Source organism: Microcebus murinus, chromosome 1, assembly GCF_040939455.1.
Source record: "Microcebus murinus isolate Inina chromosome 1, M.murinus_Inina_mat1.0, whole genome shotgun sequence".
NCBI classification, from domain to species: domain Eukaryota; kingdom Metazoa; phylum Chordata; class Mammalia; order Primates; family Cheirogaleidae; genus Microcebus; species Microcebus murinus.
Window position 1 is genome coordinate 10,081,745 of NC_134104.1, and position 143,002 is coordinate 10,224,746.

At 47.0% G+C, this 143,002-nt stretch overlaps 5 protein-coding genes and 1 long non-coding RNA gene across 10 annotated transcripts; 3 read left to right on the forward strand and 3 right to left on the reverse strand.

The window, feature by feature from the left end:
* Window positions 1–17,042: 17,042 nt before the first annotated feature.
* Window positions 17,043–19,964, forward strand: KCNE1 (potassium voltage-gated channel subfamily E regulatory subunit 1). The gene has a single exon (XM_012747060.3). It carries the CDS (start codon window positions 17,101–17,103, stop codon window positions 17,488–17,490), a length of 390 nt encoding a protein of 129 aa, XP_012602514.2. The 5' UTR covers window positions 17,043–17,100; the 3' UTR covers window positions 17,491–19,964.
* A 6,675-nt stretch (window positions 19,965–26,639) lies between these two features.
* On the forward strand, window positions 26,640–37,822 carry SMIM34 (small integral membrane protein 34). Its single transcript, XM_076000875.1, has 3 exons — window positions 26,640–26,710; window positions 34,913–35,074; window positions 37,312–37,822. The coding sequence occupies exons 1-3, from the start codon at window positions 26,640–26,642 to the stop codon at window positions 37,820–37,822; spliced, it is 744 nt and encodes a 247-aa protein (XP_075856990.1).
* Window positions 37,823–50,158: 12,336 nt separating this feature from the next.
* On the reverse strand, window positions 50,159–59,469 carry LOC105861522 (uncharacterized). 3 transcript variants are annotated; one of them, XR_012919702.1, is made up of 4 exons: window positions 57,463–57,627; window positions 51,694–51,807; window positions 51,103–51,181; window positions 50,159–50,588 (listed from the first exon to the last, which is right to left on the reverse strand). It is a non-coding gene; the product is annotated as an uncharacterized LOC105861522 (long non-coding RNA). The 3 variants fall into 3 exon arrangements; XR_012919708.1 differs by lacking the exon at window positions 57,463–57,627 and adding an exon at window positions 52,259–52,365; XR_001149579.2 differs by lacking the exons at window positions 51,103–51,181; window positions 51,694–51,807; window positions 57,463–57,627 and adding exons at window positions 58,931–59,160; window positions 59,377–59,469.
* On the forward strand, window positions 52,446–53,458 carry C1H21orf140 (chromosome 1 C21orf140 homolog). Its single transcript, XM_012747056.2, has one exon. The coding sequence runs from the start codon at window positions 52,508–52,510 to the stop codon at window positions 53,261–53,263; it is 756 nt and encodes a 251-aa protein (XP_012602510.1). The 5' UTR covers window positions 52,446–52,507; the 3' UTR covers window positions 53,264–53,458.
* A 1,300-nt stretch (window positions 59,470–60,769) lies between the features above and the next one.
* Window positions 60,770–73,136, reverse strand: SMIM11 (small integral membrane protein 11). Of its 3 annotated transcripts, none has more exons than XM_012747057.2 (5): window positions 73,032–73,136; window positions 68,850–68,932; window positions 68,136–68,253; window positions 62,890–63,067; window positions 60,770–60,948 (listed from the first exon to the last, which is right to left on the reverse strand). In XM_012747057.2, exons 3-4 carry the CDS (start codon window positions 68,145–68,147, stop codon window positions 62,903–62,905), a joined length of 177 nt encoding a protein of 58 aa, XP_012602511.2. In that variant the 5' UTR covers window positions 68,148–68,253; window positions 68,850–68,932; window positions 73,032–73,136; the 3' UTR covers window positions 60,770–60,948; window positions 62,890–62,902. The 3 variants fall into 3 exon arrangements, with proteins under 3 accessions (XP_012602511.2, XP_012602512.2, XP_012602513.2); XM_012747058.3 differs by having other exon boundaries at window positions 73,028–73,112; XM_012747059.3 differs by lacking the exon at window positions 68,850–68,932 and having other exon boundaries at window positions 73,032–73,118.
* A 3,474-nt stretch (window positions 73,137–76,610) lies between these two features.
* Window positions 76,611–77,696, reverse strand: KCNE2 (potassium voltage-gated channel subfamily E regulatory subunit 2). The gene has a single exon (XM_012747001.2). It carries the CDS (start codon window positions 77,682–77,684, stop codon window positions 77,313–77,315), a length of 372 nt encoding a protein of 123 aa, XP_012602455.1. The 5' UTR covers window positions 77,685–77,696; the 3' UTR covers window positions 76,611–77,312.
* Between the last annotated feature and the right edge of the window lie 65,306 nt (window positions 77,697–143,002).

Here is a 143,002-nt window from a genome sequence, read left to right on the forward strand (position 1 = left end):
TGATGGAGGCTGATGATTTCAAAGCCTCCAGAGCCAATGTTCTGGTTCTAGTCTAGACTGTTCTAGAACCCGGAAGAGCCAGTATGTCAGTTCAGAGTGTCAGGAGAATTCTCTCATGCTTGGGGAAGGATCAGCCTTTTATTCTACTTAAGGCTTTAACTTATTGAATGAGTCCCACCCACATTAGAGAGGGCAATCTGCATTACTCAGTCTATGGATTTAAATGTTCATCTCATCCAACAACACCCTCACAGTAACATCCAGAATAATGCTTCACCAAATATCTGGGCACCCCTTGGCTTAGTCAAGTTGACAAATAAAATTAATCACCACACCATAGTATTAATATTAATACTACTAATATAGTATTATGTCTACCATTTTTCTTATGCTATACCATGTTAAACCAGCCTGGCATTCCTGGAATAAACCTACCTTGGTTATGATATAGTATTGATTTTAGAATTATTGTATTCAGTGTGCTAATATTTTATCTAGCATTTTCGCATCTATTTTCAGGTGTGACATTGGCTTATAATTTTCCTTTTTGGTCCTGTCCTTATGTGGTTAGGTATTAGGGTGTGCTAACTTTGTAAAATGAAATGAGGATTATTGGCTGTCCTTAATAGATTTCTTCATGTGTTTTAAAATATTGATTTTTAGACACATTTCGAGTGAGTTTTTATTTTTTGTTTCTGTTCGTTTTTCTGCCCACCTGCCTCTCCTCATCCAGCCAGCCTTTTCTTGGCCAGCATTTTGTGACAGCTTTGTGATCCCACCTGGACTCTGGGATCCCATCCTGTACCAGATTTTATAATGGCAGTTTGAGGTTTCCACTCCATAGTGATCTTGGAGACATTTGTCCCATCAGGGGGCCAGTATGTGACTAAGCTCAGGTTCTGGCTGGAGGTTGGGTCTCCAACCCCACCTGCCTAGACCATTATTCTTCTAAAATCTTGATCTCCAGGCAGTGGTGGGGCACTATTTCCTTCTTTCCAGGCCCCACCTCATTCCTGACTTAAAGCAAGTCCTTGGTTCCTGTCTGCCATCTTGGGTCGGCCATCTTGGGTTTGCCCAGCATGGGCCAAACTCCCTGCTGAGCTTAGACAAAGATCCCAGTGGGTCAGAGCCTTCTGGAAGTTTCTCTTCTGCTGTCTGTTGAGCCAGACATCTCCTTTTAGCTTTCTATTTTTATACCTCTCCATCATGGCTTTGGGTTCAAAGCTAAGAGATGGATCAAAGCATGAAGTCCTTGAGCTGTCTTGTCCAGAAGACTCTTCCCTATCTTTCTTATTTTCGTTTCACTGTTTTGTTGCTCAAGGATTGAAATAAGCTGTTTGACTTCATCACACAGATACTGTGAGTCAAATAGAGCAGGTATTCTTATCATCCTGAGTGACAAATGAGCAAAACGAGAAATAAAGAGCTCACATGCCTCTGCTCAGGGTTAGTGAATGAGTGGCCCCATTGCAGGGCTCCAGACTCCATTGCATTTTAGTCTTTCGGTCACTGTCCCTTCTAAGAGAAATAGAACACTGAGCAATCATGGCATTTGTTAAACATAATTCCCTTACCTGATGGGATTAAGACCACTGGGATGTAGGGATGCTAAGCCTAAAGGCTGTGAGGGGATAGGAGGTGAAGGAATTGCCTGAGCAGGAGCCTGAAATAAGGGCAGATGTTAACTGCCTAGTTGGGGGATGTATATCAGTGATCTGGGAGTACAGCGAAGCATGATCCAACCTCAGAGCCTAAGCCATCTCATGCATGAAAAGCCACGGGCGGCCTGACATGAAAACTTCTCATGGCTGTAGAGGTAGATTGCAATATGTGAGCCTGGGAGAAGGGTCTTAAGGCTTCCATTGTTAGAACACTGGGCCAAGTTCCTTCTCTCCCTTTCTCTCAACAATGCCTCAGTTAATGTAAAACCAGTCTCCCAGTGGGAAGCATGTAGTTTCTTTGTTCCTTGATCAAATGGGTCACAGCTACTGAAGTTCAAGATTGATATGCATGTACATAGCTTGAGCTTGGGATAAAATTAGTTAGTTTACCTTGATCAAAAGGGTTGTACCTACTGAAGAATTAGGTGTCTTTCACTTCTAGAAAGGAGAAGGAAATTAGCTAGGACACCTTGTGATTTTGGGGGGAGCTCTGAGACCTTTGAAAATTGTATCCTGTGATTTTTTCACATGAGATCATTGTGTTTTGCAGTATGGAAAGAGAATAAAAAGCAAGTGCTGGGTTTCAGTCACCGCCACCTTGGCACCAGAGTGCTGGTGGTCCCCTGATTTTCCCGCTTTCTTAAATATTATTTCTGTGCCTGTGTCTTTGTTTCTTTCATGTCTTGCAACACGTTCTGCCAGGGGACCCCCTATCTTTATCAGGGACATCGTGAATCCTCGATACTTTCCCAGTTATGCATCGCTTATGATTCCTTGGGCATTTTGTGATTTCAAGAAGAACAATATCAGAGGAGAAAGGACTGATCTTCTGTCATGGCAACAGATTGTAATTTAGATGGCGTCATTCACGCTTATTCCTCCTACTTGCTTCTCTGGTCCAAATGCCCATGCTCCAACAGTCCACTGAATTCAAACTTGACTCAACAAATGGTCAATGAGGCTTTGTTGTACTCAGACACCTCCACCTGGTACAGTCTAGTCCATGGTTGGTCCAGCCAGGGGTATCCCCCAAATCATGGATAGATGAGTGAATAGTCATCCACCTGACAAATATCTGAGAAGCCCTTTCTACGTGTCAGGCTCCTTGCTGGTCACCATAGAGAACTGAAAGGCAAGCCTGTTGGGACAATTGTCTTTTGGGAGCTTACAACATGGGAGGAGAGCCATATGGGCATCAATGACTGACGTGTAAGGTGGAAAATGAAGTGTGGTGCGATGGGCCACCCCAGGACACACGAGCCAGTAGATCAGCCTGGAAACTCATGTCAGATTCCTGGCAGAGCTGATCCAGGCCAGCCTTTGGCAAGGGCTTCAGAAATGAAAGAGAATAATTCTAAGAGCAATGGGGGCCTGAGGACAGTGCTGTTGGAATCTGTATAGTTGTCCCAGCAGGGAGAGAGCACTTCAGCCAGAAAGTCTTTGGGGTGTTGTAAGGCAGGGTACGTTGGTGAGAGTAAGAGCTGGCATTTCAGCTCTGCCCTGCAAGGTGGGCAAATCCAGACTTTTGATTCAGTGCCCTACACTATGTAGGAACTCAGTAAATACTGAATTGAGCTGACTTGAAGGTCAAGGTTGTCATTGAAATCTTTTCATTGTACAAGTTTTACACTTGAGTCTTTTTTGAAATTTGCTTTTCTAAAGATTTCATTGGAATGTTTCTTCTTGTCCTCCTTTGGGTCATGCCAGACACCACCTCTGTTTCATTCATGTATTCATTCAGCGCCTGTGGGGGGCCCACACCAACCCCCAAAAATCCAGATTTCCAGGCCTAAGGCCCTGGTTGAAATAATACAGAAACCATGGCAATGGCTGTCACAGTCCCACTTCTAAAATGTAACCTTCACACATATTCCCAGAAAGGCCACCTGCACTGGTTTTAATGCAGGGTTGCCAATGTCCTTCCATTTCAGGGACATTAGCCACAACAGTGCTTCTATGTTATCAGGAATTGGAGTTTCACCAAAATAATATAAAACATGCAAAGGACTGAAGAGATGCTAATCTCATTCCTACATCTCCTTGTCCCTCGGGTAAAACACCCAGCTTATTGTTACTTTTGTGATTCTCAAATCCACAGCATTAAAAAGGATTATATCTATGTCTGCATAAACCAGACTGATTGGGTTTAAAAAAAAAAAAAAACACAAACATAAAGGCAATATTTATATTCAAATGTCAGACATTGTGTGAGTAGATTTAGTGTTCTTTCCTACCCACAAATAACATTCCAGACTGTAATTAATTTATCCATGTTCCTATCAGCACAGCATTATGCTGGGACAAAAAGGAGGTGGGGAGAGACAGAGGGGGTGGGAACACTGTTACTTCTTTTGGAAAAGCGTTCTCAATTGGATTTGTGTTCTTTTCCTAACAATGTGAAGGTCGTGGTTATTTGTCTAAAGCGAAGGCAACCGTGATGCCTGAATCGGTGAGTCTACAGCCAGTTGCATCTTGTCCTCCTTGGGTGACTTGAGGGTGCTGTGAATTAGTGCAGCTGCCCCTGAGACCTGGACAGAGGCAGCTTAAATGACTATATGGATGGACAGTCTTGCTATCCACCAATCAGGCAACATTCAATGGCATTTACTCAGCACAGTCCACAGTAGAGACCCATGGAATTGAAAAGATAGTCCTAAATCAGTGGTTCCTAACGTGGCAGCCACGAATCATCTAGCATAGCAGGGGGTCTATAAATCTCTTGAATTGGAGGTGAAATGTTCCATGTGTGTAGGTTTTTGGGGTGTGTGTAGAGGAGCCATCGTTTTTTTTCAGATTCCCAAGAAGAATCAGAAAAAATTAATAACCATTGCTCTAAAATGACAAACAGAATGTGCACACCTGACACAGCCCAAAAGTACTTGCAACCCTACAAATTAGCAAGGTCAAAGCAATTCAATGAGGAAGTGAGTTCTCAGGTATGCAAAGTGAAGGAACAGCCAGGTAAGGGGCTTTGCAGTAAGTGGGTCCTAGAACGGAGTGACAAAGCCAGTACCTAATGAAGCAGGCAGGACGCTTAGCAGGGAAGCCAGCTCAGTGCCCCTGGGGAGGAGAATGTGGGGGTGGGGAGGCCCCATGGTGAACGCTCCAGTTGGCATATTTGTATAAGAACCTGACAGCATCAGCTCCTGAGTTTGTACTCTGCCAAAGGTGGGCATGACATTTTCAGATCCCTTGACTTTTGAATAGAAACCAGAAATGTAGATGCTTAATATGAGAGCTCCCAAGTTTTTAAAAATGAACTCAAAATTAAAGTAAACAAACAAACCCATGCCTAGAGGCTCGGAGCTGGCCAGCACTGCCCCCCTTCCCCCACCCCTTAGACCTTTGCTGCAGAGTTGAGGCTTGAAAAGTACTGGGCCCATTTGGAGGAGGGTCATCAGCTGGAAGGATGTGAAGCTGGACATGGAGGGTAGAGGGAGAAGGGGCCGGAGGAGAAAGGTCGGTCCTGCAGAGATGGGTGGCACTTCTCCTGCTGGTCTAGAAGCTTTGCTGGAGGTGCAGAGCCATGGGGAATGAGCTGGAACAGCCTCCAGGGCCCAGAGCAGGTTGAGGGTGGTTTCATCTTGGAACCAGAGCAATCTTCCAGGAGGTCTTTGGACAATGCCAGGAAACCGCAGTGGGTGGGGAGGACGCCTCTCATGTGTAGCACTCCCAGGCAAAGAGGAGTCCCAGGAGGAAACTGAGGCAGACCTCCTGTGACCAAGCAAATCAGACAGGGAGATGTTGGTCAAAGAATGGGGACAAGAGAGGCTCAAGAGCACCAAATGGCCATCAGAGAAGACATAGATGTGTTAAGCCATCTGTGTGGGAAGGTGACAGAGCTGTGGACAGCCCTCGGGTATGGTGGCCCAGCTGGCCAGGCAAGATTCTCTTCTGTCATTCTGCACCCCATCACCTGTCACCATGGGAACAGGATGGGGACTTCAGTGCCCTGCTCCCCTTTGTCTTTCAAGTGGGAAGGAAGTATGATTTTAGCACAGTGCTGCACACAGTTTATGCTCTGCTGCTGCTAAAGAAAGGCTGTGAGCCTTAGGGGTGTTTGTCACTAAAGATCCAGAAGCCCCGGGGCAATCAATGAGAATCGTCCTTGAGGACAGTAGGAGCCATGGGATAAAGGGGTCAAAAACAACAAAGGAGGGACCAAAGGGCAGGGAATGTCCCCAAACCAACTCAGGGGCAACTGGACACCAAGTGAACAGTAGCCAGAGGGGACAGTAAAGCATAGTCCACATAATCCTGCATTCTAGGTGGGTGACACTGCATATCCGTCCTTCCTGGTGACAGCTGAGCCTCTCTTCCTCCAGTAACCTGTGAGCAACCTTAGGAGCACCACAGGACATCTGAGTTGTGAGTTAACATTTGAGATGTTCCTAAGAAAAGATGAGAAGTGGCTGGAGCTCTGGCTTTGGACGTCACATTGCACTGAGGGGGACTTCATGGAAGATGAAGATAAACCACCAAGAGCAGCAGGGGGCCACCACTCTAGTAAAGAGACCAAGAAGAGAGGAGGAGGAGGAAGAGAAGGAGAGAGAGAGAGAGACAGGGAGAGTGACCCAGGGACTTTGTAGGCTGTGGTTCTATTATTATGATTATTTTATAGTCAACCATACCTGTAAGATGAGAAGAGATAAGAATGAAAGAGTGAGGAGAGAAGAAGGAGGGAGAGAAGCGGGAAAGGGGAAATCACTTCAAGTTCACTGAGGGTAGCAAGACATGCTCTTTCTCATCAGCAATTGTGTCTTATCATTGCAAGCAGGAAATGACAACCATGGCATCGTAATGATGGAATAAGTCATCCTGTGTGGAACCATGGAGAGAACCAGGAGAAATAAGAACCCCAACACTTACACAAGGCTCTGCCCTTTTGACGGCGCTTGCATTCACACTGTCCTCACAATAACCAGGTGACAGGTGGGCAGGCATTGTTCCACTGTGTGACAGACGATAGCACTCTGCACAGCTGATCTGGGTGCTCCACACGTGTTTACCTGGTCTAGGAAGTTTACTAAAAGGGTCACCCATACATGTGTGGAGGGGCAAACATCTCATTTAGACCCACTGCCCATTTTCTCTCCTGGTGGAGTCCTTTATAAACAGGTGACGGGAGGGTACCGTATACATATGGCATGAACTGGAGAGAGAATTGAGGCAATTTCCATATAAAGTTTATGTATTTTTTACTAAATGTAGAGTTTTTATATAAAAAAAAAGGAAAGAAGGAAGGAAGGAGGGAAGGGAGGGAGGAAGAAAAGTAAAGAAAACACACAATAGCATAAATAAAAGAAATCCCAGGGAAGCCCACCACTAACAGACAATGTTAACATGGTGGTGTGTTCCCCTACAGACTTTTGAAATAATACCTATAATACCCTCCTGTATGTACAATTTAGGACCTTGTTTTGTGTTTGTCTGGTTGGTATGTTTCATTTTACATTGTAATATAAACATCTCCTACATTATTACACATTATTTGTAAACATTATCTTAAGGACTGCATATACTGTCCTGCCATGTAGAATAACATTTAATTAACCATTTTTCTGGTTTTAGACATTTAGATTCTAGTTATTGTAAGTAAAATTACAAAGAACTTTGGTATGCATATGGCTTTTCTACAGTTCTGATCTTTTCCACAGAATAGACTTCACAGGGCACGTCAAAGGCTGTGGGCGTTTCAGGACTCCAAAGCGGCCGTGTGGGTTTACGGTCACACCGCAGTGCAGAGCAATGCCAGTTCCGCTTCGGTCCTTAGAGTCCTGCACTGCCACACCTGGTGGACCCTCAGAGAGCCTCCAAGCGCCCTTGTCCCCAGGAGAACAGCGAGCCTGGACGTCACTCCCCAGCACTTTCAGGGGACTATCTTATGGGGACAGCCCCTTCTCATTCCTGCCTGCTAAGCTGGTGGGCGGCTGCTGTGGGACTTGCCAGGAAGTCACCGGGGCCATCGCAGGGTTTGCCCCTTTGGGAAGGACAGAAAGGCCCCAAGGACTCTGGGGTGTGCGCGCCAAGGCTTGGGTGCCTCCAGCGGCTGGCTGCCATGCGCTGGGCCCCTGCCTGAGTGGCTCGAGATGCACTCTCAGCTCAGGGCCGGTCACCCAATAAGCAGGTGCTCAATCAATGCTTGCTGACTAGGTCCTGGCCACAACTGGGCTGTGGGATAAAGCCAAAAAAAGTCTAGTGAGGTTTTGAGCCATCTTTGAAGTGACTCTGTTTGGGGATGTTTGAAAGGGTGTTAGTCGGGGCGCACGATCAAGGGTTGGGGGGTCTCCCAGATGTCCTTCCTCTTGGCAGGGGCTTCTACCCTGCCAACCTCAGACTCCCACAGGAGGGTAGTCTGTCAGTCTGTCGGTGGCCTCTCCGTTCTAACGCAGACTTTCTGTGGGCCCAGAGCCCCCGGCGGGATCCAAGCGCTGCCCAGCGCGCCGCGGCGCTGGCCTGGGACGCAGGGTGCGGGGGACCAGTGTGGGCCGGGGCTGGGATAGGGTCTTTCCTTGGGGTCCCCGGGCCGGGCCGGACCGGGAGCACTAGCGGAGCAGGGCGTGACGCCCTCCGGCTCCAGGAGGCCCCGCCCGCCCCCGCGCGCACCCCGCGGAGGTGCCGCCCCCAGCTCGGCTGTTGGTGGCCCCAGAGCTCGGCAGGCGCGGACGCCGCTCCACACCCGCTCTCTCGGCGCCCCAGATCCGGGTAAGTCAGGGGTCCCTCGCCCAGCGACCCTAGGCTGCCCTGGGACCCGCGTCTCCCGACGCGCGCAGCGCGCGCGCTCCCGGTGGAAGCGCAGCGACCCTTGCAGTGTGAGACGCTGCGGGATGGTTCAGGCTCTCCCCTTCTCCCTCTGCCCGTCCTCACTTACTTACACAACAAACGCATAGGAAAACATCTCACCACCGCAGAACAACGAAAACATTTTCCTATTGTTATTAAGTAATAGCCAATCTTGTAGAAAATTTGGAAAATACCTAAAAGCAATTTTCAAAAGAAAATTAAAAGCACCCAAGACCTCAGTGCCCACTTTGTTTTAAAGACTTTCAGCTAGGCAATCCTGGAGTACACATCCAGCCTCCAAGGAACCCCCTTTTTGACTCGTTCTTGGGCCTTGGCATCTCCCCACGGGAAGGGCATGGGGCCTGGAGAACTTGTTGATGTCTGATCTCGTTTGCGGTAATGGGCAAAGGTCAGGAAAGTTGACCAAGTAACAAGCCATGTGCATATGCCCGATCTATTGCATAATATTAATACATTGCCTCCTGGAGTTTTCGGGTTGCTCTGTGTGAATTGACAGTTCATTGGAGTCCACGTTTAGATTAAGAAAGACACTTCTAGCCCCACTAAGGAAGAACCTTCTCAGTAACCGTAGCTGTCATTTACGGTTCAGCTGGTGGGGACTGTGCTGAGTTCACAGGTTGCTTGAATTCAGGGTGATGAGTGAGTTGGAAGGCAGTCACTCGCTCTATGAATTTCTGATGACCAGGCGAAAACCTTCTGCTTTCTCTGGCCTGTTTCAAACTACTCAGCAGGTGAGCTGGGGATCCGTCTGAGGACGTGGTCTCAAGAACATACAGGTGAGTCTTGCATTTGACAGGTTAGTGGAAAGTGAATAGTTTTGAAAATAAAGTACCCTTTGAAGATATCAGGGGGGCTCACTGCTATGATGTTAAATCTCTGAGGGTGAGACAGGCTCCCCGCTCCCCTGGTTTGGGGCTTTCTGGCGGGTGAAGGGCACTTATTTATTCATGTGTTCATGCATGCCTACGATCACTGAAGGTTTCTTGCGGTCCTACTATGCACCACACGCTGTTCTAGCTGCTCCAGATACAATGAGAAACAACACACGCCTTCAAGATCCCTGCTCGAAAAAGCTCACATTTTGGTGGGAAAAACAAACATTAAGCAGTGAAGATAATAATTAAGATAACTCTATTATATGAGAAGGTGATAAGGACTATGGAAAAAGAAAAGGAAAACAGAGTAAGATTACCAGGAGTGGGTTAGAAGGGAGGAAAATTATGCTCTGCTATTAGCAATCACTGACTGCCTGAAGGCTTTTTCAGGAATGAGGAGGGTTGCAGATACAAAACATATATAATTATAAGACTAATATAAATCTTACTGTTCAAAATGAGTAATAATAAAAATGTATAAATAATATAAAATTTAATATAGAAAAACATAACCACATTGCAAGAGGTTTTCCTTTGATTATCCATCAACCTATTTCCAGAGTGTCGTATGCTTTATCAGTCATTCACTCTCACATTCCCACCGTGGTGGTATTGAATCTAATCCTTCGCATACCCATTTCATTCAGCAAGCCCTCATTGGAATATTCTGGGTGCTGGAGCAGAGATCAAGGCTGGCAAGATAGCTCTACCCTTCAGGAGTTCCCGGGAGGAAATGCCCAGACAAATCCATAAATTATTACAAGTGTATGTACAAGAATATGATCTTCTTGTATATTACAAGAATATGATCGGCGTTGTGGGAGAGATATGGAGGAGGCGCTATGAGATACAGACAAGGTCGAAGGAGGGGAGGGGACTCGGGATGGGGGTTCACACATAGTGTGGCACATGAATGAGCTGGCCTTTGAAGGACCAGTGGAATCGTGACAAGCAGCTAGGGTGGGCATGCTTCTTACAGAGAGAAGAGCGAGTGCACAGCAAGAGCTAGGCAGGTGGAGGGCTCATTCCATGCTGCACAGAACCCTGCGGCTTTTGGGTAGACTCAGGGTAGATTCCATTATTCCCAGTGTTCAGAGGAGGAAACTGAGGCTCCTTGGATTTATTCCATTTGCCGAAGCTAAGATTCCTTCCTGCCCTCCTTATGTGTGTGATTCCAGCTGTCCTCCGTTCTCCTTCCTTGGATGCTCAACCTTTTCCCACATTGACTTTGACTGGGTCCCCTTACCAGCTCACCGGCTTGACTCCCCAGGAACCCAGTGTGTATATTCCCACTCTCTGTCACCCATGGAGAGGTCTGGGAAGCTCCTGGTAAAAGGGCCAGACACTAGAGCCACACTCAGTGCCAGCTGGGAGGTGGCAGGTGTCCTTTCCTGATTGGAGAGGACAGTTGGATTCTTTGCCTCCGAATAGTTTCATCCTGATTCCTTGAGAGACCCTGGACACCAAGTGACCCACTGGGGCAGAGGGTCACTGCAGGGTGGGGGAAGGATGGAAGATACAAAGTGGCTAACTGCCTGGAAGGGTCTGGTGGCCCTGGGTGGCTTCTCTTCTGCTAGGAGGTAAATATATTTCCAGAATCTGGACATAGTGTTATGATGAAGATGAAAACAATAGACAGTCGCCTCCAAGGAAAATTGACTTAGAATTCTTGACTCCATAATATCATATTCACCAAAATTAGGCTTATACATAATTGCTTTTAAGAACCCTGTGTTTCTTAAAACAAACAAGGCCAAATGTTGATTTTAAGACTGGATGTTCTTTCGAGGAAATGCTTAAGGAGTGATGTTAATACTGATAAAAATGCTACTCCCGGTGTACCTAGATACGTAAGATAAGAGCCTGGGAAGTGTGTGGTTTATCCGAGACCGAGCTGGGGCTGGAACTCGGATTCCTGAGCTCTGACCTCCCTGTCCTCCCTCCCCACCCCCAGCGTCTGTCCCTCTTAGAAGAAAGCCTGGAGTCTGCCACAGGGGCCTCACCCAGTTAGTGCTTCAGAAAGAAAGAGAGTCGCCCATGCTGAGAAAGCTTCTGTTCTGAAAGCTCCCAGGCCGTTATCAGCGCTGATAGGCGACACAGCCAGAGCACGTGGGAGCAGTCAGAAGGGGTAGTGTGTGTCGGGCGCCATCCACCACCCCCCGTCTCCCCCCGCTGCAGCGGGGGGCCTTGCAGAGCCCCAAGGTGCTGGAGGCCCAGCTGGTCTCTACTTGCAGTGGTTAGCTCAGCTCAGCTGCCCAGAGTCCTGTGACTCAGTGATTTCTAGCAGACCGGCAGCTCTGAGTCTAAGCTTTGAAGGAAAAACAACAACAACAACAAAAAACCATACTAACCTTGACTGGGGCCAGCGTCCATGTCTCAAGCCCAGGCAGAAGCAGAAATCTAGAAATCTCCTCTCTTCCTGGGTCCAATAAGCCCAGAGCTGAGATTGTTTAGCACACGCTGAGCATCAGATTGGTTTTGTTTGGAGCTGAACATCCTTGGTTCCTACTGCTCTGTCTCCCCCAGCCCCTCACCCACCGTGGAAGCCACAAAAAACTGTGGGCATGGGGACAGGGATGATGTCTGATGGCATAGTTAGCCAATACCCATCTGCATAGATCCAATTTTATCTGATAAAAGTGGCCATTCCTTGGTTCCTTTGACCCTAAAGAGTCCATTTCCTTTCAACAAGGTCCTATTTTCCTATACTTTTTTATCCTAATACATTCTATGTATTAGTATAATATACTTTTCTATACTAATACAATGTGAGCCAATAACTGAAAGGTTAAATTTTAGATGTATTTTTGGTGGGAGAGAGATGACCTTTGGCAAGTCATCTCACCTCTATGGAGCCCAGTTTTCTGTAAATTAAGATTGTTGAAGCCAGGCACAGTGACTCATGCCTGAAATCCCAGTACTCTGGGAGACTGAGGCAGGAGGATCGCTTGAGGCCGGGAGTTTGAGACCACCCTGGGCAACACAGCAAGAGCCAGTCTCTACAAAAAAATGAAAAAAAAAAAAATTATCCAGACATGGTGGTCTGCACCTATAGTCCCAGCTACTCAGGAAGCTGAGGTGGGAGGGTAACTTGAGCCCAGGAGTTTGAGGCTGCTGTGAGCTATAATGACACCACTGTACTCTAGCCTGGGTGACAGAGTGAGACTCCATCTCTAAAAATTCATTCATTCATTCATTCATTTTGAAAAAGAAAGGAAAAAAATTGTTGGATCAGTTGCTTTCCAAATCCATATGAATCCAACAGTGTAAAACTGTGGCTGTTAGCCATGTGGGTACTTTGGAAGTGAACTTAGGGAATCTGACATAAACCCCAAAATGACGCCATGTCATTTGTGCCATGCTATTAAGAGGACATTGTCATTTTGAGACTCATTACACAAAAATATCATGGTGACCCAGCCTGCAGGCTTTGGAGGTACTAAAGGCGTTTACCAAAAGCAATACAATAAATAACATTTAAAGTAAGAAAAAAAAATTTTTTAATGCAGTTTTGTTATTCAAAAGGCAGCTAATTAACTTGACTTTTCTGGTCCACATAAAGCTCTGACAGGTTAATCATAATTAAGGTGTCAGCATGAGTTAGGACAAGGGCAGCCAAGGTGACAGCAAAGACTTGGGACTTTCTCTCTGCAGCTTCTCTTCAGACTACATCAGAGACAAGCTGGACCGAAAAAAGAGAATCTGAAAAACAAACGAGATTTGAAAATGAGGCTATGCAATCAAGTTTTCTATTTATACAAAATTCTTCCAGGTACCTTGCAGGACCAGAGTCCCACACTAATGTCCCACACCACTGCCCAGGGGCTCTCAATCTTGGCTACAGATTAGGATCACTTGAGAGGCTTCTAAAATGTCCCACAGCCAGGCAGGAACCCAGACCAGAGACATCAAAGTCTCTGGAGGTGGGATCCAGGCAGCACTATCTTGTAAAAGCTCCACAGGTGGTTCCAGTGGACTACCAACCACGGTCTCCAGCCCGGCAGCCCAGCATGTGGGATGCGTGTTAGACATGCAGATTCTAAGGTCCACCCCAGACCTGCTGGATCAGAAACTCTGGAGGCAGAGCCCAGCAATCTGCGTTTTAACAAAGCGAGGCTATACAGCACCGCTGCCTTAGAACAAGGCTGAGAATGGTTTGGGCCTGGGAGGTTTTCAAAGCAGATGTTTCTGGTTGCTTCCTCCGGCCATAGAAAAGTCCATCTGGTTTTAAGCAACAGGTCTTCTCCTCGGTAAACCCAACAGTATGAAATTGAATCTCCAAATGTTGCCTGCCGTAATGCTTGTCTCGCGTGGCCATTAAGCTGTCGGAACTCTCTGACACTAATTGGTGGCAGAATTATTTGCCAACTGTGGTCACTCTGGGTCTTTGGAAACAACAAGTCATCGGGTCAAGGCCTGCTTGTTTTCTGGGGCAGGGTTCTATGCACTGGTAAGTGGTTTCAGGTCATTTACAAAGAAATTGTTGAGCATTGAGTTTGTATCTGTCACCAACAATTCTTGTCTGCCCTCATGGTTAGAATGGGGCTAACTGCTGGTTTTGCATAATAATCAGTACCTGTATAAGAGTCAGTCTCTTGAGCCCATGCAGTTTAGCACCTAACAGATCTCTGAGCATAGACTCAAATGCCTAGAAGTCAGGAAAGGCCACAAACAATCTTTGTTTCTCGTGCCTGGCTGATTTCCCCACAAGGTGAAGAACACAGACCCAGGGGATCAGCTGTGGGAAAGCCCAAGGTAAAACTTCAAAGCCCAGATCCGTGGGCTGTGATTTCATAACGAGGTGGAAAACCCAATACACTCAAACCCAGGACCACTGAGTGAGCACCCACCACGTGCCCTGTGCTGCATCAGCCACTCTGTGTGCCTGGTCAGTGATCCAACAGCCCACAAACATCTCCCTGCTTTGGAAAGAGAAAGAGAAAAAGACTGGGCCGAGTGGGCCTAAGAAACCTGAACAGGATCATGTAGCCAGGAAGTAGCAGGGCCAGAATCCAAGCCTGGATTGGGACAGAGATGGGATTCCAAAGTCAAGAGCTCTTTCTGCTCCTCACTCATGTTCTCTGAGGCTGTGGTCAGGGTGGAGACACCACCCTTCTAGAAAAGGGAGTTGGCCAAAGCTCTGAAACTAGCTCATTGGCACCTGTTCATTGCAGTGAGTGGGTTATGAAGATTCAGGCCCCATCCGTTGAAAGGTGTTAAGTTCTAGAGGCATCTATTCAATAAACATGTACAGGCAGCTCCTGTGTGGCTGCGTACCAGGCACCGGGCTAGGTAGGCTGGGGGCAGGGAGATGGGAAGATGGTGCCATGATGAGGCTGGCAGGGGGCATGGTGTGCGTGGTCACCCAGCCCCATACCTCAGGGAAGGCGTCAGGAGGGGTGAGAGCTGGGCTGAATTTTAAAGCATGAGTGGGCACCATTTAGGAGTTTCATGGGCCAAGAAGGAGGGCCCCTTGTATTTAGAGCCCATATCCATACAGAAGCCTGGAAGTTTCACCTTGAAGGTGGGAAGGAGACAGGGAAGGCCTTAGAGATGGGGAATGACCTGATGAGATTGCAGTGAGGGTGACTCGGATCTCAGAGTGGGTGATATCACCACTCAGCTCACTGAGGCATGAGGCAGGCTCCAACCGGACAGGGTGCACTGTTGAGTTTGAGGAGCCTGGAGATGGCCAAAGGGAAATGTCTCCTTGGCAGGCAATTGGAGACATGGCTCTGGCGCCTAGAAGGGAGGCCTGGGTCATGGCCATGTGGGTGAACCTGAAGGAGCAGGTGGATCACCCAGGCGGAGGGTAGATGAGAAGAGGAGAGGATAGTGATAGGGTTCCCAGGTGCCATCATCGTTTCAGGGATGGGCGGAGGAAGAGAGGTCTCGGAAAGCCATCACTTGTCCTAGCCTGGTGCTGGGTTACAGCGAAGCCAATTCAATGAAGAAGTAGCGCTAGGTCTAATCTGCGTCTGAGGTTGACATTTGTCCTATGCACAATGATGTGGGACGTCACAGTCGCCCATCCTGGCTGGGAAGGACTGAGCCACCGTGGCACACGTTGGAATTTCTACTTCCATAGCGATTCCGGAAGGAAACTGCATTCCCGAACATACCCTTCACCTCTGCTTACTGCAGTCACCCTGCGGATACCTCAGTGGTGTGTTCTACTCAACCACTTTGAAGCTCCTAAGAAATGAGTTGGACTTTACAGCTCCCAGCGCCCCTTCTGGGTTGAGTTTGGAGTGTGACCTTAAGTCCTTGGCCTTGAGCTTTTGTTTTCCTGCAGGAACTGGGGGTAGACACTGGCATTTGCAAAAAAATAATAATTAAAAGGAAACAAACTTGTTTTAGCTTACCAGCGATCTCACCTAGATGGGGGTTTCAGAGCAAACAAAACCCCTGACAATTCCACAGCTACTTGCAGACAACTTTTCCAACTCCCAGACCCATTATGGGTGTCAGGGACAGTGACATGAAGATGAAATGACGGGGAAAATGTCACTTTCTGCCTGGCCAGGCTAGCCCTTGGGGGGAGGGCAGGGGGCAGGGAGGAGGCACACACAGCCTCAGCTGGAATGCCGGCCCGTCGAGGGGAGCCCGACGTGAAATCTCCCCAGAGTCATTCCAAAGTCTGCCGTGGGATGGGGTGGGTTTTCCATTCACACGAACACAGCTGCTCCTAGACACGTGCTCCGTGCTGAAATAGACCCGAGAGCACCTCAGCTGACTGGTCATGTGAGCACCAGGAACGAGTTGTGTGAAACGTGGGATTCTTTCGGGTCCACAGCGGGCCGAGAATGAGGATGTTTGTGTCTCCTTTGTTTATGGAGTTAGTGGCCAGAGCAGTGTCCATCTGTTAGGCAGTGGACAGAAAAAAAGAAGTGGATACCTAGCATTCTGGGAGGCCAAGGCAGGCAGATCGCTCAAGGTCAAGAGTTCAAGACCAGCCTGAGCAAGAGTGAGACCCTGTCTCTACTAACAATAGAAAGAAACTAATTGGCCAACTAAAAATATATAGAAAAAATTAGCCAGGCATGGTGGCGCATGCCTGTAGTCCCAGCTACTTGGGAGGCTGAGGCAGGAGGATTGCTTGAGCCCAGGAGTTTGAGGTTGCTGTGAGCTAGGCTGATGCCACGACACTCTAGCCCGGGCAAGAGAGTGAGACTCTGTCTCAAAAAAAAAAAAAAAAAAAAGTGGGAGTTGGCTATGGGTTCCCCACAGTGCTGGAAGGAAGGGAGTGCTCACACGGAGCAGCCCGAGAGAGCCAGGAAAACGTGTGGTGAGGAATGAAGGAAACAGGACCAATGAGAACTGTGACCTGATACCATTTACACAAACTGAAAACACAGGGGAGACACAATATGACAACAATATGCAATGACATGTTTCCCTGCTGGGAAACAAAAGCCCATGGCCAAGTTGCTACCGTCTCACTCCAGGTATTAAAGGAACCCATTCTGATGGCCCCCTGGGGAGGTGGGGAGTGGGAGTGGTGAATGGAAATGAGAATCGATTAATCAATTGATCACATCAAGAGAGGGCATTGCAGTCCCAAGGTGGCACATGCCATGGACTGAGGAGTGTGTCAGCTCACCTCTGTCACCTGAGATTTTTTTAAAGCTGTGTATATTTGTGTGCGCATGGGTGTGGGTTTTGACCAAGTTGTACTTTTTGATTTTTTTGGTTGCATTTTTCTTTTAAGAAGTTTGCCTGGAAGTGCGCTGTCCAGCAGGGGAACCCTGAAGCCCAGGATGATCTTGTCCAATGCCACAGCCGTGACGCCCTTCCTGACCAAGCTGTGGCGGGAGATGGTTCATCAGGGCAGGAACACGTCTGGCCTGGTCCGCAGCTTTTCCCACGGCAATGACAGCGAGCTGGCCGCACTCTACATCCTCATGGTGCTTGGCTTCTTCGGCTTCTTCACCCTGGGCATCATGCTCAGTTACATCCGCTCGAAGAAGCTGGAGCACTCGCACGACCCATTCAACGTGTACATCGAGTCGGACGCCTGGCAGGAGAAGGACAAGGCGTACGTCCAGGCCCGGGTGCTGGAGAGCTACAGAGCTTGTTACGTCTTTGAAAACCAGCTGGCTGTAGAGCAACCCAGCACACACCTTCCCGAGGTGAAGCCTTCGCCATGAACCCCACACCTGGCTAAAACTGGACAAATCCCCCCTGACGATCTGATTTGTCTAATCACATGCCTCTCCTGTGCTTTATTGTATGGTTACCATTGGCTTGCTTTTGCCTTTGTAAGGGGAGAGAGGTGGATTCATGACTCTCTTTTTCTAAAAATCACATTCCTTCTGTAATAGACTGTCAGTTGTTCCCCACCGTCTGTCCCTGCCTTGCTAAATTTAGCAGAATCCCTGAGCATGTGGCCTCTGATAAATAGAGCTGCTTTTGCCAGACTCCCTTGCAGCTAGCAAGATCCTGTGACTGAGTCCTGGCCAGTGAGTGTAGAAGTGATGACTGCAATTTCTAAATAATCCTTAAAAAGGAAAAGATGCTGGGCTGTCCACTTCCCTTGTCCTCTTTCCCAGTGCTGGGACGTGGATGAGGTAGAGAGCAGCTTTGACCCTGGGGAAGAACGGCATACTCACAGATAGATGGCAGAACAGTAGGAGTCTGGGCTGGGGCAACATTGTGGAGCAGGGTCTCCCTACTTTCCTGGACTACCCACTAGGTCAGACTTACAGGAAAGAGGAACTTCCTCCTTCTCTTCCTTAAGCCACTGTTATTTTGATTGCTTTTAAAGTAGAATCAATATCTGTACTAATATGCCTGCCTTAGAGGACTGAACCCAAAGGTGTGACATGCCCATATTTGTCACAAGCCCACAACACTCCCCTTGTCATTTGTGTGCTCACTGCTGTGGCTCTATTCTCCTCCTGCCCTCCTGCCTCCCCCTCCTCTCTTACACTCACCCTTCAGCCCTTTCCTCCCAAACACACACACACACACACACACACACACACACACTGCCCACCCACACCTCCCAGTCTAGAAGAAACTTGCTTCCTACAGAGCTGAGATGGAGGAGAAAAGAGGCCTCATTCAGCAGGTGTACCAAGGGGAAGGTGCTCAGTTACCACAGGAGGAGGGACAGGTGCCCCTACCCCCAAGAGCCCAGGAGAAAAGTGGGTGTGGCAGTGGGCACGCCTGGCACTGTGTGGTCGGGCCTGTGAGGCAATGGGCCTGTTTAGGGGTGGAATTATGCTCCCCCCACCAAGAAAAAGATACACTGAAGTCCTAACCACCACCCCCAGCACCTGTGAAGGTGGCTAATTTGGAATTGGGTTTTTGCAGACATTCAAGTTTACATGAGGTCATTGTAGTGGCGCTGAATCCAATGTCACTCGGGTCCTTGTTAGAAGAGGGAAGTCTGGACACAGACTCACAGGGAGCTTGCAACGTGGGGACAGAGGCAGAGACAGGAGCGATGCAGCCACAAACTGACGCACGCCAAGGACCAGTGGCCTCCAGAGCTGGGAACAGGCCAAGGGCTCCTCTCCTGGTGGCTGCAGAGGAAACATGGTTCCTTGTGATTTAAGCCCTTCAGCTTCCAGAACTGTGAGATGATGAGCGTCTGTGTTTCGAGCCACTCGGCCTGGCGTGCTTTGTTAAGGCGGCCCTAGCCAACTCACACAGCGCCTCTCGCTCACCCAGAGGGAGAGTGGCTCTGCCTCCCAGAGTGGCACCTGAGAAGGCCTGGCCCCCGTTCGTGTGGCCTGCCCAGGGAGGGTCACAGAGAACCAGCCTCCTGGGTGTCAGCTTTCTTCTCCGCCATGGTCTGCAGTGTCAGGGCCCTCTACAGGGTGACATCCCAAGAGCTCCACCACCCAGGCTTTCCTGAAGACTGTGGAATATTGAAATTAAATACAATTGGCTCAAACCTACATGTAATATAAATTAAAAGCAGCCCACAAGCAGCCTTGGCCATCCTCAAATGGACAAATGTGGCCCAGCCTGGCTCCAGCCCTTGTTTCATGCAGGGAAGAGGGATTCCTCTGTGCACGCTCGGAGGCATCTCTGGGGCAGACCCTGGCAGGGCTCAGCCTCTGAATGACTGTGGTCATCGAGGTGGGTGGTTCTTTGGGCCACAGAGTCCTTTGAAAATCCAATGAAAGCTATGATCCTCCCCATGCCCGAATAATGCGCAGAAATGCAACATTTCCCCTACCGTCTTGGGGGTTCCTGGGCCACTGGAAGCCAGTGTGGCTGCTGGCATCTCACCGCCCCTGTGTGAGACATACCTGCTTCAGACAGATGCACACTCCGCAGACTGAAGGGAAAGGTGGTTTGGAGAGGGACCGGGAGCACACGTGACCCGCAGTGTGATTTCTGAGGCAGCACGCTGACTTTGATATTCCAGGCACACAGACCGGCTTTTTATCACCACTTCACTTTCCCCCACTGAGATTCCTGTGCCTTTTAAGGCAGAGGGAGGTCCCAGGGGCTCTAATCCTCTCTGTCCTTGAAGGGCCCTTCTCCACCCTGCAGCCCTCTAATCTCCTCCTCCCACCCGTTCCCCTTGGTTTTACTGAACTGTAAATTTTCAGATGCATGTGATCATATTTCAAAATTTGCTTTCACATACGTAGAGTGCTTGCAATGTGCCATAAATTGTTCTAAGCTCTTTAAAAATAGAATCTCAATGATTACTTTGCATGCAACATTTTAGGCATTCCTGAGCTAGGACAGCTATGCTTTTTGTGATACTAATAAGATTTTTTTTTAAATTAAAGGTGTTTATCATGATCTGCGGTGTGTGTTCTCTTGATATCATTATGATACATCTAGAAGATGGATATCAGTTCCTAGGGGGGCTCTGATGAGGCAGCCCCAGGGGGTTGGGAATGAGGAGAATAAGATTGCGTGTGGATAATTAAACTCTGCCGTCAACGCAGCGTGTCAGCAGGAAGACACGAGGGCCCTCCAATGCCTGCAGATAGAAGGCGAGTGGACGAAGCCCCGGATGGAGATGGGCAAACTGCAGGGCCCTCGCCACCCCTTGTAAAGGGGATACTGCTACCAACTCCTGGCATTTGCAGCCGGCAGGAATGTGGGCCGCCGTGATGGACTTCATAAGTGAAGCTGTGCAAGTGCCTCATGTTTACGTGTTGGCAGCTAATTTAATCTTTAAAAATTGTATGAGCCAAACAGAATGTGGCCTTGAGCTGGGTCTTGCCCAAAGACCTCTGATGAACAGTCTCTGCTTTAAGGAGAAAGAATAGCTCCCGACAGCTCCAGGCCACATCTGAGAGGGGACCCTGCCCCGCCAAGGCGACAGAAACAGGCATTTCCCCAAGTGAGGTCCTGGGGCAGGGGATGCTGAGGTCCCAGCTCCGTGTTGGAAGCTGCATCAGGCTTTGCTCACCTGCTGCGTGGGACCGTCCCACTCACCTGACTCTCCCGTGCAGGCCCAGCCCCCCACCCCCCACCCCCCACCGCCGTAGGACAGGACGTTACAGCTCTGCTCTCACTCTGCATCTCTGGAGACCAGTTATTGCAAGTCTGCCCTAGAAAGGGGGATCTACCCTATGAGCAGATGAATCAGGCCTCCAACCCCCCCCCCCACACACACACACAGGGCCGAGAGCTAATGTGAACTGGAATAAAATAGCCAAAACACGGGCCGGGTGCAGTGGCTCATGCCTGTAATCCTAGCCCTCTGGGAGGCTGAGGTAGGCAGATTGTTCGATGTCAGGAGTTCAAAACCAGCCTGAGCAAGAGCGAGACCCTGTCTCTACTATAAATAGAAATAAATTAATTGGCCAACTAAGATATATATATATATATATATATATATATATATATATATATATATATATATATATATAATTAGCCAGGCATTGTGGCATGTGCCTGTAGTCCCAGCTACCTGGGAGGCTGAAGCAGAAGGATCCCTTGAGCCCAGGAGTTGGAGGTTGCTGTGCACTAGGCTGATGCTACAGCACTCTAGCCCGGGCAAGAGAGTGAGACTCTGTCTCAAAATAAATAAATAAATAGCCAACGCGAAGGGTGTCATTCCCATCTCTCCTCTCCCAGAGCCCCTGGCCTGGCTGAGCGAATGGCTTTCAACTTCTCCAGCGTAGACATGCCACACACAGTTCCCTGGACGGTGGCATTGAAGAGTTCCATGGAGGTTAACTAGACACCAGTAGGGAAAACTGAGGCTCAGGGAGGGTCAGGGACACACCCAAGGTCATTGGCTGCTTGAAGGAGGAAGCCAGCAGGCACTCTGCTTCCCAAATCCCAGCCCTCACCCTCCTCCGGCTGTCCCTTCACATCAAGGGCTGGGCAGGGGGCAGGATGGGGTAGAGAAGGAACCTTGGAAAGGTCATTGCCATTAGCCCCAAGTGCAAACTCTGAGTGAGCACTGTAGGGGTGGGTGGTGACTCTGATTTTGCTGATTTAATTTTTTCATAAACACTGACTCAAGCCGATACTATTTTTTATTACATCATTTAATAATAGCAGACAATTTAGTCTCAAAAAATGACCCGAAAATCACCCACACTGTATGCCCAGATGTCTATCTAGAGAGACATAAAATAGCCCAGCCTATGAACTAGGCCATTAAAAAATAAATTAAAAAGCACAGTGAACCAAAAAGAAGCCAAGTTGCAAATGATGGGACCATAATTCAAAATATTGCCTTTGCACTGACTTCTGACCTTTGGCTCCCCTCCGGACACTATCGGAATCCAGTAGCAAGTGCTAGAAATCAGCTGGCAGCCAAGAAAACTGTTACAGATTCCATGAGCTCCAGGCCAGGCTGCGTGAGTGCAGGGTACCGCACACAGCTCTCTCGGGAATGCGCCCTGTCTTAAATCCACATCAGTAAGGGACTTCTCCGCAGGCTCCAGGGAGACACAAATACTAACTAAGGCAGGGGAGATAAGTCTGCCAGGGCTTGAAGACCGAAGAAATGTACACAAAGCTAGGAATGGATTGATAAGGATTGGTAAAGTCCTTAAGTAAGCAGAGTCATTGGATACATAAAACAAATTTAAATACAAAAAAAAAAAAGAGCCAGGCGATTTAGAGCCCCTCGAGTGCAGTGGTCTGTCTGATTACCTGAGGTCAGTAAAGCAGTAGACAAGTATCACAGACATTTCTAACAATACTGGCAATTTGTCCGTCTGCAGGTGCAGGGGAAGGAACTCTGAGTGCGGCTGCCCCCTGGTGGTGGTTTTGAGGATGTGTCTCAATGCACGGGGAACCCTGGGGGGCCGGCAGCCAGGTGGGTGCTTGCCGGCCTGGGGGAGGCGCTCTGAGTGTCTGTAGACATCCCTGGCAGGCTAGACTTCTGTTCAGCGGTTAAGTTCATGGAGACAGGACCCGCCACAGGCACCACTATGAAGTGGGGGGAAGGAGTGCTGAGAAGGAGAGAATTATTCTTCTAGAAGTACGTGGTGAGGCCCCTCCTCTGAGCAGGGCCCTGGAGTCACAGCTCAGCATTCTTGGGAAGTTGCTGGAACCCCTCCTCCCTCCCTATGTGCTGGAATCTGCTCGTCCCCCGTCCCTGGCCCAGGAATAACCCTTTATCATCCTTTCCCGCCCTTGGAAAACCATCTCCCACCCAGACCTGAGTCCCCTTTGGTTTCATGCCTGTGACCAAATGCTCATGCTATGCGTGAGAAAGGAGTCCACGCCTGGATAACCTTGTGGGCCTCCGAGGCTTTCCTATCGCCTTCTGTTTGCCCAGTTGGTGAGGGAGGGATTCCCACCCTGTGGTCTTGGGGGTGGTTGGTCACATGGCATGTGATCCTGGGCATGTGAGACCACAGCAGCTTATTAGTCACATGTAGGCACAGCCCAGGGCTGGGGTCGCACCCAGGGGCAGAGTGAACAGCAGGGGCAGGGGCAGCTGGCTTTGTAGTAACAAGAGGGCAGGGTGGCTCCTGGTTTCCGTGGGAGGATGTTTGAATAATTCCACAGACTGGCAGGGACCTGGAGCCCACTACTCAGGAATGAGCAGGGGCCGCACCAAGATGCAAAGGGTTGCTTGGCTGTGGAAGGGGAGCTGGCAGTTTGGCCACTGGAGACTCTCCCAGTTTCACCAGATGTCAGGGCAGCACATGGTACTGGGCCTTAACGTTAGGCTTTGCACCCCTGCTGGGGACAGCTACGCAGGGTGTGTGCTGAGTCTGGCCCTGGGCCTTGGGGTGATCAGGGCATGAAATCCAGCCCCCTCCTGTAGCTGAGCCCTGGGCCCTGCAGTGAGGCTGTGGCTGCCCGGTGGAAGGAGTGCCCTTCTGCAAGTTGCTCAAAGGACATTGGCTGTATTGCTCTGCAGGCAGCCCTGACCCTCATTTCCCTTGCTCCTTCCACACCTGCCTCTGAGTATAGATGGTGCCTTGCACCCCAGCCACTCAACAGGACTGCCTCCCACTGGGGCCTCCCCAAGCATGGGGTAGAAGGAGCACCATGGTGGCCCCATGGCGCAGTCCCATGCCTCTGACAGTCTCGCACGTCCTGGAGGGAGAGAGCGAGGCAGCAATGGAAGCTCTTTCCTGAGTGAGATTAAACATCCCAGCTGCTTTTCTTAGGGGCTCAGCAAGTTTGGGTAATGGTAAGTTTTCGAGGGTGCCAGTTCAGATATTGTCACCGAAAGGAGGAATGAGAGAAGTTACTACTGCTTGCCTCGGGCTCCCACAGAGTGGAGAGGCGGGTCCCTGTCATCGCCCCTCAGCCCCGGCCTGCCCACCCACTCCTCTCCCCCCACGACGCTTCTCCCCTCTCACACCAGACAATGCCCGGAAATGGCTCCTCTTGTGCAGTTTCTAAGGGAGGAGGTGAGCGGGAGGCCAGGTCCACCTCCTGGGGGTCGAGAGGCTGCCCCAGTGCCAAGGAAGGGGGCTCACAGTGAGGAGAGGAGAATGCACACGCCTTGGGGAAACCTGGGAGACCCATAGAAAGCACCCCCGCTTGCAGATTGCTTTTTAAGCACAGCTTTTCTGGGAGAATTAAGTGAGTGATTGCATTTGTTTCCTAGGGCTGCCATAACAAACTACCACAAAATCGATGTCTTGAAACGGAATAAAATTATCCTCTCGCAGTCTAGAGGACAGAATTCCAAAACCACGGTGCTGGCAGGGCCGTGCTCAAGCAGAGAAGCCTTCCTTGCCTCTTGCAGCCTCAGGGCCCCTGGCGTTTCCTGGCTGCGGCCACGTCACTCATGTCTGCCTCTACCTTCACGTGACCTTTGCCCTGGTATGTCTGGGGGTCTTTTTGTGTCTGAGACACTTATCATTGGAGTAAGGGCCAGCTCTGATCCAGGACCATCTCATCCAAATCCCTACCTTAATTATATCCACAATGCCCTATTTCCATATAATAGACCACATTCTAAGGTTCTGGGTGACATAAATTTGGAGGGAGGGTGACACTATATCCCTCCTATAATTACAATGATTCTAGGCCCGTGGTTTAGAACAGTGCCCGGCACATAAGAAACACTTAACACATGGCCACGATCACCTGTTCTTACCAAATGAAAGTTGCTCCTAGAAACCCACTTGACTTCTCTCCAGTGAGCTTTTCATCACATATTCCCCTCCCTGACACAAATGTACCTTGTCACTTATTTTGTAGTTGATCAGTCAGTGTCAAATCAGGGAAATAGAAACGCCAATCTTTATTTTAACAGAGAAATTAACATGAAGAATTGGTTAAACAGATGTTAAAGAACTGAAGAATCCAAAAAGGGAACATGGAGAAAACACAGAACTGCCAGCCGAGGGGAGCAGCCCGCCATGGAACGAAAGGAAAAGGTCGGGTCTTGTCACCAGGTCACTCCTTTGTAGCCCATTGGCCTCTAAATCTGCACACAGGCTGCCTGAAACAGGGAGCAGGAGGCGGATTTGTGTACTTAGGGCTGAGCATAAACAAGCCACGTGCACTACTCATTCGGGGTTGGAACTGCCTTCTAAGGCTGCCCGCTGCACACACACTAGAGTAAAGCTTTCTACCTGTTTTTGCCTTAAAGGATGATGTTTCTGACACTTTTGGAAAAAAGAAAAGGAAAGGGAAGGAAAGGGTAGGGAAGGAAAACTTTAAAGTTTTAGCCATTAAACCAGGGGTCCTCAAACTACGGCCCACAGGCTACATGCAGCCCAAGGACATTTATCTGGCTTGCCGGGTGTTTTTGCCGCCGCTGCCTGTCCTGCTTAGCAGCCAACTCGTCCCGGGCCCACAGTGTGCATGTGTGGAATGTGCACCGCACTCTCCAACGGCCCTCCAACGGTCTGAGGGACAGTGAACTGGCCCCCTGTTTAAAAAGTTTGAGGACCCCTGCATTAAATGATCCCTAAGAACTAGCAGGACTGAACCCCTCCCAGTCAGGAATTTATGAACTGATGGAGAAGCCTAGGTCCTGCACTCAAGGGCTGAGCCTGCGTTAAAAGAGAAACAGGAAAGGAGGGAAAGAAAGAAATGTCTTAGTTCCAGCTGCTATAACAAACGTCCATAGACCAGGCAGATGTTTATAAAACAGCAGACGTTTATTTCTGACAGTTCTGGAGGCTGGGAAGTCCAAGATCAAGGTGCCAGCAGATTTGGGGGCTGGCAAGGGCCTTCTTCCCGGTTTATAGTTGGCCATCTTCCCTCTGTGACCTCACATGGCAGAAGGGGGTGAGCTGGCTCTCTGGGGTCCCTTTGTCAGGGCACTAATCCCATTAGTGAGGACCCTACCCTCGTGACCTGATCACCTCCCAAATGCCCCACCTCCTAATACCATCACCTTGGAGGTTAGGATTTCAGCATTTGAATCTTGGGGGACACAGACATTTAGTGTATAGCAGAAGCCATCACCGAATGGTCAGGGCAAAGGGAAGGAGGGGGCCCACATGGAGTCGTTGAGGAAATGAGGCAGGAGATGCATTTTCTCTGTGCTCATGTTCATGGGATCTCTGGGAGAAATTGAAGCAGGTGTGGCAATCTTGTGTGTTTTGATTCAGCCAGATGAGGGAGGGTAGGAACATTTAATGACTGCATTATTTGAGCAGATCTCTTGACTCAAACACTTTGGGACCTTCTACATACAGTACAGCACAGAGGCATTCAGCGTGTCACCCCCAGCACACCCCCACTCCTCGCCCCACAGCTCATACAGGTTGCACATGTGCTCACGTCCACCTCCACTCCTCGCCCCACAGCTCATACAGGTTGCACATGTGCTCACGTCCACCTCCACTCCTCGCCCCACAGCTCATACAGGTTGCACATGTGTTCACGTCGCAAGAGGTCTGGACACTAACCGAGCAACCGATAGCCACCGACTATGCCGGTCCCACTGCTGAGCTGTCCTCAACTCTCTGGGGCAGAGACTGGAAACGTCACACTGCCAACAAGGTACAGTATCACTGGATTTCCGAGACAAGAATGAACATTCCAGACCAAACTCTGGCCTGTAGGCCACATTCAGCCTGCCACCTGGTTTTTCGTTTGTTTGGTTTTGTATTATTGGGACCGCATAGTCACCCTGATTCACCTGACATGTACATACTTGGGATGTGGGAGGAAACCGGAGTACCAGAAGAGAATCCACACAGGCATGGGGAGAACATGGGAAGTCCACACAGATAGCAGCCCTGGCTGAGAATCAATTTTTTTTCTCATCAATGTTACAACAAACTGATGTTATCTGAGGACCTGCTGCTATACAGTGATAGGTGTCCATCATTATAGTATCATACAGAGTATTTCCCTGCTCTAAAAATCCTCTATGCTTGGCTTATTCATCCTGCCCAAAATCCCTGGCAACCACTGATCGTTTTACTGTTTCCATAGTTTTGCCTTTTCCAGAATGTCATAGAATGTTACAGTCATACAGTAGGTAGCCTTTTCAGATGGGCCTCCTAAACCTATCAATATGCATTTAAGTTTCCCCCATGTTGTTTCATGGCTTGATAGCTCATTTCTTCTCAGCACTGAATGCTATTCCATTGTCTGAATGTACCACAGTTTATCTACTCACCCATGGAAGGACATCTTGGTTACTTGCAAGTTTTGCAATTATGAATAAAACTGCTATAAACATCCATGTGCAAGTTTTTGTGTGGGCACAGGTTTTCAACTCCTTTGGATAAATACCTAGAAGGGAGACTGCTGGATTGTATGGTAAGAGTATGTCTAGTTTTGTAAGAAACTGCCAGATTGCTCTGGTTTTGTAAGAGCAAAGAGTATTGTAAGAAACTACCAAACTGTCTTCCAAAGTGGCTGCGTCACTTTGCATTCCCACCAGCGATGAATGAGAGTTCCTGGTGCTCCACATCCTCGCCAGCATTGGGTGTTGTCAGTGTTCTGGATTTGGGAAATCATAATAAGTGCGTAGTCTACCACCTGCTTTGTAAAAAAACACTTTTATTGGAATGCAGACACACCCATCATTTATTTATATACCATTTAAGTCTGCTACAAAGGCAGAGTTGAGTCCTGTGCTAGAGAATATATGGAACACAAACCAAAAATATTTATTATCTGTCCCTTTACAGAAAAAAATGATGCTGAGCTCCATTCTAGAGTCATCCTGAATTTTTTGACTATGTAGCCAAACTTGGCCACGTTGGCCCCATAGGGCCTTGTGGATGCAGGTTCTGGGGCATGCAAACACAGGGGCCGCCAGCAAGATGCACCTCAGGAACTGGCTCAGTCAGACTGAACATACCCCACAGTTCTTTGCAGGAATTTTGTCAAGTATAAAATACCAAAATTTAGACTTTATTTTAAAAAAATAAATAAATAAAGCTAATTAATAACTATCAGTAGGCCCAGAATTATGCACTTAATTTTTTGTGTGTTGCTTTTGTATGTGATTGCTTTCTTATGTGCATAGGTAAAATCCACACGTCTAATCATTGTTAGGCTAGAAAACACACCATCAGCAAGGCTGTCTCTTCGTGCCCTCTAGGGAATCTGTGGGAGGCAGCTCCGCAGCGGTGGCCTGGTTGTCATAGCAGCGTCTCGCCACAGGGAGGCAGAGCATCCATGAAGCCCCGAGGTGCAAGAATCCCGCCGGTCCCGAATCTGAATTGGGGGTGTTCTGAGCGCGCTCCCAGAGTGGTCTAGCGGTGTTAGCCTCAGGGCAGCCTGCTCCAGCAGAGCCAGTGACTCTGAATCAGAGAGAGACAGAATTACTGACTTGCAAAGGGGTTTTTTTGGTTAAAACCAGAGCAATCTGCACTTGCAGTTCACTTTGCTGTCTCCTGAGTCTCTTGTACATTTCTCTTATGCATGGAAACGTTGCTATAAGAAGACACAAATCAGACGTATAGATGGAAGGCTAGGGGATCAGATTTTAAATGTTTGAAAGCAAGAATATCAAAATACTTGCATAGAAACAGCTGATTCCCTGCAAGAGTTAATATGTCCATTGCTAACTCTTTTGGGGGAGGAGGGGTGGCAGACAGAGTCTCCCTCTGTTTCCCAAGCTGGAGTGCAGCGATGTGATAATAGCTCACTGCAACCTCCAACTTCTGGGCTCAAGAGAGCCTCCTGCCTCAGCCTCCAGAGTAGCTGGGACTACACAGGCCTGCACCACCACTCCTGCTATTTTTTTTTTTTAATGTTTTGTAGTGAGGGGGGTCTAGCTATATTGCCCAGGCTGGTCTCAAACTCCCGGCCTCAAACAATCTCCCGGTTTTATTTCCCAGGCTTGGGCCATTGTAACTGGCCCCATTGCAAACTCTTGACTCTTTAAAAAAAAAATTGATTACATTTTTAGTAGTTAATAAGCACATGGAAAAAATAAATAAACCATTCAAAAGATACCACTCAGGGGCGATACAAGGATTCTTATGTCTTCTTTCAGGAATATTTTATCCATAGACAAGAATATCCAGCTTTTATATACAAATAGTAGTATTCATCACACATGAATCTGCATCATGCTTATTTTTTCCCCTACTTGGCAATACATTAAAGATTATTCTTCACCGATACATAGACATCTGCCTCATTCTTCTAATGCCCACATAGAATCCCTTTGCATGATTTCCATACTATCTTTAATCAATCCTCTCTTGATGGACATTTAGGTGGCTTCCAATCTTTCTCTGTTACAAATAATGGGGCAGTAACTTAATAGATCTGTGCACATGTCCTGTCAATACACCCACACCTAGGTCCCCAAAATTCCTAGAAGATGAATGACCGGTCAGAAAGTATATAAACATTATAAATTGTAATAATGCCAATTATCCTTAACAACGATAGCAATAACAAAAGTAGTTGACTTCTATGAGCTGTCGCTGTGTAAGACACTGGTCTGACTGCTTTGGATGTTTAAACTGTGGAGAAGACTGTGAATAGACCCATTTTACAGATGATCTTTACTTGTCTACTAGCAGTAAAACAAAATCTTTTTATTATTTTAATGTGCATTTATATTATTATAAGTGGAGATGAATACATTTTTATCTGTTTAAAAGATATGTGTACTTGTTTTTGGCAACTAGTTGTTAATCGTCTTTTGAGCATCTTTCTGTTGAGTTGCCGGTCCATTTCTTCATGTTAAAGCCTTTGGAATATTAAAAAATTTGATAGTTTATCATATGTGTTGAAAACTGTTTCCCCAGTTTATCATTTATCTATTGACTTTTTTTTTGATAGTATTATTTTTTGCCATGAGGAAATTTTAAATTCATACATAGTTGGATTTATCAGTCTTTCTTTTCATGATTTCTGACTTTTGCGTCTCACTCAGAAAGATTGCCACAATCTGGGATTATAAAAATAAATCTCCTATGTTCTAGTTCTTTTATGGCTTTATTTAAGTATATATACACATGTATAATACATATTATAGTATATGGTATATATTATATATACATATATGTGTATATACGTATGCTATATATAAATGTAACTGAGCTCCATCTGGAATTTATTTTGGTGTATTAAAAATCCCATTTTACTCTTTCTTAGGTATCTATCCAATTGTCTCATTCATTTCTGAGATAACTCATCTTTTATTCCACTGATTTGAAATGTCCCCTTTCTTTTATACTGTTTTCCTGAACATTTCGAGTCTATTCCTTGACTTTATTCTATTCTATTGACATGTCTGCCTGTTTCAATGCCAGGATTAATTACTTTTAATTTCTGTGGTTTTACAATATCTTTTAGCATCTTGTAGTGATATCTTCTTTCATTACTTTTGCCTGGTTGTATGCTGAGCTTCCAGGAGGTTGCATCTTTTGCGGTGACACCATTCAACCCACTGCACCAACTAGTTGTGTTCTGCACATTCTACTTTCTAAAAACCTCTTGGATCCATCGACTGCTCTCCAGACTTGCTCCCACCACTGTCATCTCCTGCCTGGGTTAATGCCCACAGCTGCCTCACTGGTTTCTCTGCCTCCAGTTGCATCTCTCTTCAATCCATGCTCTGTGATGCAGCCTGAGTGATGGAGCCCAGGTAGCTTTTGTCTCTTTCTGAGCATGTGCCACAGACTGGCTCGATCCCTGGCCCACATCCCAGTGCTACAGGGATTGCCCACAGTCTGTCCTTGGCAGAGCCAAACCAGTCAGAGCCACGCCCTGGGATTGTCCTGGCTGAGCAGGCAGGAAGGTATACCACTGCCCTCTAGTGGTGGAGCCACTGGGGTGTGAGTCTGAGCACCATGTGCCACACCTGGTGTGCTTCCCTGCAGCAGGATGAAATTAAGCCAACCTGCAAAGGGGGGCAGAGATGGAAGACAGAAATGGAGATGGAGAGCCCTGGAGGTCCTTCCTCCCTGCATCTAGCTCCTTAGGCCAGCCCCACCCTTCCTTTCTCTCGCTTACTTGAACCAGCAAACTCCCTTTTTACTAACTCTTGTTTGAATGTGCCTGTGCATACCAGAGCATCTTCATTGTAACCAACCATCAAGCGTATGACAAGACTCATGGGATGTAACATAATTTTATTCCTGTTCCCACCATTTCTTTAAATCTGTGGGCCCTGGACACAGTGGGGTTTGCTCTTTCCCTGCCCTTATAGACATGTTATGTAGGAAAACATAATTCTTAATTCAGTAATTAAGGTGTGAAGTCTCATGTCACAACTGAAATTCTGAATTCTATCTAAGGTTGAGGCTCTACCTGCTCCCAGCTCAGGTTTGCAGTTAGGCAGGTGGGAAAGTGGGAATACCTCCCCAGGGCTGAAGCCAGGGGAAAGGAAAGAGCTAAGGAGTGAACAGTCTTGTTTGTCTGTTCTGTGGTGTGAACTGGCAGCAGGCAAGTGTTCACAGCTAGTGCCTTCTCTCGTGGGCACATTCTTGAAGTCTTTGAAGACCCTCCAAAGCATCACCTGGCTGACTGCACCAGGTCTGTGTTCAACAGTGGCCCCATGTGGCAGGTGGAAGCAACAGCAGCAGAGGTTCGCTTAAGAGGCCAGTCCTCAGCCTGGCTGAGGACGCCAGTCTACCCACTCAACACACTCTGGACAAAACCCCTGGGCGTCCTGGCCAACTGGGAACCTTTAAGAGGGAGGTAAATATAGGATGTCCTGACATCCAGGCAGCTGAGGACACAGTGATTAAGTGAGAGAAATGAGCTGTGACCTTATTTTCCCCTTTAGGTTTATGGAGTCATTTTCCACGAATGCCGTCACAATTTGTTACTCTTTTTTTTACAGCTGAGGGCTGAAGGGACTTGGCCACAGTCCCACAATTAGTAAATGATAAAGTCCCGACTGGTGCATGGGTCTTCCAGTTCTAAAGGCCGTGAGCTTTCCTCCATACCTCATTAGAGGCGAGTGGCGGCATTAAATGTCCCCAAACGCTGGAGAAGAGAAAAATGAAGTTAAAAGCAAAGGTGATGGTGACATATAAATTAAAGATTTTTAAAATGTGCAAAGCATCTTTTAAAATGTCCTTTGGAAGGTTATTCTTCCAGTGGAGGGAGAAACATCTGGACTCTGTGCTCTTGGCCGGGGGCGGGTGGTGCGGGGGTCCCTTTTCCAGAGGAGCAGGGCAAGGAAGAGGCCCGCTGCTCTCCACCGGGTTCCTTCACTGTCATTTTTAATGTCCTTGCGCACCGCAGGGCGCTGGAACTGGCCGGAGAGATCTGCCTCCCCTAGAAAATTCTCCTTAGAAAGAATGTCAAGTGTGGATATGAACATTTATCTGTTGGCATTTTTTAAAATGCCAGTTCTTTCACTGAAATGTAAACGCACTTGTTTCTTTTCTTTTTAATTTTTTTGGGGGGAGTAGAGTCTGCATCAGTGCCACCTCTGCTCCCAATTAAGGCATCTTCTAAGCTGACTGGCTCTTCAGGGGGTGAAAAGAAAAGCCATGGTCCTCTGGCAGAGTTGGGTCGCTAACGTCAAAGGTAGCAGAGGATATTGGAGCTCTTTCGCCCAGAGCTGTAGCTCAGACAAATATTTACTGGGTGAGCGGCTCTGCTTGGTTGTACTTAGGGCAATATTCGTCTGGATTGAATGAAAGGCCTGAGGAGACGAACACAAGTCAGAAGCAAGTTCCCGGCCCTGGTGGGGGTGCAGGCTGTTCCATCCCACTGTCACGTAAGCATCTGGGAATGGCAAGCTGTTGGCGTCACCCACAGGTCATCCGCAGGGCATAGTAAGGTGGGAGTGGCACAGCCCTTTCGCTGACCGTGGTCTCTTCATCAGATGGGACTGTAAGGCCAGAGCCACAACCAAATATAGAATCCTTTTTAAAAACAGCATTTGTACTTTTCCATGGATACCTTAAACTGTTTACCCATAGCTTATCAGGGCTTGCTACGTTAAAGAAATATCAGGGAGGGATTTCTGTTGGGTATAACATGCATGCAAAAAGTGCCTGTCGCACAAGTACCCAAATGAACACACCCAGGGAACAGAACACGACTGGCACCCAGAGTCCCTCTCACTCAGCCCCATTGTCCTGCCTTTAACATCGCAGGATTGTTCTGCCCGACCGGGAGAGTGTTAAGGCCACAGATGTGTCTGGGCAGTGACAGTCTATAGTTTCATTTTAACCTGCAGAGCAAGTGATCAGGAGAATTCGCAGCGCAAGACTCTGGGTCCAGCTTGAAGATGACATTCAGGGCGTGAAAGAAGAGTGACTTTGTGTCAGACAACCCTCCTCTGGCACCTGTGAGCTATAGGACATTGGGCCAGTCCCCTCCCTGAGCCTGAGTGTCCCCTTCTTTAAATGGGGACAGTATTCCTGCCCCACAGGATTCTGAGAGGTGGAAACCCGCTGCCGTGGCAAACACGGGACACAAGCCTGTTCCCTAATGTCAGCGCCTACTCCCACGCCGGGGCCGGACAGGACTCTCTGTGCAGCAGACTAGTTGCTTAGCTAAGGCAACCCATCATCTGCCTCCCCTGATGACTGGGAGTTTATGATCCCCCGGATCCCATGCCAGCATCCTCCTAAGCTGAATGCCAAAACCTGACTTCACAAATGACAACTCCCCAAACCTCCATCTCTCGCACATGGGCTGCGTGCGTGTGCCCTCCCTCGGGGGCCGGGCTTCCTTCCTGCCTTCCTCAGGCCCCAGGAGATGGGATCCTGCTCCTCCTCCACCACCTTCCCCTTCCAGATGAAGAAACTGCGGCTCACAGAGGAGAGGAGGCTTGCCCAGGGTCACACAGCGAGGGCATGGCTGGCCCTGAGCCCTGACTGCCAGCCCTTGTCACTGCCACCTGCCCTTAGCTCCAGGGCCAGGCACGCTGTCCCTTGCACCCCACACCAGCACTGTCACGATTCCCTGTCTGTGTGTCAGAGCAGGGATGCCACGTCCATCCCATGGAGGGAGACAGCAGGAGCCTGAATTAAAGATTAATTAAATTAAATTTCAACAAAGACTTATATCTAACTAATGGGTGTATTTATTATTGAATAGGTAACATACACACAGTTAAAATTATTTAAAGCATAGAGAGGCCGTGCGCAGTGGCTCACGCCTGTAATCCTAGCACTCTGGGAGGCCTAGGCAGGTGGATTGCTCGAGGTCAGGAGTTCAAAACCAGCCTGAGAAAGGGCGAGACCTCCTCTCTACTATAAATAGAAAGAAATTAATTAGCCAACTAATATATATAGAAAAAATTAGCCGGGCATGGTGGCACATGCCTGTAGTCCCAGCTACTCGGGAGGCTGAGGCAGGAGGATTGCTTGAGCCCAGGAGTTTGAGGTTGCTGTGAGCTAGGCTGATGCCACGGCACTCTAGCCTGGGCAACAAAGTGAGATTCTATCTCAAAAACAAAAACAAACAAAAAAACCCCAGCAACCCTCACAAATGTGGCAGGTGATGGTCACAGAGTGAGGATTTGGGAGGAGTGGGGCTGGGGACAATGGCTACATTATAGAACTTTCCAGTCTTCCAGTGTTTCCTGCCCTGTTCCTGAGGGAACTTTCTCCCTGGACTCTTATTCTAGCACTTTCCAGTTAAGTCTACCTCAGTTGCAAGGTGGTCTGTGACTCTGAGGTGTGGGAAAGAGAAGAGCCTCTTCTCACAGCCTGGCACATGAGCCCATGGCCTGCCGGCTCCTGAGGGGAGCAGGATGTCCCCAGGTGTGTCACCCTGGGCCTGCCCCCTTCCTGTCCGGGTTTCCTCATCCAGGAGACTGTCCAAGAGGAAGCTGGTGACTCTTGACCACGGAGTTTCCTGGCCCTACGACAACAGGCCTCTGCCACGCCCGGCCGCCTTCCACACCTGCAGCAGCTGCAGAACAGGGGAATTCAGGAAACTTCCAGCCTCAGGGAGAGCTTCCTGCCAGCGCAGGTCTGATGAAACCTGGGAGGGCCGGAGATTCCCTATGAGCATGTTTTTAAAAAATTCTTTTGATGGAACTTCTTAACAAGCCAAAGCCAGGAAGTGCTTTTAATTCTGAACCAACAGAAGACAGATCGAATTGGATCCTCTGATTAATTGAACGAGAGAAAATTCATCCACTTACTCTCTGCTAAGTTCCTGTTGGTACTGCCCTAAAACTCTCCATGCTCAGGAAGCTCAGTGCAGCCCAACTGCGGTAGGACGTCGGACGGTGATCATTTGCAAGGAGGAGGAGTTCTTTCGCCATCTTCCCCTTCCATGGTAGCTGCTTAAACTTGCCTTCTGAAGAGTTGAGGAAAAGACCACCTCATGGAACGTGAGTATTCTGCTACCATGCGAGGATGGGCGGTTCTAGAATAACTTCTATTTCACATCATTAAATTACAAGTGCAAAATGGCACCAACGAAAAGGTTTCTCTCTTCTGCAGGGTAGGTTTATCCACTACGATACAACCTAGCTTACTTTTTACCTTTTTAAAAAAGAAAGGTAAAATACAATGTATTGTAATAATTAATACAGTGAGTTTCTTTCATGTGGGAAATGGACTGGTTTTAAAATAATTTAATGTTCTGTAGTTCTTAGTTAGATTTATTTTATATGTATTTGCACATATCACACCATTTTATAACTATTTCCAGAAAGTTCCATGAGTTGATCCATGTATTCTGAGTTTAAATACGTTCTCTTGCCCTGATATAGGGTTTATTACGTTCTTGTTGGGTTGATTTGCTATTTGTTTGTTTGTTTGTTTGTTTGAATAATTATGAGATTCCTCCCTTCCTTACTTTAAGGTATCAAACCATTCCATTAACAGTGGTGTAAAATTTAAGATTGTATTGCTTCTTGTGAGTGACTCATTTTATGAGTAATTAAATCTGTTCATTTACCCTGGGCTTTTGATGCATATGGTTTGTAGAGTTATTTTTAAATAGTTTCTCCTTTTATCTAAAAATAATGAGATTATTCACTCATTCTGGCAACTATGATAAAAATTTTACCAGCCTCTCTGAGTCTCACATTAGCAAAATGAGTTAGCGACAAACAAACAAATATCAAATAATAAGCATTTGCAGAGCACCTTTTGTCACCCAGCAGGCTGTGAGATTTATCCTGTGATATCTCTGGATACATGTGTGTTACAGAGAGCAAACGATGGGGTTTACAGCCAGTAAAGCTCAAAGGAGAAAGCCTCGCAGGAGGCAGGATTCTGTACTACGTCTCTGGTTTTCATTGTTTCATTTTCTTCCCTGGCCCCTCAAGCAGAGAAAACCGTTTTGAACTAAACAGCAATTGAGATCTTAATCTTCTGGTCTGACAAGGGCACACAGTGTCTTTACCCAGGGGCACTTCACCAAGGAGACCAGAAACGTACCAACTTGTACTCTTTCCTTTCAAAATTATTAATAATTTCTTTCTGAAAATAAGTAGACACGGTACAAAGCATACAAAAGGGCATGCAGTGAAAGTACATCTTCTTCCCCCAATTCTCTTCCCCAGAGGCAACCACAGCTCCCAAGTTCTCGAGTGTTCTCCCAGAGATAGTCCACACATACATAAACTACACACAAGTAACATACTCCACCCTTTTTACACGTGGTTGCAGACGATATCACTGCTAGCTTATTTTGTCACTTCTTAGCTTTTAGTACCTTAAAAAACTCACATTCTGCTTTTTCTTCAGAATAAATAAATCGTTTGCCTTTTGCTAAAAAAATCTCATTCCCGTTTATGGCTGCATAGTACTCCACAGTGTGGAGGTTCCAAAATGCACTGAGCCACCCCCTAGCTGCTGCTATTCTGGCTGTTCCCAAGCATTTTTCATTGCGAGCAAGGCTGCAATGATTAACCGTCCAGTATACATTGCTTCAAACATGCTCTATCACCTTCACAATGAATTCCTAGACGTAGAATAGCTTAGTCAAAGGTAAGTGCATTTGTAACAGCGATAGATCCTGTCCATGTGCCCTCTCTGTCAGTTGCATGAATTTTCAGGCCAACAAGAAATTATGCAAAAGCCCGATTGCCCTGCACACATATCCACACGGTGTGTTCTGAAACATGATGAGTTTGCAAACCTAGTAGGCAACAAAATGTTATCTAGCGGTAGTTTTAATTTGCATTTTACTTGTATGAGTGTCAGTGAGAAGCTCTTTTTATGTCGAATGTCCATTTTTTTCTCCCCGAGATCTATTTGTCCGTGTCCTTTGCACGCGCTATCCTTGGCTCGGCCAGGCAGCCCTGGTTCCAGGCTGCTGGGTCTCATCGGACCTCTCTGTTTCTCAGTGATCAAGTGGACTCCCCATGAAGACGCCAACCAGACCCAGGCCAGTGCTCCCCTGGGGCTCCTGCTGGGGGGGCGCGTGGAGGAGAGGAACGTCACCAACTCCACCCGGGCGCTGAAGGTGCCAGATGGGACGAGCGCCGCCTGGTACATCCTCACCATCATCGGCATCTACGGGGTGATTTTCCTCTTCCGGCTGGCCAGCAACATCCTCAGAAAGAATGACAAGTCCTTGGAAGATTTTTATTACTCCGACTTGACCTCTGAACTCAAAAAGAAAGGGCTCCAGAGCAAGGTAGCCAAATGCGCCGCACTGACCATTAGCAACAGAGCCGCCCTGCAGCCCAGCCAGGCCAGCCTGGGCCCAAAGTGCGGAAACAGCAGGCCCCAGACCGGGAGCCAGGACATCCCTTGAAAGTCACGGCCGGCAGGTCTCCAGCAGGGAGGCCCCAACCTTCTCGTGGGGGGAGCAGCTTTGGGTTTACCTGGAGTCTTGGGAGAGGGACTGAGCCCTTGGGTGGGGGAACATCGCTGAGCCATGGGTGCTTCCGCCTAATGGGTGTGACCAGGACCTGCAAGTGACTTTCTTCTCAGGCTTTCTGGTGTTTCAAGAAGAGAGAGTGTGGCAGTGACTTCCAGCCACACTCGCCCTTTGCTGCCACAGCCTGTGCTCCAGGGAAGAGCGTGGGCACCGGCTGTTCTCGGATGACTCTGGGAGACTCCTGGGGCTGTACAAGAAGGTGGCTTCTTGTCACGGATGAAAGGCTGACTTTGGGGTCAAACGCCCTGGATTAATTTCAACTTCTCGGGGTCACATAAACCAAGCAGCTAGTTGCTCACCTGGAACATGTGGGGCTTGGTACAGATAGTTTAGAGGAGTCATCAAATTTGTTAATATCATAAGTTCGAAATTCTTCATTTTCATTGATAAAATGGGGTGTATTGAAAAAAAAGCCTTAATTTTGGAATCAGAAGAATCAAACTCTAGTCTCAGTTTTGACTAGCAACTGCTCTGGTGTCCTTTCTCATATCACTTCACCTCTTTAGAACTCAGTTTCCACACAGACAAAACGAGGATAGTGATGCCGGATCTGCCAACCTTGCCAAGTAGATGAGATCCAGTGAAATCATGCACATGAATGTAGCTTGAAAAGTAAAATAAACATGTAAATGTAAGCCGTGTTGTGGTGGTGTTGGTGGTGACTGTGGTAATGATAGTTGAAACGGATGGTATTGTTGGTGGTGATGGCTGCTGTTGATGATGGGGTGGTGGTAGTGGGGGTTGATGATGGTGGTAGTGATTGTGGCCGTGTTGGTAGTGGTGGTTGATGGTGGTGGTGTTGGCAGTGATGGTTGGTGTTGATGATGGTGTTGTGGTAGTGGGGTTGATGATGACGGTGGTGATGGTGGTGGTGGTTGGTGTTGATAGTGGTAGTTATTGATGGTAGTATTGGTGGTGGTTGGTGATGTTGATGGCAGTGGTGTTGGTAGTGATGGATGGTGTGGATGGAGGTGGTGGTAGGGGGTGTTGATGATGGTGGTGGTGATGGTGGTGGTGGTTGGTGTTGATAGTGGTAGTTATTGGTGGTAGTATTGGTGGTGGTTGGTGATGTTGATGGCAGTGGTGTTGGTAGTGATGGATGGTGTGGATGGAGGTGGTGGTAGGGGTTGTTGATGATGGTCGTGGTGGTGGTGGTGGTGGTTGGTGTTGATAGTGGTAGTTATTGGTGGTAGTATTGGTGGTGGTTGGTGATGTAGATGGCAGTGGTGTTGGTAGTGATGAATGGTGTGGATGGAGGTGGTGGTAGGGGTTGTTGATGATGGTGGTGGTGTTGGTGGTGGTGGTTGGTGTTGATAGTGGTAGTTATTGGTGGTAGTATTGGTGGTGGTCGGTGATGTTGGTGGTGGAGGTGGTGACAGTTGACATTGATACTGATGGCACTGGTGATGATGCCATTCTGTTACAGGAAATAACTAGCCCATTGGCAATTAGTCTCTCAACAATGGCTGTGTTGCCTTGTTCTGCAGAATCTTCCACAGGAGAATCTAACAGTTGGTGACCTATGCTGTGGATTGAACCTGTGAGGTTCAGGTGTTTCATGTAGACAGAACAGATGCTTTAAGATTTCCTTACATTGGAAATCATATGATTCACTCAAATACTTTACAAATATCTGTTATTTATATACTTGTCTCTGCTTAAGAAAGAAATAAGATCTATAACTGATTAAAGAGATTGTGATTAGCAAAATTTCTACAAGTGGCTTGCAGCAGGCAAAGAGGAAAATTACATTTTGTACCAATTTCTATAAAGTTCATCCAGGTCAGCTCTTGGAGACAGCTCCTGGGCGGGAGATGAAATATTTTCTCCCGTCTCTAGAAGTGGTTTGCAATTAGCCCCACGATCTCATAAATATCAGAATTAAACCCCAAGCTTTTGTTTTTTGGAGGGTGAGACATATTTCCAAGGTTTTTTTTTCTTTTCACATTTTCCACATCTTCATTACCATCATCATCATCCCACAGATTGGAAACAAAAATATTAGTTTATTTAAATAGTTCATATGAGCTTTATGTGCGTGTTTGAGATGCTTACAGGGAAGGACAAAACAAAAGACAGACAGACAAAAGTGTAATCCACAGCGAGTGGGAATGCAGAATGCATTAAAATTGGAGTGCATGGTCAGGGCTTAAGTGAATTTAAGGATAGGACGAGTTGATCGGTACAACTGACCTTGTTGGCTGCCTCTGCAGCATGCATTTCTCCCTTCTTAACCCAACTCCCCATTTGCCTTCGGCTGTGGCTCCAGGGAGGCTGAAACTACACCCAGTTCTCGGGTTAGAGCAGAGACCTCAGTTAATCCAGTCAGTGCACCCCGTCTCCTCACCTCACTGATCGGGTTCAGGGTTGACACCTCACCTAAGCAAGCCACTCTGATCAGAATGCCCAGAATTCGGGAGCAGGAAAGCTCTCATTTGCTCAGGATGGCATTGAAAGCAGATCTGAACCTGGAAATGCTGGATCCATTTGCCACTATGAGAAAAAGCCAACTTGAGGGCAAAACCCAACATCTAGAGGACAGCAGCACTGAAAAATTGCAGAGACTACAGCCCTGGTCACCTGTGCCCAAAGCCTTAATTTACCACTGGGATTTTTCAGTTTGTGAGCCGACGAGTTCGCTTTAGTAAGCGTGTTGGCATGAGGCTTCCTTTTCCCTCATAACCAAAAATATCCCAAATGATGCTGTTACCCACCAGCTTCCGGGCTGCACGGTGGCGGGAGGTGGCGCTGGCTCCCCTACACCTGCCCACCAGACATGGCACTCCTGGGCCCAGGAGGGCCATTTCCTGCCACCTGGTGACTGTGGACCAGCTCTGGCCTAGGAAACCCTGTGAACTTCCCCTGCAGCCACTGCTCCTGGAGAAGACAGAGATAGTGCCGGCGGACTGTCACGCAGGGTGACAGCAAAGCGGAGGTGAGGCAGCATAAACCGAGTGAGGCAGGGTCTTATTGGAGCAGGGAGGAGACAGGTAACCCTGGCCAGAAATTGTCAGAGGGGATGTAAGGGAGGGCTCAGGGACAGACTGCCCACCCCAGAGCCTCTCAGGTACCTGACATTTAATAGTGATCGGGACGGATCACTTTTAGAGGAAGGCAGGGCCTGTCCAGGTTCTGAGTGATCCTGAATCACCCAGAAATGGATGCCCCCATCCCATGCCCCCCACCCCCACCAAAGTAGACTACTCCTCCTAGACCTGGTGGAGGGTTAGAGGGTGACAACAGTGTATGACAGAGGATAGTCTTCCACAGGCTATAAACTCTACTAAAAAGGCCGGGCGCAGTGGCTCACGTCTATAATCCCAGCACTCTGGGAGGCTGAGGTGGCGGATCGCTCAAGGTCAGGAGTTCAAAACCAGCCTGAGCAAGAGCAAGACCCTGTCTCTACTAAAAATAGAACTTAATTGGCCAACTAAAAATATATAGAAAAAATTACCCGGGCATGGTGGCGCATGCCTGTAGTCTCAGCTACTCAGGAGGCTGAGGCAGGAGGATCACTTGAGCCCAGGAGTTTGAGGTTGCTGTGAGCTAGGCTGACGCCACGGCACTCACTCTAGCCTGAGCAACACAGTGAGACTCTGTCTCAAAAAAAAAAAAAAAAAAATGACTAAAAAAAAAAGGGCATGCATGGAGTGTCGGCAACTCAGGCCGGTAAGTTACAGTAGAGCTGAAAAATGAATCAATAAACCTCAGGGAAGGGCAGAAAAAGAGACATGTATCATCCACTCTGAGCATTTGCAATATAATTAGACACACTGGAAAATTTAATGAAGTGAAACCACACAGCAGGATCGTGCTGTTGAACCTCCAGTAAAAGTCGTAAATGTCAAATTAAGCCACGTCGTCTCAATGACACGGCTCTCTGTGTTGCTTGCATGTGCGTGCAAGTCCTAGAGTTCTTTGGAGGACATCATTATTGTAATTATTACTTGCCAGGGGGCTGCCGAGGTGTCTGCCCTGCAGCGCTCTTCGTGGTTGGAGCCCTGATTGTCACGTGCCTCCTGCCCTCAGCGGCAGCCACGGCCCAGGCAGACACAGTGGCGAATGTGTTTCCCTGTTTGGTGCAGAGAGCGGCAGGGAGCTGCTGTCTCTCCAAGCCAGGCAGGGCTCTCCGTCCCACAGCCCGCCTTGCAAGCACACTTAGCATGGAGTATATTAGGAAGTTTAATTAGCAGAAAACAAATAAAGTTCGGGTCCCAGCTTGAGCGCAGGCTGTGTCCCCCGCTGGAGTCAGCCGTGCCTGAACAGGACTGACGAGGGTTTTTATATGAAGGGTGAAGGACAGATCTCCTAGAGGAAAAGAAATGCAGGGGCCCAAAGTCCAAGCAAGAATCTTGATATTTATCTGGGGGTGGGGTGCTGAGATCACAAGCCCATCTCCGAGCCACAGCAAGGGGCTGGAGAGGGGAGCGTGCTGACACGCTTACACCTGGAAGGGGACTTGGCGTGGCTTTCTCCAAAGGAACCTGAGCTTCGTGGGAGACGGATGAACACCTGAACCAAGCTGACAGTATTGCTGGGAAAACGGCGGCTGGGTGGGCCACCATTTGTCCATTAAAGGTGCGACAGGGAGAGAGGATAACTAAGGTTTAATAAACGCCACCAAATGCTAGGTGTGTTGACACATGTCAGCCCTGGCGACCCTCTTATAAACTCCATGATTTATTAGGAAACTGGCTCAGAGAAGTGAAGAAACTTGCAGATTGACACACAGCGAGTAAGAGGCTAAAAGCTAGCTCTTAACAGATTCCAAAGCCCGTGTAATGTTTCCATTAAGTATTTGTCCAAAAACGGTTTTTCTTTTCCTTCAAGGTGAGGAGTGGGAAGGCGGCCAGTTTTGGGGCACGGTGTCCTGGTGGCCTGCAGCTCCGTGCTAGGCTTGGAGTCAGAAGACTGATGTTTGTCTCAGTTTTGCCACTTGCTATCCGGAGCACTGCATGAAAGGGTGGCTGGGCTTTTGCTCTAGTCCTGGTCTCTGACTGCCGGAACAATAGTCTGGGGTGTGACAAGGCAGCACCTGCCCCTTTGGTTCCTAGATAGATGGATGTAGCTAGACATCAGTGTGTTAGAGCAGAAGGACAGCTTTGCATCTACGTAACTCAGGACTTGGTGTGCATCGGGGCTGGTTTAGCTGTGAAAAACCACCACCCCGATATCTCGGTGGCTGCAGGCATAGCAGCTAGCTCCGTGTCCTTCTCCTGCCCGTGCACACAGCGGGTCAGCTGGGGGCTGTGCCCTGAGACCAGGTTGCCACCGCTGCCCCTCTTGAAATACTGCCGGAGACAAGAACTCGGGAGGGTCCCGCCTGGGCCAGTAACTGCTCCAGCCTGGAAGGGACACAAGTCACTTCCACCCACCACTCGTGGGCAGGGATCAGCCCACGGCTCCTCCCAGCCACCAGGGGCAGGGAAGTGCACCTGGAAGGCAGAGAGCCAAAAATCCCAGGAGCGATACTCAAGGCGACCACAGGGTCAAACCGGCGCCGGGACCCTCAAGCCAGTTGTGAGAGGAAGGGGCCGCTCAGTGGCATTCCCCATGCTCCATCTTCTTTATTTATGTAAAACCAAAGCTCTCTGTATTCAAAAGTCTATACACATATATGTCTGTGTGAGAAAAAAAGCGTTTGCTCTGTTCCTTTCAAAGCTAGCCCTGATGAAATCAGGGTGTCAGCTGGGGGAAAAAACCAAAAAACCGAGTAAGCCCGGGGCCCTGCTGCTCCACATTCTGCGTCCCGGAGCCCACCCGCCCTGAGTAGGCCTTGTTCTATGACGAGGGTTCTCGCCTTGGTTTCTGCCTAGAACGACCGGAAGCTTCTACAACTCCCCCAGGCCTCGCCCCAGACCCACCGGTCAGACCTCCGAGGGTGGCGCAGATGGGGCAACTCTGCGAAACCCCCAGGCGACACCTGCCAGGTTGGGTCTGCCACTGCGGCCACCCTGAGGCAGCCTCCGGCCCGTGGCTGCTGCTTCTCTCCCAGGTGACGGCCTCAGGGAGGCCAGAGATGGGAGCTGGCCTCAGCCAAGCCAGAGGCTGAGGCAGGTGGGAGAGAACTCGGCAATCGCCCTGACTCATGCGGCCAGCGCCTTCCCAGCGTGGGAGGCGGCCGTGGGATGGGTGCCGGGGTGGAGGTGGGGGTGGGGGAAGCGCTGCCACTCCGAGACAGGCCTGGGGATGGTGGCATCCTCCGGGAGCGGAGGAAGCAGGAAGCTCATCCGGAGCCGAGCGTGCTCCACGGGTCCCAGGTGTTTACAATTCACACAGACAGAAGTGCACATCCACACGCAATTGCACACCGCTATGAATGTGCACACTCCCAACACTCACATACACAACATCCCACACATGCACACGCGCACTCACACACACACACTCCCACACACCTGTGCACACTCTGCGCTCGCACACACCCTCTGACATGCACACTCGCACCTCTCTGGTTGCACGAGACAGAGAAAGATCGAATTTGCAGGTGAGTGAACCTCATTCTCCCATTTTCCACGTGGGAAAAAGGAGGGCTGAAGACAGGCCAAAGAATGTGAAGAGAGCCCCTTGTCTCTTGTCCCTGGCCAGTTCCCCTTCATTCTAGAAAGTTATTCTCTCTCTCTCTAGTTTTTTTAAGACTTTTTTTTCTCTGAAGGATTAAAAGAAAAGAAAAAAAAAAAAAAGATAAGAAACAGGGTCTCTCTATGTTGCCCAGGCTGGTCTCAAACTCCTGGCCTCAAATGATTCTCCCAGCTCAGCCTCCCAAAGTGCTGGGATTACAGGCTTGAGCCACTGTGCCTGACCTAAAGGATTTTTTTAAATGACTCCCTTCCATAGAAAAAGAGGTGACCATGGACTCCTGTCTCGGTTGGTGGGGACGGGAGAAGGGGCACGCAGCCCTCTCTTCCCAGGCAGTGTGTCTCTTGCATGCTTTGATGATGACTGTCCCAACTGCACAGGTCACAACGTGTGATGAAGATGCAGCTGTAGAGGGGACAGGGCCTCTCCTGGCACTAAGTGCTCAAACACCTGACAATTTCCTCTGTTGCTGGCAGAGCAGCGGCTTTGTGACCTCATGTGCAGACCGGTTTCATCGGAAGCATTATCCCAAAAGCAAGTTTGGGAAAGGCTGACATGCACATGTTTGCACATGGATGGTGGCAGCATTGTCTACTGAGTCACAAATCAAGGTTTTTTTCCCTGGTGTGTTTTTCTTCCTGCCCTGCCTTTTGTAGGCAGATGCCAGGCGCTCTATGGCCTGTGGCCTGGGAGGAGGTTCGAGATGCCAAGCCAGAAACCTGGGGGCAGACCTACTCCCTGTGAGGGGTGAGGAGGCTGTGCTCCTTGTCCCAGAGAGGGAGCAGGGAGAGGATGGTGCCACCAAACAGAGGGAAAGAGCCAGGGCTGTCCCTTAGCCTAGAGTGGGACTGAGGCTCTTGGGTTGCAGCAACTGGGGGGTCCCAGGCTCATCGCTCTTGGTTATCCCAAAAGTGACTGGGTCTCCTGGGGCAGTGGCTTGGGGTACACCTAGATGGGCTGAATCCTGGCTTTGAGGTGCTTAGCCCCAGCAAACACTCCAGGGCCTGGTGACAGGACCACAAGGGCTTGGAGCTGGGCACCTCCCCAGCTGCCCACAGTAAGCAGCAGGTAAGGGTGACCGCAGTGCTTTAGGGGGCTGTAAGGAACCCCAGGGATGCCTGAATCCATAGTGATTTGATTTAAATAAATAAATGGGGTGTTTCCTGCACAATTGAATTTGTGGAATAAGACTCAAATCTGCCATGTCCATACACACATCTATTTATACTGGCAACTGCTTTGGGTTTTTAGTGTTTTGGTGGGTTTTGTGGTTTTATTTTTTGTTTGTTTGTTTGATTTTTGGTGCAACTAGTTCCTAAATACTCTCTTTTCTTTGATGAAGAGTGTGGTCTGTGGTAGGCGGAAGGCAGCCCAATAGAACTGCAGCGACACTCGCTCGTTGAATTTAGGGTCACTCCTCCATATCTTGTGAGTTCTCATTAAAGCTTTCTGTCCTTGAACTGAACAAACTTGATCTCTCAATTATATGAAATTAATTTAAATGCATTAAACATATTACAGTGTTCCACCATAGAATTTCCGTTGCCTGGGCAGTGGAGAAGAATTAGAAGTAATCTTTTCTAGAAAAACAGATAGTAGTGGCTCTTGGGGCCAAGGAAGACACTCCAGTGGGGAAGGTGTGTGGAGGGCTTCTGGGGGCTGGCCTGATTTGGCCTCCCGTCTTGGGAATTAGCTGCAAAGAGGTTGGTTAGCGTTAGGACTAGAGTTGGGTTAGGGTTAGGGCTAGGACTGGGCTAGGGTTAGGGCTAGGACCGGGCTAGGGTTAGGGCTAGGACCGGGCTAGGGTTAGGGCTAGGACCGGGCTAGGGTTAGGGCTAGGACCGGGCTAGGGTTAGGGCTAGGACTGGCCTAGGGTAGGGCTAGGACCGGGCTAGGGTTAGGGCTAGGACTGGCCTAGGGTAGGGCTAGGATTGGGCTAGAGTTAGGGCTAGGACTGGGGCAGGGTTAGGGCTATGGTTAGGGGTATGACTGGCCTATGGTCAGGGTTAAGGTTGTGTTAGTGTTATTATTAGGTTAGTGTAAGTGTTAGCGTATGTTAGGGTGAGGGTTATGGTTCATGGTAGCGTGGTGTGCTGCCATCACCCTCTAAATCCCCAATGTGAGGTGTGACCTCATCAATCTTTGTTCTGTCTCCTAGGCCCTTGGAATCCCCTTGGATCCTAGTGCCAGGAAAGGGACGTTCTGAGGAGGTATTAGTTTTCTTGCCTAGGTAGCAGTAGACAGGGATCCTCCCATGGAGAGAGTCGCCCTCGGTGACCCCTGGCTTTGTAGCGGCTGCAGAGGAATGAGCACATTTTAGCAAACACAGAAAGGTCCCCTGAGTGTCTCTGACGGTGCACAGTACAGAGGTTTGCTTCAGTAGGCCCCTCTGAGCCCCCAGGCACTGGTGCCTCTCGTTTCCTGGGACACCACCCCCAGGTCTCAGTGCCTGCCTTATTGCCCTAGGCCGAGGCTGGCAGGTGACCCTCTCAGAGGCCACCTGAGTCTGGTCTCCTAGTGAACCTTGGTCTAAGTTTCCAGGCTCCCGTGATCCTCCAAACCCACGGCCGCTGTGCTGGCTCCATGGTCATCCTCAAGGGCGTCTAAATTTGTGTGTCTCCAAGATCAAGAAAACGGGCTCCACATCTACTCGCCATCAAATTGGTACTGACTGATTAAAAGTATGGTGCTCAAATGGTGATAGTGCCCACCAGGGTTGGGGGGAGAGGAAGATACACATCTTAGGGTTGTAGGGAGCATTGGGAGGGGCAGGGAATACCTCTAACCCTTCCTAGGGAAAGGCAGAGATATACAATGTAACCCAAAGGTCAAAAGAAGAGAAAACAAACAAACTTTAATGGGGTGGTGGGCAGATGGGAGGGGCGAGGAAGGGAAGAATTTACACTTACAAAATAGGTGTGATGCGCACCACCTGGGGGTAGGACACGCTTGATGTTTTGGTAAGGCAGGGGGTGGGGGGAGGAATGGCAGGGGCAATATATGTAACCCTAACAATATTTGTACCCCCATAATATGATAAAATAAAAAATAAATAAATAAATTTATGTGTGTCATACCAAATTCCTCTTGTCATGGTTTTCATAATATATTGCCAGATTTACTCAGAATTATAGATGTTAAAACAATGAAATGTCATTTTGCCTTTCAAACTGACAAAGGTTAAAAGTTATTAACGTGGTAACGACCTGGGAAATACAAATCAGCGCAGTCTTTCTGGAGGGCGACATTGAACCCACGTGGCATTTGACTCCTCCATTCCCTGCCTTCTATGCACGTGCACTCCTGAACCTGTGAGGAGACACTCATCGTAGCACTGCTTGAAACAGCGACATAATCCAGATGCCCACAAAAGAAGGGATTCATCAGATAGCATGTACCCTGTCCATGCAATGAGTACATTAAAAAGAATGGGGTGTTTTCAGTGCTAATCACATGACAATATGTTTGTGATTTATCGGTTACAAAAGCAAGTTACAGAATGAAATATAGAGTATGATTTTTTTTTAAAAAAATCAAACATCTATTCAAGGGGTGTTTATCTACACTTGCATATCCAGGCAGCAAAGTGGGTAAACACAGAACCAGTTCCAACAGTGGTTCCCTCCAGCGAATGCACCAGAAGGATGGAATGGAACAGGAACAAGTGATCCTGTCTGGCTGGAAATCATTTACAACACGCACACATGTGTTTATAACTTAAAAGCTAATGAGTAAGTTATCTTGGAGATATCAATTCTCACAGGTTAACAGATTCTTCCTTTCCCGCTGCCCACCCCTGCTGCAGCCCTCTGGTGTTAAAAGGCAAACTCAGGCACGTGAAAATGTCAGTGAGGTTGTTTGCACTTTCAAGGATTCATGAATCGGGCGGCATCAGGCCACAAGCAGTTGAGCTGTCCATTGAATTGGGGTGAAAGGGGAGGGGGGACTTCTATAAGGTGTCCTCAGAAGCAAGACAAAGAAAATATATCTGATGGGTTAACGTGGAAATCCTAGGTTAGGGGTTAGTTTGGAGGTTTCTGATTGGTTAAGCTTAAGTTTTGCTTTACTGTTTACATTGGGTTGTGCTTCGATTTGCTTGCCCTGGAACTCAAGGAGCTGTCATGGAGCTCATGGAACTCACGGAGCTGTCTCAGCTTAATGGCCTATCAATTAATTGTTTTTGAACACTGGGGATACCTGAAAGACCAGAAAGTCTGCTCACCCCCAGGCACATGTGGAGGTTTAATGAGCAGAACACTTAGCAAACAGGAAGCGCACAGACCGCACATAAACAGAGCGCCTGTGACCTCATGCTAAGCACCCTCTGGTCCCTTGCTCTGATTTGCAGTCACTTCTTTGCACCTCTGCTCAGCCCCTTCCTCCCGGTCAACAGAGAAAGCTTCGGGTTTGCTGGCTGCAGTGACCTCGGGATCCACCATCCACTGCACGGTCACTGGGGACTTGGGAAGCGTTAGAGAAAAATTGTTCAGTGACATTGTTGAAGCACGGTGAGGAAGACTTCATTCAACGGGGAGACTGCGGCAGTAGGTATGGAGACCACTGCAGCACAGCCTTGCCGTGGGGAGAGAGATTGGGCTCAAGTCCAAACACAGAGTGGGCACGTGGGAATTTATATATAGCCAAGGAGCAGGGTGGGGGCAGCGATGGAAAATTACTAAGAGGAAGCGCCAGGGGGAAGGAGGATTTCTGGTTAATGTGATCTAACAGGAATTTTGTAGAAGACAGGCCAGGGTGACCAGAAGTCACCTGGGGCCTGGGTGGAGGACGACCAACCTGATCAGATGTTGAGAGTGATCAGGTATCAGGGCAGGGGTACTTGCTAAGCTGATTAGTGGGCCTCTTTTGCTAAATCTGGATTTGGTCTGAGCAGGGTCTCCTTCCGGGGGCCCATTTCCCACTGCCAGGGCCTGTCTCCTTGTGTTGGACCTTTGTTGGCCTTTCTTCTCTCCCACTAGGTGGCACCTTCCTTGAGGGTGGGGACTCTGCCATCGTTCCAAGATTTAGGCAGAGCCTGGAACCTGAAGGAGCTCAAGATTTGTTGATGACAGAGAGAAAGAGAGAAACAGAAGGAAGGAGGGAAGGGAGGGAGGGAACATTTTCCATTTTTGCCATGGGAAGACATTTATTTAGTTTGAACACTGGTCCTTGGTCTTGAATTTTTGTTGGTTGGTTTGTTTGTTCCTCCCTCCCATCACGTTTCCTTGTCCCTGCAGAGTCACTGCCAGCTCCCTTGGGCCCTTCTCCCCAGCCAGTCCCTGTCCACAGCAGTGGCAGCCGTCCACTGAGCTCTGAGTCAGCCGGTCACATCTGCTACCGCGTTAGTCCCCGCCTCAGTGCTTTGACATAGATAGTCTCCCCATTTTACAGACAGGGAAGTGGAGGCTGGTGAGGAGTGCAGCTGAGATGTGAGCCTGGGCACATGCAGTGCCAGAGCCTCTGCTCACGTCCTGGTGCTCAGCTGACCTCTGCTTCACCACACAGCCCCCTGGGGTCACGGTCACGCCCATCACCTTGGCCCGACACCTGCTTGGACTCTCTGTCCAGGCGTTTCCCTCTCTGACATAGAAGCCACACCAGGAAAGGCAAGATAAGTGCTTGATTCTTCTATTTATTAATTGACACAATAATACGACAAAGCCCTCCAAAGGCACTTCCAAAGGTGACTGATGAGTTTTTTGAGTACTCTTTTTAATGGTTTGTTTGATTTTTTTTTTTTACCATTGTAAACTCACAGATATATATTTTTATATATTTGTTCTGCTTGAATTTATTAAGTCATTATTTATTGACTCAAATTCTTCCATCTTTGGCCAATAGGAGCCGCTCTTCATCGGCTCTTGGGCTCTTTCCGCAGAACCCAGTGGCCTTTGGTGACTTCCTTGCTTTCAGGCTGCAGGAGATGCCTCAAGCTCATCTGTGCATTGCCTTCCTCAGACTCAGAATCAAAGAATTCGTGATTCCTTGAGCAGGCAATAATATTTAGGGGCCACAGTCTGGGGTTAGCGTACACATTGCTACTGGGTTGTTTTTGCTTCTCAGTCTTTCCAGCAGACAGAAGTGGGAAATAAACATTTTCAAAAGAGAAAAATAAGTCATTAATTAATACTGATATAGTCAATTCCTTTACATTCATATGATTTTAGACTGAAAAATCTAACATTAACATAATTACTTATCATAAGTAATTTTATTTATCATAAAACAGACATGAGTTTCAAAATAATAATACCAGTACTAGTAATAACAATGAAACCACTGAATATAGCTTCAGGTTGCATGTGTTTTTCTTTGTCCTCAGCATATATCCCACAAGGGAATAGATAATCCAAATATTATGTTGTAGGGTCATTTGAAATAAATTCATGTCTGTGATTCTGTTACTGACATGGTAAGTAGCTAGATTTATTGGTTTCTGTTTTATTTTGTATCATTTGGCAGTCACTTGTTTTCTTTTTCTTTTTGATTTGCCTTTTTTAAAAAATATATGAAATGTTGACAATTTCCATTGTAAAATTATAAAACAAGGTACATTCAGAGAAGCCTAGAATTCTTACTTTTTCCTCTCTCCTGTTCTCTCCTTCTCCTTATAAGGTAAGCATTTTAATAAGCGTTTGCTTGAGTCTTCTGTGGTTTCTGCTTGAACATATAAGCACACAGCATATATATGTATATTAACACACACGCACAAGATAACATAATATTTATACTTTTCTATATACCTACACAGGTTTCTCATATCCAAAAGTGAAAATTGAATGAGAGAGGCAAAGAATTGTTGCCCTAGAATTGATCCATTGCACTACACAGTGTTTCACATTGTTGTCCCAGGCAACAGGGTCCCTTGGAGTGGGGAGAGAAAAGGAGGTGGCTAAGCAGGGGGACAATGAGACCACCATTACCACCTCAACCAGAGAGCAGTCACAATTCTGTTCTACATATTTGGCATCCATATCAAATTTGGTCTAAAAGTGGTCTCCACTACTAAAAGAAAAATCCTAAGAGAAAAATGACTGCAAGCCAATTATCAACCCAAACCTGCTGATCCTGGCCTTTAGAAGAGGCTGTTTGGGGACCACATTCTTCATGGTAACTTAACTATGATAGGATGGTCTTACTGTCTGGGATCATCCAAAGAAAACTCTTACATGGGGAAAAATCCTCTTCCGTTCGACAACAGAGCAGAGGACCTGATAAATCATCTTGTCCGTGTCTTCATTCAAGGGAATCTTTTGTGCACATTATGAAATGCCTTTTTAGCTCTGATTAAGGGGACACGAAAATACAAAGGAAATTGAAGAGACTGCTAGAGAGTGAAGCAAACTGTCACTTTGCCTGTGTATAGGAAGTGAAACGTGCTTTCTAGATAGGGCATTGAATTCGCTCAAAAACTGGCAACCCCAGCGGAAGACAGGTGTGCAGGCTGACTTCCTTTTGCTTTTCGCCATACCCTCCTCTGCCATCTGGAGAAAACCACTCTTGATTGTGGTTTTACACAAACTCTGTGCACACGCAGACACACACCACCCAAGTCCAGCCCCCCTGGGCAAGTCCTCACTATAACCCCAGTGCCTGGCATAATGCCTGGAGCGTAGAAGGTGCTGGGTAACTATTTTTGGAATGGATAAATGAATGTAAATATTTCTCTCCCTCTAATGAACCACATGCATAGGGGCCATACACTTGGCTCATTACTATTAAAAGATTGCCAACCTCTATCCCAGACGTATTGCAGAAGTGATATTAAAGAAGCATTTTCCATGGGTAGCATCTGCCATTCCCACGTCATGTGAGCAAGCAGGGAGTCGTTCTGAATATATTCCATGATGCTTTAAAGTCCAAAATGTAGCTATGGGACTGACACAGCTGTAAGAAAGCCCTTTATGAGGTCATCATTCCACCACTGGCCAGACCTCCCCAGATGAAGACATAAGAGCTTTTAAAACCACTTGAGAAGCCACCATGCCTCACTTTGCAAACCCTCTTTTGAGAAACATCATTATCAGAAGTCAATTTGATAGCATCAAGAGGAAGCAATGCCTCCAATATCTGAAAACCCTAAGAATGCTGCAATCTGATGGATTTAAGACTGTATATTTTGGGGAAACCAACATTCCAGAAAGTCTTGTGACGGGGGAAGACTTTAATAATGGACATTTCATTCAAACTCCAAACTGGTGTATCGTGCACGCCGGTGGCAGTCAAGGGTGGGTGCCTTGGAAATACCGGATGTTCCTAAGAGACGAGCTGTGTAACAAACAAGAAGACAGCCTCTTCTCTGAGTTCTGCGATGTGGTGAAAAAGGCCTACGGCAAGTGTGCCATCGTGGTCAAAGACAGAAGCCTGCAGGAGGAGCTGAAGCCAAAGGAAGACAGAGAGGCTGAGGTCCAGCCCTATGTGACAAAGGTCATTAACTTAACAAGCATTGTGTGCTGCCCAGAGGTGGCCAAGTCCTGTGGCCATGAACTACTCTCTCTGCCATCCCCCTGTAATTACCTGAGCCCTTTAGACTCAGCCTGGTCTTCCCTGAAATGGTTTATCATCAATAACAGAAAAGAGTTTTGTTTGCAATCCATTGACAGTATCTATTCGTACCAGTATATACTTTTCAGCGATTTAATTAGCAAAGGGATTGCAAGGATAAACCCAAGCAAGTGGAAAACATTAACCCACAAAGTACAGAGATGGGAAAACTACTATCTTGGCAAATTTTCTTAAGGGCAATTCCTCCCACAAGTAGTGAGACTCTGTTATGGGTATGGTCTTTACCACCAATTTTGTTGGGTCCAGAGCATTGCAGCCAAAGACACTTCAACAGCGACTCACAGGGGTGCTGCAAGGACTGGGGGCTTCTTAAGGATGTTGGCCAAATGCTTTGAGTTTACTGGAGGTTTCATTAAATCTTGTTGATAAATGAGGGATCTCGACTCTCATCGTGTTAAGGCCACTTTGAGGGCTTTGTTACTGGGAGGTTTAGAGCTAACCCAGCCCAAAGGAGGATGGTGGTGAGCAGGAGTGAGCAGGGTTAAAGGTCATGTAGCCAAAATTTAGGTCCGAGAGAAAAGCAGAACTAGCATGCAGCTGCAATAGAAAGTGAAAACTGGCTGGGCACAGTGGTTCACGCCTGTAATCCCAGCACTTTGGGAGTCTGAGGCAGGAGGATTGCTTGAGTCCAGGAGTTTGAGACCAGCCTAAAAAACATAGCTAGATCCCGTCTCTACAAGTAATAATAAAAAAAAAAAAGTGAAAATTAAGTAGTGTGCCAACCAGTTTCAACCAACAAAATAATCCACAGGGAGCCAGCTTGCCATCAGCCAGGGACATTGCCCAGAGAGTGGCTGAGCAAGACTCTTTTCCTTCCTTCCTTGACAGCAAGGTGAGTTGGTAGTCCCAGCAAGGGACCTGGAAATATGACAGTGGTTGGTTGCAGTGGGACTTGGTGGGTGAACAGGTGCAGTGATGAGGGTCTGTGGAACCCCTTATCCAACCAACCTCCCGGCCAACTCCAAGAATCCCAACAAAAGGGCGTTAGACTTTGCCATGGAGTTTCAGCTCACGGCCCTTGTAGCCAAGCCACCTGCAGCTGGTACAACCATTCCCTGTTCAAGTTTGAGGCTGTTGCTGTAAGTTGTCAGGATTTGTGGTTGTATTTTTATGGAAAACGGCCAGACCACTATTAAACATGTCATAAAATTCACTCCTGTGTATACCTGTCCAGGCAGTAATTTTACAATAGAAGTAATCATTCTGAAGTGTGTAAAAAATAATTTCCACGGGATGTTGCCAGGAAAAGAGAAGGCATGTGTGGGGGCGGGGTACGTGGGAACTCCGTACTTTTCCCTCAACTTTGCTGTGAACCTAAAAAAATGGCTCTTAAACTGTATTTGAACATAACTTGGGGGAAATTTCTAGCTAACTCCTAACAGATGACTATACACGATTGTGAGGCCAGGTTCCTGATAACCAGGTGCAGACAGCGTCATTTGCTTTGCTTGTCTTCCTTCTCTCTGGAACCTTCCTATGTTATTCAGAAAGACTTTGTCAGATGAAAATAGATGTTCAGGCCAGGCACGGTGGCTCACGCCTATAATCCTAGCACTCTGGGAGGCTGAGGCAGGAGGATCGCTTGAGCCCAGGAGTTTGAGGTTGCTGTGAGCTAGGCTGACGCCACGGTACTCTAGCCCGGGCAACAGAGCAAGACTCTGTCTCTAAAGAAATAAATAAAAGAAAATAGATGTTCGATGCTTTTCTGTGACTGGGTGGTGGACTTCTGCAGCATTTTGTCATTGTTAAAAAAAAAAGGAACCCGAGTATGCATCCAAACAGCCAAGCACTCAGAACTGCCAGGTCCCAGTTGTTGCAGATCTCGCTGGACAGCCAATGGTGCTATATTCGTTTCCTATAGCTGCTGTTACAAATTACCACCAGCTTAAAACACAGGAATTTATTCTCCCCCAGTTCTGGAGTTCTCCCTCGGAGGTCAGAAATCAATTCCACCAGGCCAAGGTCAAGGTGTTGGCAGGGTGGTGCTCCTTTGGGGGTTCCAGGGGGGAATCTGTTCCTCAGCCTCTTCCAGCTACTGGTGACTGTCAGTATCCTGGCTTGTGGCTGCACCACTTCCTCCTCTTCTGTGCCAAATCTCCCTCTGCCTCCCTCTTACCTGCAGTTGTATTCATGCCCCACCTAGATACTCAGCATCATCTTCACATCTCCAAATCCTTAACTTGATCGCATATGCAGATTTTTTTTTTCCCCATATAAAGTAGCATTCACAGGTTCCAGGGAGTAAGATACCTTTGGGGACCATTATGCAGCCAACCACAGATGCCAAGCAAAGTCTCGTTCTGCCCATTGAAATACTGCATTTCTCATTGGCAATTAACCTGGGGAAACAACTTTTACTGTGTGTGTATTTGTGTGGTCTTTTTCTCTATTTCACGTATATTTTAGGATTTAATTTCCTTGAGAGCAAGGAATAGTACGCAAACTTCCTTGATCCCTTCAATGTGCTGTCACTGTGCGGGCCCAAGTGTAGGTGGCCTGAGTTTGGGGACATGACTGTGTTTTGTCCCACATCACATTGATTCCACACCTCCCCAGAGTTGCCGAGCAATAAACGCTAACAGCTGCACGTGCTGCATACATTTAATCCTCACAACGGTCTATTATGCAGGAACTATTGTAATCTGCATTTTGCAGATGTGGGAAACTGAGGCACAGGGAGATTCAATGCAGAGTTCACGCTTGGAGCCCTTATTCACACTGCCTCTCCACTAACGGGAAACTCATTTGATCTTCACGACAACCCTATCAGGTAGGCGCTCTTATTTTTGCAATTGTACAGATGAGGAAACTGAGATGTTGGAATGTCACGAAGGCCACCGGATTCCAAAGCTGGTGCCCCTCACTGCCATGCCTAGCTTAGTTACCGGAGCCTGGCTTTTCCTCTCTCACTCTCGTAATTTACATGGCATAAGGTTGGCCTCTGACATCACGCTAGACATCAGCTGGCAAAACAGCTATCTATCTACAGCTGGACACCACAGCACAAAAGTACTTCCACACCAAGCTGAGGAAGAGGCAGAATATCTTTTAAAGACACATTATTTTGCAGTGAGAAAAAAAAAAATGGAATGTTTTTGGGTTATCAGATGAACAAGATGAACCAACAGGAGCTATTTTTGTTTGAAAACCAAAACAGGCTTAGGGTTTTATTCCTTTGAGGCCGTGTTCAGTCATTAGAAAAGCCAGCAGAGGAAAGAGAACATCAGTATAACCAGATAGATCAAAAGCGCTGCCTTTAATGTGCAATTGAGTTACATAAGATTGTATTCATAATTGAGAAATGCCACTTTATATACTAAGTCTGGAAACTTCCAGCAGAAAGCAGCAGAAAGTACACTGGGCTTTGGGAATCGGATGGACCTAGTTGCAATCTCAAGTTTCCAGCTTATTAAGCTATGAGACTTAGGGTAAGTTCCTTTACTTCCCTGAGGCTCAATTAACTCATTAGTAAAATAGGTTAACACCTGTAAAATGGTGTAACTCATGCCAAGCCACGACATTGTGTCTGGCACCTACTGAGTGGTCAAGAAGTTGAAGCTGTTATCATTACAGTCCATGCTGAGGTTCAAGCAATGTGCCCACAATTAGACCTAATGTCACTGACCTCATTTCCTTTTTACTCTTTGAGGAACATTTTTACTTCTTTTTATCACCAGGATGTAATAAGAACAGACACATCTTAAGATACTTTGATCAAAGGAAACTTTGTTCTCTGGCATTTCTTTTAAGACCATCTGCAATAGGTTAGGGAATTAATAATATTAATAATGAGAAGTTTCTTCCAGTGGGGCTGGGGCAGGGAGGCTGGTGCGGATAGCCCAGAATCTCTTTGGGAGCAGCCACATTCAGTCCACTGTACTTAGCAACAGTGGGTGCCAATACACGACAACACGGGGCTGGGCCGCACACCTGTAGGGCCACAACCCATGAGGTTGGTGCCGCTGTTCTCCTTCTGAGTGGTTGGTTGATCAAACTTCCAGTTCTTTCTGGCCTTCACCGTCACTACCAACCACCTTCCCATCCCCACCCATGGACCAGGTGACTCCCAAGGAGGGGAGTGTCAGGAAATGGTGCTGGACCCAGGTCAAGGAAGGAGGGAAATAAGCAGAGAGAGCATGTTACCCATAGTTTAGTCCATCTGCATCAGATGGAGCCCACCTGGCCAATCAGGGCTGAGTTGCCCACCGAGGGGCAAAACACTCCTTCCATTGGCGATCATTCTGCCACATGCAAACTCTTCCTACACGCTTGACTTCATTCAGTTCAGACAACCACCTCATACAGCGGGCAGGGCAGTGATCATGGAGCTCATTTTACAAACGAAGACAAGGCCGGGGCCGTAGCTGACTCACCTGGGCATGTACACAACAGGAGTGACAGGAGGGTCACAACCCCGTAGCCTAGTCTCCCTGTCAAGAAGCCCTCACACCCATCTCTGCATGGTCCCATGTGTCAACGAGGATTAAGTTGGACTATGAATAGTCCACAGAGATGTCAACAAAATAGAAGGAACCCCAGCACCACCAAAAACAAGAAGTGTCAAGGTGTCAGTTCAGGGGCGATGATGGAACAGTGGTCACCAAGAGCCCAGGATTCTATCTTTTTACTCCATTGTCCCAGACTTGGTTCAGGCCTCAAAGTCACTTCACAGTGCAAAATGGCTGCCGAACAAGCCATTGCATTAGCATTCCAGGCAGTGAAAAAGTAGAAAGGGAGGAAGTCGGTCTCCCAGTGACGATCCCTGGCTTCACCCTGACACAGGGGACACCTACACTCAGGGGCTGCCTCACACCTCGGTCATGCTCCTCTTTCTGGCAGCGGAGGCTCCTTGAGGTCACGCTGGTACCAGCCGTCTCTCCCCTAAGGGACCAGGGCAGAGTGGAGCACAGATTAAAGCATGAGGACACTCGTGTCACCAAGCCTGGGGGACATGCAGTACTGTGAGGATCAGGCATCTGGGCATCTTCAGGAATGAGTCACTCAGACAGCTCTGCTTGCTAGATAAGACTTGAAAGAAAGCTTGGGGAGGGGTAACCCAACCAAAAGAATCCCAGATTTTCTGTCTGAACTATTTGGTTTCTGGAATACATCATGTACATCTCTGTTGCGTATGTCCTTGTTAAGCAGAGTATACGAAACCGTTTAACCTTTTCTGCATGACTGAGGTCACCATGATGAACATAACGTCATCATGTGTAGCGTTCCCGTGTGGGGACTGCTGGCACATGTAGATCATGCAGTGAACTCTCAGGCCCACTTCTGAAAGGCCATCCTGGGGCTCTCCTGTGGGCAGAGAATGTGGATTTCAGTCTCTGCCCTTTGCAATGTCTTCCTGCTACCTGGGGACGGTCACCTCTTTGGTACATATTTGTTCTCTGTCATGGCCCAGAGGGCTGCTGGACAGCGTGTCCAGATGGGGCTGTGGCAGTGGGCCTTAGCACTCTATCCTCCTACCTACAGCCAGCCGTGCACACGTGCAGCCAACCAATTATTTAAAATCAAACAACGAATCTACTTATTTCACATACCTATGGAAGGGAACAATGTCAGTAACTCCAATCAGTGATTAACCATCTCCCCCTAGTGGTGCAAGAGTGTATAGGAAAGGTAACTGAAAATAAAACCCCAAACCCCAAAATGCTCTTCACAGAAAACCCATAGGCATGCTCGGTGATTTAGTCCAATCCTTGCCATCTTCCACTATGTTTTCCAAGAAGGTGGCCACAGGTTGCACAAATTCCAAAGCTTAGCTTTAAATCCCAAAGCCTAGGAAATCGCCTGTGTTTAAAATACACTTGAGTATCTACCGGTCAGACATACTTGATTCTCCATGAAAAGCCAACAGACCCTCCGCCTTGGATTTCTGGGGCTCATGGCTGGGTGTGCATGAGGGAGGAAGTGGCGCCCAGAGTGAACGGGTCGGCTGCCAGGCATGGCGGGAGCAGGCGATGCCCCAGTCCTGCGGAGTGAGATGTCAGCAGAGGCCAGGCCCCCGGAGCAGGAGCAGGGTCCAAGGTGGGCAGGGCACACTGCCAGGCTGCAGAGGGGACCTGTCGAAGGCAGGAGGGTAGGCTGTGGCCTGGGTCAGTGCTGGGCCCCATCTGAGCAGGTTGCCGAAACCCAAGGGCATTATGCCTCTGCTCAGGTCACACACCCATGCTCCAAGAGGACTCCAGGCCACAGCGGGGTTAGGCAGAGTGGCGTCCCCAGAGCTCCCAGGCAAAGGCTGGAGCAGCCTCCTATAGGGGGCGGAGGTACCAGCTTACGTGAAAATCCTCTTCTGACTGTGAGGTCTGCAGCCTGCAGCACCACGGTCGGTTCTGTACTTAGAACGTAGAGCCTACGTAAATTCTTTCCTGCTTCCTACATTGTGACTGTAACTCCCCCGACTCCTCATGCTGAAAATGCAAAGCTCCACCAAACTGGCAACAGTGGGTGGGGTTGACATCTATTAATAGACGCTCCTGCACGTTTTCCACGTGGCCATCAGCAGCGACACAAACATGCCACCGTATTCACGGCCCCAGTTACTGTGTCTTCATGCCCCGTCCACCCTGGTATCTGGAGAGAAGTGAGAGAATTTGAACCTGTACCACAGGGAATGGCCTGGGGTAACAAACAGCAAAAGATATTTTCTGTCTCTTTAAAACTTCCCTGATCCTTTTGGGAAACTAAGGTCTGCAATCCCAGTCTGCGGCAGGTGGTCGGGAGGAGCAGGGGACTGTCTTTTGTTCTTTGTGTTATAGGAGGAAGCTCAGCTGAACTGTGGCAGAGGTCTGGGTGGGCCTCCCAGGTGGGTGGGAGTCACAGGCTTTGCCTCCAGCAGAGATGGGACAATTAGAATCACTAACACTAATAGTCCAGAACTGAGGACCCTCCCTTTAAAAGCTCTGTATTTCTGCTTATGTGCAGGAATTTGGATTTTGAGGCAATAGTCTGCCAGTTTCATCCTTAGTAATAAACTTTTTTCTTCTCCTCAAACCACTTATTCTCATTCCTCTGATGTGGCCTCAGGGACAAGTGATGAGCTTTCAGTAACAAACCCTTTTCGTAGAGATCTCTGTGTGTTGGGTGCTGAGCAGTAAACATTCTTATCCCATTGGCCTGCCCCCGAGTCTGAAAGTCTTCCATGAACGTCCTGCCCTTTGCCTTTATCTGCAAATCCCTACAAGCAAACTGGTAAGGAGAGGACAAAACGCACCCAGGAGCTCCTCTTGCTCTTTCACGCCAGGACTGGAGAAGAGAATTCTTCCTGGACTCGGAGCCTGACAGGGCAGACACCTCCCAACCTGCACTTCCTCCCCATGAGGACCTCCCAGGTCAGACAGGGGACAGCTCTCCTGGACGAGTGCACAGCCTCGCAAGGAACACACACACAGGGGACAGCACCTGCAGGAGGGACAGAGGAGAAAAGGGCCCAGGGGAAGGCAGCCCACCAGGGAGAGGGTGAGAGGCCCGGTGCCCAGCCCCACAGCAGATGCTGCTCCCCCTGTCCCTGCTGGAGTCCCCAGCTGGAAATGCTGGCTGGGGTGTGAGTTTGCAAAACTCCCTCCTCTCACAAGTGTGTGTGTGTGTGTGTGTGTATGTGTGAGTGTGTGTGTATGTGAGAGTATGACAGAGATACACACTCTCCTTTACTTATTCCAAAGACCAGAAATATCCTTTTAACAAAGGTATTTTATTTTAGTACACAAAATACTGATTCTTTCGAAAGCATATAAAAATTCACATTGCTTTAAGTTAAAGGCCCAGGTTGGGAGTTTATCCTCTGACACATCACCCAGTGGTTCTTGCTTCTCGGCTAGGGTCTACTGGAGCTGACATTTACATTGCAAAATCTAGAAAAGAAAACCAAAGGGTAAGTAGGAGGGAAACGTTTGATAAAATTACAGTGAATGTTTTACTCGTTCAGCATTAACACTTTTCAGCCGTTCAGACTTGAGAAACAGAAACTACTCAAGTTTATCTATTAATGAATGTATTTTTAGCACCACAATTTCCCTTTCATCTTGAAAACCTGTTTAGTTTAAAGCAAGGCACCGGTATTTGAGAAGCTGCCAGCCGATAGAGAAAGACCAACTCCCCAGGCAGTTCTAAGCTCAGAGGGGAAGCCACCCAGCCCCACTTAACCAACAGGTCTCCGGTGACGTCTGCAGAGAGAAGAAAGAAGCATTTATGATCTCACATCTAATTTTCCTCTTCTCAGTTTAACATGCGAAATGAGGACTGTCAGGAATATAAATTCAATCAGCAACATTGCAATGTAAACTGCCTTCCCTCACCCTGTAAATTTTCTCTTCCCCCTTTCTAGTGCCTGCTCCTGAGTTTCACTTTAAAAAAGAATCAATAAAAGGCAAGGTTCCATAACAGTAACTTCTGTCTGGCAAAAGTCCACAGCCCATTGAGGACCAGCCAGCGGCTGCGGCTGCTGGAAAGGGCGAGTGATCAAGAGAAGTGCTTCCACCAGCCCACGTGTCCGTATTCAGGAAGGCGGCCGGCTCAGGCTGGGTACGGTGGTTGGATGAGTTTGATCTGGGTTCGATTTCTGGTTCTGCTCTTCACCAGGTATGGTGTGAGCCATTCTTTCAGTCTGGATACACCCCACAGAGCTGTCAGGTCTGAGTAACCCAGCTGTGTAAGAAATGCCTAGCAAACGCCCGGCACAGAATGATCACCCAGTAAGTGTTGCTTCTGTTTCTCCTAAGTATGCCTTTAACCTCACAGTCTGCCAGCACTGCACGGGGATTCCTATTTTTACACGCAGGGAATCGGAGCGGGCAGGGGTGGTGGAGGTCACCTAGCCCAGTGGTTCCTATGGTGACCTGTTGCTGAGAGGACTGCGTCAGAGTCATCTAATGGGCTTTCAAAAGAACAGGTGCCCGGACACAACCGTAGACAGAATGGAATCTCCCTGAGGCTGGAGCCTGAGAATCTGCATTTTAATAAGCATCCCAGCGATTCTGATCCTTAGCCAGGTTTGGGGACCACTGATCTAGAACCCCCTACTGCCATATTTGAATCCTTTTTCAGAGAAGCCCAGAAACTCAACCTGATAGATGACGAGATTGCATCGACACGCCAGCATGAAGGAGACTGCTGTCACGTGTTAGATCTGTAACGGGGGCCGGGTGTGGTGGCTCACGCCTGTAATCCTAGCACTCTGGGAGGCCGAGGCAGGCGGATCATTTGAGCTCAGGAGTTCAAGACCAGCCTGAGCAAGAGTGAGACCCTGTCTCTACTGAAAAAATAGAAAAAAATTAGCCAGACAACTAAAAGTATATATATAAAAAATTAGCCGGGCATGGTGGCACATGCCTGTAGTCCCAGCTACTCAGGAGGCTGAGGCAGGAGGATTGCTTGAGCCCAGGAGTTTGAGGTTGCTGTGAGCTAGGCTGACGCCCCAGCACTCTAGCCCGGGCAACAGAGTAAGACTCTGTCTCAAAAAAAAAACCTGTAACAGGGGCCTTGATGTGTTCAACCCCATAAGCACGATCTTGGCCTTCTGTCTGCCCTGTGACAGGCACCAGGCTACAGTGATGAATTAAGCCCTCGAGACTGGTGAGGAGGTCGTCAGGAAGGGCCCTCTAGCCTGGGACTAACCAGCAAGGCTGAGGGGCATGAAGGTCTATCGTGGCCAAGGTGTGGCCCCTAGGAGTGCAGGGAGGAGTGGGAGAGGTAGCAAATGAGATCTGGGTTAAGCACAGATTGGCAAGGGACTTTCACACTTGTTGACTGGCCGCCCTGACCCCTGGCTGGTTCCCATTCCCAAGGTTGGGTACCTTGGATGCCCCTTCAGTTATCTTTCTTCTCTGACTGCTTCTTCTTCTCAGCCTCCAGTTCTTGCTGTTTTGCTTCCATCCTTTTCATTTGGTATATTTTCACTCCAGCAAATGCCAGGCAGAGAATTAATGTCTTCGCCGCCAAGATATACAGCAGCAAGGGCACGTGTTCGAGAGCCTTCGAGAGGAAAGAAACCATTCTAAACATTTCATCATTGATATGGGATGTTTCTTTATCTTCTCGCAACAAGTATTTACTGAGCACCTATCCTACAAGAGGTACAAGGCTAGGTGCTGGGGCTACACTGGAGACCAAGCAGACAAGGTCCCTGTCCCCAGGTGGCCACCAGTCTATTTACACCCTGCTCTTCATCACTCACTTGCTACTGGCTTCACGGAGGATCACCAGTCAGCTACAGGCGTAGTGACTCTGGTCTCATGCAACTCAACTGTGCAATTTGCTGGCCTCCCTGATCCCTGCTTTGGTGGCAGCAGCTGGGTCCAGTGAGAGGAGCCTGAACCAGGGCACCTGGGTCATAGCTCTGCTCTGCCGCCAACTGACTGTGTGACCTGGTCAGCCACTGGGCCTTTCTGAGCTCCTGCCTCTTTGCCCACAAAGTAGGGCTGGACCAGACCTTCCTTCTGGAATCTCCAGCTCTAGCACCCTATGATTTCCTTGTTTCTAGCAACTCATTAGCACTGGCACTTGAAGATAAAATAAAATGCAACAAAATTCAAAACATCAAAACTTAGCTACTGATTACTGCCATAAACCCACTGGCTAAAACAAAGTCTGGAGAATAACTATCGATTTGAATTAGCCACTCTTTGCAGGACTTATAATGAAATTCTATATATCACGATGGTATGTCAAAGTAAATACTATCCTAGTTTCATACACATGGTTAGTATGACTAAATGATGATCATGAACTTTTTGTGTTATTAAAAATTCCTTCTCAAATAAAGTGATAAGCTATGCTTCTGCTGAGTAATCATTATTTTACAGGTAGACTTTATTCCAATGAAATCATTACATTAAATTGCCAAATATCATTTATTATATGTAATACCAATAAAATGAGATTCTACTACAGGGAGTACATTTGAACCTCCTTCTAACAGTTTAAGAAAAAGTGACCTGAAACTAGTGAGAACAATATGATCACAGAACTAGAGGGCTGGAAAGAACTTTCCAGAACCTGGTCTAGTCCGCACCTTGTCTTCTGAGCGGGGCGAGCAGAGCTGCTGTGGCCTGAGAGGTCTGCCCGTGTCCTGCAGCTCGCTCACGAGGAGGCTGGAGCGGAAATGGACAGTCTAACCCGGGCCAGGCGCCCTTCCCCTGAGTCCTGATTCCCGATGCAGTGGAATTAATGAAATCACAATTTATGTACATCTATGTTCCTATAATTCTATCCAAATTCTTTAAGACTCAGACCTGGATGTGGATTTCACATTTAGAAGACAGAGCATCGGCTGCTGTACACTGGGAACTTCCCGGGTGCTAAGTGCCTTACGTGGTTCTTCACGCTTTCTCCACGAGGCAGATGGACCACCCTGATCGTGGAGCTGAGAACATGGTAAGTGATGGAGAATCTGACCTGGCTCTGACCTTCACCATCACAGTGTCCTGTAACATGTATGTGGTGTGCTCCACACCCCTGCCAATTTTACAATTAAATTATGCAAAGAAACAATGGCTTGGCTACTGAATTTGCCAGAGGCAGCTAGACTCACTACCTTTGAAAGCATTTAACTTGGTATGTATGGATATCTGCAGAAGGCTGTAATGTGATACAATGAGAATATAATGGACATCATGGGGGGAGAAGGATACAAATATTTAAGTCATTCTAACTAAAACAAGAAGAACACAAGAACACTCCATAACCAGATAATAGTTTTCAATGATGAAATCATTTTAACAGTAAGGAATAAACACAAAATACTCACTTTCAGAAAGATCACTCTGGCGAAAGTATGAAAGATTTACAGTTACGAAAGTAAAACTTTCAAATGTTTTACCCTGGTAAATACGAGCATCTTAGAATATTGATCTGGTTTCCAGACTCTTCCTCCCTTAGAGCCACTGCTAACCACTCTCCCCGCCCACCAACCCTCCAATTCCTCTGCTTTCTTAAAGGCTCACGTGTTAGAGAGGTGAAGGTAAGACTCCACTCATACAAACCAGCTGTCAACATCGTTACATAAACCTCTTTTCGTGTTTATTAGGATTTTCTAGGCTAACTGAAGCGCTGACTCATACTAGGAAAGTAACTTTTCTGATTTTCTAAATCTCTCTAGAATCAGTCTGTTATGGCAGAGCCATATGATCGTCGCAGGAAGGTACGACCTCAACAGGAAATCGACAAACCCACTGCCATGGAAACTCACCGGCCAGTGGGCGCAGGTTAGTGGCGCGGTACTTACTTTCTTTTCAAAGGCAGTGGGGAGGCAGTGGCAGGAGGCAGAAGTCTGACGCTGAGGAGGAGGCAGAACAAGGGCGGCAGAGGCCAAGGACACTAAAAGGGCTAAAGCGAGGACTTGTGGGGAGCCCCTTCCTTCCCCTCTCGAGGGCACTAAGCTTCAGTTGTGTTAAATTCCCCCCTGATTTCCTTCTAACAACCCCTTACATCTCTCAAAATATGCAGACCTCCAAGGAGGAAAATGAATGTTGTTCGGGTGGACTAGATCCATGCTACTTTTTGAAAACAAAACCCCAGTATCTGTGAAATGGGAATAATTAACTTTTTAAATAATGAGGCCACACTCGTTGCTAATGCACAGTAGTTCTGACTGTCACCGCCAGCCGGAGGGCAAGGCCACAGGATGCCCTCAGCTTCCCACAGCTCTCTGCGGTAGGCGTAAGCAGGGCCGTTCCTTTCTGACACTACCCAGAAGGGTCTGGGTTTAAACACAAGGCTGCTCCACGGTGTTATGCATGTCTGTAGCTGGGAAGGTTTGGGTCAGTTTCTTGGGTCAGGTTCTTGACACAGGAAAGGACTGTCACAGGCAGGACCGGGCTGGGGGGTCAAGTGGGTTGATGTCACTCCACAGTTGTAAAGATAACTTCCCTATGTGTTGCCTTGGACCACTGTATATGAGCACCACCTGGGAACTTGTGAGGAATGCAGATGCTCGGGCCCTGCCCCCGACCTACCCAATCAGAAACTCTTAACTTGTCCTCAAAGGGACTGCCATGCATGTGCAGTGGGAAGACCGCCTGCCGCCTTGGAGCACCACACAGAATGCTTTGAAGCTTGCTGACACCGCCTTTAGTAGCAGTTACTGCCTCTCACCCTTACCAATTTAGCCACTGCAGTGGGTGCTATATGGCTGCTCTCAATCTCATCCCCACTTTCCGCTCCTTTCCCCTTCGACCCCCTTCTCACCCCTACCACTGTGCTCAGGCCCCCAAAAGCATGTTCAACAAACCCCCCCTAGTTGTCCACGCCTTCACAGAGACTCACTCTGCTTCCTTAACTTCAACCAGGCCTTCCTGGAGAAGAGTCTCTCTGCCCTCCTGCAGGGCCCCCCAAGCCCTATGGCCACAGGGCTGGGGAAGGGGGACAGCCACTCTACCAGCTCCCTGAGCCTGCTTCCAGACCCTTCCCATTTCTCCTTGCAGGAGAAAGCTACTGGAGGTTTTCAAGAAGGAAACATTTATAATAATTGAAAAGATCACATACGATAAGATTTATATTTGAAAATACATACACCACACTTATATATAAGGAATAAAATACTGGAAGAAAATACACCAAAACTATTAACATTTAATAGTAGCCATCTCTGGATGGTGAAACTACGTACAATTTTTATTTGATTTTATACTTTTCGAAGTGGCTAAAATAATCACATATCTCAGTGGCTGCTTTCTTAACCAAATTCCGCCTCACCTTGCTGACTTCAGGGTAAAAGTGGCATTTCCCTTCTCTCTGTAAAACCTGCTGACAGGTGCCACAGCCCCTGAATGCCTCTCGCTAGCAGCCGACTCTGGTTTCTGGTGAACCTCTGCTCCCACCAGCTGAATGTTGTGTTTACTCACCAACCAGTTTAGGTTGTACTCAATGCTATGTTAAATAATTTATTTAAACACAACACAGGAAATATGACCACGTAAAGAAAAAGTGGTTTCTGTGAAAACTGAATTGAATGCTTTGAAAGATTCGAGGCTGAGTTGGAAAAAAAAAAAAGGCTATTGGTAGGACAACTATAAAACATTAGGGAAAAGCATCGAAATCTGGAAAGATTTTGTACGCTGATTGCTTCATAAGATCTTAACCCACTGTCTTAGTCATTTTAGACTCCTATAACAAAGTATCACAATCCTAGTGACCACAAACAAGAGACATTTATTTGTCACAGTTCTAAAGGTTGAAAGTCCAAGATTAGGGTACAGCATGGTTGGATCCTAGTGAGGACCACTTCCAGGGTATAGACTTCCAATACTTCTTGTTGGACCCTCACACGTCAGAAGGAGGGCAAGAGAGCTCTCTGGAGTCCGGTTTAGAAGGGCACTAATCCCATTCTTGAGGGCTCCACCTCCAAATACCAGCACATTGGCGCTAGGGTTGTGACATACAAATTTGGAGGAAATACATTCAGACCACTGCATCTACTTTAAAGAAACTAAAATGGGCCGGGCGTTGTGGCTCACGCCTGTAATCCTAGCACTCTGGGAAGCCAAGGCAGGAGGATCACTCAATGTCAGGAGTTCAAAACCAGCCTAAGCGAGACCTCGTCTCTACTAAAAATAGAAAGAAATTAATTGGCCAACTAAAAATATATAGAAAAATTAGCTGGGCATGGTGGCGCATGCCTGTAGTCGCAGGCTACTCGAGAGGCTGAGACAGAAGGATCGCTTGAGCCCAGGAGTTTGAGGTTGCTGTGAGCTAGGCTGACGCCACAGTACTCTAGGTACTCTAACCTGGACAACAGAGTGAGACTCTGTCTCAAAAAAAAAAAAAAAAAACTAAAATCTAAAACTGTAGGTAAAGTTTTAAAGGCATGATTTTTGCAAGAAAAGCAAGGCAGATCTGAAGTTATCGGACAGGCACTCAAAGAAAGGTCTAGCCTTCTTCCAGAAGTCTAGTGAATAAATGTACATTTGTATGTTTTAACTTAAAACATTAAATATTATTTTTCTTTTCTATCAATCTACATCTATAAAACTTTTATTCTGAATTTTTACAATCAGGATGAAAGAAGAAAACCCAAGCAATAATTATTTAAAACTAGTCTTACCTTCCAGTTCATGGCAGAACAGCTGTGGATTTATTCCTGATCAATGCAGGCCTCTCCCAGACAAGCACATGAGGAGAAGGAGCTAGAAGGTCAGGTTCAGGGCGCTGGAAGGTCTGATCTGGGGTGGGGTGGGGGGAAAAAGAAACAGGTCAGTTTGGACTTTCCAGGGCAGGCCACCTTAGGAAGATGTCTCTTTGACGGAAAGAGGGCACGTGAACCTAGAGCAGAGAGACGGGTTGTGTCCTGACAAGGCGACCTAGAGCTTGGTGGGAGACAGACAGGCTGGGTGAGGGCCAAGACAGGCCTGGCTCTTGTTGAGCAGAAAGCTCTCCTCAGCCCCCAGCAGAGGTGGCAGTGCCACTCCTGAGGGGACATGTGCTCCCATCCCATTCATCTGTGGAACTAAGAGCCCAAGTCCAAAGGCTGTCCCTCCACCCACCTCTTGCCCCGAACAGGTACTGGTTTGTGGATAGGTGTTCTTTCTGTTTTTCAGGTCCTCTGAGTGTTAATCAAGCTAACCTTGGTTTTTAAAAGATTATCTGGAGGCAAGGGAATAAGTGACAGGAGAAAATAATTATCCTAAGAAAGCAATTCATATGTAGACTTCCCTCTAAAGCACCATGGATGTAAGGCAAGATGTGACAAGGCAGGGACACAGCCAGAGCACAGGATTTGCTCTGGGGCCTCACAGGTCACTAATTTTAGAACACATACCCCAAAGAGCCAGAAGACTTGTTCTCTGCATGAAGAACCTACATACTCTGGTAAGTGACTTCCCTCTGAGGCCTCGCTCTCATCTGTAAGTGAAGAAAGAAGGTGTCAAATAGATGGTGTCTAGGGCCCTGATTTTTTCTGAAATTCAATGATTTATAGCATAATAACCATAGCTTCGCTTTATCATGCCAGACTGTGCTAAAGTACCTATGTGAATTAACTCACTTAGTCTTCACAGACTGCCCAGTGAGGTAGCTGATTACTCCACTTCATAGAGGAGGAAAGAACGTTTAAGTAACATATCCAAGGGTCTTCCAGGTGGGACTGGGATTCAGACCCATCCAGTCTGGTTCCAGGGCCTTAACCTCAGTACTATCCTGATGCAGGCAGAGAGCTTCCCATTCAAAAATCATGGTGACACTTTCCTTTAAACGTATTTACAATTAGAATTCAGAAAAGTGGCAGAAAATTTTAGAGGCCTTTAGAATGGGGATAAGATAAACTTCAGGGAAGATGTTTTCAAAAAAAAAAAAAACATTCCATTACAAAAGCATGTAAATATAAAAAGTTATATCTCATCTCTTCAAGGTTATACTATCTTTTATCTTGAAAACAAGCTAGTAGTTGGCACAAGATAGCCAAGTTTTCCCAGGACTTTTTCAAAGTCACAGAATCTAGCAACATGAATTTACACTGTAGATCTGTTTAGATGTAGTCATGGTAACTGAAAGTGCTATAAAAAGAAAATCACAGCCTCAGACACCTGTGAAGAGCTGGCCCCACAGACCGTTCAGTAAGAAAATTCCTTTGGTAACCTCCCATAAGCAAGAACATGCAAATTGTACTTGTGTCTATCACCTAAAGCTAAAGCCTATCCAATTCCACACTAATCATGAATTACAAGTTTATCTTATAGGTAACAGGAGACAAGATGGAATCAGGCATTCTTCCCCCTTCCTGGGGACATCCTCATAACTGATGCTTCCTTTAGTCCCTTCTTTTATGTAAAATGTAGATTTCTTGGGCCTCACAAGAATGTAACCACTACCTTATCACCCCCCACGCAACCCCCCTACCTTTCTCCTTCTCTCTGTATGCCCATAAAATACTGGTGGTGCCAACATCCCCTTCAGAAAAACAGCCACAGCTTGTCTGCTGTTTGTGGTTTTCCCAGGCACATCCTCGAAATTTTGGCTTAATAAACCTCCACTGATTGAGATTTTTGCCTCTGTCATTTATTTGGGTTGACAGTGCTAATTACCTTCCTGTATAAATGGCCCACGTGTCCTTTTTTTTTTGAGATAGAGTCTCGCTTTATTGCCCAGGCTAGAGTGAGTGGCGTGGCGTCAGCCTAGCTCACAGCAACCTCAAACTCCTGGGCTCACGTGATCCTGCCTCAGCCTCTCGAGTAGCTGGGACTACAGGCATGCACCACCATGCCCAGCTAATTTTTTTTTCTATATATATTAGTTGGCCAATTAATTTCTTTCTATTTATAGTAGAGATGGGGTCTCGGTCTTGCTCAGGCTGGTTTTGAACTCCTGACCTCGAGCAATCCTCCCGCCTCCATTTCCCAGAGTGCTAGGATTACAGAGGTGAGGCACCGCGCCTGGCCCCACTTGTCCTTATGTAGCAGCAGATTCTGACCTGCACTGAACAAGTATGTTCCTGGCATATTATAACTGTTGCTAGAATTTTCACTTTGAGTATTTCTAATAATCTTAGGGATTAGCCATGTTGTCTATTAAAATAAAATGTTTAAGGCTTGTAAATTTTATTTTTAAAATTCCTGCTTTGAGTTGTATATAGATATAGTAGGTAACTTTGGCTGTTCCCCACAAATTTTCTGAGGCCAAATTACAGACCCTGTGAATTGATTAGGATGTGGATTCCCAAGGTCAAGGACAAAAAATAAGTCCAAAATTCTTGCAGAAGGAAATAAATGAAAAAGGACATCCAGTGGTCTGGCCCTGTGGTAAACATGCACTAGGATACTAGCAATGTGACCATGGACAAGTCACTTGGCCTCTGTAAGCCTCAACTCCCCCATCTGTAAATTCTCCTTCAGAATGGACTGTAAACATTAAGCAGCGTGCTCAGCACACAGAAAGCACTAAATAAATGTCAACCATTATTGTTACGATAAATCTTTCTCCGTGCAGCAATGGGCATGCCAAGCTGAAGGACATAGACATGTTGCACCCAGCAGAAAATGTAGTCATTCCGTGACAGCAGGGCATAATAAGCTGAGAGCACGGAGAACTGGAGATCAGGGCTCTGTTCTTGGTGGCACCAATGGCGGGACATGTGACCTGGGGCAAGCCATTAACCCTATCAATCAAAATGGTCTCATTTTAAAAATCAGAATGCAAAGGATAATTCTCCAACTCTGGAATTCACAACTCAACCCTCCTCTCTGATATTACAGAACCTGACTGGAAAATATACTGGTGGCAAAAATACACTTCAACTGGTGGTTGCCTCAACTTCAGCTTCTAGAGTGACAGAATTCAAGCTCTTTAGGAAAGAAACCCACGTAAAGTCAATCTGCAACAGGAGAGGACGGGGTGGGTAAGGGTGGAGGACCAAATGGCAACCCCCCCCATCAGCCTTGCTCATTCCCACCCACTGCCTCTGAATTACTTTTCCCCACCTCCCTTAAATTACATGCCCCAAGTCAGCCATTATCACAGCACCCCGCTCCCTCCTGCAAATGAGAACTAAGAAAGCTAAAAATATCACTGAGCTATTTGCTCTGCTGGCATACGTACACCTGATGCAATATTAGAAACAAGAGGCAGCCGGTATCTGAGGGCTGAACTGCAAAAGCCAACAAAACTAGGACAATTTTGAGAGGCATAAAAATCTATGAAGGGGCCGGGCGCTGTGGCTCACGCCTGTAATCCTAGCTCTTGGGAGGCCGAGGTGGGCGGATTGCTCAAGGTCAGGAGTTCGAAACCAGCCTGAGCAAGAGCGAGACCCCGTCTCTACTATAAATAGAAAGAAATTAATTGGCCAACTGATATATATATAAAAAATTAGCCGGGCATAGTGGCGCATGCCTGTAGTCCCAGCTACTCGGGAGGCTGAGGCAGGAGGATAGCTTGAGCCCAGGAGTTTGAGGTTGCTGTGAGCTAGGCTGACGCCACGGCACTCACTCTAGCCTGGACAACAAAGCGAGACTCTGTCTCAAAAAAAAAAAAAAAAAAAAAAAATCTATGAAGGGCAGAAAATGTTAAACTTCCCATGGAACTATACAGTCTTAGCTTAAAACTAAACAAACAAAAAAACCCCCACAATTGGCTTAGCTACCACTCCAAATATTTCTATCTCCCTAACTGCAAAAGTATCCTGAGTTTTCCTTTGCTGAGTTTGTCCTAGAAACAAAACCATATTCGCTTATTTTGGTTAGGCCAATTAAAGCAATACAATCTATTGCCCACGACCTACGTTTCCTGCTTGGCACACACACCTAGGAAACTCAAGGGTCAGTCTGTCTCCTGGTGGCTAACTGCTTCCAGCCACTAATCAGGTCCTGCCCTTTCTTTGTCTGAACTTTCTCTCTCGCCCAGTGTCTACGCCCTTCAGGCCAATCCTTCACCCAATCATTTTAGGTAGGAGTAGGTCCGGGAAGGGGGCTGCCAGGTGAACGCTGGGCACCACCTGGCCCTCCTGGCTCTGCACAGGGGTTGGGGGGAGAGAACCAGCCCCACCCGACCTCGGCTGCTCGCACTCCACGTCCCATCAGTCCGGGGATATGCTAGGAGCGACCCGAGCCCCGGGAGAGCCGCGATGGAGCCTGCGCTCGCGGCGCAACCCTGGGCGCGCTGCTGAACCCCCGCGGGCCTCGGCGCGTCCTCGGTAACCCGTGGGCCAGTCTGGAGCCCTCTTCCCCCGACCTCTGCACTCGGGAGCAACGCCTGCCGCACCCAGATCCGAGGCTGGGGGCCAGGGGCTGTCGCCGCTCCCCCCACCCTTCCCCAGAACAGTGTGTCCAGAACATTCGCTCGTCCCCGAGACGCTTAGACCAGCACCCTCCGGCCGGAACCACCGCTGGGAGTCCGGCAGGCGCTAGTCCCACAGAGAAAACGCGGTCGCAGAGCCAGCCACCAGATCCCAGCGCCCCAAAGAGCTCTCGAGCTTAGGATCGTGCCCCCGCCGACCCCGACGTCACGCACTCACAGCTCTGGGCGGTGGAGCCTCCGGCGCCGGGCCAGCACACTAACTGGGACTCCCGCAGTGCTGCCGGGGAAAACTACACGTCCCGAAATGCACCGCTCCGCGCGCCGGCGCGGTAGGCCTGCGTAGCCGTCGCGGGACGCTGACGCAGTGGGCTCGGGCCGCCTCCAGTTGGGGGAAGCCGTGGGATGTGGGCCGGGCACCTTGGTCCAGGGCCGGGGGTGAACTGGAGGAGGACGGCAGCTAGAGGGCTGGTGTTCGCGGGGTCCTCGCGGCCTCCTTCCGCTGTCCCGCATTTCCTAGGTGTCCCCTCTGCTGTTTGCAGCTGAGGACACGTAGGTCCTCATAGGAAGTGTCCAAATCTAGCGTTCATTTTCTTTGACAACATGCATGCATTTTCCTTTGGCATAACAGTGGGGATCCCCAACGCTAGGTTCCCAGATGTCTTCATTCAACAAATGCTTCGTAGGCGCGTGCAGAGCTGGAGCCCCCTCGGTCTTTGCTCCATGGGAAGCGCAAACTGGGCCCCCAGACACAGGGTAGCGGGGACGGAATGCTCGTAGGTTCTCACTGCGTGCTCTGCTCGCCTTTCTAGGGATGAGGAAACTGAGGCCAGGGGAGATTTAGTGGCTGACCCTAGAAAACGCGCGAATTGCGGTGACAGAGTGGAGTTTTGAACCCAGACTGTCTAATTGTAAATCCAACCAGTGCTCTGTGATGAAGTGCGAGACATTAGGGGTGCAGAGGAGAGAGCAAACGGGTGGGGGGGTTGCATCTGTTGACCAGGGAAGTTTTGCCAGACAAAGTAACACAAATAGCTTTGTTCTAAGCACTTTGAGGCTCTTGTCTAAAAGTTTCATAACAAGCTAATAAAGGATTCGCAATAATTACAGTTGAGCCTTGAACAGCTCAAGGTTTGGGGTAGTACAGTCCAAACTTTACCTATGACTTTGAACCTTACTGAAAACAAACAGTCGATAAACATGTGTTTTGTATATGTATTAGATACTGTATTCTTACAATAAACTAAAGAAAGTCTTATTAAGGAAATCATAAGGAAGAGAAAATATATTTACTATTCATGAAGTGGAAGTGGATCATCCTAAAGGTGTTTGTCCTTGTTGTCTTCACATTGAGTAGGTTAACAAGGAGGAAGAGGAGGGGTTGGTCTTGCTGTCTGGGGTGGCAGAGGCAGAAGCAGTGGGAGAGGTAAAAGGGGAGATAGGAGAGGCAGGTACACTGTAACTTTTATTGAAAGAAATCCAAGTGTAAGTGAACCAGCACAGTTCAAACCCATGTGTTCAAGGGTCACCTGTATAACCATTTCACAAATGAAGAAATGGAGACACAAAGAGATTAAAGTAATTTTTCCCCCAGGATTTTAAAGCCAACAAGTGTCAGAGCTGGCACTGGGCCCTAGGTAATCTGAACCTAGAGTCTAGCAGATCAGCCACTTACCATGGTTTCTTTTTTAAATAGCCTCAGAGCTATGCTTTAAAAATGAGTGGTGCCCAGGTCACGTGGAGCCAGCAGACAAAGCAGAAGGAACTCTAAAAGCAAACGGTGTCGAGAAAAGCAGCAAGTTGCTTGAACCGGCACTTTTAGGTGCCAGGCTGAAAGTGGAAAGCCTGAGTCTGGTGGGAGTTGATCCTGGAGTTGCAAAATGTAGCAAATGGCTCAACCATTATACACCCAACATGCGGGTAAAGATCCGGCTTTTCTCCCAGTACCCGAAAGTGAAGTTGACTGATAACCCTCTATGTTATCACTTATACTTTCAGCGATAAAAATAAAATGTATTTAATTAGGAAAACCTAGATTTTTTTTCCCTTGGATTGTTTCCCTATGTCAAAAGTAAACAAAGCCAAGACACTAGTTAAAGCAGTAAGGATAGACTCAATTCAGTAACTATGGCAATAGGGAAGAGGGTCAACTCCCATTTGTGTAGGGGTGCCTGAGTGTGGGGGCAGGGCTGGAGCAGGGTCAGGGAAGTGGAAATGTATAGAAAGTGGGAGAGGTTGGTCAATGGGATCTAGGTTTGTTAAATGGCCCATATCTGGAGGAGAAACTAACTTCTGTCTGTGATGGGGTCAGTGAGAGCAAAGCCCTCACACAGCAGGGAAAGTAAGAATGTTTGCATTTCAAAGAAACACAACAGTTCTGTGTGGTAGAAGATTTATATCTCAAAGGAGGAGAGGAAGGATTTGTAATTGCAAGCTTTCTAAAATAACTGCTCTAAGAGGGGTTCAGGGGCCTATCTGCCTGTCACCAGGTTTTGGCTGGAACAAATAGTAAATTCTCCAGGCAGCGTTCACTTTTCTCAGGTAGGCACTTGAAGGGGGCCTGGAGCCACCCCCAGGATACAGCCTTCAGCTGTTAGAAACCGTGCTAGTGTTTGCTCAAGTCTCTTAGTGCAAGGAGGTGGATGAAATCATTTGTGCCAGGAGTCTGCAGTTTTCGTAGGCCAAGGTTGGGGTCTAGTCAAGAAGAGGGCTCAGAGGAGCCTGGCTCGTTGGAGTCTGTGTCGCCTGGTGGGAACCGCACTTCCGCGTCTGAATATAGAGCAGAGGCCTGGGATGTATAGCCCTGTTGCTGCTCTGGGCTCTCTGGGACGCGTGTTTCTGTGTGCGACAGCATTTCTGGGTTTCTGATCTGAGGGAGGAGGCCACCCTTGCCACATCTGTTCTTGGAATATGAATGGCTTTCTCGAACGCTGTATGGAATGCTTCTGTTAGCATAATTGCAAGTCAGTTATTAGGAAACAGACCTGTTTCCTAATTATAAATTATAATATAATAAATATAAATGATAAATCTCGTATACATCTTGCCCTGTAATTCTAAAGAGGCCTTGTAGTTGGTATGGGAGTCCTGCAAGCATACTTTGGAGAAGAGCTCCTTTGCTGAATTTTGTCTTAGTTCCCTGAGGCTTGAAGTCCTGCACGCGGGTGCTGTGCCCAGGCTGGGAAGGGGGGAGAGAACACGGCAAACTAGGAGACACGAAGCTAAAAGATGTGGAGGCCCTGCACATCTATTGCCATTGACTTCCCACTCTCAGCTGCTCTGAGAGAGGAGACCTTGCCCCGAGTCTGGCCTGCCCTCCTGTCCCTGCGCCGGCTCTGTCCACTTTGTGTTGATCTCTGGTAGGACCTTGCCACATTCTGTCATCACAGTACTCAGTTCTGACTCCCTCTCTGCTGTGTGCGTGCCTCCAGCTCATGGAGTCTTGTGCATGTCTGTACTCCCGGGGTCTAGGCCAGTGCCCCAGGCAGATCAATGTTGCCTGATTGAATTAGCAAATGAAATCATCTACTGTCAGCGGACTGTGGTTTCCTCTTGTATAAATGAAGTGGCCTGCCAACAGCAGAATCATCAGCCCTGACGTCCCATGATACCATGCACCCCACCGTGCAAAATGTTAAGCAGTTACTGTCTAGCTTTTCAACAGACATCAGCAAATTAGACACTTTCTGTACTTTTAGTTTCTTCAAAGATAGATGAAAATAAGTAATTATAATGAAATAAAGTTGTTTATAAAGTAACCTTATAGATTTTTATTATTTTTTCTTAAATGACAGGAATTTCTAAAGGTTATAGTTTTCTGCAAAACTTTAAACATTCATTTAAAAATATGTTTCTCTTGCACCAGGTAGTTCTTAAATATTTGACTTCTCTGATATGGGTCATTTGCCCTTGAAATGTTTGTTCTGTCTTCAGACTTCTAAATAAGTTAAATGCCAGGAAAACAATAAACGTATGGTCACCTCATGGCTCTGTTCACTCATTACTCCAGACTCTGCATTCATGAAACAATAAATAAGGGCTCCTATGTCAATCCAGTGAGCAAGTGATAGACTTTGAAACTCTGCTTCTGGAAAGTGTGTCTGGGTTATTTATACATTGAATTTGTCACATACAAATGATGTTTCATGAGGAAGAAGATTCAGTGATTTGTAAATCTCTGCTTTCTATCCCACCGCCACTGCCCAAGCACTTTGCTTCAATTTGGCTTTATTTTCACTATTGACATTGATTAAAATGACATTTACATTGCCCAGAAAGTAAAAGAGGGCTTCAGCACAAATAGTGCTCCAATAAGCAAACATAAATCACTGAAATTGAAATGTCATCTGTCTTAGTTGAACAACCACATCTCCATGAAAATTCTCAGCAGAGAGGAAGGGACTCACTGTCTTCCAAACAATGACAATGTGGACTTGCTTTGAGGCACTGGCATCTCTTCGTATCTGGATATCAGAGATCGGTTTGGTGCCTCTCTCCCTTATCAGGGGGACATTTTGAAACCCACTGCACCAATATTCTCATGGATGGTGGCCTTCGATTCTTCTAGATTCAGAATTTGACTTTTGTACTTTTCCTGCCAGTCGTCCACGATGTACTGGTGGTAGGGGTCGTTGGAGTGTTCCTGCCTCTTGGATTTCACCGTGCTCACCAGGATGGCTACAACGATGAAAGAGAACATTCCGATCATCACCATGAGGTACAGGATGACATAGTAGAAGTTCTCGGCGTCAACTTTGGCCTGGATCGCCTCTTGCTCAGCTGTCGTGTTCCTGCGCCAATTGTCCATGTACGTGACAAAAATCCTTTTGAAGGCATCTTCCAGGGTCTGTGTCAAATTAGATAAAGTAGACATGTTCCCCTGCTGCTGCAATTTAAATAATAAAATAGATGAACAAGGTTAAGGAAACAGATCCTTTCAGTATCTGGCTACCTCAGGGGAGGGAGAGAGGGGAGAAGTAATATTATTTCCTCCTAACCTGGCTGGTCATTGGTTAGTACATATTTTCTTAGTCTTTTTTTTTTTTTTTTGAGTGAGAGTCTCACTCTGTTGCCCGGGCTAGAGTGCCGTGGCGTCAGCCTAGCTCACAGCAACCTCAAACTCCTGGGCTTAAGTGATCCTCCTGCCTCAGCCTCCCATGTAACTGGGACTACAGGCATGCGCCACCATGCCCAGCTAATTTTTTTTATATATTTTTAGTTGGCCAATTAATTTCTTTCTATTTTTAGTAGACACGGGGCCTCACTCTTGCTCAGGCTGGTTTGGAACTCAGACCTTGAGCGATCCACCTACCTTGGCCTCCCAGAGTGCTGGGATTACAAGCGTGAGCCACCACACTCGGCCTATTTTCTTAGTCTTTAAGCTGATTGTATACATTTTATTCACTTTTTGCATGCGTGATTATTTAAAAATAAAATTTTAATAGAGGACATTTACACACACACATTTTGATATCATTATATGTGTAAACAAATGTATGCACACATATGAAAATGTGGAAGACTGGAAGTAAATAAATCAGAATGTTAGTAGTGGGTGCTGTACTTAGAGATAAAAAGTTTCTGCTTTATGCTTTTCCCATGTTCCAAATTTTCATCAGTAATCTTGCATTACTTTTGTTTTTAAAAAGATCGGTAACTGCACAACAGCTAGGATAATGCCACAGTCATAATAAGTACTCAACAAATGTCAGATGAATGAAGCAATGACTCATTTATAGTCTCTGTTTTTAGAGAATTGTGGGGCTTTAGGTATAAGATTGAGGCAAAAGGTTGACAGACGTTCCAATTTGTTCCATCTTCTATACCTAGGCAGTGCCCTGTCCCAAGTATCCTCAAGGAAGGAGTACGTACATTTACATTTGAAAGAAGTACATAATGTAAGTAATGGAAAAAACCATCTGAGAGATCATTCATATTTTCGATCCCCACTGCACTGTGTGGCCACCAACATCTCTCACCTGATTGTTGCAATGCAAGACAATACAACTCTCCCCAGAACCATCTCACTGGGGTTATATGTTCCCCTTCTGCTCTGCATAGCAGTCAATGTGCTCTTCCCTCCTTTTTTTTTTTTTTTTTTTTTTTTTTAGACAGGGCTTTTCTCTGTCACCCAGGCTTGCTAGAGTGCAGTGGCATGATCATGGCTCACTGCAACCTCAAACTCCTGAGCTCAAGCAATCCTCCTGCCTCAGCCTCCCAAGTAACTAGGACTATAAGAGCAAACCAGCACACCTGGTTAATTTTTCTATTTTTTGCTCAGGGTTGTCTCAAACTCCTGGCCTCAATCAATCCTCCCTCCTCAGCCTCCCAAAGTGCTAGAATTATAGACGAGAGCCACTGTGCCCTGCCCAACGTGCCCTTTTTAGGACAGAAATGGGATCATGCCATTTCCTTGCCTTTAAAATGATGCAATAGCTTCCTGTTGTTCTTAAAATAAAATCCTAATTCTTTAACAGGGTCTCCACAGCCTGGTCTGGCAGGCTCCTGACCACCTCCCCAGTTACCTCTTGCTCACCACAGTTGGGTCACACCCGTCTTCTTTCCTCCCAGTCAGTAAACTCTCTTGCCTCAGGACATTTGCACAATCTATTCCCTCAACCTGGAATACCTTTGCTCCCCTCTTGCACCTGCTACCTCTTCATTTTTTAGGTTCCAGCCTAAATTGTCACTTCTTCTGAGAAGACTTCCATGGTTTGACTCTAAATCAGTTCCTACCACCATTTTTCTCCAATAACATCTTCATCTCTTTCTTCAAAAGCACTGTTTACATATGTGGGAATTAAATGTACACTGTGTGTGTGTGTGTGTGTGTGTGTGAGAGAGAGAGAGAGAGAGAGAGAGAGAGAGAGAGAGAGAGAGAGAGAGAGAGAGAGAGAGAATTATTGGCTTAGGGTCTCATCTCACCACTGGACTGTTGTGTCCATACCTTCGTCTAGCCTGGGATAGCAAATGTCTGGTACAGAGCCTGACATGCAGAGGGCGCTCAATGGATGTTTGATGAATGAATTAAAGTGCCAGGCGCTGTGCTAGGCTTTGAAAATGCAGAGATGATAGGAACTCTGTCTCTTGAGGCTTGATTTCGTGAAAGAGAGCAAATCAATGACAATGCAATGTGCAAAGAGTCGAAACAGGTATTAAAAAAGAGATAAGAGAGCCCAGACAACGGGGCTGAACACGACTCATAGATGGGGCAAGTCGGTGTAAACAAAACCGGACACAACACAGGCAGTAAGTAAACCTGGGATTAGCAGAACCCTCGGGTCCACCTACCCAGTAAAACTCAAATGTCCCAATGGTGGGTCTGCCACTACTATTCTAAACACAGTGTCCCCTCTCTTTAACATGCATCTTTGCTTTCCTTCACAAAAAGAGAAATTTCAGCTCTCCCCATCTGGCAAAGAGACACAAATAAACCTTCAGGTATTTGTCTCGCAGAATACGCCTTCCCAACATTTCCCTCCTTGAGAGTTACCGTAACCAAGACAGTATGTTTTTGTCAATCTAACATTTTAAGTTCTATCATTCAAAGAACTCTAAGATCATTCTTTCCCTCTCCTAGCCACACAAAGCCTAGTGGGTTGGAAGGAAACTTTACAAATAGATCAGATTGCCCAAGCTACACAAAGCACATTTTCTAAGCAATGTAACAGAGACAAGCTTCTTTTTCCCCCTCTTAAAAAAATACAGCTCCCTGTGAAAGAGTGGAGCTGAGCTGGCTTTAATCCACACTAGACTTTGCCTCTGCCTCTTTTTCCCTTGAAGAGACAAAGTCTGCCCATTTTGAGCGAGTCCATACTTGTTTCAGCCGTCAATAGACGAGCCCACCCTCACCCTCTCCAGTTAATCTGGAAAAGTCCGTAGAACAGGATCACTTCACCTGTGAGTGTTTTCACCTCCTGTGGCTTCCAAACCATCTCCACAGCTTCCTCCAATAAAGAAAATTGTCATTGTGCCAGCTCATATGTCCCCGCAGGGGCACCCTCTAGAGAAAGTTCAGTTTCCGTTTGTGAGGCCAAGTTGGAAAACTGGGGAGCACATAGAGACAGCTAGAACAGAACCGGAAGAGCTAAGTTGACAAAGGAAAGGGCTGGTGGTGGGCGCAGAACACCCCTAGGCATGGGCATTTCGGGGAGCTGTGTGTGACAGGGTCTCAGGTAACTGTGGCAGAGGAGAAAACTGGGGACCTTCTCTGTAGGGAGTCAGATGCCCTGTCGTGTTCTCCCTGGGTGCTGTCAAGATTGGAATTATTCTAGGCATTGTCAGTTATTGGACAGTCCTTCTCTGAAGGAATTCTATGCACCCACTGGGTTGCACAGGGTGCTGCCTTGTTTCCGGGTTCCCTGCAGAGGCAGCGGCATTGCAAGCTCCTGAGTGATTTGCGTCCTTCTGCCACCTGGCCACCCACGTAGCTCCATCATGGGCTGTCTGTGCCACTGAGCTCAGAGCTCCCCCAGTTACTCCTTTAAGTGGAAGAAGGAAAGGTCCTAATACTCTACGGCAATGGCCACTGCATAGGCCATATTCTCTACCCACATCTTTCTGCAAATGTTTTCATCAAAGTAACTCACGAGCTTCTCACCGTATGTGAAAAATGCAGGCAACTTTCTGTGCATACAAGCTGGCATGGGAGAGGGATGTCCTGATATTTAGCAAGGCCACTGAGACCGGATGCCCCAGAGAAGCCTTAAGGGCTGGAATGAGCTGGGTCACTTGAAGTAAGTACGGGGAGGAGGTGGAGCTGGAAGGAAAGAGGAGAGAACAGTGACATGACCTTCTGCTTCTGGTGTCACCCTGCTCGAGGAGAAAGAAACACAGTTCGTGTTTGCAGACTCTAGGTGACATAGTTCTTTTTCTTTTGTAGTTTTAGGAACCCCGGTCTGTTGTCACTGCCTCCACCTGCTCTCCCCAAGTCTAGACAGACACCCCTTTTCTGTGCTCCTCTACAAACTACCATGTTGGCTTTTTCCCCCTAATATCCATTTATTCACTGAATTTTTTTACCTCCATGATGTTGAGAGAGATTAAGTCATTTGAATCATGACAACATGAGAGCTTGAGGTGCTGGAGGCAGGGGTGGTTCTATTCATCTCTGGGGCCCAGGCCCTACACAGTGGTGGGTACAGAGCAGATCTTTACTAAATGTTTGGTGAATGAATGGACGAATGAATGACAGTTCTTCTCTCTGTAGAATTCAATTAGAGAAACCACCAGAACAATGATTCTTAACTTAATTGTGTGTGTGTGTGGGGGGGGGGGGGGTTGTTATATAGATCCTTTGAAAATGAAATAAAACTATGTTATTTTATTTTACCCCAGAAAAGCATGCACGTGCACATACGGAGCTCCACACCCAATTCTGTGGGACTCCTGGGCCTCTGAAAGCCCATCCAAGAATCTCGACAACAAAATACCTTTGAGATAAGGGACTTCAGTGCTGAATTCCACTGGAGTCACTTGGGTTTGTTTCCAGGTGTGGGCATGGCAGCCCTCACCAGCCCTTTAGAGCTAAGTGGCCAATACTGTCCATTATTTGCTCAGCAATTCTAGCCTGGACAAAGGCCCACTGCTAAGCAGATCAGGAGGTGCTTTTTGATAAGACTTACTCATGGAGACGAGAAGGGCTTGTGGGGGATTAAGTAGCTAAGTGTTGACCCCGGGCCAGGCTGGAAAAGTAAGGTCCAAGGCAGATCCCCTTTCTGAATACTGATGCGTGAGATGTGGCTGAGTAGTCCGTGGCTGTTCTATGACCACAGGAAAGAACCAAATCATAGAATATGAAAGCAATTTCATTGAAGGACATTATGCCAAAATTTATGCAAATTATAAATGGGTTGGTTTAAATTTTTGATTCCCAGGATAACTATTTAACCAGTAGACATTGCCCATATTTGGTATGCATGCTTATCCTACCCCTAAATAGCATACCATAATTGGCATTTACTTTAGAAATGCTAAGACAACTATTATTTGTGCTCTTTTGAACCATCATGACATTGCCATTTATATAGGTTAGAAATGGTTAAATATTGGCAATTTCATGTGTTTCAACCTAACAGGACCTACATTTCCAATAAATGGTTCTTGCTGAGTCACTAAGTGTGGGCCCCCAGAGATCATCTGGGCTGGCTTGGTCTTTGGTAGGTGGAATAACATAGCTCAGAGAGCTTAAATCACCTGTCCAGGATCACAGGGCTCTCAAGCTGGCCACAGTGCCTGGACTAGAACCCAAGCCACCCAGGCCAGTGCCCAGCACTCATTGTCCTAGCAGAGGTCACACATTCCGGTAAGTCTGTTTCCATTGCCTGTGGCTCAACTGGGTAAAAGATACAAGATCAAGACCACAGTCTGAGCTTACCCACCGCATTAATTGTGCCCTGTCTCCAGGCTACGGAATGGTTCTCTAATTCCAGCCATCTCTGTCACAAATGTGTGTGATTCCTGACAAGGGCAATCTGGACACTATAAGGAAAGTTAACATTCACTTGACCCCAAAGTCCAAAGCTCTCATTTCTTGAGAGACGGTGGGTCATTTGTGTCACCTGCGCCTACAAAAGGCATCAATGTCTTTCATTTTCATAGCAAGAATAGAAAAATATATTAATCTCATTTACCATGAATCCCCCATTAAAAAATAAAAAAAAAACTTTCAAAATTTTTACTCAAAAGCAGTCACTGAAGGAATAAGTAAGGTAAACACAAGGAAGGAAGGAAGGAAGGAAGGAAGGAAGGAAGGAAGGAAGGAAGGAAGGAAGGAAGGAAGGAAGGAAGGAAGGAAGGAAGGAAGGAAGGACGGGTGAGAAAACTAGGCCATATACCAGGAAAATCATTCCTTTTATGGTTTTCTGGGAAAGGAAAATAGGTAACTTTGTTAATTAACTCCTCAAAAAATGAAGAATTTGTAATAAAACGTACCTATGCCGTGTGTGAGCGTATGAAATTCCCTCACAAAGCCAGGCTGTTCTGAACTTTCTGGCTGAGCTGGCAGGGGCTCTTCAGGTTCAGGCACAAACCTCAGCCTGCCGGGGACCTCCAGCTTGTGACCAACTAAGCCCTCGCTAACCGCAGTCTGCAATCCCGGGCTTTTATGAACCCAAATGTTTAATCTAATCTTATGTGGAAAGTTAAATACTGACTGGCAGTTGGGCATTAACGTGGGTGCCCGATGGGGTGTGCCTGTGTGGAGTGTGGCTCTGGGCAGAGCGGCACGGGTTCCCTCTCTGGGCCCCAAGGAGCCAGCTCCAGCCAAGACCGGGCCTGGGCTCGGTGAGCGTCTCTCCCCAGGAAAAGCCTTCCCCCTGGGGCGGCCTCAGCGGGCAGCACCATTCCCAGTGAGAACACAAACCAAAGGACAGCGTCCTGGGGACCCGGGAGAGGAGCCAAGCGTGGCCATCTCCGGGTGGTTGTGCGGGTTGAGGAGAAGGACAGTGTAAGTCCAGGCAGGTGCCCCTGTCCTGAAGGTCTCCCTATAAGCCAAATTTTGTTTAAATTCCCCTCTCTGGGACACTCCCCAAATGGCTTTGTGACATTGCTGTCTTGTAGAAGAGACACTGGTCACAAAGGTACTACATGGAGGAGATGGAAGCAAGTCCAACAAAATATTTAGAGTCCTAGCAAGAGCTAAAACAACTCTATTTAGCAAAAGATTCTTTCGGTAAATAGAATGTGTGAGAGTCCTTGGAACTGGAGGGAGTGGGGCTTCACGACAGCTATTATAATCTAATCTATAATATCACTTATGACACTGACCATGTGCCTGGCTCTTCTCCAAGGGCTTTCACTGTATCCACCTCCTGTAGCCATTGCCACAACCCAATGCAGAAGGTACCGTGAACTTGACAGCCAGGGAAACCCAGGCACAGAGAGGCCAAGAGGTCAGGATGACAGAGGCGAAACCAGGATTTGAATCCAGTCCGAATGGTGGCCACAGAGGTGACTTAAGCTCAATCGAAGTCACTTCGAGGTCATACAGCTGCTCTTTGCTCTGTAACTCATGTTGTCCTTGTGTAAAAGGAAGTTTACATTTGTTTTAAAAATTGGGTTTTCTCATTCAACGGAGCTTTGAACAACGTGGCCGGAAGAACACTGGGTGGCACGAGAAAGACGGCTGAGATTTAAAATGATCTACAAAATTGCCATAAAGTGAGCGTATTAGGGGCATTCCAAAGAAATACAAGGATCCCTGTAATGGCACACTGGCTTCGCATTGCACCATTTGTCCTCACGGACTGCCTTCACTGATCAAGATAAGGCAAATTCAGCCAGAAAAAAACAGTTTGATAGTCCCGTTGAGCTGCCAGTGACCCCATTGAAGTGGAAGCAGTACGTTCACGTGAGAATTCCGCTGGGTGATTGTGCCACCTGCTGGTGAGAACAGGGAACAGACGCCAATCTTCCTCGCTCCTAAAGCAGCCCTCACTGCTGAACTTCACCCTTGAATTCTCCAAGTTCCAAGGGGAGGAGAAGCCCCGTGCAAGTCTAGGCTGTGGCAATTAAAGCCAGAACTGGAAGACAATATGTCATGGAGCCTGACAAACCAGGTGAACAAATTACTTAGCGTCCCCGGTCTTTGGATTCTTCATCTGTAAGATGGAGATGTAAAGAGCTCCTACCTCATTTGGGTTGTCATAAAAACTAAATGAGATAATGGACATAGAGCACGTAGTAGGGAACCCAGCACAAAGTAAGATAGTAAGTGCCCTATACATATTCGCTTTTGCAATTATGTTTAAGAGAAATAAGCAAGAAGACACGCCAGAGAAAAGTGTAGAGTTTGACCAGACCTCACCAAGCAAAAGAACATTCTAGTAGCAGGTGAAGAGTGGCTCTGTATGGTTTATTTTTAGAAAGCTCTTACCCATACCTCACCACACAAGTCACAAAACTGAGACTGAGACTCTTGAATGAGATGGGGACCCAAATAAATGGATGCAGAGTGTAAATACGACCCAAAATCACTTAGGAACTGGAGAGGAAAACGGAAGGGGAAAGAGTTGTTGAACGTTTCTCTCCAACAGGCTTCAGCCTCTTGATCTCTACAGCAGAGGCTCTCAGTAGATGCACTTGACATCGTCCCCAAGAAGAGAGTAAAATGGGGTCTGCCCAGAAAACAAGGTATGTAAAAGCAAATGTTCTCTTCGCAAATCAAATTGCAGCCCACACCTTTACAGAGCTCTTCTGCCTACATACGGCATATGTTTATAAAACCCAATAAGTTGAGCCTCCTTTGGAATTTAAAATGAGATATTATCTGGTCCCACATCCAGCACTAAAAAAAACCCAAAATTCTTTCAAGGGAAAAGAGCTACAGGAGATTTTGTTTCTTGTTGAGTCTACCTTTCAAGCTATAGGTACTGTTCTTAGAGATACAACCCAGTAGGCTAACAAGACTCCCTAAATAGAACATAACTGCTAACGGCAAATAATGGGAAATGCAGAAAGTTGGATAATTTTCTTTGGAGATCTTCGAATCACTGCCTCTCTGCCTCGCACCGGTTCTGCTAAGAGATATCATACAATGGATACCTTGGCTTCTCTACCTATTGACTTCTTGTTATGGTAGGTGAGGATATTAGCTTCAAGGGCTACACTCTCTTTCCTCCTCCACATCCTCCCAATATATTAATAGCTACATCACAATTTAGGGTTAAATCCAACTTTAGAGTTTGCGTTGCTAGGTTGTGTATAACTACTGCTACTGGATGAGCCTAGTAGTTAACTGGAATGACATATGTCCTATAGAAACTTTTTTTTTCCTTGTAGTAGTTAATCTTTCTTTTCCTCTTTCTCTTTTTATTTTATTGTCATTTTTACTTAGCTATCTTTGAACCTCTTCCTGTAGCCCTCCATGGCTAATACAATCTCCTACTTCGCCTGTCTCATCATATAATCCATCGATTTCATTTTTTTCCCTAGAGCCATCCCCAGGGGCTCCATCCTCCTACTTCACCCTGGACAGGTTGCTCCCTAAGCCTGCATAGAGCTGTCCTTTTGGCATTTCCCTTAACCAGCATCCTGAGAATTCTCTTCACCTCTCTCCTAGGCTGGGATAACCTCTCTCCCTCTTTCTTGAGGAACAGGGTGACTAAATGCCTCTGCCTGTTGGCCCATATTTTATGAAGTTCCTCAAAATTGGCTGGAAGTCCCAAGTCAAGATGGAGTTCAGTAGAAGCAGTTTTGTGAAACAGCTCCCTGAACTCTAGCATAATCCAAAGATTGAGAATATTCTAGAGCCCCATTTCCCATCATGTTCATTGAGGGGAGGGGGTAATAAATGACACGAGAAACAAGGGTTCTGAGGTCAAATTAACTTGAGTGACTCTGGTTTAACAAAGTTAGAGGTTTCATTATGGTAGTTATTAGAGCTTCTAATACGATCTGAGCATGGCAAATCCCCAAGAGGAGGCTATTCTATGCATCATTTCCCAAATACATCTGATGGTAGAGACTTTTTTTCCCCACAATCTTTTAGGGCCAGTGGTACACAGCCCCTGTCTTACCTAGAACATAGATCTGAGCCCGTGGTTCTTAACCATTTTAAGTTGTGAATTCCAAGAATCTGGTACACATTAATAAGTTATCTTCAGAAACAATACACATAAACATGTATCTAAAACCTTTGCACTAAATTTTACTTTATTGCATTATAAATATATTTATTTTAACTATGATTATATTTATAAATATATTTTAAATATATTTATTATATTTATAAATATTATAAATATATTTATTTTACACAAGTAGAATACATGAAAAATAATTTTTTCATGCAAAATGTGATGTTCTTTTGAAAATGAATTAAAATGAAATAAAATTGTACAAGTTATACAAAACGTAAATTTATTTGTCAAAATTTCAAATATCCTTCAGAAAACAAATGGGTAAACAGATTGTGGTATATCCATACAATGAAATGTTTCTCAACGATGAAAAGAAACAAACTAATGATACATGCAACAACATGGGTGAATCTCAAAAATGTTATCTGAGCAAAAGAAATCAGACCCAAAGAGGTCGTACTGTATGATTCTGTTTCTAGAAATTCCGGAAAGGCAAAAGTAATCTGCAGTGATAGAAAGAAGATCTGCTGTCTCCCAGAGCCAGGTGAGGGGAAGATTACAAAGGATTGAGAGAACCTTTTAGGGCAATTGAATTGTTCCATATCTTGACTGTGATAGTGGTTACCTGGGTACAACTCATTGAACTATACGTTTAAAACGGGTGTGTATCATTTTATGTAAACTATAGCACAATAAAGTTGATTGTGCATGTGTAGTGTCTTGTAAATTTATATCTCCAGCCCAATCCTCTCCTCTGACCTTCAGACTCAGCTGTCTAAATGCTCACTGGACATTTAGGGCATCTCAACTTCAAATGTCCAAACACGGCTCTTAATTCTCCCACTAAACCAGCTACTCCTGTGTCATAGTACAGTATGTCCACCCTCCTTCTATGTAAGCCCCAAACCTAAGAATTAGCTGTCATTTCTTTCTTTTCCTCACCTCCTATATCCAATTAATTAGTCCCTGCCTCCTATTAAAGAAAAATCTCTATGCATCTTGAGCATGAGTATATGAATTTGCCCACTGGATGACATAGAACCCACCAGAACCTCAATAACTCATCCCAACTTCTTGAAAACTATGCCTGAGCTTTTGTGTCATGAACTAGTGTAATAGCCAATTGCAATGAGTGACAATCCATCTTACGAGCCAACCAGACACCTGGTCTCAGAATCCTGCCTTTCTTCTTGTACTTTCTCACTGGTGCCTTAAACCCAGTTGTTTCCACTACTGTACATAAAACCCCTTTGCACTTGTCTCCCTTGCCTGGCAAGCGATAAACCCAGATATGTTTCTTGCTGCTCTGTTGGTTGTCTTGCATTAATGCGACACTTCAAAACACTTATCTCCGAACACCATCGGCTGCCCCTGGACTGCTGGCTTGCTCACGGCCTCCTGCCTGCTGCTCCTGGTGGCCGTTCACACCTCTCCAAGAGCAGCCAGTGTCATCTTTTGGAAACATAAACCAGAACATGCTCTTCCCCTGCTTAAAACTCTCCATTGGTTTCCCGTCACCTTCCAAACAAAATCCAGCATGCTTAGTGCAGGCCATAGGGGAGGTGGCCTTTGGTCTGTTCTCGTCTCGTCTTCTAACATAGCCCAGTCCTGCTCCCGGCTGCTTTCGTTTCTGCCGTAGCATCTGTACTAGTTTCCCATCGCTGTTGTAACACTTCCCTGCAAACTTAGTGCCTTAGGCCAACATGAATTTATTATCCGAAAGTTCTGGAGGTCAGAAGTCCAAAGTGGACTTCAGTGGGCTACAATCAAGGCGTCAGCAGAGCTGGCTCTTTTCGAAGGGTCTATGGGGACAAACCATGTCCTTGCCTTTCCCAGCTTCTGGAGGCCACCCACATTCTTTGGCTCTTGGCCCTCTTCCTGGGATCACTCTCACCTCTCCTTTCACAGTCTCACCTTCTACCACTCACTCCGACCTTCCTGCCTGCTTCTCATGACAGCCCTTGTGGTTGCATTTGGCTCATCTGGATAGCCCAGGATCATCTTCCCACCTCAAGATCCTTAACTTTAATCACACCTGCAAAGTCCATTTAACCTTGTAAAGTAACAGACTCGCAGGTTCCAGAGACTGTTATTCAGTCTGCCACAGGACCTTTGCATCACCATTCCCTCTGCCTCTAGTGCTCTTCTCTCAGATCTCGGCACAGCTTCTTCCTTCTTCACTTCAAATGACGTCTCCTCAGACAGGCTTTTTCCTGCCCACTTGATCCGTAATACTGACCGCCACCCAGTCACCACCGGTCACCCTGTTTTATTTTCCTGGTAGCATTTTTTACTGTCTGAACTGTGCGGGGCTGCTGCGTACTGTTGCACAGGTGGGGCAGCGCACAAGCCAGGGGGCGCCATTCGTGTAGACTACAGAGTGAATGGAGTCATGGAGTCTGTGCATAGCCCGCACAGCTGAGCCCGGCATCTTTGAGCTCTGAAGTTATCCTGCTTTATTGGTTTTTTTTCTTTTCTTTTCCTGTCTCTAGTAGAACTTGAGCTCCATGACAACAGGGACCTTCTCTGCATTGCTCATTCTGTGTCTGGCTGAACAAAAACTCTCACTGCATCCCAAAATGATCATCCCAAATCATGGCTGTGATGAAATCAACCACCCGGTCTATTTACAAGGCATCAAGATTATTATTCCAATGAAAATGATGCTGGGAAAAGAAACTTTTCACTTTTTCATGAACAATACTTGAGGTTTCCAATGGAGCTCATGACACAGGAAGCTTTCTTCAATGGTGTTGGCATTTGTTGCTGTTGTTGTTTTGTTTTCATCAAGAAAATTTATTGTAAACATTGTCTACTGGAAATTTTCTAAGAGTAGATTTTAGGTGCTCTTACTACACACACACGAGCATGGATATGTTAATGATAATGTAAATATGTAGATGATATATGTAAAACTATATGGTAATTTTTAGTAATGATTTCACTAGTATATGTATATCAACACATCATGTTATGCACCTTACATATAGACTGTAAAAAAAGAAAATCAAAAAGACTAAAAAAAGAAATGTTGAAGAACAATGAAAACATATGTGTTATAGGAAATTATTTTAGTTCTATATAAAGACTAAACTATTTTATTTGTTTGGAAACAAAAATATTTAATGTTTTTATCCAACATTTGTTAGATGGTACATCATTTTTCTTTTTTTGACAGAGTCTCACTCTGTTTCCCAGGGTAAAGTGCCGTGGCGTCAGCCTAGCTCACAGCAACCTCAGACTCCTGGGCTCAAGCAATCCTTCTGCCTCAGCCTCCCCGAGTAGCTGGGACTACAGGCATGTGCCACCATGCTCGGCTAATTTTTTCTATATATTTTTCGCTGGCCAAGTAATTTCTTTCTGTTTTTTAGTAGAGACGGGGTCTCACTCTTGCTCAGGCTGGTTTCGAACTCCTGACCTTGAGCGATCCGCCTGCCTCGGCCTCCCAGAGTGCTAGGATTACAGGCGTGAGCCACCGCGCCCGGCCTATATCATTTTTCAGACAGGTGCACCCTTACCAGCATCTCTCCTTATTCCCAGAGCTTCGTTTAGGCAGATTTTCAAGCGGGTTTTCTCTGGAACTTCTGTTTCTGACTCAAAGGCAGAAGCCCAGGGTGGAGAGTGTTCAGGGCAGGAAAAGCACCCCTGGCTGCCTCCAGGGGACACCACCCATCAGCCCAGACTCCCGCCTTCACTCTCCTGATGTTGTCAGAGTTGTCCTCAACCAGGACGCCCACTGAGGGCAAGCACCTGCTCCCCTGGGGAATCTTTCAAAGAATTCCGTCTCCACGGAAATGTATTTGCCTCGTCTTAGAGAAAACTCATCTCCAGGCCTCTCCGGGATTGCAAAGTGTGGTGGCTTTGAGAATTTGCTTCCCATTAGCAGCCTTAACGAGACAGCAAGCTTGACTGAGTACCCAGAAAAGGCGTGGCCCAGGGGACCTACCGTGCGCACCTGGAGGATTCCTGATGGCCACGTTCCAGGGCATCGTTTTCCAGGCCTGACTAGGTAGGGCGTTTACAATGGGTCCCCCTCCGCTAGGGCTAGAGAAAGAAAATCCAACTCAGAGGCTGCGGTGCCCGAAATGGCCACACGGTGTCCCCACAGCGCTGCCAAGCTGGCGGGGCTCACAGAACAGCAGGCGTAAAAGGCTTTCCCCTCTGCGCAGACAATAAAGGGCAGCCCAGACGCCCGCCGGGCCAGGCGGAGCTTCTCCGCCGTCTGCGCCCACTGCCAACAGCCCATAGGAAGGCTTGGGGGGTTGCTTTCTCTTTTTCCATTTTTCTTTTTTTAATTTTAGAGAATAATGGATAATCACCGCTCGATACATTTCTCTTTAAAAAAAATTTTTTTTTTTTGGAAATAATTATAGACTTACATGAAATTGCAAAAATGTTGAATTCCATGTACCTACCCTTCACTCAGCTTCCCCCAGTGGTACTAGGGGAAGTGACTGTAGAATTGAATCAAAAGTAGGAAATTGACCACATTCAGATTCCACCACATTTACGTGCACTTGTGTGTGTGTGTGTGTGTGTGTGTGTGTGTGTGCGCGCGTGTGTAGTTTGATGCAGTTTTATCTGATGTATAGATTCAGGAATTTCCACCACAATCAAGGCATCTCCCTTGTGCCACCCCTTTACAGCTGACCCCCCCTCCCATTCCTAGCCCCTGGTAATGACTAATTAGGTATCCCTCTCTATTAATCTGTCGTTTCGAGAATGTGATAGAAATAAGAACATACAGTGGGTATGGAGATGAACCTTTGGAGATCAGCTTTTTTCCACCGAACATAATGCCCTTGAGATGCATCCAAGTTGTCTTGTAGATCAATAGCTACTTTCTTTTTATTGCTGGCTAGTATTCCATCCTAGGGATGTTTATCCATTCCTTCACCCATTGAAGGAAATTTGATTTGTGCCCCCCCCCCTTTTTTTTTTGCTATTACAAGTAGAGCTGCTATGAATGTCCATGTATAGGTTTTGGCATGAACATAAATTTTCATTTCTTTGGGCCAAACACTCAAAGGTGCAATCACTGGGTTATATGGCAGATGCATGTTTAGTTTTATAAGAAACTGCCTGTCAAATTCTTTTCCTGAATCGCTGTACCATTTTACATTCCTACCAGCAATGAGTGAGAATTCCAACTGCTCCAAATCCTCACCTGCAAGGCTCTGGTTTTTTTTATACCTCTTGGTCATGAAGCCCTAGGACTAAAGACTGTTAGAACTATACAGGTCCTTAAAGATCATCCGGTCCAGCCCCTGGATTCTACAGAAGGAACCAAGATGCTGAAAAAGGACCTGACCATCATTTCTCCCTCTTTCAATCCTTCTAGTATCCCCACCACCTTCCCTGTTTGTCCAGTCTCAGGTAGAACCGTCTTCTCTTTATAACATCTCTGGAAACTTGCCTAGGGCTGGGCAGGACCTGAGATCCTTGTTCAAGCCTCTGGGAAAAGTCTTGCCCAGGAAATTTGACCTTATGCTTCACTTCCATTAGCGAGACCAGGCTCCAGTTGCACTTTCAGATTCTTGCATGGCTCGACTCTTAAAGCAACACTGCATTATCTGCTCTCAGCAAATCTCTAATAGCACCAAAGTTCCAGTGCAGTCTGAACTAAGAGTACACGGCCAGCTTCTTAAGGTTCACCCTGCCTCCTGCCCATCAATAATATATATCAAAAAAAAAATATATATATATATATCAACAGCCTTTGCTGCCAGCTCAGCTACTCCCATTTGTTGCACACCTACTGTGTGCCAGGCAGTGTACGAGGAACTTTACACACCATGGCTCTGGTCTTTACGCCAACTCTGCAAGGTGGTTACAAGGAACCCCATCTGACAGATGAGATGCCTACAAAAGTCATAAGCTCTGACTCCAAAGTTTGGGAATAAAGGAACCAAGTCTAGGTTGTTCCTTTGCACAACCCCTCCTAGTACAAAATGCATAAAACACTGTTTTTGATGATCGAAGTGGCTTCTCTTGTCATTTTCTGAGCTTACCTGTGCATCTGTCTTCCTGGGTTTATACCTGAAGTTTGGTGGTGGCCGCCAGCTAGCTCCAGAGCAGAGCTGCATTAATCCAGTGGACCATCCATCTTCTAAGGCCTGCAGTGCTGAATGCAACATTTAATTCAAACAGATGCTTCATTAATGGTTATTAAATGAAAGGAAAAAATAGCGAATGCTCCTTTTCTTCTTGGTGCTACCACTGTTGTCACTTAAGAGCCTTATAAGCCCCTTCTGAAAGCTCAAGAAAGCTCCTAGGAGGGAATAGAAAAGGGGACAAATGGGATGTCATGATGTCACACAGGGTCCTGGCTCAGACAAGGACAGCAGTGTCCAATAGTTTTCAGAATCTGCCTCAAACTTCAAAACTCCTTGCTACCCTTCTGGGAGTAAAATCTCCCCCAATTTATTTGCCATGAGGTTTATATTTATGAGGTGCTCACAGGTAGGAGAGATTCGTAACTCAGGGGTAGCCTTAGTTTTGTGTCGGACCTCAAAATTGAGGAAGAGGAGGTTGCGGTGGACTGGGGGAGGAAGAGGAATTTGCCTGAGAGATTGTCCTCCATTCCCAAATAAGTTCTGTCTCCCTCTCCCAGCCAGACTCTCTATAAAAGGGAAAACTGGACAACAGGCTAGTGGGAAAGGGAGCAAGTCCTGGCAACCGTCTGTGAAACACGTACACCACGCTGTTTACAAATTCCTGTAGCCAGCCCCGAATCCAAATGCAGACAACTCTGTTTATGTAACCAAAATAGATGCTTCCACCATGTGATTAAGGTGGCTACTGGGAGCCGAGCCCCTGAGAGGAGACATTTGCCGTAGCAGAGGCCAGAGGGGAGCGCAGGGCACAGGATCCCCTGGGTCCCCAGGCAGGTAGGAAGTGTTTTAAAGACTAGTTTTCTGGTGCAGAAATCTCCCGGGATAGGCACGTCTAAGATGCACGGGAGAGTTGAGACAAGCAAGGCACAGCCTGGCCCTTTCCTTGCTGTCTGTCACAGAGGATGGAGTTCTTCTTGGAAAAGGGACTCGTCCAGCAAGCCGCAGCACCGTCCCCTCCCAGCTGGGGGGCAGTAAAGGGTCCGGGCCAGCAAGCTGCTCCCTCAGCGTGGTGTCTGGAACGAGGCCCCCCTCCTGCACCACCAGACTTCCCACATATGGTTCCCATCAGCCACCCACTGTCTGGGTCATTAAGGAGGCTCGAATGTTCTGGGGCCAGGAGACGTACAGCCCAATAAAACATTCCCTCTGAAGCCTGGTCCTGAACTCACGGTGTCCTTCACACCTCTGGCCCCCGGCCTCATGACTGCGATGGCCTTCCTCCAGCAGACTCTTCTTCAGGGTGCATCCCGGATGGCATTTCCTCTCCAAGCGCTCCCCGTCCTGCAGGAGCCATCCTCCCACCCCCAGCTCTGTGGTCACTCATCTCCAGGTCAGCCCACTCCACTCACAGTCACCTCCAACCCTGGAGCCATCGTCCTTCCACTAACTAGCCTTGGCTCTGGCATAGTGTCCACCGTGGGCAGTCATGTGGTTAACTGCCTTACCTTTCTGAGCCATTGGAAGATGACATCCAGGGGACAGGTGTCTAGGCCACAGGACAAGAGCAGGAGAGGAAGTGCCATGCCCGCAGTTGGGGGTGCCCAGCTCACCCCATCAACTCCCTGCATCCTTCAAAGGAGGCCTAGATTCTCACCACTCCCGAGGCCAGGCACGGCCACCTGGAACCCACGGTAGCTCATCTCACGCTGGGCTTCCCCCGGCTCTTGCACTCCATGCTCCTTGGACTTCCCCATTGTTGGAAGGAGCCATGTGCTCGGGGACCTTTGGGTACTGTTTCCTCTCCTGAACCTGCTCTCCTACGGGCGGAGAACCACTCTCTGCCTCGTGCTGCTCACAGTGCAGGTCTCCGCTCAAATGCCACCTCCTTGGGGACAACTCCCTGGGCAGCCTCCCCTTGGGTCTAAATGTAGTCCCTTCTTGTGTGTTGGCACCACATGCCAGGTGCTGCTCTGAGTGACGTGTCTCACTCTCCACCTGCTGAGATGCAGAGCGGGGGACAGAGGGACTGGATCTCGGGAGTCTGGCCTTGGCCCCCCTGCACCTCTTCCCAGCACTTGAGTGTTCATTTCCTGTCCACTTTCCTGTTGGACTCCTGGAAGGCGAGAGATCCATCTTCCCTCCACTGCCCCCCCGGAGCCCAGGGGCAGGTGAGTTAATGGATCAACGAATGAATCAACCAAAGGGGACCTAGAAGAACCCAGGAGAGACAGCCTGGAGCAGCCAGAATCAATGTCACCTTGAGGCAAGACCAAGCTCGAGCTCCACCGTGGCCCACCCACCACAGCGGGGGCTCCCAGGGAACAAAGGGTGGCTGTTCTCTGCCCAGATCAACAGGCTCTTGCAAGGCAATTGGGTCAGAGGAGAAAAGGCAAAGGAGAAAAACCCCACAGTCTTAAGCTGAGTGTTGTTTTCTCTTTTCCTTTGGAAAGAATAAAAACAAGCGTTTGTCACTGAGTTCTTAAGGGGAACTCAGGTGGCTGCGGCACGTAGCAAGGGGAAGGAAAGTTCTTGACGGTCAGAATCTCCAGTCCCAGAGGCAGACGCTAGGAGAAAGAGGCCCCGTTGAAGTCGCACTTGGACGCCAAGCTCATGGCGCGAGGGAGGGCGCTGCGGGAGCCAGGCCCAGCCCGGACACACAGAGGACATTCACAGCCCCGCGGCCGCAGCCCCCCACCCCCCCGCCCGCTGGCCCTGCACTGTCCCAGGGGCAGGCAGAACTCTCTGTCCGGTGCCTGAGTCCAGCCTGTGCAGATAACTGCAATAATTGGCAGGTGGGCCTCTGGCTTCTGGGCTTCAATTCACCAGGGGCCCATGAAAAAAAAAACTGGACGTTCCGCCGCAGCAGCCGGTATTTAGCTTGGGCTCGGGAAGCCTCAGCTTTCCACGACAAGAGAAGACTGTGCGGCTGCAGCTGCCCTGGGCAAACACGAGCTCCAGGGCAGCCTGGGAGAAAGAAAGAGGCCCCCGCTGGCCCACACTCAGTTCGCTCCCTGGGAAGAGAGGAGGAAACGGCCCTTCCCTTTGACCTGCTGCCTCTCCTGGGAGCACAAGAAAATGGAGAAGAAAAGAATCTTTCCGGGAGGGTTTCCTTTTTCTGGATGGAAGGGAGTGATCATCACCTCCAGAGATTTTCCCGGCCCCGATGCCCTTGTAATCCTTCCCATGAACACCTGTGATAACGGGGGTGTGGGTCCCTGCCCACGATGGCACCAGCGTGTTAACAGTGTCTGCTGCCCACCGCTCCCCCTGCTATGTGCCCACTGCAGGCATCACTAATCAACAGCGGTTATCTTTTCCACTCAGCCTTAGACGCAGACTCAGAATCCTTCTCCACACCACAGCCCAGGAAGCCACAATACATGGACAGGAGTCGGCACGAGAGCTGAAAACAATTGGCCACTTCAATTTAGTAACTCAGAAGAGGTCAAAGTTATCCTATCATCAGAACGTTTCTGCAAAAGAGAAAGTTTCAACTCTTTCTCCAAAGAGTCTCGCCATCATGCTTTCCAAAGGATGGGCTTTCTGAGGATGGTCGTTGGGGAGGGGACCACTGGGCTACCCAGGACTGGGGCAGCCAACACTGGGGACACATCCTTTCTGCTCATTCCACCCTGCACTTGAAGCCTGTCATTGGATTGGAGTTTTTGCCACCAGTCTGCCAGAGCAGGGACAGAGCTGGCCACCAGCCTGAAGTCAATTCTGGGAGGCAACAGTCCTCTGCGGTGGCTTTCTGTGGTGGTCTCCTGCCCCCTTGCCCAGCAGCCTGCATGCGGAAGCTAGTGTGAAGTGCCAGGGGAAGAAGGACGGGGTCGGGCGCATGTTCCCCATGGAGGGAAGGCCCTGCGTTCGGGCTCCACGTAGCGCCAACTATTCCCGCATGGACAATTGTCCTTGCGACCTTGGGCTTCCTTCCTGTGGACTTTGGGAGGATGTCTCCTTCTAGACTCCCTTTCCCACCCCTACTTTTCTAGACACTGGAGACGAAAGCTAGAAGCAATTCCAATAGTGCCTCCCACTTTTTAGCCGGCGGACGCTGGGGAGGACACCCTGAGCCATCCAAGTTGGGTGCTGCATCCTGAGCTTCTACTTATGACCCTAAAGAGAAGAGGGGAGACCTTGGCCAGTCCCCCAAGCCCTCTCACCTCTCGAGGGCTGTGTGCTTGGTCCCAGGGTCCTACTCCCTGGGATTTGGGCTGACACTTTAACTCTCTAAGTCTGTTTCCTCACCTGCAAAATGAGAATAATGATGTCACCTCCTAGGATTGCTGTGAGCACCAAAAGAGATAGATGCTCAGCACATCGTGAACACCACTAAACGCAGGACATCATTAATGTGACGGTGATATTTCAGCTACAGTGCCTCTCTGTGGGTTGTTAAAAATTGTGATGAAATGCACACAACTCAAATGTACTCTTTTGAAATGTATAATTCAGTAGCCTTAAGCATCTTCACAATGTTATGCAACCATCTACTATCTAGTTCCAGAACTCATTCATCACTCCACATCACCCAGAACGTTCGTCAGCAGCGCCGGATGGATTCAGCAGTCACTGCTGTCCCTCCTTGCCCCCAGCTCTTGGCAACTGTGAATCTGCTTTCCATGTCTATGAATTTGCCTATTCTGGACATTTCATACAAATAGAACCACGTAAGATGTGGGGTTTTGTGTCTGGTTTCTTTCACTTAGCATAATGTTTTCAAGATTTATCCACGCTGTAACACACATCGGCACTCCATTCTGGTTTATGGTTAAATATTATACCACATTCCGTTTATTCATCTGTTGATTGACATCTGTGTTCTTTCCACCTTTTGGTTATTGTGAATAGCGATGCTATGAACGTGTGTGTACACGTTTTTGTTAAACACCTTTTTCAATTGGGGGGGGGAATAGTTGGACCGTATGGTAATTTTATGTTTAACTTATTGGGAAGCCACCAAACAATGTATACTGCTTACATTCCCACAAGAAATGTATAAGGGTTCTAATTTCTCCATGGCCTCACCAACACTCACTTTCTCTTTTTTTTTTGAAAAAAAGATGTGGCCATCCCAGTGGGCATGAAGTGAAATCTCACTGTGGTTTTAATTTGCATTTCCCTAATGACTGATAACATCAAGCATTTGTACATCTTCTTTGGAAAAATCTCTATCCGAGTCTTTTTTGCTCATTTTTTCAATTACGTAGTTTACCTTTTTGTTATTTCTCCTATGGATTTTAGGTTATTTGCCAACAAACACGATTAGGAAAAAGTGTCAAAAAGACATGAAAGTGCTCGGGGGAGGGCAGGGTGGCAAGGTCAAACTCACAGTACAACCTGGATGTGCAGGAAATAGAGTCTCCTTACTTCATCTAAAACTTACTTGTCTTCCTTCAGAGTCTCTACAGCTGGTTGGTAGGGGAAAGATTAATTTTTAGTCTGATCTGCTTTATAACTTAGATTCTAAATTTAAACAGCCCTCCCAGTTACAGTTATGCTCAGTCTTTCTAGAAAAACAAAACAAACCCAAGTTCCAAGTCCAGAGATTTCTCTTCCCTGACCCAAAGGTGATCACAGCCTCTGTAAGCATGGGGGTGGGTTTGTAACCTCAAGGCAGAGGGGACAGCTCAGCAGCCTTGGTGGGGTGACCTCTGCCTCCTCTGGCCTCCTGGGCCACGTCCTGGGCTTCTGGCTCAGTCTTGCCACACTGGAGACGGGGGCCAAATGCTGTGGCTGAGTCTTCTCCTCTCGGCTCCATCAGAGACACCTGCTCCTGGTGACTTGACCTCCCCTTAGGTCTGGCTGTGTCTTCCCTTGGGCCCTCCTCCCTGAGACCCCATCCTAATGCTAGCCACGCGGTTGGTTCCTCTGGGTCTCACAGGCACCTCAGGTAAACCAAGAGCAGCTCAGGAAAGCCAAAGCCACGGGACCTGCCTGTCACACCCCCTGCACCCCCATGCTTGCATGGAGGAGCCAGCCCCAGGCCAGCTGCAGCAGCCTCCTGGAGGCCCAGAGAGGGGCAGGGACAGCACCAGCATCCTGCAGGCTGGATGAAGGGGAGTTCCAGAGGTGGTGACTAAACCAGTCCTCAAGGGGCAGGGGATAGTGCTGGGGTGGCGCTCTGCCTCTGAGACCCCTTAGCCCACAGCGCTTAGCACCGTGTTAGACAAGGAGGAGATGCTCTAGCAATCAATTGCTTGGGCTGACAGTGAGCAGTGAGAGCCTTGCGAGGTGAAGGGAAATCCTCAGTGGCTGCTTCTCTTTGAATCAGACGAAATATTCAAATGGCCACCTCGAGCCTGTCTTTGTCACTGACCATGAAGTCCCCCAATTTACTGCCCACCAACTGACAAATGTGCACGGTCTGTATTTATACTCCCCACCAGTCCTGCAGGCTCAAAGAAAGATATATTCCTCTCCTTTCTGAAGCTAATTCTCCCATCTGTGTTCGTGAGTCCCTATCCCTACACCTTGTTCAAGATCTACACCTTGGCCAGAGGAGGAGCTGGAAGCAGAGAAGATACCCTGCCCAGATCTGCAGAGAAGTGGTTGACTTCAGGTTGGCTCTGAAAAGCAGACAGTCCTGTGCAGCCTGTTGGTTTTGCCACTGCTTGATGGATGTTCACGTTCCGATCTGCCTGCCAGTGGCTGCAAAGTCATGAGCGTGTAAGGGTCTCCGTGATGAGGGGGAGAAAGGGCGCCCAAGCTCCCATCCTGGGAGCCCCCACTGGAGCCAAAGGGGCTTGAAAAACCAGTGAAGAGAACACTCAAGAAGGCACAATTAGAGTCTGAGAAAAGGACTTCCTGGAGCAAAAAGAAAATGATTTAAGAAACAAAACAAAACAAAACTCAGGGGCTGGGCATTGTAGCTGACATCTGTAATCCCAGCACCTTGGGAGGCAGAGGTGGGAGAATCACTTCGGCCCAGGAGTTCAAGGTTGCAGTGAGCTATGATGATGCCACTGCACTCCAGCCTGGGCGACAGAGGTAGACCCTGTAGATCCTCTCTAGGAAAAAAAAAAAGACAACAAACAAAAATGTCAAGAAATAAACTGAAAATAAATAAAGTATTATCACTGTTGAATAGTGAGTTAGAAGTCTAGAAGATCAAGTGAAAGAAATAGCTCACAATATAAAAACACAAAGAGATAGAAACCAGAGGGAATAGTAAGAGACTTAGAGGACATAACAGGAGACATGACGTTCAAATAATAAACGTTCCAGAGTGGGGAGAGAGAGGAGACAGAGAGAGAGAGACAGAGAGGGAGAGAGAGAGAACAGATGGAAGAGAAGTGATATTTAAACAAATAACAGAGGAAAATTTCCATGACCTGACACAAGATTTAAGACTGTAAATTGAAAGGTCCAAGGCCCAGGACAGGATTATTTTTTTAAAGACACACACCCAGACATAACTGGGTGGAAATCTCAGAATTCTAAGGATGAAGCAAATTGTCTGCCGGAGTGAGAGAAGGAAAGGTCTGAAGGAAGTACAGCCTGGTGCTGTTCCATTTTCACATCGTTCTGATGAAGCCCATGAAAATGGGAGCACTCGTCATCTTAAAATTTTGATGAAGAAAAATACCGTAATGGCTTTTCATGATTTTCCATTTGTCCGTGGACCTTGTTGGCCTGCACATGGCCCTGGATCCGGTGCGTAGCTGTCCTGTGCCTTTGGCTCTGCCTCTGACATGGGGCCCTGGCCAGCTGGAGGTCCTTCGGGCCAGCAAGCTCTTCTTGACTTTGAGCCTAGAACCGCACTTGGCATTGGAATGCACACAGGGCATGTTCCTGCCCACATGGAGCACAGGGTCTCCCAGTAGGGCCTTTGCATTTTCTTTAGCACTTTGCTAAAGATACTAAGAGGAAGTGATGAGACAGAAACACTCATGCACATTTCTCCTCCGTGGTCCACCTGCCCATACCCTCCCCCCATCAAAGGAGGGTGGCCTGATACTAGAAACTGTGGTTGCCATGACAACCCCAGGATGGCATTTCCTGTGACCTGGCTGAGCTTTTTCTGAGACACGATGGGTCACTTGGCATCCCCCCACCCATCCCTGGTCCCTTGCACTCTCTTGGCACCCACCCACCACACATCTGCCCCCTGACCCCCACCAGCCACACTGGAAGTGAGGGTACCCTTATCCTGGGGGCACATTCTGCATTTGAACTCTGATTTGCCTCGTGGGCTTGCTTTCCAAAGACAATGGGAGACAGGCCACCGTGAGCAGGGTCTCCCAGGTGGGAAAAGGGATTGCTTGAGGTTAAGAACCAAAGGAAGAATTAAAGGAGGGAACACCCTGAATGGGAGGGCTTTCCCTTCTTCTCTGGTGTCCTTCTGCTAAGGGAAGGGAGATGGCGACATAGAAAGCTCTAAGAGAAGCCAGCAGAAGGCGGGCGGGAGCAGGGAGGGGGCCCTGCAGGAAGAGCTGCGGAGGGCTACTGCCCAGGACACTGGCCTGCAGTGCCAGCATCTGCCAGGGGGCAGCTTGGGAGGGTTGTGAGTGACATTCACCAGAGGCTGGAATGGCAGCATACTGGACACAGTGAGGTTTCCAGTCACCGTGTGTAGCCGAGAGCTAATGAATTTGTCCGTCTGAGGGCACCAGGCTGGGCATAAGGGAACAATGTCCCAGGCTCTCAGTGACCTTGAGTGACTCCAGATCCACCTTTGGCACAAAGTAATGAGCACATACTCCCTGCCAAGCCGGCCACCTCCCCTCCTCTCCTTGACGTTCCGAAGTCCACCTCTGCAATTCCCCCTCTACCTGTCTGGCCTGAAACTGGCCAAGGCCTGGGGCCTGGGCTTCTTCCTGACTCCAGAGTTTCTTCCCAATTCCAGAAGCAGAGAAACGAGACCGTGGGTCACCCCTCCTTCCTGCCCCCTGAGACACGCAGCCGAGCTGGAGCAAAGACCCCAGAGGCCCAAATGAGGAAATGCCAAGGCACCCCGGAGCAACACGAAGCCACGTTGCCAACACTGGCCAAGGTCTGAGCCAAAGGACATAAAGAAACAGGCTTTCCGTGGCGAGGATCTCCAAGGGTTTGCACTGCTGCCCGGTAGACACAAGCCCCAAAGTGCTGGCTCGGGGAGGGAAGTGCCAGCTTTCTGTTTAGTCTGGCACTGGCCTCATGGGCCCGCAAGGACCAGTGAGCTGCCCAGCGTGAATTTCAAGGCCCCAAGTCCCCATGTTTATCTTTAGGCTCGGTTCCAGGAGCTCAGCAATGTGTCCATTTCAAAATAATGTTATGATAGACTGTCCTCAGTATGATGTGGACTTTGGAATCCATGTCAAAGTACAGTAGAACAAAACACCCTCAGAGAAAGCAATTCTGCCTAACGGCTTTGGTGCATGAAGAATGGGATTTGTCATAAGAACTCTCAGAATGCACGTGGGCATCCAACACCTCAGGGAGAATAGGATGTGAAGACATAATAGTTGATGGACATGATCAGGGAAATGACCAGCATAATGTTTTGCAAAATTGGGTGTTTCAGCTGGTTCTGGTCATCAGACAATGGAAGGACCAGCATTTGGATATTCAATTACCTCCTGACGCTGAGGACTAGTTGAATATATTTGATTCCGGAAATGTCCCAATAAAGCAAGAGAAAATGGGAGAAAAGGCTTTGGCTGAGGCCAAGCCATTCTCACAGCTGCAGAAAGACAAACCGCAGAGCACCCACCACCCCACCCCAGCTCCAGAGCCCACGTGGCTTTAGGAGGCTGCTCACGGCAGAGTTTAACCACAGCCTGGTGGCTGAGCATAAGCAATCACGAACCCCCCAGGAGAAGATGCCTCCTGTCAGTTCACCCTACCCCTAAGGTGCACCATCTCCAACTTGCCAAGAATGAGAAAGACCGAAGCGATCTTTCTCACTCTTGGTGCTGGACACCAAGCGCCCCACTCCCCCACTGCCCTGCACCTAACTATCTGCTTCCCTGTCTCCTTATGCAAATCCACCAACCTCCCAACCACACACTGACATTTCTGGCAGAAACACCCTTATTATTCCACCTGAACCAACAAGAAACAAAGCCAGTCAAGAAACTCGCCTATCAGGATTGCGAAGCTTTGAATGCCATCAGTCATGTGGAAAACGTTGAGCCAGGCCTGGCAGAGCCCCCCAAGGCCTTCATGCAAACAACAAAAGCTGCTGAGCACTCTCGAGCCCACGTGGAGGAGGAACCGCTAATCACAAAGCCAGGCACTGGCCTCCTCGGATGGCCCTAATGAGCACCAGGTGACCATGGATGAATGCGACCACACTGTGTTTGTCAAGTCTGGGATTACTGCAAAGCCTGGAATGAATGAGTCTACAAATAAGCCAATCTATCTGCCCAGGAGCTGGAAAGAATAGGATGTGGAGAAGGCAGGGGGCGGGGAGGTGTCACCAATTACTTGTGGTTCTCGCAGAGCCAAGGAATACGCTTGGAAGCACAACGTCTGAGTGCTGGAGAAGTCTCCGGTCGGCATCCCAAGCCTTCTGGATAATGTCAGAGTCTCTCAGACCATCCAAGCCAGGCCAGATGGAGGCAAGATTGCATAGCATGAAAACTTGCCTCTGACTCTTCTCTGCCCTCTGCTGTCTCTTGCTTATCCTCCTCCCAATCTAACACCACACATACATGTACACGCACACACGCATGCACACGTACAAGAAGAGTTCAGGGTCTTCCCTTCTCTCGCCAAATCTCTGTTCCTAGGAAAGGGAACAGAGATTTGATGCAACTGTGCCCTGATCACAGGTCAAGTATTAATGCATTTGTATCATAATGGGAGTAGATGGTGGTTACAATTCGCACCATGGACATTTAGCCGGGAGAAGAAGGCAAGAGTCTCGGTGACGTGTGCAGCGATGCTTGGGAGGAGGGTGCGGGGAGACTCGCCCAACTCTGCCCCTGGCACCCTGTGGGCCGCGGGCACTGGCCCCCTCGAGTGGATCTCCATCTCTTTGTCTATATAAGGTGGGGCACGACTCAGGTGACTTCACTCTTCCTCCAGTCTGGACCAGTCCATGGGCAGCAGGTCAGTGGGAGCTTCTCATGAGCTCTGGGAAGTAACCAGGTGCAGAGATGTGGGGATGCCACAGCCTGGGCTGCAGGTCCCAGGCGGCCTGGCCCTCCAGGAGGCCAGCCTTGCAGACCGAACGGGCCCTGGAGGACAGGCTGTTGCCCTCACGGTGTCCTCGGGAACGTCTGGGGCTCATTTTGGTGGCTTGATGGTGCACATCCTGGGGATTCTCCCATGTCCCCAGAGAGGCCCCTGGGAGAATAGACTCCCCCGCCCAAACTCCTCCAGCTCCCATTTGGGTTCTAACTCCTCCACAAGATACCCCTGGTCCCCACAGCCCAGGTCCCCTTTCTTCTTCTAGGTCTTTTTTCCAAAAGTGCCTGGGACAGGTCTACCTCAGTGTCACACCCCTGCAGGGGCCCCACTCGTGCTGCAGCTAAGATAAGTGGCTGAGCTTCGCCAGGGCAGAGATGTCCCCTGGGATGGGACGGTGTGAGGCAGTGGCCCTGCCCTGTCCCAGTTCTCCCCAAGCAACAGCATGTGACAGGGCTCTCCAGTCCCCTGTAGACACCTCTCACCCTGCTCACCGTCCTTCCTCCTCCCCCACCAGCTGTCACCCCGGGTGGCAGGACACTCACTGCCCTGCCCGCAACGTCTCTCTGAGCCCCACTCAGGCCCGGACACCCCGTGGCCTTGACCAGACTAGAAGTCTGAGCCACAAGTGACCGTTCCTTGTTATTCATAAGTTTTGTGGGTTTGGTTTTTGGGTTTTTTTTTTCACATGAGAGGTATTTGGGTGTCTGGGAAAGAATTTTTAAAATAACTTTTTATAGCTAATGAAGAATTTTTAAATATCACTTAGAACAAAAGGCCTCTTTGAAGCCCAGTGCCCAGAACACGGCCACAATGGACACCCTGTTTGTTTGCTACAAACTGTTTACTTTGCTACAAATGGGATGCAGAGAGAGGGCTTTGGGGGCCGAGGGTTGCACAGATCTCAGTCTTGAAAAGAATTCAAGTAACCTCAGCCCCATTCCACACGCCCCACCTCAAGTATGCGCTGTGGAATGGTGTTGTGTTTGGAGCGGCTCTGCTTTGGCCCCGGTGTGGGGTGAGTGGTGGACCGGGCTCTCACTGTAACTCTGTGTCTTAGATCCTGGGGCAAAGGAAATTAACAGAGCAACTCAATCCTTGTGACCTATAGAAAAGACTCGGGAGTTCATTCGTGCTAGAAGGGAAGGAGTGTAGGAAGGAAGGAGAGAGAGGCGCTCTCTGTCCTTTTGGCTTCTTGTGAATGTCCTCCCCCTTTCAAACCTGCCCCCAGGCCTGGCTCTCTGAAAATGCACCTTCCCTGCTACCAAGAGGGTGTCTGAGGAGATTAAGTGACACCTTAGTCCCACTTTTCCCACAGTTCACCCCACTTGCTGCTATGGGTGAATTGTATCTGTTCCCCACCCCCAATTTATACATTGCAAACCGAACCCCCAGCAAGTCAGAATGTGGCTGTACTGGGAGCAGGGCCTTTAAAGAGGTGACTAAGTGACAATGAAGTCCTCAGGGTAGGCCCTAATCCCAACCTGACTGGTGTCCTTACAAGAGGAAATTTGGACACAGGGACACCAGGGCCGCACACACATGGGGAAAAGACCACATGGGGACACAGTGAGAAGGTGGCCACCTGCTAGCCAGGGAAAGAAGCCTCAGAAGACACCAACCGTTTTGACACCATGACCTTAGACTTCTAGCCTCCAGGACTATTAGCCAATAAATGTCTGTAGTTCAAGCCGCCCAGTCTGTGATACTTTGTTACAGCACCTGAGCAGATAAGACAGTGCCATAAGATGGGAGATTCTGGAACTCTCTCCAAGAGTTCTCTCAGTTTCCTGGTCTATACAATAGGAGTAAAGTGTCTAACTTGCAGGGCTCCTGTAAGGGTTAGGGTTGCCAATGGCAGAGACAGGGTTACCTGGCACAGTCTGGCACAGAGCAGGCACTGGCTAAATAATTGTGAATGTTAACGCTGCCATCATTGCTATTCCAGATCAATCAATGTCTACTTTTTACTTACATAACTTTACCAAACATCATACCGAGAATCTCTCTCCATGGATTTGATGATTAAGCACCAAAGAAGTTAGTGTTTTTGGTAACCCTCAAGATTTCACTCTCTCTGGGCCTCCATGTCACACAACTCTGGGGGGCACTTTCGCAGGGTTTGTTGCCCCTAAACCAATTCCCTCTTCCTGACGTTTCGCCCTCACCAGTTTCACCATCCCCGTTGACAAAGCTATGCAAATTCATGCAAATTATACCCACAAGGCTACTCACCTTCATGTCAAGCTCTAATAAATTGGTCAGGTATAATTTCATCCTCATATAATCTGTTTTCTTTACCCCCCCCCCAAAAAAAATTATTTCTGTTTAAGAATTGGTTACCCTGTCCTCATTTGTACCTGTACCATGTGACGTAGCAGAGAAGTGAGGCTCACACACTGACACTTCTCTTAGGTCACAGGGTTTCCAGGGACACTGTGACCACAGGTTGATGATGGGTTATACCCTTCACCACCAGCCCTGGCCGTTGATACACATTTAGTCTGTTTGTCTCAGAAAATACCGAACACAGACCATCTCTGAATTTAAAACTCCCGTTGGATGAATTAGAATATCCCTAAATGTTCTCCCGAGCCCCAGTGGCATGGAGCCTGGCCACACACCACTCCTGTGGCTTCACACCACTGAGTGCAAGAGGCCTCCTGGCTCTCCTCTTTTGAGGGCCGCAGATTCTCTGCCTGGGTTTCTCCTTTCGGACAGAACTTTCCGTACACGAGTAGGCTCTGGGAAGTCAGCTCACCGCAGTAGCTATCTGAGAATTCTTGTCTCTGTTTAAATGAGATGGGGTACAACAAACACGCAGTGAAGGGTAGCATCAGAGATAAATTCACGCTATTATGTTTAATTAAGATTTTTCAACTTTTGAAATATTCTTGTATTCCCGGCTGGTCACTTCCTCTGCAGGACTGTAGAGAAGGCTGTGGTTGTAAAAATGGATGGTCTTCATTTACACCAGCTGTAGTCGTCGGTCTTTGGTGGCGATGTCCCTCCGTGCCTGGCATCTCCTCTTTCCTCCGGCTGCAGGAAGGCAGCGCCCGCCCTCTCTGCAGGGTGGACTGTCTCCCTAAGCTCTTGTCCAGTGTCTGCCCTCACCTCAGAGGACCTTCCACTTCCTTCCCACACACTGAGTCCTTTCTAACATTGCAAAACCGTCTCTCTCGAGCCTGGTGCTCTTCCCTAACTGGATGTTTCTCCAGCCAAGACTCTCGATCACGGGTCTTCACCCATGTGCGTCTGAACGCTGACTCCCACTCCCCCTCCATCGAAGGACACTCGATCCCCAGGCCCAGGCCAGAGCCCCAGAGCAAAGCCTCCCTCCAGGAGGGAGGCAGAAGAGGCACAAGGCTGGGAGCCTGGCTGAGACGCTCTGCCTCATGGGCAAATTGCAGAGTCACAGTCCCCCATGGCCAATTTCCGGACAGTCAGAATGGCACCTGGGCGTCTGTGTGCTGGAGGTGCCACTCCTTGCCCTCTCTGTGCCCCTCGATTTCTGCCATCCCATAACACCCCACCCCACGTGCCGCCCTGCCCCGCTCATCTGCTGTCTCCTACAGGAAGAATTCTCCACCTTCCCCTGGTCTAAGTGAACCCCAGCTTTCCACGTCCATCAGAGACCCCCGCAGACTGCTGTGCACCGCCCCTCAGCTCTGTACCACTGATGAGCACCACTGCATACTCAAGGCATGCCAGGCCAGCAGTTGGTTCTTCTGTCCTCACGGCAACCCTACAGGGTAGTTTGGGTACATTGCTGTGTCACAGGTAAGCAGGCTGAGTCCCAGGGAAGATAAACTATACTAGTCCAGGGTCTCCCTTTCAAAAAGTAACAGAACCACAACGTGCTGGCAAGGAGTCCGGCCCCACCACGTGTGTTCTGCCTCATGTCTGTATCTGTTTGACTTTGCCCTTGGGCAAGGGGAGGCACCTGACCCTGGACCAGAGGGGCATGTGCTCTTCCAGACAGCCCCGAGCATTTCCGAGGAAGACCCAGACATTCACGGCTGAGACCCCTGGTCCCTTCCTCTCCTTGCTGGATTCACACTCCCTCCCTGCTGACCCTCTCTGTGCCTCGGACTCCACCGCTGTAAAATGGGAAAGGTGCAGCCACCTTCCTCCTTCGGAGGGTGTGAGCATGAAACAGGATCTGCGCTGAACAAGCATTGCTGTGATCATTATTTGCATTTGTGTGGTTCCAAGAAAATATCCCTTCTCTCGGAGCTAATATTTTAGTAGGGGGCTCTTGGAGGTGGAAAACACGGCTTGAAGAGCCAAAGGAATACATCTCTGACAGTAGGACCCTGAGCTCCATCCATGGAAGGCCAGGCATCCTTCCTTGCACCCTCCAAATCCTGTCACCGAGGCAGCTGCCCATGTGTGCCACCTGGGCTCACAAGCCCAAGGAACGGCCACACGGGCAGGTGTGTACAAAGTGGACAGTCACCTCTCAGCAACGCTGAACTCAAGGTTCAAATTCATCAGATGTGTGCAGGGGAGGTCCGCGTGCTATTTAAATTAGCTCACTGGAAGATCTGCCTCTTCGGTGGGGACCCTGGCAGGGCCCCTAGCCCCGGGCCAGCAGGGCGAGAGGGGAGAACGGACAGCCCTGGGGTCTGTGCCGTGCACAGTCGGAGCTGTTAGCGGCCCAGATCGCGACGCCTTGTTTATTGATTTCACAGGCTCACAGACCAGAACATGATGAATATCACTTTTCCACTGGGGCGAAAGTCACACGGCCAAAGAAGCGAGGCAATCACCCAGAAAACAAAATTGTTTTTGTCTGAATGTGCCATTGGAGACACTCTGAAAAACAGGCTCTTCAAGTAATCACGGGGCTTCAGCAAAGAGAGGCTCTGGCGTGAATTATCTGCGTGGTGGCCTGAGTTCTCCAGTCTGTCCGTGAAGATGTGGCCCCGGCAAATCACCAGCTCACCTCTGCGGACACATTCAAAGGAAGGCTGCAAAAGTAATGAAGATGCCAATTTAATAAAGGAACAACCGGGCCCTGTTGAGCCTCAGGCTACGGCCACTGCCTGGTGTTTAAGGACAATGCCTTCAGCGATGGGTTAGATGAATTTTTTTTATTGTGAGTTGTCCATAATAATCCTGGAAATTGTAATTCCCACTCTGAGGATTGTCTTAGTCCCCAAACAAAGCTTCTCCTGTGCGTGTCTTTCCCTGATCTCCTGTCCCCTCCCTTCTGGGGGTGTCTGCGGTAGGGAGGTTCCAGAGAGAAGCCATCCAGGCCAGATTGACCAAACTGGACACCATCTTGCAAAATCAGCACACTTGCGTTGGGACACCCTTCTTGTCCCTGCCCTTTGCCACCAGGCAGAGTTAACCCCCCCGGCGTCCAGAGCACCAATCACATCTCTGCCTCTACAAAGCCTCGCCACACTCAGGTTCCCGACAGGAAACAAGTGGCATGGCAGCGTGGGATCATCCAAGGAGGGAACAATGACAGAGACAGGATCGGGTGTAGCAGAACCACAGGGGTGGTGCTGGAACTGGGCTAGCAGTGTTGGTGTGTTCCAGACCTTCCATCCACCCAACAGGATGAGGGAAGCAAAGTCCCCAGAACATGGTACATGAGGGCCATGTGAAGCAAGTCCCCTGAGAGGAGCAGTCGGGACACAGCAAGCCAAGACCACTTCCCACAGAGGGTGGAGGGCAGTCAGCCTGCGGAGCCTCCTGCCTGCCTCTGCCCTCAGGTTGGGCACCCCCTTCGCTGAACCCAGCCAGAGGGCAGAGTCCCCACGATCCCATCCATGAGCCCATACAAGGCAGGCTCCCAGGCAGAAGGCAGGTGGAGAGAGGAGGACATAGGAGGGTGAAGAGAAGACATGCATTAAACACCGCTGTCAAATTTCAACTACAAAAAGGAAGCCAGCTGGGAAGTTCAGAAGCCATAGATGTTGTCACTGGCACATCCCACATCCTAACAGGAGTCCCTTGGTGCAGAACCTAGCACTCGCTACCTTGACTAGGCTGAGATGATACTTTTGCTTTGGGGCTAATAAATTATCATCATCCTAGGAAAGTATAGACATTTCTATCTCACATAGTTGCTGCAATTTCAGGAAGAAATAGAATAAAAATAAATAAAATGATAATAAAGAAAAAATTGGGTCCATGATGCTAGTACTTTTATAATTGTTTTAAATGTACTTGTAATCCAGCTGGGTGTGGTTGCTAATGCCTGTATTCCTAGCACTCTGGGAGGCTGAGGTGGAAGCATCACTTGAGCTCAGGAGTTCAAGACCAGCCTGAGCAAGAGCGAGACCCCCATCTCTACTAAAAATAGAAAAAATTAGCCTGGCATGGTGGTGCATGCCTGTAGTCCCAGCTACTCAAGGAGGCTGAGGCAGGAGGATTGCTTGAGCCCAGGAGTTTGAGGTTGCTGTGAGCTAGGCTGATGCCACGGCACTCACTCTAGCCTGGGCAACAGAGCACCACTTTGTCTTAAAAAAAAAAAAGCACTTGTAATTAAAATTTCATGATCATTGTGATAATATTCAAATGATTTGAAGCATGTTAAAGAATCCAACATATTAGACTTGTGAGTTTCATTGAACGATTAGAAAAATTTGATGAAAGAAGTTTGCAATCAATGTTTAAATGTCAACGAATTTTTCAATTTGTAAAATTCGTAAGTTTTATTTTATTAGTTGGGTAAGTGATATTTGAAATTTTAGAAGAATAATATTTAATAGGCTGATGAAATTAATAAGTTGTGTATTGCATCAAGTACACAGAGCACTGAGCATCACTCAAAGCCCTCAGACGTCACAAGGGTGTGCTGATGTTACTATAGACCTAGAGGCATAAGGTCCAACCCAAGCCTTGTTCATGAAGCTTTCACTGATCCCTGGGGAGTTCTCATCTCTCCAATCTTTAGCACCTAGACCCTTTTTTGGAGGTCTCTGCTGCATAACCCAGTTCTTGCCCTCTTTTATGTGTGGTATGTACTCCACGCGTCCCCCAGCTAGGCTGTGAAGTCTTTGGGAGACAAGCACTTGCCCTCCTTCAACAGTTTTCATTTCTTTTCCATTTTCCATTTCTCCAAGGCCAGTGCTAGATGCATGTTAGGTCTTCAATACGTGCTCGTTATTTGGTTTGCTGGATGTAGACCCATGTAGAATGACTCTGTTACACTACAGATGCCCTAGTAAGTTAACCTGAAGATTTTGTCAAGGAAGGAGTTAATACAGAGGACCCAGGTGAGGCCTGCTTGAGTATTTAGCAGGGAGTGTTTTATCAGGACTTCCCTAATTCACACTACTTTTCCAGTTCCAGGAGCACCTCTGTGTCTCTGCCTCCCTGTGCAGTCCCCACGGGGCACAAACGGACTTTTCAGCACCGTGGACTCTTTAGGCTCTGAGGTCCTCCAGAGGTGTAAGACGTGACCTCATCTTTTGAGGAACTCAAACCTTGTCACGTTAACAGAACTCATCAATGTAACAAATGTCCGATGAGCACCTGCCGTGTGCCCAGCAGGGTGACGGGTTCTCGGGTCACAGCAGTGACAGAGGCAGAGTCCCTGACCCGTGGGAGGTCGCAATCCACTCGGTGTCTCACAGGACAGTGCCGAGAGCACGTGCTCGGCGAGACGTGAGTGAGTGACAGTGAGAGGTATAGGACCCGAGCAGGAAGCTGTCACTGAGTGACGAGGTGGCAGGGTAGACCTCAGGGAGTCGGGAGGGTGGAGGCGGGGGATGTTTTCTTATCCCGGAGGGGTGAACAGCACGATCAAACAGGCAGACAGTGATTTCTGTCCTGGCCGTGTTTCGTGGCAGATGCCATCACATCGGGGACAACTGCCGAGACCAGAGCCACGCAGTGGTGATGCGGAGAGACCAGAGCTGCGCAAGGACAAGCTCAGAAGGAATTTCAGAGTGACACGGGTTGAGATAGACCCGCGAGCCGCAGAAGAGTGACTGTATTAAAGAGTGATGTATTAAAAGCAGCGCTTTTAGTTCCAGACATTCCGTTTGCTCACCAGCCACTTCTCCTGTCCTATAAATCGGGCCATTCCAAAGTTAGGACTTTTAAACCTGATACAGCCAAAGTGGGCGTGGTCTGGAGCCATGCGGTGGGGCAGGGTGGGGGGCAGGAATAGGCACGAAGGAAATGCGTAGGGACACGAGGAATCCATGTGGGAGGCTTTGCTCTTGCTTGGGAAGAATTATTTCCCCTGAAGGTCCCGGAAAGGGGGTGAGCCCAGGAGTGCCCGGCCATGCCAGGCATGAGTCCTGGAGAAGCAGCAGCATGTCGAGGTGGCTGGTCCGACACCATGCCTCAACTTCCCCGACCCACATCAGTCCTGAGAGTGGCCACATGCTTGCCAGGTGCCCAGAGTTGCACAGAAGCATGGAGAGTGCGCCCGCTCTGACAGGAGCTCTGTGGCCCTAGGACACTGTGGTGACATCCATTGCTGAGGACAGGGACCTGACGGCAATGACAGAGGCTTCAGGGTGCACTGGGGTGTGCAGAAGAGGGTGAGTGCTAACCAGATGCCAGTTCCTATCCCCTCAGAAGGTTCCAGAGTCCCTGGGGGAAGGGAGGACAGGGCAGAGGGGAAGGATTTGAGACGACCCTGAGTTCACTGACATTTCGTTTCCACCATCTGGCATACTAAGACCTTGAAACAGAACGTAAATCAGTTATTTCAAAACATTAAAATAATGAATGTATCCGAGCTCATCCCCTAAGTTTTGTGCCACGTATTTAAGACTAAGAGGAAAAAGCAGAGACACTGGAACAGACACAAGAAGGAAGGCAAAACCAGGAGAGAGCTACGCTATGACGGAATTCAGGGGAGGAAAGAAGTCCGTGAAGCGCGGCTGGCGGTGTGGGGTACCGAACCCCTAAAGAGCCAGGTGCGAGCCACCGCGGCTGTGAGCGTGCTGTGAGAAACGGGGCAGCCGGACTTCAAGGGACAGAGCCACACATCCTAACGGCCAGCGCTTTTCTCAACTTCACCAGCTCCCTTTGTCTGCAGCATGTCATGCAACTTGAACTTCAGGAGTTACTGGTGCGAGAACTCAAGAAGTCTGCTGCCCCGGCTCAGAGACCACACACGGCCTTCTTTGAGCTCAATAGAGGCTCATCGTCAGCACGTTTGACCAGACTCAGAATACATATTTAATATCAAACATGAAAAGGATTCGGCCTGGTTTTATGGTCCTGGAGAATTTCCAGTCGTCATGATCCACCAAGATCAATATAGGAAGCTTCCCAAATACAGTGCCCTAGGAGGGAAGGTGGAAGGGGAGGTCAGGTAAGCCCGGTGTGATCATTAAGTATTGATCCGAAACTGTGACCAGAATTGGTCATGGTGTGGACCAGGACAATGACCACAGACAGGTCCAATGTCAAACACACCAACCAAGTCTCTGAGTAACGTTGGGAAAATCACTAACTTCTCTGTGTCCCCTCCTTTGTAAAGGAGCCATTCTGTGTGATCAGAGATTTCTTCTGCTCCCAACCATCTTTGGTGCCTGGGAGCTGTCCATTGGTGTATTATTGTTGACTCCAAGGTACTATTATACAACCATTGATCACCAAACCATAGGGAATTGTTTTCCAGTTGGTGTAGGTTTGGTGAAATAAGCACTCGTATATGCATTGCTGGTGAACGATTTTAGCAATAAGTATCATAAGCCTTGAAAATATCATACCTTTGAGTCAGCAATCTCATTTCTAGACGTTTGCCTAGGAAATAATCATGGACATGTGAAAAGATAAGGCAAGGATAGATGTTCATTGCTATGTCAGGGATGGTAAGAGAAAACTGGAAACAACCTAAAATGTCAAACAATAGGACATGATTACCAAAATCATGATACATTCATAAACAGAACACTATGCATAAAATTATACTGTAGATGAATATTTAATGACATGGTGAAATGTGTACAATATGATGATGCAGGACAGAGGTTTACAATGAGATGTGATCTTTAGAACATCATATGTTCCATTTATATGAGTAAAAATAAGGAGAAGCATGTGGCCTAAATGTTCACAATGAATGCTGTTCTCTAGGAGTTGTGGTTAGAGGTCATTTTAATTTTCTTCTTTGTGCTTCTGTTTCCTGAAATGAATGTGAATTATATTTGTAATCAAGGTTTTAAATATATTTTTATACAGGGTATTTTGCACACAGCCCCTCTTTATATTCTGATGCCAATTAATTTCTCAGAAATATGTCAGTAAACACCTCACCAGCAAAGCGTATTTTGTTTCTGCCTGGCTCTGGATCTTTTGGAGTGTGGTTTTCGTGGATGTTGGGGAACTTTCGGTGGGTTTTGTCCAAATGGTTGGGATGTTTTGGTGGAGAATGGTGAGACTAGCTGGAGGTAGCTGCACTTGACTAAGGGGTGGAATGAAAAGAGGTCAGTGGTTGTTCATCCTCTTCTTCTCTCTACCTGTAATGCAAGCAGCCCACAACCAAGTTCAGGATAATCACTTCCAGCTACGCAAATAGGAACCAGAATGGGTATCGGTCCACGAAGATGATGTAGCTGGTGATGTCTTTGTAAACAAAATTAAAAAGCATTATTTCTACATGCCAACCATGGAAATAGTTCTCCTCTCTAGTGGATTGTCAGCTTTTTTCATCTCAGGATGTTAAAATATAATTGTTCTAGAAGAAGGAAAAATAAAAGAGGTGAATACTTTAAGTGTCTTCTACCCTCTAAGATCCAATTAATTAAAAATAATGAGTAACCACTCTGCCAGTGACCTTGTACTAAATATCCTGCAGATTATAAAGACAGGATGTTCCAGTTATCCTGTGCTATGTAACAAAAAACTTCAAAACTCAGTGGTCTACAACAATTTTATTGTGCTCTGGATTTTGTGGATCTAAAATTTGAATATGACTCAGCAGGGGTGGTTTGTGTCTGATCTGTGATGGTCTTGAGCTTCAAGACTTGATCCAGGATGGTCTTGAGGGCTGGAATCACCTGGAGGGGACTTCACACCTGGACTGGGTTGGCTCAAGGCTGGAGCTTGGCTGGGACTGGCAGCCAGAGCACCTGCACGTGGGCCATTGACGTGGTTTAGGCTTCCTCACAACATGGCGGCTGGGTTTCCCAGGGGAGCGTCCAGAAACTGAATAGGCCAAGAGAACCAGCGGAAGCTGCATGGCCTTACCTTTCCTAGCTTTAGAAATCACTCAGAATCTCTTCCGTATGCTGTGGGTTGCAAGCAAATTACCAAGTGCAGTCCATATTCAAGGGGAGAGGAAGTCTTGATAGCAGAGTGGCAAGGTCACATTGCAGGAGAGCACACAGAATGCAAGATCTATTCCATATATCTTTGGTACAAAGCCTCCTTGACAGAAACGGCCTTTCCTGAGCTCCTCGTGGCTGTTGTTGGTCATGCAGCCTGGCATTACCCAAGTTTCTAATTTTTTCGGAGAAGGCTGCAAACAAATCTTGATTTTTTAAATATGAAATCTCATTTTTTAAATGTTGGCAACTAACTCCAGACATTTTAAGAATGCTTCCTAGACATTGTCTGATGTCACTTCTTCCATAAAGTTTCCCCTTATTCCCTTATTAGAGTGTCTGCCCCTTCCTTAAGGGACACTTTAAGTGATCAAGTTATTGGTATGCAACAGGGGGAGGTGAGAAACAGAACGTCACTTAGAGTCAATGCTAAGGGCAAGAGGAGGAGGATGATGGTTCTGGGAAAGAAACTCGGGAAGTACCACGTGCTGGAAGACAAAACGATGGCAGGGCAGTGGGGGAGGTCATCCTGGACTAGGAGGGAGGCTGTGTCTTCTTTTCTGAAGGGAAGGAAGAGAGGAGAAAAAGAGAATACAGGAGGATCTGTCCAATGTGGAACGACACTTTGTTGCGTGCAGGTTATGTGCCAGGCATTGTTCTGGGTGTTCTTCCAGGCTCTGGGAAGGGCGGTGAGCCCAGCCGCGCTCCCGTGTGCTGCTTACCTTCCTGTGGGGCCCAGGTATCTGCCAAGAACGAGATGGGAGGTGGTGAGGCACCAAGGGCCCAGGGGAGCCCCAAGGGTAGGAGGAGCTGCCATGGGCAGTGAGCTGGGAGCTCTCCAGTTGATCATCAGCCCTACAGAAATTCTGGAACCTGGCCTTGCAAACAGGCACCCACGAGCAGGAGGCCCTTCCGAGGCTTGGGAGCAGGGACATGGTAACACTCAAGGTGACCCTGAGTTGAGTGTGAGGGCAGAGGAAAGTCAATGGTGTGAGGTATGTGTAGGCTTTCAATGGTGGGGTTCCCAGAGGGGCCAGTGGAGCCCAGGGTGGGGACAGACCCTCTGGGGCACTGGCTCCTCCCAGGAGGCCTGGGGACACAGCTGGGACCGGGCACAGAGGCCATGCCCATCTGCCAGCCGTGCTAAGGGCCAACATTGTGCCCATACCCCTGGCTTGTTGAGGGAGGGGTCTACCTGGTCATGAGAAAATGTGGGCCTGTACCTCTTAGGAAAATGTTAGCACCACACACAGTCAAATCACACTTGAAGAACATGGTAGACGATTGATAATGCTAACCAACTCTTCACTTAAAAGGGGAAATAAAATATTCATGTGACTTCTATGTTTGGTCCAATTATTAAGGACCTGAAGGAAAATTAACAGCTGCAATTTAACAGAGCAGAATGTGTGCTTTAACATTCTGTAGCCAGATAATAAGCAATATTTTTTCCTCAAGGGCTTTATTGAAAATGTTGATTTTTTAAAAGATATGAGCAGTTATAACCAGACTATATGAGGACCTGCAAAAGATCACAGGAGGAATACTAGAATGCATCAGTGAATGAACAAAAAAAGGCTAAACATAGACTAAAACTCAAAACCAAGAGAAAAAAATTTTTGAGCCTACAGACACGACTATAGATAACCAAATTATACCCATCTCTGTTGGATGCCTTATGTAAGAGTATTCAGAAAGTTATTTAGTTTCTGTGAAATGAGGCATACCTTCCCAAATTTTATTTCCAAACTTAAATTTGAACCTGGAATAAAATTCAATTCCTCACTCACCATGCTATGCATCTGTTGGAAGAAAATGTTGAAACAACTTTTCTATTGTACAGCAAAATCAATGCCAATTCATCCTGATGTTTTTAATCAACATGTCTTATTTTCTTCTCTGTTCCCATAACTTTTAATTATTTGTGGTACTCTCCAAACAAATCCTTCTGTTCTTCTCCTTAGTGTCCCCTTCTGGCTTTACGATTTATATATGTGGAAGTCATTTGAGGCCAGATATCACTGATCGATTACCAAGCAATTCTTTGGGTCTTTTGACCCGCTTCCATTTTAAAGCATGGAGCTCTGTCTTATGGGCTCCAGGACGTTCAGGTAAAACCTTTTTTAAAAAAGGTTAAATTCTTAATTAGAAGGTAAACATCGAGCCACACAATTTCTCAGTCTGGACTTTGAGAAAACAAAGACAAATCATTGTCTTAGTGCCACCATCCCTGCTAAAATAATTTCCACAAATGCTGGAGGCCTAAAATATTTGATTCTTGCTCAGAAATCCCATCCAATAATTTGACATTGGCACGATCCCACCTGGGCTTTCAGCTCCAGTCTGCCTTGCGTCCAGCCACGCATTTCCCATTCTTGGTCCCTTTGGGGTTGTTTAAAATATATGGACATATTTTCAGCTTCAAAAATATTGGAAGCACTCCCAATACGTTTTTTATAATTATTGAGGTTTGAGCTTTGGAGAGCGAATTTCTCAAGTGGATACCAGACAAGAGACGTTCTGGAGAAATCCAGCTGGTTCTCATGCACCTGAAATGCTGGGGGCAGAGTTGGGGCTGACACTGCAATCCCAATCTGGAAACTTCCTGCTTGCCTTCATCTCTCCCTTAATCAGAACAATGCAAGTTCAAGGGATAACCGCCCAAGAGCTAAGGAGCTGAGCAATCTCCACATCCTAATTTAGGCAATTATGTGGTTGAATCAAAAGACAACAGAAAAGCACTCGCAATGAGTTAATCCATTAAACCTTAGCGACTGAGTTGAAATCTCTTTTGCTCTCTGGCCATAGTGGATCCAGGTGATGTGAGTCGGTAACATACTTTCGCATTACAACGTTTCACAGGGCTGAGTATCGAAATGCAATTTTGTGGTCTCACAAACCATTCCACCCCAGTGACTTTTGGCAAACAGGGAAATTCTTCCCTGCAGCACCCGTGCCTGTCTGTATCCCACTGGACTGAGTTTGCACAACTCAGCGGAAAGGCCCCCAGACACGTGCGATGCAGCAGGCCCTTAGGTTCATCCCGTCTTCAATCTTTCCCCATCGGATCTCCAGAAATGTCAAGGGGTGTTGTGAAATCCCTCAAACAAAACGGATTTTAATTCGCTCTAGTCAAAAACCAAATAAACATACAGCACTTGGGGGAAGGCGGGGAGGGCAAGATTGTGAAATGATTGTTTTCCATTGTAGGTGGTCAGAGACCCCCAGATTTAGGAATGCCAGCTGGGAACTACCATCTGAAGTTATGTTTGCCCACTTGGGAGGTGTCTGGGTTAGGAAATGGATTCCCAACTGGAAGGGGGTGTCGAAGGAACCTGGCCAGGCGGTCAGGAAGGCTGTGCGGTGCAGCCTTGTTAGAAGGTTTTAGCATGGCAGCAGGTGGAGAAGGGAGACAGGGTTTGAAGAACAGAACATTCTCCCAAGATGGAACCATAAGCCCAGGGCTCTTGGGGGAGAGTTAAAGGTGCTCACATTCCCTCTCTTGACTCAACACACCCAAGGACCTTGAGAAGGAACAAGCTTTGTCAGTCACCCCAAAATGTAGAAGAACAAAGCCACCCTTCCCCCATATCTTTTCTCCTTCACTTCCTTCTGCATTCAAAGTCAGATTAAAGTGATTTCCATTAAGAAGTTTTTAAAATTTGATCCAGCAATTCCACTACTGGGCATCTACCCAAAAGATTAAAAGTCACTTTATCAAAAAGACACCTGCACTCAATGTTTACAGCAGCCCAATTCACAATTGCAAAGTTGTGGAAACAGCCCAAGTGCCCATCAATTCATGAGTGGATTAATAAAATGTGGTATATGTATGCCATGGAGTACTACTCAGCTTTAAGAAACAATGGTGACATAGCACCTCTTGTATTTTCCTGCATAGAGCTGGAACCCATTCTACTAAGTGAAGTAACTCGAGAATGGAAAAACAAGCACCACATGTACTCACCAGAAAATTGGTATTAACAGCTCAACACCTAAGTGGACATATAGGAGTAACATTTATCGGGTGTCAGGCAGGTGGGGGGGGGGAAGGGGATGTGTATATACAAACACAATGAGTGAGATGTGCAACGTTTTGGGGATGATCATGCTTGAAGCTCTGACTCCAGGGGGAGAGGGGGAGCATGGGCAATATATGTAACCTTAACATTTGTTCCCCCATAATATGCTGAAATGAAAAAAAAAAAAGAAGTGGTTAAATCAGAGAGATATACTGGGAAACAAAGACAAAGACAAAGACAATACAATCAGCTTGACTTGAGCAACACTCCTCCCTTCCAGCTTCAGAAGCACGTCTCAGAGCCCGGCTGGTCACAGCCATGGGCAGGAGGGACATCCCACCCAGATATTCCCTAAAGCGGCCATAGTCCATGTGCACTGCTTGCCACCCAGCGTTAAATATTTTTAGTATTGCTAGTGATGCCATTCCAGGCTCTGTGAGAGCGTTGAGGTTTAAAACAAAACAAAGACCATTTGAGTCTCAGGAAGCTGAGCTGGAAACCCTATTTCACAGCTAACAGTGGGAACTCGAGCTTCCGTTTCCTCTTTCCTCTGTACCCGCAGTGATAGCATCGCGGGAAACTAACATCAGCAGATACCTTCTCTAGAACTGAGCTCCTCCAGTCTTTCCTGTTCATCGGTCACTTTCAAGCAGGTGAAAGGGGAACGAGCCAATAAACAGCCATCTGGTGGGGCTGTGTCTCCAGGGCTTACCTACCTCTAAGTCAAAGTTTGTCCACCCAGCTCAGCACTGAAATTGGCAAGTCACTGCCATGCCCTTATGAAATATGCAACATCATTAATGAGAAGGTAACGTAGCTCCCTCCGCTGTCTGTTGAGGTATCAGTTTTTAACCAGGCGTCCGGTTCCCCTTTGTTTCTTTGCCTTTTCAAGTCTGATAAGAATTGTTCATCAATTATGTACATCGAAGCGAGGATTCCTTCCCTTCCAAGCCCAGAGAAAAATTCACTACCCGAGATGGGGCTGGCTGTCTGTAATCTCAGGCTAGTTTTTTCCATGTTATCGAAGAGAATTTTAAAAGTTGAATTTCACAGCCATTTTGATATTTTTATGGTGATTTCCCCATGTGATGTTCATGTGTGTGCATTTGTGTAAAAAGCCCTCTACATTTTTAGATCTAAAAACTAACATGTGCAGGATAGTTGCCCTTAGGTTTTGCAGGACATTCCTATTAAAGGAATTTAATCTGTTGCTCCCAGAAGGAGAGTTAGAACCAAGGAGTGGGGCCTACAGGATTAGATTTCTTCTCAAAAATAAGGGAGAATTTTCCTTAATAGTCTGAGCTGCTGCAGAATGGAATCACTTGCTTCGGGGACAGTTACTGGCACAAAAGCCTCACAGTGTTTCAGGAGACCGAAGCCATTCACGAGAAAAGTAAAAAGGGTTCAATACTGAATAACCACTGTGGTTCCCTCTGACCCGGAAGCCAGTGGGGACTCCCAACTTTGAGGAGTCTGTTTATGCCACCAGGAAGTTGGCCCACTCTCTGAAAGACGGCACATGCAAAACCATCTTTTCCTTCTTTTGTTCAAGTCTTCCATCACGTCCTTCAGTGGAGTTTTATCATTTATGATTTCATTTTTATAAATACTGGGGTTTTTGTTTGGTTTGGTTTCTGCTTTCTGAACTGGAAAAGTTATTATGTGAAATATTATCAAAGGAATAAGTTAAACTTCCATATTCCCACAATTTAAAATTAACAAGTGTTAACTTTTTGCCATATCTGCTTCTTGTCAATATTTAGGAAGAATAAAAGAAGGAAGGAAAGAAAGGAGGGAAGGAGAGATGTTAGCTAATGCCCCAACCACTGGCTCCCACACTTGTCATTTGCCACAGTTCCCCAGAAACTAAAATGCTCATGTATCATTCCATGTCTTAAAATATACATGTTTTCAAAATATATGTGCAGTCATTAAAACATACAGAGTATAATTTTGTTTTTAAAATATACAAGTACATTATCTGTATATATCCCATCAATTCGCTTCTTGATTTTCACACTTCACCTTATGTTTTCAAAATCTATTAATGCCGGTATATACTTTATTTAGATTTTTATATTGCTGTATGGTATTTAATCACAGGAAAGTACCATATTTTATTCCTATATCGAAGGATGTTTCCATCATTTTTTCTTTCTTTCTTTCTTGCTATTACAATCAATGCTATAACAGAACCATCGTTTATAGGATCCTTATGGAAATATGCAAAGGTTGTTCAGTGTGTGTCTGTAAGTGTAATCCCTAAAACACAGGGTAAGCATATTTTTCATTTTTTTAGATGCCGTCAAATTTCTCTCCAAGATGTGTTTACAAATTTACCCTCAACAATTTATGAGAGTACCAATATCCTACAACCTTACCCCATATCCCCAGTCGAGATAGCTTGACTACTCGATTTTACCAACACCGTGGGAGGGAAGTGGCCTCTCTCTGTTTATTTCTTTGCCTTCTCTGACCTTAAGCATCTTTTTATTTGTTTATTAGCCATTCACGTTTCCTCTTCTGACAATTAATTCATTTTTTTAACCTTTATTATTCTTATGATGTGTTCTGTATACTAATTCCTAGTTTATTTAATGTGTCTTCCAGTCTGTTTTTTAATCTTTTGCCAACAGAAGCTTTTATGTTGTCTGTGTGGAATTGTAAAATTTGAAGTAGTTGAATCCATCTATCTTTTTCTTACTGTTTGTGACTTATAAGCTATTTTTTTAAAGCTTACTCTAAGATCATATAGATATTCTCATTTATTGTCTTTAATGGTCTTTCACATATAGGTCTACTGGAGTATGTGAAAGGTATATGGTATGAGGTAGGGGTCTAACTGCATTCACACTGTCCTTTCCCCACTAACCTTATATGATTTTTATGAGACAATTTCTGCCACTCCAGAGCTGGCTTATGCTCATCTTAGTTTGATGGTCTTTGGATCATGTTTCCTTTGGGCCAGAAGGTGACCAAGTGATACACGTTCAATTGATGCATGTTGCAGTACAAGTGAGTGGAAACAAGGGAGTTACAGAGAACAGTCCCGACATACAACTTAAGTAATGCAGTCCTGTCTGCTTGGCTGGTACAAACTCTCTCGCACATGTATGTACTCACTGTAGGTGTTATAGGCTGAAATGTGTCTTCCAAAATTCGTGAGTTGAAGCTCTAACCCCTAGTACCTTAAAGAAGGCTTTAAAAAAGTAATTAAGTTAAAATGAGACTATCAGGGTGGTCCCTAATCCAGTCTGACTCATGTCCGTATAAGAGGAGGACATTTAAACACACAAGTCAGGGATTTGTGTGCACAGAAGAAGGACCATGGGAGGACAGCCATCTGCCAGCCAAGGAGGGAAGCCTCAGGAAAAATCAACCCTGCAGACACCTTGATCTTGGACTTCCAGCTTACAGAACTCTGAGAGAATAAAGAACTCTTGTTGGAGCTGCCCGGTCTGTGCTATTTTGTTATAGCAGTCTTAGCAAACTAATACAGTAGGAAAATCCCCAACAAAGATGCTTGTAATCAGATGCAGTTAGATTGAAACCTCTCAACATGAATTTTTCATTTAGCATAGTGAACACTATGTAAGCAATTCATACTATTAAGTATAAGCTCACCTGAACGGAAGGCGGCAGGCAAGGAAACTGTAGGAAGGTAGATATGAAGCAGTTAATTTATTTCTCAATAAGTCAGTCTTTTTTTTCCAAGTTAGCAGGTGGGATCTGACAAATTAACAATAGAATATATTAATCTTCTATTGCCACTGTAACAAATTGCCACAAACATTATGGCTTAAAATAACACAAATGTGTAATTTTGTAGTTCAGGAGGTTAGAAATCTTGAAATCAAGGTGTTGATTCCTTCTAAAGCTTTCAAAAGAGAATCCATTTCCTTGCATTTTCCAGTGTCTAGAGGGTGACCATATTCCTTGGCTTAGTGGCCCCTGCTTCTGTCTTCAAAGTGTGTCACTCCCACCTTTGCTTCTGTGGTTGAATCTCTTTCCTGGACTCTCTGTCTCCATCTTTTAAGGACCGTTGTAGATTACCTTGAGCTCACCTGCTTACTCCTGGCTCCTCTGCCCTTCCCAGGAGCCTTAACTTAATCATAGCTGCAAAGACCCTTTGGCCATGGAAGGTAACATAGTCCCAGGTTCCTGGGATTTGGATATAAACTTTGGGTAGCCATTATCCTGTCTACCATGGTTGCAAAACAGTCCAGTGAAATAATTTGAAAAGAGAATAATTCTATTATGTTTTAAAAGTAGAAAATTTAAAAAGAATGGAAGCGTTGAAAGCCTTCTTCCTTTTTAACTCAACAGAAGAGGTTTTAAATTAATTTTTTCAAAAGCTGTCTATTAGTACCAGAAGTTTTACAAAATAGTTTCTCAATCCTTGCTGAAGTTAACACATGAACTGCCATGTGAGTTGTATTTAACTCACACTAGTTTTGAGCCCAGGGTCTCATGAAGCATATGAAGACTCAATTGTCCAAAACAAATTCAATACATATGTCGTGAGTCGCACACAACTCAAGTGGCGTGCAGTGTAAACATCGATTCCAGTGCTGCATGAGTTGCATATAACTCACACGCAGAAAACAATAAAAAATAAACTTTTCATTAAATTCATAAGGATCGTATTGTATTTGAAGTTTTAATTCTATTTTCCTAATAAAACACCGTGGCTCCAGGGAAAAATTTTTTTCTAGTGTGGCAGTCAGTGTGCTGAAAGGTGTTGTTTTGGTTAATTTTCTGTTTGGTTCGAGCCCTCTGCTGAGCTTTTTTTCCACATACAGTTGGATTTCATCTGCCAATGTGCAGATGGGCCTGTTTCTACTTAGGGGATCCTCACCCATGTGCAGCCTCAAGGCAGAAGTGTCCCAAACTTCTGAAAACTCCTTCCTACCCCCAGTTTCTCCCGAAACTTACGCAACACTGAGAGACAGGCTCCCAGTCGGAAGGGGAAAGCTGCTAGCAATGTACAGAGACAAACGCTCCCGCGACCCAGCACAATCCGGTTTCTCCACTGAGTCTGTGGTCGACCCTCCACCCTCGCAGGCAGCCTGAGCAGCAAGTTCTCACCACCAAAACCCTCTGGTGTCATGTGGGGGGAGTGAGTGCCACCAACCGACAGCACTCAATTACAGCCCACCTTACACAGGGGGTAAAGCGTCTGCAGGCGGCCTGGGATGAACACACCTGTGCATTTACCAGAACCCGAACTGGGAGCTTCAGAGACAGACAGCGCCCCTCCACCTGCAGCTGGGTGGTGGAGGAGGGAGAGCTGCTTGTGCTTGAAGGCTGTTGCACCCCGGTGGGCACATGTCAGAGCAATGAGCTCCCCAGGCTGTCGGGAGAGCATGTTTATTGGCAGCTACTGCTCTTACTGTACTTCTAGAATGGCGAACTGCCTTGCTCGCCTGCGTATGCAACTATAATAGATACGAACTCTGAATGTGTGCACACACATAATCCTGCATGTGTGTGCTGGGTATGTGTGCATCCATGTACACCTGTCCAGCTGCCTGCATCTGTGCATTTGCTCATGTATATGCTAGTGTGGGTCTAGGGGTAGGTCCCACTTTTTTTTTTTTTTTTTTACAAAGTTTCAAGAGATGCCAGAGGTGGGATCTTGCAAATGCCCTCCCAGCTTCACCCAGCTCTTTGATGACCTCAGAGGTGCAAGTTTCCGCCCAACACCCAGGAAGCCACCCCTGCAATGCTTGGGAAGCAGAAAATCCCAGAGGCACGAATCCTTTCTCCTTCACCTCTCACCTCTCGCCCTCGGGGGGGGGGGGGATGCACCAGGCTTTTATCGGGAGAAGATCTCACCCCATTCCCTACTACCCAAGCCCCGAGAAGCCACTGCTCCTGTGTGTGATTTGAAGTTGGTTGTTTTTCCCAGCAGGTAACAGCTACTCCAAAGAAACAGCTGAGGTGTGACCTAATTACATTCTCCAAGTTGTTTTTTTTTTAATTAATAAACTTTATTCTTTAGAGCAGTTCTATGTTCACAGCGAAACTGAGTGGAAAATACAAAGGATTCCATGTACCCACTGCCCCACACATACACAGCCTCCAGGTCAGCGTCCTCCGCCAGAGGGGTCCTTTGCTGTGCTGGACGACCCCACACTGACACGCCATAATCACGCAAAGTCCGTCGTTTACACCGGGGTTCACTCTTGGTGTTGTACATTCTGTGGGTTTGGACAAATGTATAAGGACATGTATCCTCCGTTACAATATCGTACAGAATAGCTTCACTACCCTAAAAGTCCTCCGCCCTCCACCTGTTCCTCCCTCCTTCTCCCCGCCCCCTGGCAGCCACTGATCTTTTCACTGTCGCCAGGGTTTTGCCTTTTCCAGAATATCCTATAGCGGGAATCATACAGTACATAGCCTTCTCAGATTGGCTTCTTCCAGTTAGAGCGTATGCATTTAAGGTTCCCCCATGTCTTTTCGTGGCTTGGGAGCTGAGTAATATTCCATCGTTTATTTATCCATTCACCTCCTGAAGGGCATCGTGGTTGCTTCCAGGTTTGGACTATTTTGAATAAAACTGTTGTAAACATCTGTGTGCAGGTTTCTGTGTGGACCTCAGTGTTCACCTCCTTTTTGGTAAACACCAAGGAGCACAATTACTGGATTGTATGGAAAGAGTATGTTTCGTTTTACAAGAAACTGCCAAGTGGCGCCGACTCTTTGTAAATTTAACGTTTCCGCCTAACTTTATTTTTCACAAAACCATTAATATGCAGTAAAATGCAGTAGGCGTTGGAAAGCCTCGTGGCATGGCACCCTTGATCCTTGCAGAATTCCCCAACCCAAGAATGTGGGAAATGTGTACAGGCTCTAGGACTGTATTTCCACTGGGAGTTGTGTTTCCTGTCATCTCGCACGCCATGATCTCACGGCCCCTTCAACCTTCGCTAATTGTCTAGCTTTTACTTGCCATCTGCTTTTCACACACATGAAAATTATTTGTTTTGTAAGTTCAAGAGACTTTCGCGGCCAAGGAGAGGTCAACACACTGCGCTGGGATAGGGAGAATGGGCGGCCGGTGAGGCACATTCAAGAAGCTGAATGACTTAGTCCCAATACCAGCTTCCTGGCACAATTAGCTTTGTGCAAGCACAGTCACACCATTTGTTTACGCATTGTTTACAGCTGCTTTCATGCTACAACAGAGTTAAGTAGTTGCAACAGAGACCATATGGCTCACAAAGCTGAAAATATTTATTATTCCATTATAGATGGCCTTTTACTGAAAATATTTGCCGCCCCTGTTGTAGAACAGCAAAGCCATAAGGAGATAGAGATTATTCAGGTTCATGGCGAATGAGAGGCTCAGCTAGGATTTTATCTCAGATCTCTTGACCAATGGTTCTCAAAGTCAATCTCAGTAAGGGCACGTGGTAACTTGTTAAAAATACAACTTTTGGGGTCCCACATGCCTTCAGAAATATTCTGATGCATGCCACTGCTCTCGACTAATTTACAAGACCAGAGGTTCTCATCCTTCGAATGGTGCTAAGCGTTCCCTGTTAGAATCACCTGGGGAGCTTTAAAAAAAATACCACTGCCTGGTCTCACTCTCAAAGATTTGCATCTAATTGGTCTGGAAGGGACCTAGGCATTGGCATTTTTTAAAAGCTTCCCAAGTGAGTCCAGTCCTCATTTGGGTGGAAACCACTTCCCTACAGGCTGCTGCTTTCCTTGTTTTGTTGCTGGTGAAACAGACGTGGAGAAAATCTGATGATTTCCCAAAGCTCTGTCTGTGTCATGTATACTGTTCTTGATTATGCAGACTAAATAAGAACAAGGGGCGGTTGGGAGTGGAGGGGACTATTTTTTTTGAGTTATTTGAACCATCAAAAGAAACCAAAATTAAGTCTTACACTCCCTTCCCTTCATCTTCCCCTGGAAAAAATATTAGGCTGTGAAATAACCAAACATCGAGCCATTCGAATGGACAGAGAAGCAGGCTTTGTGAACAATTTGTGATAAACAATTCTGGGCTAATGATGGGTTTTGGTAATGCCCAGCTACACCAACAAGGGAAGAAGGAACCAAGAAGGAGCTGCGGTTCGATGTGTTAAGAAACCCCAACCCAAGGGTCTTCTGCAGCTTAAGTACCTGGGATAGGGGCAGATGGGAACAGAGTGTTCTCGGTGAAGTTCTCACAGGTGCTGGGGGCTAGAAGAGGAAGGCAGGCATCCTCCTCTCTGCTCACCGGGTGACACTTCTGCTGACAGACACTTCTTGGGCACAATGTCCTCAGAGACCTGCCCCACCCCCAACCACCTTCTATACAGTGTTGCTGATCTCCCGGCGGGCAAGGCCACAACCTGAGAACCAAGTGACACCAAGTCAGCACTATCTTCTTGGCTGTTAGGTGAAAGGGGCTATTGGACCAAATATTGCTTTGAGAAGAAGAGGGGCCAAGAAAGCACTGTCTCTCAAACTGCAAACGTGCCCGTGAGTCAGCTCAGGATCTCGTTCATCTACTGGTTCTGGTTCGGTGGAATTGGGTGAAGCCTGAGATTTTGCATTTGCAACAAGTTCGCAGGTGAAGCTGATGCTGGTGGTCCTCGGACCACACTTTGAGTAGCAAGAATCTAAAGTATGCTCCCAGGGCCAGAACAATCCAGAAAGTTCTCCCGCATTCTGCAGTCTCCAGCCGCCGGCAACAAGAAATGCAACTGGACGACAAAATGCACTCATAGTTGGTTCTCTGTGATTCCTCAAGCGCTTAGGAATCGATTGCTGTTTCCAAGCTTAGCGAAATTCCACCGGCATAAAAAGGAATGCTGGCATGCTGGGAGGTCATCAAGTTTTTCACCTAAAATTTCCAAATAGCATAATGTTGAACCACCATGAAAACAAGTGGTTTTGATAATAGGAAAGCCCACAAAATGGCCACAGTAATTTGCATCTTCATGGTTTATAGGCAAGAAGTCTTCAACTTCAGTTGAGGGAGAGGTAAAATAAACAGCAGGGGTTCTTTTACCACTCACCAAGATACTTACGCACTTACAAGACTGATGCTGGAAACCGCATTCTCGTCTATTCTTCAGTTTTCGCCCATTCCTTTGGAGATATATCTGGCAGATATTGTTGTAATGCCACCCTGAGTATTTGTTTAAAGCTCACCACACACTTATGGGGACCAGATTTGGTTTCCCATGGAAACCCTGGATGAGGCAATTGAGAAAAATGATTGTAATGAGCAAAGCTTGGGCAGAAGGGGGAAGGAGAGGGCTGGAAAAAACAGGAGTCAGAAGAACACAGACCCCCAGGTCAGGGGGAGTCATAGGTCTCTGCTGGGGACTCCGTACCAGAAGGCCAGGAAACCTGAGCCCAGAAAGTTGATCTGAAACAGCCCTCTAGTCTAAGGCAGAGCCCAGGATGGCTATAAGGGGGAAGGGTTCATGCAGGAGATCCACTCACTGGTTCAGGTTGGGGACTGGCCAGTGTGGGGACCAGGGTGAGGAGAGAGAGTTGGAGGGGGCCTAGGAGCCTCCTTGTACAAGGTCTGGGCAGGCAGCAGCTGGGACTGGTCCTGAGGGTCACTGATGCCCAAGGGTGCCAGCTGCCAGGTGACTTATGACCCATCCCTCAGAGACTAGGTTCTTTCCTTGGTGGCTCTACCAGGAGTCTGTTCTCTCTGGGACTTAAAGAAGCCCAGACCATCGTGTTCATGGACTCGAAGCTCCCTCAGGCCCTCCTCAAGTACTGCTCCGTCCTCCAGGCATTTGAGGAAGACCCATTGGGGAAGAAGACAGGTGCACGGGTCTTCTCAGGTCTGCCTCAGTGGGTTAGACCAACAACAGGACATCATGGAGATGTGGCAGCTGAGGACTGGGAATTCAGTTCTAGAAGTTCATTCCCTCAGTGGTGGGATACAAACTGACATGTTTAGTGTTCTCATTCTGGGCATTAAAATATAATAATTCAGGGGAGTGTTAAAAAGAATCACAGTGCCTTGGTCTCATTCCCAGAGATTCGGACTTAATTGATCTGGGGAGGGTCTCTGACCTTATTATTATTATTTTTTTACCCTATTATTTTTTAAAGAGTCTCTAGACATTTCTAAGGTGCAGCCAATGCTGGGTTAAAGGAACTTGGGGAGGTGAAACAGGAGACCATTTCCAGGCTTGTCACCCTCTCTCCCTTCTCTTCTTAATGGAAAGACCATCCGGTGAAGGCCTAATGTTTGACAGTCTTTTGAGTTTTTATTCCTATTATCTCTTTAAAGAATAGTAAGTGGTGGATTTATTTATTACTTCTCCACTAAATGCTTTTGAACACCAATTTTTTTAAAAGTCTTTCACTTATTTAACAATGACTAATCACTTACTAACTACAAAGCTCCAAGGGAGAGGCACAAAATGACAGACGATGACAAGAATGGGGAGAAGATGTTGAGCACCCACCCAGGGACACACAATCTCACGGGCCCACAGGTGTGGGACACCGGGCACCAGCCCCCTGCCCCCCATCCCCAGTGTGGCTCCCTGTTGAAGGTGACGTATCCCTGGAGACTGAGCTGTTTTGCGAGGCCATGGAACATTAAATAATGTATGTAAAGTGCTCAGCCCCATACCTGGGACACAATAAATGCCTATAATCATAGTTTTTTTTATTATTATCACAGCCCTTTATGTCAATTCAACATGCCACTCCGTTTTCCTACCAGAGGAAGATAAGAGGAAGCTGTCAGTTGCTTTGGGATGGGGTTTTAATAAGAAGTTGTGAGGAAAATGACCAAAAAGTCAAGAAACACAAATCTCTAGATTATGAGAAGATTCTGGAATGACAGAGCTCTCTGGTTCAAATCAGAGGAACCAGGAGCACAATGACAGGAATCTGGAGGAGAAATGGAGTTAAGCCACTTTCTGAAAGAATTTAACAACTGAGGAAAGTGTGGAAGAAAGAGGAGGAATTATTTTGAGTCAGCATGTTGGTATGACTTTGTCATGTTCGATCATTTCTTGAATCTGGGCTACAAGTTCTCTGAGGGCAGGACATTGTCTTAGGTGTCTTTGTGCATATAGTGTCTGTCCCATGGTGGAGAATCAGTGAGTGTTGAATGAGTAAAGGGGACATTATTGGGACATTATTTCTTCCTAACCTTACCTATCAATGTAGGTGTTATTCAAATTTTAACTTAGCACAGACAAGCCAATTTTGGCTTTTTAAAATGAACTATTTTAATTGACAAATCATTACTATATATATATATATATGATGCAATGTGATGTTTTGATATATGTATATAATGTAGAATGATTAAACCAAGCTAATTACTGTCTCTATTACCTCACTTATTTTTTTGTGGTGAGACATTTGACATTTACTCTTTTAGCTATTTTGAAATATACTCTTATCTATATTATTATTGACTGTAGCCATTCTGCTGTGCAAGATCTTGAAAACTTATTCTTCCTGTCTAACTTAAACTTTGCACCCTTTGACCAACAACTGCCCACTCTTTCCTTCTCTCCTCTCTTCTGGCCTTTTGTAACTACAATTCAATTCTCTCTTCTATGAGTTCAACTTTCTCAGATTCCAAGTATAAATGCGATCATGCACTATTTATCTTTCTATGCCTGGCTTATTTCACTCAGCTGATGTCCTCCAGGTTGGTCAGTGTTGTCACAAATGATAGGATTTCCTTCTTTTTAAAGGCTGCTTAGTATTCCATTGTGTGTCTGTACCACATTTTCTCAATCTGTGCTGGACAGTTAAGTTAGGTTGATTCGATTTCTTGATTATTGTGAATAATGTTGCAATGAGCGTGAGAGTACACATATCTTTTTGAAAAATTGATATATTTTCCTTTGGATATATATCAGAACTGGGATTGCTGCATCATGTGGTAGTTCTATTTTTAATATTTTGAGGAACCTCCATACTGTTGTCCATAATGGTTGTACTAATTTACATTCCCACCAGCAGTGCACAAGGGTTCCCTCACCAGCTGGTTCTCTTTATTAGTTTTGGTAAAAGCTGTTCGAACAGGTGTGCAGCAATATTTCCTTGGGGTTTAATTTGCATTTCCCTAATGATTAATTATGTTGAGCATTTTTTCATAAACCTGTTAGCCATTTGTAGCCCTTCTTTTGAGAAATGTCTGTTCAGGTACTTTGCCCATTTTTTTAAATTGAGCTATTTGTTTTCTTGCTATTGAGTCGCTTGAGTTCTTTATATATTTTGGATATTAACCCTTTATCAGATGTATGGTTTGCAAATATTTTCTCCCACTCTATGGGTTGTCTCTTCACTCTGCTTATTGCTACCTTCGATGGCTTTTTAAGGATGACCATTTCTTGTTCCCAGTTTGAAGCCCAACTGTCAAATTCCTCTAATTGCTCAGAAACTTTGTTATTGTTCATAATACTATAGTCACCTGGTGTGGAAATGCCAAGAAGACATGTGGCCGCATGCTTGGAAAAGTTTTGTAAGACAAATTAAGCATAGTCACTCATCTCCCATAGATTACTCACTGATAGTTAAAGGAGACTTTGGACATTTTTTTTTAATGAGAGTGAGGCCATTGAATGTACTTCATTATTGTCACAAGTCTTAATTTTATACTTTGTGAAACAACAAAATGGTTTTTGTTGGTTTGTCTGGTTGTACAGGCATGGCTGTAGTGATTGTCATGGCTGAAAAGTTGCTACTGCCCACAAGAGAGATCCATGTGCACGGCTGACTGTACTTACTGGGTCAGGACGCTCATTCAATCCTTTGTACCAACCACGATGAAGTTTTTCTTAAAATTGGGATACTCAGTTTCTTTGTCTCTGATTCAATACATTTTTTTTGCAATCCAGTCAGAGGACAGCTATTTTTCAATGATTTTAACAAATAGAGAAAGGTTAAAAACTCTCTGAAATACTCCCTCCATAATTGTTTCCAATTTTTCTTAATGTGCAGGTGATACATTTTTATAGGTAACACATCGTTTTCAACAATGTGACAAAGTAGTAGAAATATTTCCTTTTTTTATTTTAGCGTATTATGGGGGTACATGTGTTAAGGTTACATATATTGCCCATGCCCCCCTCGAGTAAGAGCTTCAAGCATGTCCATCCCCTAAACGTTGCACATCTTACTTGTAATATTTCTAAACATTTGTTTTCAAAATGATTTCTCCAAAGCATGATTTACTCTTTTTTTTTTTTTTTTTTTTGACTGAGTCTCACTTGTTGCCCAGGCTTAGTGAGTGCCATGGCGTCAGCCTAGCTCACAGCAACCTCAAACTCCTGGGCTCAAGTAATCCTTCTGCCTCAGCCTCCTGAGTAGCTGGGGCTACAGGCATGCGCCACCATGCCTGGCTAATTTTAGATATATTAGTTGGCCAATTAATTTCTTTCTATTTATAGTAGAGACGGGATCTCGCTCTTGCTCAGGCTGCTTTCGAACTCCTGACCTCGAGCAATCCGCCCGCCTCAGCCTCCCAGAGTGCTAGGATTACAGGCGTGAGCCACCGCGCCCGGCTACGATTTACTCTTGAAAATCAGTAACTTTCTTACTCAGAGTTAAAATATCATGTTTACATTTATGGATTATGCTTATTTATTACTTCAAAAATAACTTCCAATAGCAAACCACTGACAGCCACATGTCACAGAAAGTGCCTGTGAATGTGCAACACTAGTCTTATAGGAAAAGAAATTGGATACCTTGCCTCTGAGTGGGACAACTCTTTTAAGTATTTTACAACAGATAACCAGCCAACCTCTGCGCGATACAAAATATCTTCACCATCACTTCCCATTGCTACAGAGTACTCCCAAGTTTCTTGTATATGTTAAAGTTTTTTGTGCTTGTTTTATTGTTTCATTTTGTTTTGAAAGTTAGCCTCAGCATTGTCATCCTCTAAAACTATGCCCTCTGGTGACAACTTCTTTGTAATAATTGCTTGCCTCTGAAGTGGGTAAAAGATGAAAGTCACCTTTGAATCTATCTCTGTGGGGTTATCCTGGAATTCTCATAAAACATTGTTCTTGTCCCTTAGCATTAAAAATATCTTCTCCAGTCCATCTTCCTTCTAGAGGGTTCACAAGAAAAATAAGGCCAGGATGTATTCTTTCACCAGGATGTATTCCGTTACTGAGCGGAATTAGCAAATTCCATAAGCTGAGACACGCCAGAAACATCTGTACTCCGATCCAACTGCAGAGTAAACCTCCCACACTGTCGAATTTTCTCCTAGGACTTATTTCTTCAGCTCTTCAGTGGTAGTTTCAAGACACCTTCCAACATCTTCCTTTGCTTACAAAGGAATACATCTTAGCTTACTCATCAATCTGTGCTCTATGCATTATTTTCCAGCTGTTGCCACCACAGTAAGAATGACAAGTGTTTCCTCCATAGCTTTTCCCCATTCGCTACTAAATAAGAAATTTTCATAGGAGCTTCCAAACAGTTGTCCTCAAATTTGTTGTGATTTTGGTAAAGCACTGCATTGAGCATGATTGGTGAATGGCTCTAGACATTTCAAGAATTGTAGAAATTTCCCTTCATATTTGGGATAACACAGTTTTTAATGTTTTGCAAATAGTGTTAGCTTCATAGTAGCTTTAATTGATAGCATAAGTTTCCATATGCCTTTAGCTTGAGTTTCATTGTTAATGGTAGAGAATGTAAATTCATATTTCAAGTAGGGGTGGGGCTTTTTTTGGTCATTTCAATTTGTGTGGTGTGTGTGTGTGTGTGAGAGAGAGAGAGAGAGAGAGAGAGAGAGAGAGAGAGAGAGAGAGAGAGACTTGTTGCTGGAGCCAATTAGATTACCATTGTTTTGCCTCATAATGTGGCCAACAAAGAGCTTGCATGAGAAGGGCCAGCCCTGATACCTTTCTAATGGTTCACCACTTCTTTCATTATTAGTATTATCTGCAACCAGCAATTTCTCTCCAGGTTTACTGAAAGCCATTTTTCCACTTTATGGAGGATGATTTTGTTAAAACCAGATAAAAAACCATGAGGCCACTTACCTAAGCGCACATAATTTGCAGTTTGTCATAAGGTCCTGAATGCAAATGAATGATTGCCCCAGTGGCCGACAACCCCACAACCTCTGCACAGGGAGGGGGGATGCTTTCCCCCTCAAGGAAATTCATGTGTTAGATAAGACTTGAGACCAGTGACATGAGAATCAAAGGTAGGCACTGGCATTATTCCATATACTGAATGTCAGCAACACTGAAGTTCTTATTCTTTTAGATTAATAAAAGGAAATGTTAACACGCATTTCCTCATAACAATGGACCATCTTGTGCACCCTGACGTGGGTGTACCCTGCTTTGGAGACCACTGCTCCTAATTCAACCCACTTCCCTGATAAATAAATAGCAATGCATCAATTATGAATTCCACAAATATAGACTGGTTAGCTAGTCCCCAAATCTATTTCTTCTCCTTCCTAACATACAGCGACTATATTTCCTATTCTTCCTTATGGCTTATATGGTTAAGAGACTGAATTCTAGCCAAGGGAATGTGCCCCTTCCACACCCAGACCAAGGAACCTCTGGTACATTGTTCCAACCCCTCCTCTCAGTTACTACATCTGCTGTCTGGACGTCAATGCCCAAAGCAAAGTTGGGGCCACATGTTGAAGATGGAAGCATCTCCTTTTGTTTAACTGAGGCTTAGTTTGGGCCCCTGAATGACTTTGTGAAGCAGAGTACAATTCTCACCTCTTCATCATCAGCTGAACTTTCACCTGAGTGAGAAATAAACTTGCAGCATGTTAAGCCACTGGGAGTCTCTCTATTGTTGCAGTAGCCAGTGTTACCCTAATTAATACACTTCCTATGTCTCAGACATTTTGATAGATGCTATGAGGGGTACAAAAATAGACATATCCCTGACTTCAAGAATATAACTAACACACATATGCAAATAATCATGTTATGAGTCAGTCCAGAGCACAAGCACTAAGAGAGTGACCCAAATTAAGCACAGTGGCAGCTTAAGCAAAGAGAACAGTTGTTCTATTTGGTAGTAGTGTGGTAAGAGAATGTTACAGGGAGGACATAACATTTGCAATGGACTTTGGAGAAGAGAGATTTCAACAGACAGAGCTAAGAAAGAGTCTTCCCAAATGAGAAAGGTGTGAGCCTCCTATTTTAACTGGAACATTGAATACCAAGGTCATAGGTTTTTGGACTTGATCTTGCAGGCAATAAAAGCCAGTGAGAAATTTCAAGTGGAGGAAGATGCAGCCCCAGTTGTACTTTACAGAGGTCACTCTGGCAGCAGGGAAGAAGGCAGAGGAAGCACAGAAGACCTGTGTGTTTAGGAGATTCTTTTGGAAACAACCACAGTGGTCAGCCTAGTGTTATGGTTAAAAGCTCAAGCTGACCTGCTTATGAATCCCAGCTCTTCCATTTGTCAACTGTAGGGACCTTGGGTAAGGTAAGTTACTTAACTCAGTCTCAGTTTCCCCATGTGCAAAAGGTGGATAATCATAGAAGGTACTTCACACCAATGATGTGAACAGTGAGATAAAGCATGCATCACAGTGCTTGGCAAAAAGTAGACACTTAATACAAAATTATTATTATCATTTGTATTTTCACAAATAAGAACCTGAACTGGGTTTGTCACAATGAAAGTGGCAAAGAGGGATGAATGCGGGAGACACCCAAGGAAGGCAGATGAATCAAAAATGACTCCAAAGGTTTGTCTCAGTTGCTCAGAAAAATGTTCTCCTGCTGGGAAGATGGACTGGTTTTGTGAAGCAAAACATAACTGAATTTTTAGACAAGCCAAGTTTGAGGTATGAAGGGAAAGGCAGACACATTTGCAGACACAGTGGAAGAAAGGTCCAAATCACCTTCTGCTGCTCTGATGTTGATAGACAGAATCAACCACAAGGACGTGGCACATCAGCGTGTTTGCCAATAGGGGTCCTGCTGTAATTTGACCCCAGTGGCCCTAGGGATGCCACTGGGGGACTGAAAGCTGGTTAGCACAATAGATGCTAAAAGAAAGATGGAAGGCTGGTGTGCACACCCATAGGGTCGGCTCCTGCCTTCCAACATACCAGCACCACCAGAGCCTCCGCTGACTTCTCATCCTCCAGACTGCTCACATGTGCCCCTTCACCTGATTTCATCTTCAGAAATATGATTAAGGAGAGAGGAAGATGCCCACAGGATAGAGTCCCCTAGAGATGCCCTCGCCTGGCTGCTGGAGCAGAGTTTCGGCCAAAGTCGAGCTTGAGCAACTCAACTTGGAAGCCCAGAAGATTGAAGACCTCCAGCCAGCAGAGGCAGGCACCCCACCAGAAGGCACAGGTCACATGAGAACCTTCCTAATGAAGTGAAGCCTTGTTTGTTTTTCCATGGTGGAGGTAATTGCATGTGACATTTCTCTGAATCATTTATTTATATTTTTTCTCCTTTTTCAACATGAGAAATTAAACAGATGGAAAAAGCATACTTAAAGGGTTTTCTTATTACTCCTGGCAGTCTTTGGCTCCAGACAACTGCTTAGCCTCTTTCCCTGGCTAGAAATAATGCCTGGAAGTGTTTATGCTGCCTTCAGCTTCACGGAGGGTAGGCGAGGACCACATTTTCCCTGTTTGCTCCCTTCATCAAAGTCTTCTTCCAAGTCCCAGTACAAAGATGTTTTATTGAGGCCCTGGACCCCACTCAGAAGCCTTTTTGTTTAATTTGATTCTTCTTGTTGACATTAGGAGTGCATTTAAGTATGTCTCTGTCCCCATATGCTAGCTGGAGTCCAGCGCTCCTCATTAGAAGGTTGGACATGGATGAAAATGTCCATGGGGGCGAACCCAGTTGGGGACATGTATGACAAAGGAGAGGACAGACAGGAAGTGGGGGGTGGGCCAAAAGAAAGCCAGTTCCTTTCCCCTCCTTGGAGGTGACGTCAGCCAGTACAGCACATAGTACCAGCATCTTTATAGGTGCTAGCGAGGGACATGGCCTGGGGGCCATGTGGGGGTCAGCGCCCAAGGGAACCAGCTTCTCCAAAGCTTAAGCCAGACTGTAGCCCCCAGGATCTGTAGCCCCTGAGTATCTATTCTCCACTGCTCAGGGTGCAGTTGACATCAGAAGGCAGAGTTAAGAAGGGTGACCAAAGGGGAGGAAGAATGGGACGTGATTTGGTGAAGGAGGCTTTGGGAGCTGAAGTTCAGGTGGGACCAGGATCAAGAATTGGGTGCAGGTGAGCACCTCAACTCCCTACCCCACATCCTGCCTCTGTCTGTAAGACTGGGGTTCCCTGTCCCTGTCCCGTCATCTTCTGTCTCCACTGAGGAGGAAAATAGCACTGTGGGTGCCACATCACGCAATAGGGCAAACCCCCCCGTTACCCTCTGATATTTGACCAGAATTCCCTTACCAGAACCAACATGCTCACCTGGGCCGAGCACCCTTCTTCTCAGGATTCACAGTACCCAACACGTAACTCATTTTGTATTGTAACATACCAGCTTGAGTGTCTCTCTTCCTGGCTGGAATGGACAGTCTTTGAAATCAGTGAGTCCCCTTAATATTTTGAAGTAAATAAAAAGAAAGAAAGAAATCAGGGATTGCCTTTTGCTGGTGGATTTTTCAGGGCTTAACATGGTGTCCAACTCTTAGTTTAATAATTCTTTGTTGACCAGACGTACAAACAAATGAATCTCCTCCCACCCCAGTTTGGGGGTGCTGTTCAACAATACCCAACAACCATTTATGGGATGGCTGCTATGCACCTAGCACTTGCTGGCTATAAGAGAGAGAAGGGTTGAGACCTCCAGGGCCCACCCAGGTATATGACTGGTTCCAGTGACGTCCACTGCCCTTCCTGATCAGGGAGGTGCCAGGTACCTGGATGGAAGGTGAACATGGTCCCTTCAGCATGGCACACCCCAGTGGCTGTCACCCATCCTCTTCTTGATGGTTGCTCGCTTGGGCTGTTTGAAGCCCTCTTTCCTCCCATGGTTCGCAATGGGGCTGATGCATTATAGCAATGTATGTGCCATTTTTGCCTCAATGGCAAGGGGTGCCCCACTGATATTATTTGATGAGGAGAAAAAATGCTCAACATCCAGCAATGCCCCGGACAATCGGCCACAGTGAAGAGTCCTCCCGCATCCTGCCTGATTTTCAAATGTTCTTCTACCAGAGCTTCCTGTAGCTAAAAACTCGTTTGTTCTGTTTTACGTGCAAACACAAAGCATTTCTTGGAAGGTTTTAAAATATGCTGAATTTTCCAGGAACAAGACTACCCTGTAAATTGAGGGAAGATAGTATTTTATTTACCCAGAGTTGATCATCATTTGTGACATCACGTCACCGACGGCAGAGCTCCTTGAATGGCGTCTGAGCGGCCAACACAGCTCACCTGCGGCCGGCTGCGTTCCCATCTGTTGCTGTCACAGAGAGTCTGCACGGTGGCCCCAAGATTCCAACTCAGGCGTTGTATTTTCTACTGTGCTCCTGTAGGAACATTTACCTATAGAAACACATAACATTTTATTAGAAATTAGTTTCCATTTACTTTTAAGTCACAGCATCATGTTGACCTTTAAAAAATAATGTATATAAGGAGAATAGCATTAATTTCTATTATAGGCTGAATTTAAAAAAAAAGAGAGAGAGAGACATGTTGAAGTTCTAATCTCAGTACTCAGATCTTATTTATTTGGACAATGGGTCTTTACAGACACAATCAAGTTAAAATGAGGTCATCGGCGTAGGTCTCGATGCGAGATGACTGGTATTCTTATTAAATACGGAAATTTGGACACGGAGACACACATAGGAAAGGATAATATAAAAAGTCACAAGGAGAGGATGGCAAGCCAGGGAGAGGGGCCTGGAAGAGACTCTCTGCCACAGGCCTCAGAGGAGACCAACCCTGCTGACACCCCGATCTCAGATTTCTGGCTTCCAGAATTGTGCGACAATAAATTTCTGTTGTATAAACCACCCAGTCTATGGTGCTCTGTTATGGCAGCCCTAGCAAGCTAAAATGATTTCAGCCCAGAAAAGTAAGGAGGTGTGAAATATGTTATAAAAAGAGGACATTGGGTACGGTGTGTTTGAGAACAACTGCTCTATTCAGACTCAGACAGAGCTGCTGAAAATGGCCCCGAACGGCAAAAATAATGCAAAAATCAGGCTTGGTTTGGCAAAAGGCAAAGTGGGTAATTTTAGTAATGGGTAATTTCAGTGTCAGAAATAATCAAAGTATTAAATATCTAGCAAAAGAAAAGAAAAGTAAACCTCTAACTATGGAGACTTCCTGATTTTGAGAGGGGCTGACCACAGAGCAATTAGACTTAAAAAAGAAAGACAGAAAACCTCTTTCATACTTGGAGAAAGCTCTTTAAATTCTTCTCGCTATACACAAATAGCCCCGCTCACGTTTGCGTGGATTTTCACTGTTTTTGAAGCACTTTGTGTACTTTATTCCATTAAACTCTGACAACAGTCCCAAGGGGTAGGCAGGGCAGATAAAATAATCCCCATTTTATAAATGAGAAATCTGTGGCTGTTACAGTGATTTGCCCAAGGTCAAATAAACATTAATTTTTTCTTTATTAAGTAAAATTATGTTGATTACAAGAAATAGCCACCCATGTGAGCACCTTTGATGTAAAATAATTTGAGAGTACAGATTCCTCCAGCCAAGGAAGCCGGGAGCAACTGGTCTTGGGAAGAACAGAGCCACCGGTCCTTCAGGGCTGTCCCCGGCAGGGAGTCAGGGTCTTCTCCACAAGGCTGCTGTGACGATGGCTCCACAGCCAACCTCCATAACCCGACTCCCTGATCGAATTTCAAATTCTCCAATGATTGAATCTGATTGGTTGGTCAGGGCAGGAAGGCTGTGTCAATATCAGCAAGGCATGTGGGGTCCTGATCTTATGGATTAGGGGGCAGTTTCTAGAGAGAGGAAAATCACCATGTAGCTGAATGAGTCCTCAGAAAATCCACCCTTGGGCCGCCCAACACCCTCTCCCCTCCTGTGCAGCCAGGTATGCCCCTGGGTAACTCGGCACAGAACCCAGGCACGGGCACCCTCACCCGCTCCCCAGGAGAAACAGCTAACGGCACGTCCAGCTAACAGCCTGTAGATGGGCTAGCCGTGCATCAGACTTGATTTCTTTCCTTCCAAGGCTCACAGATTGGTTCTATTTTCCAGCCTTCCTTGGAATTAGACGTGGCATGTGACTGGGTTCTAGCCAGTGGAATGTGAGCAGCAGAGGTGTTGGGCCTCACTGCCAGGCCTGGTCCCCTTTGCTTTTCCCCCTTCACAGACTTGATGCAGACGAACATGGTGACCTTGGCACCTTCTGTATATTAAATATGGAAAAACCACAACATGGCAGGAGGCTGGGCCCCCACTCACTTCTTGGAGGACAGCCACCAGCAGATCAGGAACACTTTTGAGATTTTAGAAGAGCAAGAAATAAACTTTATGATGTTTGAGCCCTAAGACATTCTTGGTTTTGGTCTTACAGCAGCCCAGTGCTGCCGAGGGTGATGCCAAAGGCGCACTTTTCAGAATATCACGAAACTCCAACTCATGTTCATTTGTCTCCTTCATTCCATCACGGTCATTTCTCCCTACTTGACACCCTATGGGTTCCATCACCACTGCCGTACATTATGCAAAGGAGTAGGGAGAAGGAAAAAGGGAACAGTCTTGGATATGAGTCAAGAGACCAAGTTGCACACCTGACTTGGTAGCTCTCTGTCTTATTCTCACAGGGATGCCTTTTCTCCAGGAATCGTGGGAATGGGCTCCTGGCAGCCGGGTCTGCACTGCATGAAGTTGCATCCTGGAGGCTGGCTGGCGGAGGGGCAAATTCCTGACCTGAATGAGCCAATCAGCTTCTCTCTTCTGGGAATTTGAAATTTGCATGAGAGCAACAGAGACCAGAAGATGAGAACTAACCACCCTGACAGCAAAGTTCCAGAGGAAAGGTGTCTTCACTCCCGAGGTTGACATCACTACAGCAGCCTAGTTACTACAGTTCTTCAGTTGACTTCTTCAACTCTTCCCTGAATTACATGATTTGCCAAGTAACCTTTCAATAAATTCTTCTTTATGCTTTTTAGGTTTTTTTTATTTTTATTTTTTTTTAATTTGCAACCAGAAGAACTCTATCTAATAAAGAAGGCAGTTTCAGAAGTAGGGATTTGGACCAGGCGTGGTGGCTCACGCCTGTAATCCTAGCACTCTGGGAGGCCAAGATGGGCAGATTGCTCGAGATCAGGAGTTCAAAACCAGCCTGAGCAAGAGCAAGACCCCGTCTCTACTATAAATAGAAAGAGATTAATTGGCCAACTAATATATATAGAAAAAATTAGCTGGGCATAGTGGTGAATGCCTGTAGTCCCAGCTACTCAGGAGGCTGAAGCAGAAGGATCGCTTGAGCCCAAGAGTTTGAGGTTGCTGTGAGCTAGGCTGACACCACGGCACTCACTCTAGCCTGGGTAACAAAGTGAGACTCTGTCTCAAAAAAAGAAGAAGAAGAAGAAGAAGAAGAAGAAGAAGAAGAAGAAGAAGAAGAAGAAGAAGAAGAAGAAGAAGAAGAAGAAGAAGAAGAAGAAGAAGAAGAAGAAGAAGAAGAAGAAGGGATTTGTTGATAACCTCAGTACCCAAAGGAGGAGCTCTTAGTCATTTGTGTTTTCATTCATTTAAAGGAGATTTATTGAGCCCCCACTATGTGCCAGGCACATTGCCCTAGATATGGAGAATTCAACAGTGAATCTGCACTCTGACCTCCTGATGCTTACAGCCTAGTGCCAGAAGGGAATTGGTCGGGTAATCTCACTCATGAACATGCAATTACAAACTGAGATAAGGGCTCTGAGAAAAAGATTCAGGTCTATGAAAGAACATGGCAAAAGATGCACTCTAGGCTTGGGGACTTGAAGAAATGATGCTTGTATTGAGTCCTGAATACTGAGTAGGCCTTAACTCATGGGAGAAAGCAATGTTTACACAAATATTTACAGAACTCTGAGATAGGGGCTTAAATAGAAGTACACAGGAAGCATCATGCGAGCCCAACAAAAATATTTTAATTTCTGTGAAAGGAATGAACATAGTAGGTGGGATTCAGCTGAGTCCTAAAGGATAAAAAGAGGTATGCAAAGAAGAAAAAGGAGGAAGAACATTC

Bases quoted from the DNA above. Each gene is read 5' to 3' on its own strand.
- KCNE1 (XM_012747060.3), top strand. From the start codon at position 17,101: ATGATCTTGTCCAATGCCACAGCCGTGACGCCCTTCCTGACCAAGCTG.
- KCNE2 (XM_012747001.2), bottom strand. From the start codon at position 77,684: ATGTCTACTTTATCTAATTTGACACAGACCCTGGAAGATGCCTTCAAA.
- C1H21orf140 (XM_012747056.2), top strand. From the start codon at position 52,508: ATGCCTCACTTTGCAAACCCTCTTTTGAGAAACATCATTATCAGAAGT.
- SMIM34 (XM_076000875.1), top strand. From the start codon at position 26,640: ATGCCGGTCCCACTGCTGAGCTGTCCTCAACTCTCTGGGGCAGAGACT. The intron at 26,711-34,912 runs GTACAGTATCAC...TTCCTCATCCAG, and splicing joins AACGTCACACTGCCAACAAG to GAGACTGTCCAAGAGGAAGC. The intron at 35,075-37,311 runs GTCTGATGAAAC...TTTCTCCCCGAG, and splicing joins AGAGCTTCCTGCCAGCGCAG to ATCTATTTGTCCGTGTCCTT.